The following is a 125,311-nucleotide window of genomic DNA, read 5'->3' as shown; positions in this document are numbered from 1 at the left end:
TGCTTAGCTAGCAAAACTCCCGGCCTCACAGCAGTCGGGTTGGACACGAAAACGGGCATCAGCTGATGACCTACCTGCCAGCAGGGGAGGAAGAGAGGTTTTGGTAAGTAGGTCGGTGGGCGGGTGGAATTTCCCATTGAGCAAAAAGCGTCAGAAGAGACTTTGGCATGTAAGACCAGGACTTTAACTGAGCGCACACGTTAAAATGGACTACCTCAATTATTAATTCTGCTGAAAATTTAAATGTTGCTAAGCCTCCAGAACCGATGGTCAGATAAAACAAATCGCTATGTTGAGTTATGGTTGAAATGACCACCCACAAAAAGACCATCACAATACATTGCTGAAGTTGAGCTTGTGTTTCCAAGATCTTCCCCTAAATTTATCAGCAAGAAAATTTTAAATAAGTATATGTGCCTGCAGAGCTGCAAGTCATGCCAGAAACAGACAGAATTTGTAGCTAATTCCAGTATCAGAGAAATGCAAAAAATAGCACACAGAAGGGTAGTTTTTGTTAACGGTGACATTTTTTCCAGTAGTAGACAGACTCAGGTCACTTGTATGTATTTAGCACCTGTCAAATGATAAGGGCTGTTGCCAGCCAGCAAAGCACACGCCATCTCACTCTGGGCACACCAAACATTTCCATACGTTACCTGTGGCTTTTATCATCTCTGCTACCAGATTTGCAATTCGTTACTGCAGCATAAGCAGACCACAGAAAACCTCCTCAAAACCCAAAAACCCACTTCTACTCCTTAAACTATGAAGTTCTCAAGTGGGACCTGGCCTCACTGAGCACTGCTGAGGAGGAGAGTCCTGGGATGCTCACTGACCTCAACCCTTCTGCCCAGGGGACGACACAGTACCAAACCTGTGGTTGCCCCCCAGTTGCCCATGCACTGAGGAAGGGCAGTACTGCGGCTCACAGTGCCATGAGTGGGCAACGTTGGAAAGAAATCAACGGTGGCATGGGTTCGGCATGGTCGGTAGATGGCCGCTGCCATCAAGGATGGTCTACTGTGGTAAAGATCTTTTGATGTCACCCCTACGTGCCTTGTGAGCTAGCTTTCCCCACAGTTTAAAATAAAACATTCTACAAAGACAAACTCTCACCAACCAGCGACACCAGGGAATGAACTATGAGGTTCAAGGAGTGTGAGAGACTGTTTCTCACATTGATGGCCAGTGGTCAGTTCAGCTGCTGCTGGGGAGGCCAGAAACGTGGCTGCTTGGAGCTGGTAGGAGGAGGAAGAGTCATAAGAAAAAAGCCCAGATACCCGTGGAAGGTTGAAGAACACACACACAAAAAAAAGAGCATGTTGTGTCCAAAAGAAAGTTCAACAATTTTCCCAGCTCATTGAATTGTGGGAACTTTGCTTTTCCAGGGAATAACTCTGCTATTTTTAGCATTTTTATTATACAATTTGTCATGAGCCGTCTCAGGAGACTATCAACAATCAGTTTCAAGCAGCATCTGACCACAAACACTTCTCCACATGTGATTTGAAACATCTGGAGCGAAGGAGTCGGCTCTCAAAGCATGCCAGCACCGCACTGCCTCACCGCATCTCCTCTTCTTCCTTCCATCTTCCCATCCAGTGTCAGATCCCGCGCAGAAAGCGGGATCGAGAAGCCAAGCTCCGAGGTCTCGACAATACACCTGCACTCTGTATTTGCCATAAGCGCACGGGCGGATCGGATACCGCCTACTTTGAAAGAGGACCGCAGCCGGCGATGGCTGGTGGCACGTTCCCTGGTGTCACCGAGCTGCAGCGATTTATACGGACGGGAGATGCGATCCTCGTCCCGGAAGCAGGCCAGCACCAGGACTCGCGCCAAAGCCGGTGCACCGTGTGTCACAGCCGCGGAGCCGAAGAGGAGGCCCATGCCGTAGGCACCAGTTCTGTATTCAGTGCATGGATTCCTCCGGCAACCCAGGGAAACCTTTTCGCCAGAGATCTCTGGTGTGTAAAGCATAGTCCTTCAGCAAGCCTGAGGAGGGAATGGGAAAATATGAGAAAGGAATCCAGGCAAATAGCAGAGGAAATGACATTACGATCCCAGCCGGACACTCTGTAACGATCTGCTCCGTGTCTGCGCAGAAACCTGTATGAGAACGGGGAGAGGTTCTGGCCCCCGCAGAGCCCATGAGAATTTTGTCATCAGCCAGAGCGGGGCGAAGGTTTCGCACAGTCATTAGCTTTGTGTTCGTCTTTAATTTCTCCGACTGATCCACACGTGTGTGGTGCAATCCCACAGCATTATGCACTCCCACTGCCTTCCACGCCTTCCAAATGCTGGGCCTGCCGGGAGGAACGCTGCGGGGCTACCAGCGCTCCCCTCCGAATCCCAGTCTGTAACAATAAAGTCAGCACCAGGGGGGAGAGAAATCTTGAACCGTGCTTCGTAAAGAGCCGCTGACACCGCAGCAGGATCTTTGTCTGCTTCTCGTTCTCCTTTGTACGTTCTCAAGGAACAGCCCGTGAAATTTGGGGATGTTTGTCACAGAGGAAAACCTGGAGTTTTGGCCAACAGCATCTTCTAAAGAGCTCATGAAGTCCTCAGAACCCGTAGCAACCACAGAACACACAACCAGCGCTACCCCAGGGCGGGCTTTCGCGTCGCGCCTGTGCCAAATTCAGGGCTCCCTGCGTCCTCTCCCCATATCCTGCCCCACAGGGACCCGCGTCCCCCCACAGGGCGGCCCTGTTGCAGGGCGACTGCTCTACCCTCCTGGCACGCAGCTCCGGCTCGCCGCAGGGCCAGGGCGGCACGGCCAGAGCTGTGGGCAGGAAGGGCCAAGGCCACGCTGCTGCGGTGCCAGGCAACGCGCTGGTTCGGCTTGAGCCGAAGCGTGAAACCACAGCCTCGGTTTCATTTTTCCAGCCATTTTTAGGAAAGAAATAGATGCAAATGCAGGTGCTGTTTGCAGTTGCTGAGATCCATTCTGTTTCTTTTTTTTCAATACTGGGGACAGTTTTCAATTCCGTTAGTAGTCAGTTCACACTAAAAAAAAAATAAATAAAAAAAGAGGAAATTTGTCCCTCTAAAATTACATTTTTTCTTGAGGAAAGAGATGTGTCCTTAAAGCCACAGTGACCTTTATGTCACATTGCAAGTGAAACAATCTAAAAAAAGAAAAAATACAAACAAACAAACAAAAAAACAACCCCCAAAAAAGGAACTAAAGGTTCCACAAGGGACTAGACACTATTCCCAAGGAACAAAGTGGCCAAATCCCTTAGATAACAAGGAATCGCATGCAGCACACGTGCCAGGCCGAAGCTGTTCACAATCCGTGGATGTTTTCATCCCCTTGCAGCATGTACGTTCGCACACCTGGGTTGAGGACACCAAGAAGAGCTTTCCAAGCGCCGGTGAGAGTAACACCTCCTCATCGCCACCCTGCCATGTCCCAGCAAACACATTTGCCGCTGATTTAAGTCATCATCAATATCAAACGGAGCAACGACAGACTCCAAAAGCCCCACACTGAACCTCACAAGCTCCTTGTGAAGCACGAGTAAGACACCGGCTGTTTTGACCGATACTCTGCTTTTTGAGCCCAGGTCTTCAAGATTAAAGAAGAGAAGCTGCTAAACCCCGAGGTAGGTGGCTGTGCTTTGGCAGCCACCAACAAACTCCTGATGCCTTGCAGCTCAAGCGCCTTTTTTGGATCCCTCTTATCCATACGCTGCTTTTGATTTGGTCTCCCTTCAGAAAGGATTCCCCACTCCCCTTTCCAGCCCAGCAGTTTCTCGAAATTCCCCCCCAAAGTGTGACTAAGCCTCAGCAGAGATGGGCAGAGAGGTCTCAGGCAAAAGGAGGGCCATAGGACACACTGGAGTTATGCAAAAAAAGGGAACATCTGGCAAAACTGCGCATGAGGAGAAGGCCACACCAAGGGAAGCCTCTAAATAGCACCATGGACCAGGATTAGCACAGTGGAAACACAAAAATAGATCAAATCCACAATGGGCTTTGCTCCACCCTGGCTGGAGGAAGACATGGGCCCCAGCTCATGGTATTGTGGGGTCTGGAAGCTGGAGAAGATGCTCTCCTCACTTTGGAAAGACTTTCCTCACCCCCTTTGCACCGAAAAACGTGAAGACATGACTGAAACTTGAAGCATGGATCTGGCTCATAGTCTCCCATTCTTTTCCAGTTTGTTCTTTTTTGTTTTGTTTTGTTTTGTGGTTTTTGTTGTTGTTGTTTTTGTTTTTATTTTTACCCTGAGAAATCCTACCTCTGCCTCAAGAGAAGGGAGAAAAACACCCAGGTAGGATCAAAACCCATGTCCCAAGACCATGGGAAGCCAAGCACGTGCGGGGACATCATGATGTCAACACAGCAACATACTGGAAGCACAGCTTTCAGACAAGAGATGGTCAGGGAAAACACCTCTGTGCCAGTGATGGGCTGACTGTAAGCTGGAAACAATCACACATTTATGTTGCAATGAGTTTGCTGTTGGTTTAAAACAAACAAACGCCTTTTTCCTGTATCAGAAATAGCTGAATTTTTTTATTCTTTTTTTTTTTTGTGTGTTATCCCCAGAACGGCTTATGAAAAACTCAAGAACCTGCCATCACAAGGCCACAATCCCCAAGAAATATCAAGAAGTTTGGGATGCAATCAACATTTAGGATTCCCTGCTGCCAGCTCATCCACAATTTTTGGACTTTATTATTAAAAATTAAAGGCTAACGAATAGCTTATGGTGCTTTCGATCAGACAGCATTGCTTTGAACACCTTCAGCTGGAGTCTCACGGTGAAACTTACGCCAAGGTCCCTTGCCACAGCTACAGCAGTACACAGGCCAGTACAAGCACACCTAAGTGTGTCTGCGTCTATTTAATCCTCCTTTGCATCTGAATATAAATGAGTTCCCTCCTTTTGGCACCACGGTTTGAAACTACCTGTTTCATATCCTGACGGATTCTTTTTTCCAGGCTGCAAGCAGCAGGTACAGCGAGCTGAAAGGCTGCAGGCTGGGAGCGAGGCCAGCAGCGACTTCGGCACGACACCACTTCAAGTGGATTTCTCTCCTAAAAGGAAGGGACAGAGCACATAGCAACAGCATCTTTTAATGTTTCAGGCTTCAGCGTTGCTTTTTGTCAGAATTTTGAGAAGCACTGGTGACACTGATCTAGCTAGCGAGTTCTCTCGAAAGGGAACAAAAGCATCTTTCATTACAAATGGCTCTTGGTTAGAAGGGAAACAAAACATTTCCTGTATGTTCAGCTGAAACCAAGGTGCCAAGATGCAGGGGTAGATAATGGAAGAAAATAACCTAAAAGAATAACATTGCTGCTTTACCCCAGAGACAGCCGCCTCCCTTTATCGCTGCAGAGAATGTCAGAGGCAGGAGGAAATCGGAACGTGATGAGAGCCAGAGCGGGGAACAGCACCCGGCATCTCTGAGACCACCCAGCATTGAGATACTGGTAGGGAATGGATTGGTAACGTCCAGGAGGGACTTCACCGAGCCAGCAAAAATCACCATTCGTTGTGGCAAAAAGCGTCATCAGAGAAGAGCCTAAAAAGGCATTCGATGTTTCAGAGGGTGAAGGTGAGACTGGGCAGTGAAGTCCTGAGGGTCTGGGCAAGGAGTCTCGCAGAAGGAATCCCTGCAGATCTCCAGCACTTTGCCATGTTTCCAGGGAAGAAGATTCCCCAGCCAGAGGAATATTTAGTTTTTATCATTTCTCTAATGACAAAAGACCATAAACAGTAGAATGTTACACAGCGAAGAGATCCTTACCTTGGTTTAAGTGCAGGGTGCAGCCTTGGAAATCTGTGGAATTATTAAGAAGAGGTATTCACATCTTGTTTTCATTCATGTATAAAGTCTTTTGTGCTTCGAACTTCAAAATTTTGCCTAGTCAGTTCAACATCAGATGTCAAAGTTTGGGATGAAGGAGAGGGAATCTGTTTCTAAAAATCTTTTAGGACTCAATTTTGTCAGTGGTTGATAACCAAAGTTAACTGCAACAGCCTCAAACTGTCCTAATGCTGATTTTAAGTTATAGCCTGAATACCCAACTCATCCATGTGCGTGAGGGAACAGGAGCAGAACTGGTTCTAGCTGATAACTAGATTAAGTTGATACTCCTCTCACAGCCCCAACCTTTTAAATAGTGTTAGTTTACCATAGACAAATAGAGTCAGACATGAAATTAGCAATGCCTTTCCTCAAAACCAACAAATTTGTAGGAGCGCTTTCTTCCTCTTTGCATTCCAGCTAATTTTTTGAGACTGGCCAACGCGAATCCACCCCAGCCTACGTAAATAGGTTTTTTACAAGAATTATTAACAGCAACTGTAAATTCATCACAATCCTCCATCCTCTATATATGCCAAAAGTCCAGAAGCACTGAGAGATCCAATGCTGCTGAATGAGCAAGTGCCTCTGGTGGTGTTACCTTGCGAGGAAGAAGGTGGCTTTCCCGTGCAGTGTATGTATAGCGTGTGCTTAAAGCATCGACCACTCGTACATATGATGTTTCATCAGAAGCAAGGGCTGCTCTGCCCACCAGCTCTGGCAATGACATTGTTTTTTTCCATACGCTAAACCTCCCTCTTCACCTGCATCTCTAGGAGGAAACACTCCAGGTAGTCATAAAATGGAAAGTCTCGCCGTAACTGGGACTGAGACACGACGGCTGTTCTCTTTGAGGGAGGATGCCTCTGCCCGAATTAAGTCTCCTGAAACTACTTTTCACACAATTTCAGACAGACGGTCTGTAGGAAAAATTAGCGCAGACTGTGCTGGAACGGCTGCAGGACCGCACTACGTGCCAACAACCTTTAGTTAACGTTTAACTGGAAGGTCACGGGACAGTGACATAACACGTAATTACTTTAAACTACATGATTAAAAGCAGTATCCAGAGAATTTTAATCACTTGAAGGGGTTTTACAAACATTGGTAAAGAATTGCGTCCCCCCTACTCACAGTCAAATGTTTGCGTAAGCTACAAAATACTCCCGTAAGGATGGAAGCTAGGGAGGGGGAAAGCTGGAACCCATCTGTTAGTGATGCTAATGATTACTTAAAATTCACACTTGTCTGTATTGTTAGAAGTTGGCAGCGTCCCTGTAAAACACTTTCAGTTCTGTCTTTGAAACATCTGTTAGGAAGGTCTAACGTCCAAAGAAGCGTAGAGCTGTGCTTCTCCCTCCTGCCCATCGCCATCGTGCTGCAGTGCGATCTTTTAAAATAACCATGACCATTTCCTATAGAATATGGAAAAAATGTTGTTCTTTAAGGATATAAAAGCTTGAGAATTAACAGTGAAATTTCCACCGACTGGGGAAAATGATCCCATTTCATATTGAAATCTTGACTTTATTCTTCAATTTTTTCCCCAGAACTGGTTAGCAAAAGGCTCTCATTTTCGCAATGAAAACAAACTTGGATTAAAATTGAAGACGCTTTTTCTGATTTTACATTTTAGTTTCTTTCTTCCATAATTTGTATGATGAACAAAACCATACATAAATCAGGAAAAACTATTAAGGATAAAAAGAGAGAAAAAAAGATCACAAGACAAAACATGTGGAACAGGATAGGTTTGGGGCTCAGAGCCATTTTTTAAAAGCCAGGTTAATCTGGCTATTAATACTGTTCTTAGGGAATCAGCCCAAATCCTAATGCTAGGAAAGTTGAGCTTGCAGAATTTTCAGAGAAAACTATGTTGAGGAAAGGACTTGTGCTGAAAAATTGCACTGAAAAAGGCTACCATGAATTACTGAAGAAGACGTGCTTCCTCTTAAGGAGTCACATACAGAATAAAAATGTCTTCTCTCTCCAAGTCACACACCATTGTTGTGTATATTTAACCTAAAATCCCATCACCTGCACTTTTTAGATTTGATGGCAGTAAGGAAGATACAGATATATAGAGAGTATAGGTCTAGGAACAGAATTTTATTTGATTCTGGAAAGTATCATGCAACAAAATCTCTTTTTTTTTTTTTAATGATCCTTGCCCAGCTTTCAGATGACAAATTAAAATTTACAAGTAAAAGGATGCATAGTTAGCACCATAGGAGGAACAGTCTTCTCTTTGTAACTCCATTTGACAGGTTATAAAAGAAAACAGAGGAAAAGAATAAAAAAACCTAGCTGACCTTGCATTTTCATTTTCAACATCCCAGATACTTAAACCTAAACACCAAGATACCACGACTCATTTAGCATTTCTAAATAATTCACGTTCAGCAAAACTTGCTCTGTACATTAAGAAATACTTAAGTGTCAAATGGTAACTATCACAAAGTACCAGCTAATACGCAAGGTAAAAACTGTAAAGGTCCAAAAAAAGAAATGAGACAAGAGAAACCAAAGTGAGGAATTTGCCCACCCGTTCCAGTCTTTTGCAGGTATGGCTATCATGATTTGCTGCAAAGGTCGAAAAAATAAGAGAGATGTGTACTGGTTCTGCCTGGGATAGATCAAATATTCTAATACTAGCCTGTAATACTCTAATTTCACAGGCCAAATATCCAGATGCACTTAATTGAAACTCTCCTGTTTTCTGCCTCAAGCAACTACAGGATCACCTCAGACTTCAGATGTTAGTTTTCCTTACTTTTGTATTCATTTTAAAAATTTGCCCCTTTTGGTTCTCACTATCAGGCTTTCCAGAGACTGAAGTTTTACAAAACCTCCAATCTTCACCAAGCAGCGATTCTAGTACAGGATTTCCGAGTTTTAAATGCCATGTTATTATGTGCTGTCTTCTTAAGGCAATGGAATAATTCCTTTGAAGTCTCCCAGTTTTGCATTACAATTGATATTAAGATTTCCTTTGTAAGCATCTCTATTCACAATACCTGTAAAATGATTTCAGTTTTACTAAACTATTAATCTGACCCAATTATTAAAAGAAGGGTTCAAACTAAAATCATAAGGAAGAGGCAACTTTGGGTCATAGTTTGGAAAACGTATCTTTCGGTAATTCACACCTTTCAAGGTCATGCACATGGACTTGTTAAAAGCAGCATTAAACAGCCAGTTAGAACATTTGCTTTGCATCCAAATCAGAGCAAAACCTATTTACTTTAAACCCAAAACGAAACGTGGTATAACCCAAACCACCTGGGTTTTTCTTTCGGGCAGAGAAGAGGTCACCATTAGCACTACGACATCTATTGCAGTAAATGCAGTTTTAACGCGGAGAGCCAATGTGAACGTCCAACTACCCGGAGGAGCCTCCGCAGCCATGAGCGCTACACATCACTTTACCACCAGGAGAGTAACGAGACTCTGAACTTTTCTTTATCTTGCCTTTATTTATGCTTGGACTTCCAGCACTGCACATCAGATACCCAGGGTCTTAATCCGTCCTATATCAGTCTGCAAAAATACAACGCTTTCTCAACTGTCCTTGCATCAACAAATCAAACAGTCACATCCAACAAACCCTGCACTTGAGTAGTTACTTCTATCTGAAAACACATCTCTCCTCTTCGGGACTTCAACTAATGCTTCTGGCTTATAAGAGGTTAAGTGCAATCAGTTACACTGAAAGGTTATAACGCAGCGCTCGATTGTATTTTCTGTGCACGCATTTACATCGGGTACACAAGTTATATAAAATAGTTTGGAGTACAAAAATATGGTTATAACATGGGAGTACCAAACAGCACAGAATTAGAACAGTTTTATTACCGTGATACCAATTTATATACAGACCCCCGAATTAAGCATTTTTTAATTCTAAGTCTTCTTCCCAAATTGACAACTGTAGTGTACACTCTAAAAAACCGCAAATTAACAACACAAATCTATTTTAACCCCTACATTGTCTATGCAGTCTGCACCAATCCTCTCTCTTGCACACAAAACCGTATTATAAATAATTTTTCACAAAATGTCATGTATGTTTTATTGCACATTGTACATGCCAATATCTAAAAGAAAGGCTCAAACCCTTCACTTGATAACTAACCGTTTAAATACCTAGCGGTTACTTGTGTTATGAATACTACTGCATTTTTCAGGCTCTAATCTTAAACGATAATTTAAAAGAAAAAAAAAAAGCGGAACAGAAAATATGCCTTGAACCATATAGCTTTTGTGAAAGAAACAAGCTGCTTTAAGGTTACTGATTTCTACTTTATAAAGTCATTAAAAATGTCTGACCTAATTAAAAATCCTGTTTCAAAATTTCTGCATTTTTTTTTACTACAAAATTATTCATATAGCTGCTTGTGTAATCATATATTCCTTTTGTTTTGCAGAATTAGATGTTCCTGTGCTGTATTGACTAAAGATCGAGTTAGGTAGGTCCTAGTGTTAACTAGAGGAGTTAGTGTGTCCGTCTCCGTTCTGCCGGTTTCCTCAGCGGCACCAAGCAAGGAGCCCGTCAGAACAGGTCGGTATAGAAAGACACTGAGCACACCTGGCCATTGAGCATCAAGGTCATGTGCGGTTCCTGTCAAGCGGATCTCTAGACTAAGGCATATGAGCAATTTATCGTTAATATGTGGGTTTACGGTATGCTGCACTAAAATACGACCCTACAAAGAGAATGATTCACGTATGACAGATACGTGCCAGCTGGTAAAAATGCCTCAGTGGGTAAAAATCTGCGTTTTGAGGGTTAAAACTCTGGCACGAACAAAGAGATTAAAAAGTCGATTGATCAAATGTTTTGCCAAGGGTTTCTAAAGCTATTAGCCATCAACAGCTCCAGAAAGGGATAGAACCAGCAAAACCAAACAACTAAAATTGCACTATTACAAAGAAACAAGTCCGTGACAGGGAGAGTCACCAGCCGCAGTTAAGGGACAGCCACTTCAAGAAGCCGATTGTTTTTTCGCTTGCAAGTTGGGATGTTGCCGTTTTTCTGGCTGCCTTGTATGAACTTCACACACACTTTGTCTTGTCTGAACTGGACCAGAAACCTAGGAGAGGCAATAAGATACGTTTTAGTTAAAGGTGGAAAAAAACACATGATGAACAGAAGTCTTTTCTGGTCAGTTCTCAGCATCCCTCCAAAAGATATAATTTTCAGGTCTGTATTAATAATAAGAGCTGGGGAGTTAAAAAAAAGTCATAGGTTATGGTATGGCTTGAGTCTCCTTCAGGTAGTTATCTCTTAATTATTACCTTTTGTCTGTAACTCTGGACCTCTTACAATAGTTTGCTATTCCTTTAGAGAGGAGGCAGTTTAAAACAGAATTTCTATTGCATCAGAACCACAGCAAAGATTATTTCCAACTGCTTCACCGTTGTCCAGAAGGACTTTTCTGTTTTCATGGAAGGAAGCTAAATACTTCTATAGCAACATCAGGAGCACATTTCTTCTGGTTTATGCTTAATTTAGTATATCTGGTATTTTAGCAGCTCTCATAATCCTTACTTAGCCTTTACAGCCCCCTGCTCGGCAATTGGGAAAATTCACTTCCTTCCCAGCAAGCTCCAAATTTAGGTATTTCCTACAATCCAGGATAAATTAATTAGGATTTCACTCTTCACTTTTTACTGAAAGAAAAATTTCATTGAACGTGAAGAACTGCTTTAAAAAAAAAACCAAAACAACCACCAAAACCAATAGGCTCCTGCGGAGCCTCAAACTTCTCACTGATCTGAATAGCAAGATTAAAAGCAATAAACAGGGCAGCACTGCCTTTTGGCTCACATGCAGCGGCTGCTGACCTAAAAAGTCCTTTGTAATACAGCAGATTTTCCCTTTTAGCATCCTTAAAAAGTCCTCCAGCAGAGGCCAAAACTTCAAAGAATTTGTTCTCCAGCCGGAAACCACAAATCAAGCTGACGGCAGAGCTCAAGGGAGGAAGTGGCCTCTCCCGTGCCGAGCTGCCCTTCGGTCTTCTTTTCCTGCTGAACAGCCCAGGGGCTCCAAGATTAACTTGTTCAGCGCTCCCAGCCATGCAAGCATCAGGAAAATGCAAGTAGGTCTTACAGTCATCATCCCTTTTCACCAATGCTGCGTTTTCCTATACCCCTTCTTCCAATATTATATATGAGAACGGTATGTCTCTTACTAGACATACCCCTGGATCAACAGCATTTTTATTTATCTAAGCTCTCTTCCCCAAAAGTAGTGTACAGAAGTCAAAGTAAGGCCAGATGTTCTCCTCCATTCCTAGCTGTGCTTGTATCTAAACTCTAGCAGGGAGAAGAGAGTACTGCTTCACCATGGAACTGCTAAAAAAGAAGCAAACAACTTAAAATTATTTAGGCTGGATAAACTCAATAGCAATACACACTTCAATGTTTTTAATCTACAAGACAAGAAACAAAAGCACATCCCAAAATGCAAGACTCCCAGAAAGCAGACTGTTTTCCAGACCTAAGGCAGGCAGGCAGGCCAGACTAGCGCAGTGCACGCTTAAACTTGAGTTTAGTAGTTCATTCCTTTGTAGCCATCGTTAAACTAGAAACTTATGGAGGACAGCCACACTCTTTTAGAGGCTAAAAACACACACCCTTGAGCAAATTAAACCACATCTGCTAACAGAACAAAGGAAAATGGCAGGTGTCATTTTCAAGGAAAGAGCAAAATTAGCCTTTAAATAAACCCTCAAATCTGAATGGATACAAACTCTACTCGTCATCACGACTCTAGAACACAAGCGGTGCTGTGCAGCCAGATAAAAAGATCAATTTTTGCCTACAGAAATTTTATTTCACTATTGTTAAAGGCTTCCAAATTTTCTTTTTTAAACAAAATTAATAAAGCCACCAAATCAACACTACGGAAATCAGGGGGCACTTCACACAACAAACCGAGCGCGTAACAATGGAGGACTAAGTGAGGGACTCTCGCTCAGCAGGCTTTAGGAGCTCACACACACACACAAACATTTTTATTCCATGGATACAAACACTGCAAGTGCAGCCCTTACTTAAGGCCAAAATATAAAACTGCACCAAGCAGAAAGAAATATTAATTTGAGATGCAAGCTTTTTATCAAACAAGGCTTTTTAACAACCAAAAAACCCCAAAACAACAATAGGTGGTTCCAACACCATCGGCAGAAATTTTAAGAATAGGTTTTTCACCTTCACAGAAGAGAAGGTAGAGAGCTTCATAGATCTATGTTAGTAGTGCCACCGTTACACTTGTCTGGAGAGGAGCTTTTCCTTCTGTTTTGGTTGCTTTCACTGGAACTTAGCACCTGGTGTCCACTTTAATCAATAAACATCTCAGAGGAATACATGAACTTTTCAGTTACACACAAAATGATTCTTTCAAACGTAGTATCTTTTAATTATTTCTACAGCAGCAGCTCTGCTTCACAGCCCTATTCAAAACTACCTTAAGAAAAGCACATTTTCTCTAACGACTTTCACAGAAATAAGAGCCAAACTGAATACTAGAAACGAGTACGCCTTGAAAATTGGACCCTTTTACAAGCATTATGTCAAGAGAAAAGAAGTATTTGTTACACAACAGTGTTTTCTTTTTCTAGCATTAGACACTTGACTTTTTAGCATGTTTTATTGAAGGAAATGCACTTTTAAGCAAACAAGAAACATACTCATCAGATATCTCAATGTTGAGCTTCTGTTTGGTTTGGCTGAGAGTAGTGCGGTAAAGTTTAGTGGCCATTTCAATAAGATGGTCGCTGCTGAGCAGGAAATCTCCTTTACTAGCTGCTCCTGAACCCTGAAACAGAAAGGAAAGTAGTCAGGACTACCAAAACCTAAAATATGATCAATATTAAATGCCAGCCAAGAAGGAGGTTTTACAAGGAGTCTTCTCTTCCTGGTGCAATGAAGCAACAGCCTTTTGTCTTGTAAATTACTAGGGATGCAGTGCAGTGTATAGGGTCAAAACACTATTCACTCAAGTAAACTACAAACTTGTTGAGAAAGTTAAAAAACCTCTTCTGACCCTAAAGGAGGTTCACCTTTATTTGTCCTGCAAAACTGTAGCGTTTCTGTATCCCACTTTTGGCCACGTCGCAGCAAGCTCACAATATTTTCAGGAAGGAGCAGAAACCAATTACCAACAGCAGTATTAGGATGAAGGTGATCTGTATAAAAAGAACACTATATACAATGTTCTTCAAATCCATTTAAGCTAGAATACAAGTGCCAGCTTAATGATTTTAGCAGAGCGACGCTGACAGTGCAGTGAAGTAAATATAGCACTGAACTAAGTTCTTTAGAACTGAGAAACCACATTTAGCTGTGCCTTAACATGGATTTCTTGGCATCCCATAACGAAAAGAGAAACACTCTGCCAGTGTGTCAGGAAGAATTGTATGAGCAGCTAAAAAGGAAAACACTGCCACAAGGTATCCGAACCAGATTAAAGGCCTGTATTACAAATGGAAAACTCCAGTCCTCAAGCAGCTACAGTGAAATATGAAGTCTGATTTTCACAAGTAAATGATCTTTCATAATGTAATAGATGTTCTCATTTGGTTTCAGTAGTTTTAAATCAAACCGTTTGCAGATCTGGCAAAGTTCAAACTTTTAAACCTACAGGCTAACCACTACGATTTAATGCTACAAGATAATTAATAAACAATTTTTATTTCACTGCATGTAAAGCAGTGGTATTATTGTATTATAAAGTTGTAACCAACCTCCTTGAGGTGCACTGCAAAGAAGCCATCGTTCTGGGAGCTCATGGACACTTTGGCAACATCTCCCAGGGGAACCTCTGACTTGATATTCCCAGATTTCTGATCCGCAAGAAGAACGTTATTTTTGGTTAATAAGAAAATCCTGGATGTAGCCTGTGAAAACACAAAACCGCAGACCATTATCTACACAAAGAGAGAACTGGTCTTTATTGAGCACCTACTGAGACTACAAGCAGTTCATGGAGTTAATAAGCTTGGCCCACATTAGTAAACATGAACATCTGATGTTCAGTAAAAGCTGAAGATTAGTTAAAATCAGGTCAAATTTATTTATGTGTCTAATTATAGATTGAGAAGCCTAGCTCATTTTGGCACATATGCTTAGATATAAACAGTTCCTTTAATTACTAGCTTACAGTTATAAAATTTGGAAACTGAAACTCAGAAACTATGCAAATCAGGATAACCTCATTTCTCATGCTCTGTCAATCCCCAGGAAAACCAACGTACCTTTTTCAGTGATAGCTAATTCAGGACTAAGTCTCACTATTTACTGTTATTCATCAAAACTGTGTTACAGAAGAACACAAATCACGTAGGTATTTTCAATGTCATGTTCTCCTCCTTTTATCGATTGGAATTATTCTTTAGGAGAATGCACATTCCTATTTTCAAATGACGAATCTTTTTAAAACACGAATGTGTGTTCTTAAATTCGTCTTAGAAAATAGTAAGAGAAATGAGAACTTAATCTACATATAGCTTTTTCTCATCTAAAATTTTAAATAATGAAATCTTCGCTCTTATAAATAAGAAGTAGCTGTGTTAAGCACACAAAATCATAGCTCATTAACAACTTTTTTTATTAAATCTTGAGAACTGTAGCCTATGCAAGTACAAGAAAGATATTGTCTTCATTTAATTAGTTTCTTCTAAACCAGATAATTAACTTGGCATCAAAAACAGGCAACCTAATTTCACTCCTACAAATGCATAAATGACATCTACATCTGAGAAATTGAGATCTACTACTAGTAATGTTTAGATAGATATGGCGAAAACAATTACAGTTAAGAGAAGATAATACCTCCTGTTTTAGTAAGGATAATTTACATGCAAAACAAGTTCTGTGTTGGCAGAATAAAAAAGTACCCAGCATATTTAACAGCTTTATTCAAATGATACAAGAAAGCTGCCTTTTCATTCCAAAAAGCCTTTGATACCAATCAGAAGACAGGCAAAGCTAGCAGAGTATGCCACTCACAACTTTAAAACATGACAAAACGTGATAATCAGGAGCTTGGACGACAGTGTGAACCGTGAAAGGTTAAGTTTTCTAAATACTTAAACCAGAACAATATTCTCTAAATACTTATTTTCATCAATTGGCACACAGAAGATCTAAGTTTGGTGCAGAGACTGCCTTTAGTTGTGAATCAATACAGCCTGTTACCAGTTGACGAGATGCCATTTTTGTTTATAAGAGTTGCTGAAAACTACAAACCCAAACAAGATTTTAGGAATCTTTACATAATTTTAAAATGTGTGCTTAAAATCACCAGTTTACAGAAATCCAACATTTCCAGTCTTGCCCTTAAAAAAAGGATTGTAAAAAAAATCCTCAGGCTATTACATGACAGAAAGGAAGTCTCCCTCTTAGTTTATTTGTAAAAAAATGATCTAACTCTTCTGGATAAAGCAATGCCATTTTATTACCTTCCCATTAGCTCTGTTGATCTTATTCACAACTTCTGCAATAATGATCTTTTCATCCACAGCATCCTTAAGTTTTTTGTACTTGGGGTTCTTGCTGATTTCCAGGTAAGCTCCTTGGAACGGCTGCCCAACGCTGCCCAACAAAAAGCCAAGAGAAACACGAGTTAAATACGAATCGCAGGGAAGAAGTAAACCTCCTGAAACCGTCTTGTTCTGCTTCAGGCTTTGTGGAGCCAGGAGATGCACCAAATACCATTTTCAATGACTCTACACTGCCAGAAGCTTCCTTAAACTTTGCTACGCTGCCAGGGAAAGCCATTTGTTGCCTCATTTTTAGTGCAAGAATACTCTGATCAACTCAGAAACCTCTACTCGCATTTTCTACCTGTTTTAAACAACAGCAATGCAAAATAATTTGCAATTGTGTAACAGAATAATTAGAGCAATACATAATTGAAAGTGAACACAGCTCTTAACATGGTGTATGTTTATGCAGAGCAATTGTCTTCAATCCTGCTGAGAAGCCAAAAACTGCAGCCCCTAAAGCTCTGCCCCAAGACTCTTCAGGTTGGTACCACCATTCATGCAGTGCTGTGGCGTTGGCATCAACCTGTGCTGTGGCGGTGTACTACATCAGCTGGAAATAACTTGGGAATTGCTACAGAGTAGGGTGGCTATATCTCCCAGCACCTTATCCCAGGGGAAAGAAGGAAGGAGGAGGAGGGGTAAGAAACGTTATGTGCATTAGACACAGAATCTTGTATGTATTAACAGCACAGTGATAGTCAACAAAGAAATTTATCAAAGACAATAATAGGATTATTTTTTTTACTTGCTCTGGAAGCATTTTCCAATTAAGTGGGCCCAGTTGCTATAGGTATGAGACACAAGTACATCCTTGCATATGCAATCAATTTTGATTTAAAAATCACCCAGTAACAGCCTCCATGAAAAGAGGAAAGAAAACTTCAGTAGTAGGACTGACACCTCTGCTCTTCCACAGTATTTCAGAGTGACAAGACAAGAACTTGCCTTCAAGATTCGTTGTTAAACGTGTACCTGCTCTTTGTCAAGACTTGTTGCACTTGCAAATCATCCCATCTTTATCCTCTCCAGGGTTATACAGTAACAGCTTTGTTATCAGTTAAGAATTGGTGAATACAGTTGCTGCTTGCTTTTTTCAAAGTCCCTTTAACTAATTGCTTTGGTTAAGTGACAGTCAAAGTACTAAATGCAAAGGTTTGCCAAGACTAGAGCTCAAGAGGAACCAATTTACTATGTAGAATAGAAATACCTTTGTAATTGCATCTCTGGCACACAGGGAGATGGGAGAGAAAAGGAGGGGTACTGGTGTTTTAGTCCTCACAAAATAATTACATTACACACAGAAAATTAGGCATATCCTGTGAAACATTATCACAGTAACTAATCAGAAACTTTATACAGAAATTTCCTCCACCCTTCAGGCCAATTGAAAAAAACCACAAAGCAACAGGAGCTAATCAGCTCTGAATACAAGACAAAAAGAGATGGAAATATTTCTAAATGAGTGCAGGGTGGGGAAAGCATTCTAACTTTCTACCGTGTTGGAGTTTTGTTGGTTTTTTTTTGTTTGTTTTATTACTTGGCATTATGAAACCAGAGTCACCAAAACTGTAGATTCCCTGTGGACTTTGTCCCTTATCAACCAATAATGACTCACAAGCTAAAACTGAAATGAATCAACAGCTACCCTCTATCACACATACCACTTAAGAATGGCTTGGGTAGAAGTAACTCAGATACATATTTTGCTGTATAGTACTTCATTGTTCAGCTTGGTGTAAAAAGTGCCTAACCAGGGATATAAATAAAATTCCTTCCTTCCCAAGGAGCTCTACACTGATCGGACATATACTGACTCAAAGCAAAAAAACCCACTTGCTCCTAGCAAAGTCCAAAAGCAGCATCGTTCTCTTTTCCCAGCAGCATAAAAAGACATCCCAAAGCAAATAAAGAACAAACCACGAGCTAACATATACAGCCATTAAAAAAAGTGATCTGCTGAAGGGAAGAAAGAGAAATATACACTGAGCTTATTACAGGAAAAAAAGGAAACGTCTCAATAAAAAAATGAAATAAACCAAACCCAATAAAACACACAAACATCCAAGCAGAGCTTGTCCATGCGTGGAACTGCCCTCATCAACTCTTGCACATTCCTGTTCCTCCCTCTACTGAACTTTGCTTCTTGCTTTACAGTGCTTTGTTCCTGCTCAGCTCAAACCATGGATTCTAAAAGAAAATCCTCCCGAGATCGACGAGACCTTTGTTTTCAAGAAAAACACAATTTCTAAGCTCATGTTCACTTAAAAAGTTCAATTCGATTTCTTTCAAGAACACGAGATCTCTATGTTATCAGTTTTATTGTATGCAAAAAAACAGTGCATTCCTTAAGTAAAATCACATACTACTGCACTAACAGTAATGTTAGCTCTGCAGATAGCAATGACAAGAATTTATCAGTTTTTAAGAAGTTGGTAATCTGAGAAACCAAAAAAATCTTATTTACAGAGATTTCACATTTTTAAAAAGTCTCCAATTAAAAAAAAATAAAATTCTAAAATGGAAATGAACTTCTAAGCACTATTTTTAAAAAAAGTATCCTTTCAAAAAGATATACACTAACCTATCTAACTCTCAAACTACCTAGTCTTTACATTAGAGCATTATGCCAAACGTACTAAGTTTGAACGTAGGAGAGCTCCCTGGCACACCTCATCTGGGAGTGACTTTGTCTTTTATAGCCTTTCAATTCACTCTACATTTATTAGTTGCGGGAACCAGTGTGATGGAAACTAGGGGAAAGGGTGAGAATTACTCCCTTTTACAAGTTCTCCAAACTTTTACAATGTGAACAGGTCACAGGGGGTTAGAACAGCAAAACATCTCGGCTTCTGGACAGAAGTGCTCAGTATCACAGCGTTAGTGGGCTGCAACAACACCTACATTAGAAGCAAACTGAGGCCAATTTCCAGGATTGTAAAGTAAAATGATGGAGGAATATTGTCAAACAAAGAAAAATGCTCTTTCCTGCTTAAGATAAAAAGCAAAATCTCGCTTAGTTTCCTAAATCTACACAAGGATATCGAATTTATGTACACTAAAAGCAGCAGAATAAGTCGTTACCTGGCTGGATATAAAGCCTTCTTGTCCTTGAAAAGTTCACTTGCTTCCAGTTTTTCTTCATAGATAAGCTTCTGCTGATCTGTGAACTGGTCTCTGTACTTTTTACACTACAAAACATGATATATTTAAACAAATGAAAAAATTATCCCCCCAAATCTGATTTGAAGCAGCAGCATCACAGACTAATGTTTGCTTATTGCTCAAGATGCACATTCTTTGTATGCTTCTGAAGTGACTCAGCTCCATCCTACATGCCCCTGTAGCACAGTAACACACAGCAGAGGTGTTTTTTCTCCTCAGCCATTCTAGATACTTCTGAATTACACCAAAACCAATCTCTAAAACACATTTAAACATCTTGCATTTGAACATGAGCTTAATCAATCAGATACTGGTCACTGGAAGACTCTGCTAAACAGGTTTGCAGAAACATACATAGTTCCAGGTTTGAGGAAGTTTATGTAGACAGACGGAAAGAACAAAACATAGCTGAGAGGATGAATTTCGCAGAAAGAAAAACTATTCCTTGACAATTCACAGAAACCACAGCCCACAAGGATCAGTAAAATGTCTCATCAGCACTTACACAGATTCTTGCCGTTCTCTCCATCGAAAGATCCAAACCAAATTTCAGCTAACCACAGTTCGTAAGCAAAAAATTCCACCCGATACTCCCAATGTTGGTCTAAGTATTATAAACTACCAATTAGCCGGCAACAGGCATATTGCTTTACTATTAAGTTAAAAGCTGATGGCAGGAAGCAATCCTCTCTCCCTAGCCCCAGAAAGGAGTTATACTCCTTGCAGGCCAAAGACAATGATCAAAAGACAGACTCCTTCCAAAGAAATAAAATATCCTGTCTGGAACAGGAAGAAATACATCCTAAAAATAAGCTCATCATGCACAACACAAAACTACTGAAAATCATGTGATGAAGTTCTGTACAGACTGGACCAGAGCGTGTCCTACCCTCCACAAATGGAAAATCCTCTTGAGTTCCTTGTGAGTTGAATCCAAGAAAAGGTAAGGTCTCGCTGGCCAGTTTTTATCGATTGGTGATAAAGAAGGCATCTTATTCTTCATTTCCAGGAAGTATTTTTGCATCTGTGGTAAAATTGAAGCAAGATGTTTTGTGATCGTTCAAATAGCAGAGTTATTGAAATAAGCAAGGACAAGCAGCTGCTCTGTGATTAAAAGCACAGTTACCAAACTGCAACTCTCAGCTTTCATAAACCTGGATAGGGACTTAAAAAGCCAAGTATATTGAGAAATGCAGATTTAGGTGTCATACGAGTGTGGCAAAATGCTTAGTTAGCACCATTCCCACACCTTTAAAACACTATCACTATCCTTTCTTTACAACAACAGAATATTTAAGATGCCAGTTTTCCATATGCTTAGCTTGGACGTTTCCTTACAAAGACTATCAAGGCCATAAGACAGCTGTTACTTTTGCTAGAAAATAAAAATTTAAACCACAGAAAATGTACATGGGCTTTGTAGGGATATATACATACAAGTCTCTGAAGGGTAAATTCATAAATTTTTCTTCCAGCATTGGCTCTGAAGAATTTCCTGTACTCTCTACGGACCTGAAAAGTTAAACAAACCCTCAAAGTGAATGCAAAGAATATAAAGTACTTTTTTATGAATCTCTATAGCAGAAAACACTAAAAAAGCACACAAACATGCAGAGTGTTCCCTGAAATAGGAACACTAACTGGGTACACTTAAAATAAATGAACCAGACCGTGGACCAAGAGGTCAGAAAGCTACCTTGGATGACCCCAGTACAGTCATTTGCAAATTTAATGGAGAATTTGAAATATTTTCCTCTGAAAAGGCAAGCTATTCAAGTATCATTGAATCCACAGCATGAATATGTTTTCATAGGCTTTTGCATAAAGTTGGACTGGAAAAAGTAAAGTATCATTAGGGATACATATTTTATTGTGTCTGAAGTGATGCTGAACTGATGTTAATTATATAGTTAACTGATGAACCGTTTCTGATTTTTCTCCTTTAAGATTCTTAATACACAGAACTTTCTATAATAAAAAAGGGATTTTTTTTTTTTTTTTTTCCAGAGCAGACTTATACATGAAAAAAACCTCTTTTCACACAAGCAGTCTTCATTCCAAAAGGAAAATAAGGTTTTGGTGGTCGGTAAGAGTAGAGAATCAACACAAGGGTTGCTTAATGTCAGCAAGCTTGACATGTGCTCCTAAAATTTATTTAAAAAAAGAATCAAAAAAGCGATCGAGAACCATTTTTGAAGGTGATAGCTAATGTTTGACATATGCTTGTAAATGCAAGTTTCAGAGTACTTGTTTTGCCCTTGTTATTTCTATTAGTGCTAATTAGCACAGTATCTAAACTCCCCCCTCTCAAAAAGCCCAATCTGAGAAAGAGCACAACCGGTTTGAGGTTTTCTGTGATGCCCAGGCTCATGACAAGTCAGCTGAAACATCCCCCAACTTTTTCCAAAGCTTGGCACAGCCTGCAACACACCTGTTAAAAGTTTCGAGCAAAAACCAAGGAAAACATCGTGGTTTTGCATAATTTACCCCAGAGCAAATTTTGTGGTTTTAGCTAACTCGCTACGTGTTGCTGAATTCCCTGTAACCAGAAAATCATGGGAAACCCATAGAGGAAAAACCCACATCGACTTATAAGAACAAGTTTGCTTGGCTTATCCTGGCACACCTTCTGGCCCATACTGAGTCTTGTGAATTTTAAGATAAGCCAGTGTTTCGGAAAGCAAGACTCTGTCACCATTCTGGGACTCAAAAAAACCCACAGATAAATGGGCTGTGCTTAATTACACATGAAGATGCATCAAAAAACGGACAGCATTCAGCTGTCCTTGTTCTATGCAAATACAGCACATAATTTTTTCCTGCTCACTTTATAAGAAAAATTTACTAGAGTTCTTATTCACTGATTTTCTGTAAGGTTTAGTGCTCTATAATTAGCATATGTCCTTTATTTATTATTCAGGGATGGAAATCAACACTCAAAGCCACTCCAACCACAATCATCCCAAACCTCCCCAAGTTCTCATAGACTCTCTTTAATGATGTTGCTTTGTATTATTCTTTGTGAGCTGCAAGGTGTGCAAATTAATTTGGAACAAAGGGACTAATATACACCCACACATCCTATTGGCGCTGCAGGGAAGCTGCAAAGCAAGCACTGAGAAATGCCAGCCATTCCAGAAAAGCCTAAATTCGGAAAATACCACAAACGCTATTAAAATCTACTTATCACACAATCAAATAATCATAATAGAAAAAGACCCAAGAATTAATGGTTTAATCTCCATCACTTGTATCAACTTTAAATCTTCACCTCAGTATGTCATGGGTGAAAACACTTTGCCACCAGACAAATGAGAATCGCCTGCGATAACAGGGATGTATCGGAATCCCAGACCGTGTTCTTATTCAGAAAAATCTGCGTGTTTCAGGTGAGACAGAAGTGCCGCTCACACTACTTACAAAATGCATTGCAAAAACCACACCACAGACAGGCAGAAACATATTCCTGCTGTAACATGCCTTAAAGGTTTTGGATTCATCAGTTTTCATTTAAATGCTGCTGTTTGATAGAAAACAGCCTCTGAGCTCTCAGGAGGGACATATTCTTGTTTTAAAATCATAAAAACAGACCCACTTTGGCAGTAGTACCTAAAGTATGATTCTGATCTGCAGAACGACTTCTTAAAATGGTGCTTTTGTATTTCCAGCTCTGGCTTCCATGTATGTATTGTAATGGATTTTTTTTATATACATAGATTATATATAATTACATGGTTTCTAACTATTTTTCCCATTTCATCATTGATAGAATAAGTATGAGAATATGAAAGCTGGACTTTCCTCTGCATTATCAAGCAAATTGTTCCCTTTCGTACTTCTGTAGTCTACAATACCCTATGAGCAAAAGTGACACCCAGCCAAACAAAAGCCATTCCGATTTCCGCAGTTCTTCAGAACCACATCTGTGAAACTACGTTTGAAAACTGCGTTCTGTAAATCATTTGGGCACAGACCTGAAACGCTGTCAAGATGCCATTTTCGTAGTCTCTTTACAGAGCAGAACTACATTTTTCCAGATTACAAACGTGTTTTCTTTTGCCGAGCAGTCCTTGAAAGCGAGACAGAAACCAAAAGACTCTCGTATGTCTCAGTTTTTCTGAGAATTCGTGGCTGCCACCAGCTGTAGGTAACTCCATGCAATGCCATGCCCTAAGAAGGCTTGATGGAAGTGACAGGACGTTATTGTTAGCTTTACATCATGCCCTCAACATGGGTGTTGGGGGTCTAATGCGAGCAGCGGTGAGAGTCAAACAAGTCCACCCTACTTCCCATTCAAACAAGCAGAGGTCACAAGAAGAAAATACATCTTTGTAATCTTTCCAGATAGGATCTTTGCCAATGTAGGTCAGGTTTTTAAGTCAACAACAATACTAGGGTCCTTTTAATCTGACGTTTGTCTTTCACTTGAAAACTGAAATTCCTGATACGACAAAACCCATTGATGCCTAAGTATTGCCAAGGCGTTTTCAGCTTACGAATTTTGTCAGTAAATTCCACAACAAAATTAAGCAACATCATTCTGTGTAAAAATCGTCCCTACAAGTGAGCCCACATAACTGCTTGTTTATTAAGTGTTAGTAAGATGCCACGCTTTATTGAGTGCATGTTGAGAGACAGGAGTGTTTGAGAAAGTACCTTCAGTCCAAGCCAGTAAGCCCAAATGACTGCAACAGCATGCTTACGCCTAGCCTCCTCCTTCAAGCGTTTCAATTCCCTTCGAGCCTAAAAGGTTTAGATAGTGAACAAAAGAGACAGCCCGATGCAGATAGCACAATGACCAGGAAAATGTTTCTCCCAAATAGAACAGCCAGCTTACAATCAAGATACAGAAAGATGGAAGAACAGCATTTAACCTTCAAAACCCAACACATCAGTGTGAATTGGCGTGAAGCCGCACAGGAGGTCAAAAGAGCCTCCACTGCTGCTGAGGTGGCACGTACAGGTAAGAATTTTGTCAGCTCCATTATCTGCTATGGGTGTTTCTGTCTTCTCTTCGGTGCACACCTTGCAATCAGTGGTATTTTGTAACTTGATTCTACTGGATAACTTTGCCTGCAGTTGCATGATCCAAATGATGCCTATGAAAATTAAGAATTACTAAAATCCTCACTATCTAGTCACTTCTTCCACTGGCAAGTACCTGGGCAGAACAGAATCAACTCTGAAACTATGTATGTAATGATGAATTACTGAACTGTATTGAGGGCTTTTGTTCTGGAGATTATTTTTTGTTTTAATCTTCATGTACTTTAAAAAAAAATTCTCCAGCCTGGTAAATTATGTCTGTCTTTACAGATGAGGAGGTAAAATCCCCAAACCTAGTGCCTTCCCTCATGTACAAAGACATAGGCACCTGCCTACATGTCACCAATCATTCCTATTTTAGGAAAGCAATTTGCAAAGTATGCTAAGCACAAAGGCATGTGTGGGCAACTTATCAGAATCTCACATTTTCGGAGATACCAGTACATTCATTATGCTGTTATCTGATGATAACACTCAAGTAAAACAAAGAGCAGCTCTAGCAATATATCTGCAGTTGTCAAACGGACTTGTGCAACGGCAGTTCCAGCCTGTGCCAGTTACATCTTCCTGAAGTAGCTAGGAAGGTTAATTTGCGTTAGACGTTGGCTCTCATCAAGAATGTGGTTTCACTCATCTGCTTGGAACAAAAGCTCCTACTCTACAGCACTGCAAAAACGAGGACTCTGCAAAGCTGAGTATTTGTCTGTCTTGTGAAAAGGAGGGAAACTGAGTACTTGAGGTCTATAGTTTCTTTTTTTTTTTTTTTTTTGGTAAAGCAAGTAATCTCTGAAGATAACTTTCAGAAACTTTTGTTTTAACTATTCCCCTGGGAAAAGATAAAACATCAACCAATAACGAGTTTTATCTTTACTAGATACTGTAATTATTTTCTAATCTTAATTCAATTTAGATTATTATCTCTAGAGTTATATCTATCATTATATTTAGATAATTTATATTTAAGGAATAAGGAGACAGATTTTCATTAAATTCCTGTGAACCATTTGATAAAAATAACTACTAAAACATGTTAAAAATGATCCAAATCTACTAAATATTTAAACGAGGAGCTCTAACACAGTTAACATTATTGCATTGCTTTCTAAATTGGTCCTTTTTCATTCTAAAGAACATCTTAAACCCAGGAAAGTAAATATCACTTGCGCAGTACTGAGTATTTTTTTGGGTGAAAGGAACTCTGGCTAAAAATAAAATAAATTGTCAATGTACTGCATTTAAACAAATGTAGAGGCAACAGCGTGTCTGTCAAATTCCATAGTTACCTAAATAACAAGCTAGAACTGAAAAGATGCAAAGTCCCTCTAGTACGAGGGAAATGCTGTGCATGTTTGTTTGGATTCCCAGGGCTGCCATTTAATTAGAAATCTAATAGATTTATATCAAAATAGCAAAGGTCAAACTCAGCATTATACTCCAGATGTAATTTGAGTACATTTTTCCATGCAGTTGGAAGGTGCTCTCACAACACCCCCCCCGCTATCCCTCCAACCTAAATAACAGGAAGATGTGTTAAGCAACATATTTACTCAATGTGGTTTTCAACTAAGTTACAAATTTATTAATTGAAACCAATAAATTTTTGACCTCTAGTGAACAGCATTTCAAACGTTCACATAACCCACAACTGCAGGCTGGGGATTAGCAAGAATCTTTCAGTGGGACTTTGCTTCTGAAAACAAACAGCTGATGCTGGAATTCCTGGGATTTTTCTAGGGCTGTAAGTTTAGAATTGCAAACTAGCATCATTTTCTGCTAAAAGACCAGGTCATAAAACCACGCTTTACTTGTACTTACTGAAATTTTCTTACTGGTTCAAATCACAGCCAGAGAATCAATTAAAACTGAAATTTAGTAAAACTTAATAGTGTTGGTTTGAACTTGGAAATGAGGAGTGTCCAGGGTGCAGAATATACAGCCTGGAGAAGATCTCAATTGGATCACTAATACAGTGTCACTGAAAGCACTTGTTAGGGGAGAAAAAAAAAAAAAACATGCCAAAAAAACCCAACCTTCTCTACCCCCACAAACCATGCTTTGCATATTCACATGGAGTTAAATGCATTTTCTAATTTGAGGATACCATAGTCTAGTCATTTTTAATCTAGTCTAATGGCTTGTTAGTGCAAATCACTACTTGGCTGCCATGCAAAGAATTTCCTACTCTACAAAAAAACTGACATTCAGAATGCTGTCAGATTTATTATGTGTGGCATGAATGGAAATGGAAGGAATCAATGATCATGCTCTATTATTTTAAAGTCAATTGTATTAGTCATTAATTCTCACTATTTACTATTGATTAAACGTTGATATTGTTGGGTAATGAAGGGGGGCATGTGATATGTGCATGAAGTACCTTATATCCAAGCCAGTAAGCCCAAATAACAGCAATAGCATGTTTATTCCTAGCCTCCTCCTTCAGTCGTCTCAGTTCCCTTCGCGCCTGTGATGCATTTGAAAATGGGATATAGAGAAGCTTAGGAAAGAAAAGGTTACTGCAAGTTCCCAGTGGTGCAAGAAAGAAAGAAAGAAAGAAACCATTCGCTACCAACAGCAAATATTAAAGCATGTCCCAGCTGCCCAGATTGCACCAGCTAAAACATGTTAGCAGCGAAGAGAAACTTAAAAATCAGTAATTTAAGCCACCGAAAATATTCCCAAATAACTTGATTCTTCATTCTATGCAGAGACAATTACGTGCACAATTTGTTGCCATTTTCTCACCTGGGTCCCATGCCAGTAAGCGGCAATTATTGTGGCAGCCTCATTACAGCGCTTCTGATGCTTAAGCTCCCGAAGAAGTTTCCGAGCCTGTAAACAATTGAAAACATTATTTTATTCAAATAAATGATTTCTTCATGATTTTAAACTAAGGCACTGCAACCTGTAAATCTAGGCAAAACCAGACCACAATGCCTCCAAATCCCCAAGCAAATAAATTCATAAATGCCATGCAGCCTAACATTCGCTGTTCCAGGGAAGGCTCCTGGAATCCTCCTGGATTCCTGCAATCCTTGCACAAGTGAGAGCTGGGGACTGGCAGCTCAGGGGATCTTAGTTCAACATTTAGTGTTCTCCCAGATTTGCTGCATCACCTGAGATATCTATATGTCTGTCTGTACAATGGCAACAATACTGTTCCTCCACATAGTATACATCTTAGCCATTTAGACTGCAATAAGGAATAAACGACAAGTAAATTGCCTGGCCTTAGGTCACACTTCAGGCTGCTGTCCCACTAGACTTTTATCCATGGCAGTGCTACCACAAAAGAGCATGTTCTCCACTGACAAACAGAAAAGTGTAACTCGAGATGATGCTTTAACCCTCATGGGAAAAGACAGCACATCAACAGTTAGACTGAAACGATATTTTTAACTCATTTAAACAAAAAAATAAAGGCAAAGTAAAAATAATAATTAAAACAAGAATAAAATCAAATTATGCTGCCTCATTGCTGGAAAACTTCAAAACCTTCTGGGGAAGAGAGGGCTGTTTGCACCTAAGCTAGTAACTGTGGCCCCTTCCTTCCCTGTCCAACAGGAAGGGAACTGACCCCAGAATTAAAGGCAGTTCTCTCTTCCCTAAATAGAGGGGAAAGTCACGTTTAGTGGGGTAGAGGAAGGTTAATAAACCTTTAAACAGAGGAGCCCAGGGACAATTTTTCTGAAGCTGGACAGCAGTAGTTGCTTTAAGCACTGTGGCTGCTTCCACACGAGCCGTTAACCTCAATTTTTCTCTCTTACTACAGCATCACTCCTTGAGTCTCTACTATGGCTGCAGGACTATCCCTTCATGAAGTACTAATCTCCCGGAGAAGAAGCAAAGTTGTAGTAAATTGAGGCAAAGGACAAGCAAATAGCAATGAAGTACTTGCTCAACACAAGTTGAGTACAGCACACTTTCTCCTCTCTGCTTAGCACACAGAGGAGAATCGAAGACTTAACCCAAAATAACATACTGCCCAGCTGACCCAAACTCTTTATTTTAAGCTTGCTTTCAGTTTTGTTCATTCTTCAAGAATCCTGCTAGCTGTAAAATAACCACCAACCATGACTTATTTCTTCCAACTCAGTCCAGCGTTACAGTTTTCACAAGTCCAGTGGCAGAGTCCCGGACCATCCCGCTCTGGAGCTGCCAGGCTGCCTGGTCAGCGTGTACCTGGATCTGCTCTGAACACCGGACTCACTCCCTCACACTCCGTCCTCACACCTACGTAAAGAGGGGGCCTATATAAAGAGGGCACCTCTCTCCAAATTCCCTGGCAGAAGATGTCCCAAGGATAAGCCAGCAGTTTAGTGTGGCCCCGGCCTTCCACTTGCACCGTTCGCAGGGATTTAGAGACCAAGCTACAAAGCAGAGATTCTAAACTCACCTCTTCTATGACAAACACGAGTGTTTAACAACAGCTGTGGCCCAGTGTGTGTTTTCTGACCTGCTCCTTACCTCACCATGCAGACACAGCCGCGGTAACAGGCAACTCACCTTCCATCCTCTGATGTAAGACTGTACGACAATGGCCGAACTCTTAATCTTCTGATACTTTTTTTGTTGCTGTATTGGAAAGAAACACGCGATGCTTAGAACAGAATATTGCAACTGTAAAATATTGTATAATAAAACTTTCGTTACGTTTCCTCTGAAAACACCATTAAGGACACAAGCACTAAATGGAAAAAGTGAACAATTTTTGACCAAGCAGACCAGAGCATAGGTTCTGCGTTCAACTCGAGGGGAAACAAAGCACATCAACAATGCTGCAGGGACAATGTCGCTCGCTGTTTACAGAAACACTAAGTTCATGGTCAGCAGCACAAAAGTGACATGGATTAAATACTAACAGTAACAGCTTTATTTGTCTTTCCCACCAACAGAACAGCATGCAAACAGTCACAAACGCTCAGGTTTGTTGGCTAAGCTTTTACCATCTTTTCATAAGACTTAGTACTGTTTCTATTACCCGCAGTCCCAAATGATAACTTAGGAACAGGGAAAAAAAAGAAAACCCACAGATTCCTGAATGACATGCTGGAATATTATCCAAATATGCTAGTGTGAACAATAAATTTCCTGGGCAGATGAACATTTTCCTTCTAAAAAGCTCAGTTCTCCAGTAGACCAGTGGTTAATGGTCTACAGTTAAGAAATAAACAATGGTGTGAACTTGGTCATGTATTTGTTTTCATTTCTTTATATTTAAAAGTTGTGCCAATCGAGCTGTGGTAACTCCATTTTTAATTTATTAAGATCGTATGAGATCACGATGAAGCCATATGGGCACAATGCAATTCTGTAACAATGCTGTTAGTAGAAATGGTGCGTTCAATCACAGAAGTTCAGAGAAAAGAGTTTTTTACAGTGAAAAAGTATTTATTCATATTTTTTCTAAATTATCCATACTTTTCTCTAATTATCCAAGATAACTGAATCAAACACTAACGGCTTTCAAGATGATAAACAGAAGCGCTCATCAACTGAAAACCAGTGATTGTCAATACTGCAACTTGCAGTTTAAGAAGATGCTTTCTCTCTATATCATGTATTTTATCAAGCTTTCCAATATGCACACAATAACAAAATGCAGCCAAGATGTGTAAGAACTGGTCTAAAACTTGAAAACACTAAATCTTATTTTATCATATAAGTCAATGTTATTTACTAACTGATGAAAAGACAGGAAAGCATCATAAAACAGTACTGTTCAATTCATGACACAGGACACCCAGTCTAAAAACAGATTTGAAACTGGTTTGAACTGTATCAATAACAACTACTGCACTGCCAGCCTCATGAGCTATAATTAAAATAAATCCCTGGGATCCTCTCAAGCAGCATTCTTGAGCCTCAAACGCAAAGGCTCCAAATAAGGCAAAAATACAAAAAGCCTTAGGAATGACTGAATTCCACAGTATTGCACATGTATATTACCGAACATTTTTTACACATGAACCGTATGTTTTGAGAGCACTCTAAGTGCCAGGCAGCACAGCATTTTAGCTGATTGAAAAAGACTCTTCCCAGCTGGGCCACAAAATCCTGCCCTCCCAGAGCTGAAGGACTCTGGTGAGCTTTTTAATTATTTAAGCACAAGCACAATGTAAATACTTCATAGTGGTCTCTAGAAACTAAATTTTCTTTTGTTCACATTTTTGCTACTTAAATACTAACATAAAATCGAATTCTCTCAACACTTCTCCATACATAGCAAGGAAAAATATCATGAGGGTTATATGAACTATCGTATCAAGATTACAAGAAAAATAACATATTAAATGATAAAAAGAACCCCCCCACTTAGTAAGGATATTATCTTACTGCATATCTCCTGTACCAGGAAGCAATCACAATCTGGCTTTTTTTCATTAACAAGAAGCGTGTGCGGCACTTCCAACCTCTGTAAATCTTCGCAATTAGAGTAGCCAAGTCCTCCAACCGCTGCTTCCTCAGATCTTCTAGTTTGAAGAGCTGGGTGTGGGGTTTTTTAGGGTTTTGTTTGATGTTGGAAGAAAAACAGTAGGAGAGAAAAGACCAAAAAACCCATCAGCACAGCTATTGTAAGAGAAATCTGTCCTTTATTCAAGTCCCCCTTCAGACGCCTTTTGGTTTATTCATCTTTGGAGCTATAGGCAGATTTATCAACAGGGTTTGTGGTGGATACGTTGCCACAAGTCAGTGCACGGAAGTTACCTTAAATTCAGGCTGACAGCTATTGTTGAGTCTTGATTCACACTGATTTTAATGGGTCTAACATTAAAAAGTGCCTTTTTCAATGCTATATTCCACAGCAATGTATCAAAGCACTGTTTCTAGAAAAACTTGTAGTGACCAACTAGTGAATTACACAGTTTGTAACAGGCTGTCCTCGTGAAAGATGGCTTGGTTTTGCAGGGGAAGACATTTTCACTTACCGTTCTTGGGTTGCGGATGAATATCTTTGATCTACCAAACGAAAATTCTTCTTCAGGGATTTCCAATTCATTAAACAGTACCTCTACTCCAGCCCTAATAAGAAGTAAATGAGCTTAGCAAACATAACCCCCAGCTCTAAAACTTCTTAGTTTACATATTCACAGATTAATTTATGGAAAGTATATGAAAGCGTATTTTAAATTCTTAAATAGTGCTTGACATAAGAAGATTGAAAACCTAACTCATTTACTTACTGGTTATTTAGCTAAAGGCAAGAATAATCACTGTAAAGATTTGGAATAATTTGATGAAAAAAGAGCAATTTTTATTTAACATCATCAGCAATGGCCTATTTTTTCCTCTTACGTCCATAATAATTTTACTTGAAAAAAAAGAAAAAAGGAAGGGCTCTCACACTAACATCAAAATGTGAAACAAAGACTGACGAGTTTGACAAACACTAATGTTCCTCACCCTACCAGCTGTGTTTTATAAACGTCAACCAAAAAGAAAAGAGAGGAATTGCACAGAACTTTGTGAGGATTGTAACAATGCTACTGTTATCAATACTGCACTTCCACCGCTACCCTGACAACCTACGGATTTAAATTGTAGCTAAAGATATTAATCTATTATGAAAGAAATTTAAATCATACTATTGGTAGCCACGTGTAAAAAGAACTAAGAGCAGCTCATTTGCTTACCCAAGACATCATCTGTAAAAATACATGTGAATTCTATGCAATTTAAAATTACATATTTAATACGATCGATTTGCAAGAGGTATTATCTCATAGTTGTTCACCAATCATGACGTAAAATTATTCTTGAAAGGACAGAGGAAGATTGTGCGACTGTCTTCAGAGAAACGGGCGTTCCTACACTTTGAAAGTTGGTTATTAAAGATAAGTGTCCTTCTGATCATTCCAGACCTCCTCATCATTTTGATTCTACTCCAGTATTTCTCCCTCCCCTGCTCTTTCTTTCAGGCCCAATATATTCTAAAAACAACTTGCTCTCCTTGTTCACGTGCAAAATCTTTTCCATTAGTAGATTAGTTCATCACTGAAGTCATCTCCTTTGCCAAGGAACTGTAATTTTGAGCCTACTGAAAAGTATAGGTTTCCCAGTGAATGAACTCATCCAAAATCTGAAACAAGATGCTAAGGAACAACATAAAAGTAAAATACTTGAGCCACACCGGCTTCATTTTTAATTTGCTATTAAAAGACTTGAAAGTTTATTAAATCAGAAAAAACTACAAATATCATAACATGTGGAAGATAGTAATTTCAATCCTTGGAACAGTACAGGTAAGAACACTCATGTTTGCCTACCTGGCTGGCCCTCTCCAGTGTGGCCACGTCTGTTTACACAACATTTTGTACCTTTCCAGGCAAGGCTCGTACGCCTGCCTGAACGCGTAACCTGCCCTTCTGACCCGCACGTTCTCCAGAAGACCGAGGTAGCGGATCTGGTGGCACACTAGGGCGTCATTGAAAACGTATGCAGCCTTTTTGTCATTGGGTTTGATGCATCTGGAACGGGAAACAAACAGGGACACTTGTTTGCAGTACTGCACGTGTCAACAACTATTATTGTTAAGATTAAACCATAGATTTCAATAGTTTACCCTTGGATATCACGATTTTTTTTTTTATTATTTTTAACTTTGCCAAACATAAATTCACCAAAGCTTTGCCACTGGAGTAATTTACCTAATGTAGTTTGGATTTTTTGTCTGCAGATTTTTCATCAGGGTAGCAACCGAAGCCTTGAACTGCGAACCTGCTGTCGGTGGTCTCTTTAGATTTATCTTAGCAGGGTTACCTTCTGGGAACAACGCTTTGATAAGAGAGTGACTGGCCTTCCACATGGCCTGGGAGAGGTCACGGTACAGAAGATCATTATTTTTGTCGACAAATCCTTCCACCTGGTACATAACCTGAAAGATACAGAAGAGTCTCATCAGAGCATGTTTTGAACATAGGCCAGTTCAAAACTGAACCAAAAAACTGTTTTCTCCTTCTTTCTCACTATCTAAACCAAATGATAGACATCTCAGCTTTCATTTTAAATTTGACATTTGGAAGACTTTTTGTTGGATAAAATTTCTGTGAACATGCTTCCTGAGAAGGATGCATCTTCTCACACTGCTACCAATTCCCTGTGCTCATCAATTCTGGCTTCTGAAACAGAAAAACCCCTTCTGTAATAACTCTGATACACCACTGCTTGCCAATACTCCAAAACAATTTTTTTTTTTGGCTGACAGAAGATTTTCTTCCTCTCTTTTGTATCACAACAGCAAAACTACTCTTTCTCTTCAAAGTACTGATGCTTACTTTATTTGCCTAACTAGAACACGACATGAAATATCACCTCTTGATATCGCAGCAGCAAGCAGCTGTCTCCGCAGGCCTCAGGGGACTGTTATTTGAAACGACTTTTACCAGGAAAACAGTCCAACGACAACAAGCATGAATGCAAAGCTCTGACCTGCAGCTGGAAACCCAGGAGGCGTCCAGGGGAACTTCATGTACATCTCAGATTGCTACTGTGTTTTTTAATTTTTGCAGGTAGGGGATTTAGTTTGATTGTGTCAAGTCAGCCAGCTGGTAATACAGATTCTTCAACTTCATGATTTTCCAGTTCTATGTAGATACATATGATGTACCCAGAATACTGAGTAAAACTAATACTGACATAGCCATATTTTATACACCAGCAAGTGACTGGGAACTCAGGCAGCATCTTTCTTTGGAGTCCACACTTCTGCTTCTGACAGGTGTGGGTAAATGCCACTACTGAATAAAAACCTGCTCGTGTGAACTTGCTTATGTTTCATAAAAGGAGCATCAAACCTTTGTTGTCCGGTGAATAGATCAAAATGTTCTCAGCTGAGGATGAAAAAACAACATTCCTCCCAAAACAGGAGGAATTCACTGACTGCCCTACCGGGTAAGTGAATGCCAGTAACAATCGAAGACCCTCACAGTCTGTTTGCAGTCCTCCTCAAAGCACCGGGGTATTTTTAATTAATTTTGAATTTAGACAACTGAAGAAGTATCTAAGTATTAATCCCTGATAGATTATATGCACTTAGAAAATATTCTTGGCAAATACATAATGTAAAGTTAACGAATGGCTGCCCGAAATGTTGAAAGTATGACACCTACAGCATTATTCTGCATGAGCACATTATCGAGCTATGCAAAATTGTAAGATTGAGAAAATGTTAAAAAATAGGAATAGCAAAATGAAGCACTTCTCAAATATTCATTACTCTGTGAAACTAACAGTTCAGCAGATTCAAACAAGAGGTATAGCTTCAACCCCTACACTTTTAATTTTTTTTAAATATGTTGTCTTCTTTTTACAAATTTAATGATCTTGATTTTCATGAATAAAAAGTCACACTGAACTATACATCAAAAACTATCAGACTTGTATTTATTCATAGTGCTTATGGCGTAAAAAGTAAATACATTTGCAAGCTCTCTGCATAGCTCTCTCTTCCATCTGTTTAAACACAGAGGCTGTCAAAATAAACTCAGTTCCTTCAAATGTACAAAAACTCCACTTTCTCATCAACACGACTGAGGACTTCAGCTAGTTCAGTGACAAAGAACATGTTTTCCAAAATATCTTGCCTTCAGAATTCTTGTCATTCTAAACAATTTTTTTATTTCCAGAGACCTAGCAGCACGAGCAGTTCACCACCAAAGCACATGGGACATCTTTCTCCTTTGCTGAAAGGAGTACTGCCCTTGATTTCAACCAGAGCGGCATGATTTCTGAAAATCTTCCAGCTCAAACCACAAATCTTGGGCTTAAGACAGAAAAGATTAAGACAGGTCCAGGGTTTTTGATCAACTATTGACTCAAGCAATTCTCCTCTGCTACTGTAACATTGTTTAAGGGACGAAGAGCCTCCCCATAGTACCAAACCTACACATCACACAGGTACAACACCCTCCAAACACCGCGTACTCCTCGCTTCGCCGGGTACCTTGCCAGCGTAATGCTGAATCCTGAAGCAGCTGTGAGGCAAGGAGGTGTCGTTGAGGAACCGCGAGCACTTGCTCATTCTGCTCTCAAAATGCTGGTGAGTGGCACAGACTTGGTTCAGTTTTTCTAAAAAGGTGTCATCGGTAACAGTTCCTGGTCTCAGGCATTCTTCATCTAGCATGGCCAGGATTCCAGTTTGGTTCTGAAGTTTCAAGAGAAGAGCTTTAATGTTTGTTTCCATCACATTTCCATCAAGCCATAAAAAGAAATGGCATTTATAATGCAGCATGTGATATATGCTATTGAAAAGGGCACTAAATGTAAACATTTAAGGGCTGTTTGGTGGTTTGATGTTTGGTGGGTTTTTTTTTTTTGTATAGGTGCTCCCAAACATTTCATACAATCATAGAATGGTTTGGGTTGGAAGGGACCTTAAAGATCATCTAGTTCCAATCCCCCTGCCATGGGCAGGGACACCTTCCACTAGATCAGGTTGCTCAAAGCCTCATCCAGCCTAGCCTTGAACACTTCCAGGGATGGGGCAGTCACAACTTCTCTGGGCAACCTGTTCCAGAGAAGTTCTAACAAAGAATTTCTAACAAAGTAACATATAGTCTTATCGATTTTTTTTTCAGTAAAATAAACTTTTACCATACAAAATAAGATGACTAATACAACAAGTGGCTTGTTTTATAAAATCAAAGTGTGTGAGGATGCATACAGACTTTACGGCTAAGCTAAATCCATGCATTAAAAAATTATTCAGAGAGATTCTTGAACATAACTTACATTTTCTATTAGGTCGCAAATTATAGCATTGTTGAAATACTCAATATGAGTCCATTCAATCCCCTATATGAAAAAAAAAATAAAAACGTATGAACAGGAGAACAACTGAGGGAGCTTTTCCTCTAGGCAATTTAAATTTTATTCCAGTTAAATAAGATACGACTTTCAATTTTAATTCTATATGCTTACCAACATTTTATTTATTGAGAAAGAAATGTCATCATCTACTACTAATATTATCCGCGCAAAATGACTGTCCCGGAGCCGCTGCCAAACCCGCTGTCCATTCCTTTCCCCAACCCGTGTCAGCTTCCCATGCACTCCATGGGCACCCCGCCAGGCTCCGCCTGCCCCAGCACTGTGCTGCCCACGCTCCCGCTCATTACAAGGAAATAAACCCATTTCACTCCAAGCATCTGAGAGCAAAATTTCCAAGCCCTCTGTTTTTAACAGGAGGAAGAAATAGGGCTAAATTTAGATGAAACTATCTGAAAACTCCAGAGTCTGGCTGTCGTTCAAATATTGCTAATATCCTAATTTCTTTTTTTTCAAATATCAGTGATAATATTTCCAAGATGAGATGCCACTGCATCAGGAGGTAACACTGGTAGAGCAAAGGGCTGGAAAAAGAAAACATTAATTTCATTCTTAATTTGCATTCTGCAACACTTCTTACAGTTTTGTTTTTTCAGAGTGTTTGAAAAATCATTCAAGAACCGAATTGCAGTAACGATGTTTCAAGAGTTTCAGTGCTGAATGCAAAAAAGACATGCCTAAACTTCCTATCATCCTCAAGATTATAAGGCAGGAACTTTATTTAATTTTTAAAAATGTTTATACAGCAAAATGGTATCATCCAATTTGGGTACAGACAGCGTATGGCAGTTTCTACAGCTGTTGAGCTGGGATTTTGTCTGAGCTCTGTAGATCATGGGGAGTACTGCTAAAACCGATTAAAACTTTAACTTGATGTTCACTGACAGGGTAATATCAAACACTGGAGCTGGGCTCCAAAGCACATCTTAAATTGACCATAAAGCTCACACAGCTCTCTTCAATGCTTAACTGAAAGAAAACCAGGAATAAAAATCAGTTTGTAGTTTCTTTCATGCCCTTGTTTTACCCACCCAATTCCCTTTTGAAACAGGATTAGCTGTGGCTGCTGTTAGGGTGCATCCAGATGCTACTGCGTAACCCAAAACACAGGCTGTAGGGTAATGGCACTAACACCAGAAAGCAACGTTAGTCTTCTAGTAAATGAATTAGCCCTTGCTGAGAACTGCCAGTCGTCGTCGCCAGTGAATGAGAGTTGGGTCTGGTTTGTACCTGGACAACTCCTAATGTGAAACAAAACCCAAACTGACTTTTTTTTGCTTAGTGTAACTATCACGTGGCCCTACTCAAACATGCTCCATGCCAGGCCTGGGGTTAAAAAAGTGACTCTGTTCCCTGGAAAGAGAATCCAGGATGCAAGTACCTTTACAGGGACAAAGGGAAGAGGAGAGGATAAGGAAAGAGCCATTCAAGTATTACCTCTCGGATGTATTCCTCCTGCTCTTCTTTGAGGGTAAGCTCAATGAAGATCTGCTGCAACTTCTCATTACAGTAGTTGATAATGAATTGCTCAAAGCTGTTGTCCTGTCAGATAAAACACGTTTGCGTTTGCTGTTGTGTAAACACCCTGGAACTCAGCTGGAGCAAGTTACTGCAGCAGCTGCAAGTCAACAAGCTGCTTTATTAACTACTCCTTTCAGTTCTGCGATGTGATAGTTTGAGTAATACCTTACTGGGAATGAAATTAGCTTGGAAATTTTAGACCAAATCCTTCCCTGAGGCTGTCTTCATTGGGAGGGAGAAAACCTCTGCAGGTTTGTATTTGCGATGGCTCTGTATCAATTTCTTGGGACAAGTCACAATAATTTTGCCTGCGCTAATCGGTCCCAACATGTAAAATGTAGTCTCCTGCAGGTTCTGATAAATGAAATGATGATGGTAGCATTAGCTCTTTTCCAATCAGGCTCAATCAGTAGCAAATAAAGTATCTTATTTCACTACAGACCAAGGCCCAGGCTGCGACTTTCATTGCAGCTGAGTTAAGAGATTATTGGCTGCAGAGGTCAACCCACCTCCTCCCTGCCAACAAACTGCTCATCTAATTGTCCTATGAAATGATGGGAATCAAAAAAACTTTATCAGTCAAAAATCCTTTAAAAGGCTAACTCATATAAAACTGGGTTAGGGAGCACGCGTGCACGTGACCCTTTGCAGAAGGGACCAGGGAGTGGAGCAGAGCCTGGAAGGAGGGGTGGGCAGCAGGGAGGCTGCTCAGCCATGGCAGCCTACTCCATTGCAGCTGCACGGCAGGACTGAAGTTTAGTCCTCTGGTTATTTAGGAAGCCTGAAAATTTGCAGAATAAACCACTATGCCTTTTTACACTATCGAATCAGCCTGCTGTACAATGCCTTTGAAGCTCAAGTTCCAGTGATCCAACTTTTATGATTAAGGGCAACTGCAATCATTTCAATGCTTTAAATTAAGGATCTGGTTGCTAAAATGAGATTAAGAACACACAAGCAGATTAGCAAAAATATTGAGGTAGCACAGATTACTTTCATCATTTTAGTTTCAGGTAAAGCAAAATCATAGCCGATCACCAAACTTTCTCAGCCACATCAAACCCTGCCCCTCACACCAATTGCAACTGTCAATCAGAGATCGCAAAACTTGCACAGCTCTCGATGAGAAAGTTAAAATTTGGCATGCATCGAAATCAGCACTGCAAACAAGTCATACTTACTGCGTTCTGTTGCAAAAAGAAATTACATAAACTGCAGTCAGTATTTATACCACTTCCATAACAACACAGAATATATCTATTAGCATTTACTTGGCGTACTAAGTAGATCAGTCTTTTTATCAGACTCGTATTTGTATGTCACTGAAAATGTGAAGTACTACACATACTACTTCTTTGTAAATTAACATATTTTTAGGTAGTATCCAAAGATTATCAAATAAACCAAGGGACTGAGGCACATCAGAGTGCACCACAAAACAACATTCTTGCATCTCTAAATCACCACGTATCTTTTGTCTCAAAAAGCCGTATTTACAACCTTTGGTCAACACATCTTAGTCTTAGGAGGGGAGAATGGGGGAGGGAAGAGAGAGTACTGGAAGAAGAATGAGTAAAAGTTTATTTGACATTCAGATAAGGCCATCACTTTAGATATATTGAATTTGCACTAAAAGGACCCCCAACTGACACATCACCTTGGCAAAGAGGAAGGGTAAAACACACTCCACATGCTCCGGCCAGGCACGTGTCACCCAACGCAGAAAGACGGTTTCTCCAAAAGACTATGTTATTCCGATTACAAGGACTGCAGGGCTTTTCGCTCGCATATTATACACAGTCTTTGTCTTCAGAAGAGGATGGAAACTGAACTGCAAATCCAGCTAAACCATCGAACTAAACCATCATTAACAATATATTAAAGTAATTGCTAGATGCTTTCCTGATTTACTATGTATCTGTGATATTTACGGTTTGCCAAAGAAAGGCAAACCCAAATCCACAGAGTTCTCTGCAAATCACTCACTTTAAGCTACTAAATTCTATCTGCCAAACCACTGAAAATTGCTATTCCAGGAAAAAAGTCATTGAAGAGCAGTGGCAATCATGTTCTTTATGTATGATACAAAGCAAAAGGCTAACAGTTAATTACAGGAAAGAAAATGAGCAAAAATGTTTGGAAATTCTCAAAACACTTAACTCTGAACAGACCAGAAGATGTTTAGTAAATTAAATACACTTCAGAAAGTGGCATTTCCTTTTACAGGCTTTAAAACACACTGCATGAATCATAGAATCACAGAATGGCATAGGCTGGAAGGGACCTCAGAGATCATCTAATCCAGCCTCCCTGTGACGGGCAGGGACGCCTCTCAACTCGACCAGGCTACTCAAGGCTCCGTCCAACCTGGCCTTGAACACCTCCAGGGAGGGGGCATCCACAACTGCTCTGGGCAATTTATTCCAAAGTCTTACCACCCTCGTACTGAAGAATTTCTTCCTAAAATCTAATCTAAATCTGTTCTCCTTCAACTTAAACCCATTTCCCCTTGTCCTATCAGTGGACACTCTTGTAAAAAGTCCCTCCCCAGCCTTCCTGTAAGTTCCCTTCAGGTATTGGAAGGCAGCTATTAGGTCCCCCCAAAGTCTTCTCTTTTCAAGGCTGAACAATCCCAGCTCCCGCAACCTGTCCTCGTAGCAGAGGTGCTCCAGCCCCTGGATCATCTTTGTGGCCCTCCTCTGAACACGCTCCAACAAATCTATGTCTCTCTTATGGTGGACCAACTAGAGTGTTTATCTCTGGGGAAATCTGAGTAAAACAACAGAGATTGTGAATTTATTCTCCTTTATTGTACATCTATAATTTTTAATTATGTGAAGGCTTCACAAAGCATAGATGAATGCTCACAAATGAATCGTCCCCCAGTATTTTAATGAAGGCTCCTAGAAATTAATATAACAGAACTAGAAGGGATCTAAAGGACTTCTGGCAATGTTTTTTTAGAAGGCAATAGGGAATGGTTAGTATCAGTGATAGCATATCCCTAAATCTGTTCATAAGAAACAGGCTGGAAGGACCCAGCTGTCAGAGACTGTACTTGCTCCTTACCCTGACCATTCACATTAAGAGACAGAAAGTGTTTTGACCAACACAGAAGCAGCATGGTCAGTCAAAATTTCAGGAAGAGTTGTTAAATTCAAATATTCTTAGGAAATTTTAGGAAAAAAAAATAAAAATTAAGACTAGCACTTCTCCAAGTGTTAGCTTCTCTTCCAGGCTCTAATTCCACTATTTAAGTGTTGAAAGCATCACTTCAATCCCTGCATTTTTATAGCAGCATTTCAAACTATCCCTTTGAAATCACTGTGGAATACAAGATATAACCTTCAGGGAAGGAAAAAAAAACACTCAGTCTCTCAAATGAAATTAAAGGTGCTGGGAAACAGAATGTCACCTCAGATAGGCTTAAAGTCATGTCAAATTTATAGATACAGATCAACCAACCACCCTCAGCTTATCCTCTCAAGTCTTTTATCAGGTGCAACAATAAATTTAGACAAGTAGAAAAATTCACTGACAAAAATCAAAGGCTACTTCACCATGTTTTTCACTTCACAAAGAATGGTGTCTTGCTCATACAGCTTTTTTCTTTATCAGTCTTCAAACCACCAGGCGTCAAAGGCAGCATTTCATGAACAGCAAGTTTTTGAACTCTAAAAAATTCTGCTCCATGCAAAAATATAATGCTTATATACACAAGCAGATCACAATCTTATACTTGCTCAGGTTGTTTGAGTCAACCATGAAAAGATAAAAAGTTCTAGTTTTGAACCACTGCTATTACATGAATTACATACAGATGCTTGAAAGTCTAAGGAAAATATTTTTTATTCCATAATATTTTACATAATCTCTTCTTTGGAAGATTCCAGTCATGCGTATCATGGAATCATCTGAAAAAACATATATGGATGTTGCTGACCTTATACATTGTTTTACCAGTAAAATACCAATAGCAAACAGACAAAATAAAAATATTTTTATCAAAAAAAAAAGGGGGGGGAAAAAGTCTCTTACTGACCTCAGGCAGAAAAGTCTCTATATGCTGCTCCTGAGTGTCATTTCTTGCATTACATTTTCGAACAAAAAAATATCTAAACCAGGGCATTTTCTAACTTTTTGTCCCCGTAGAGAATTCAAATTGACTTTCGAGTACCCAGATTCCGGTGATTTCCAGAGACTCTGAGGCAACTAAGATACCTAATCAAAACTAAAAACTGGGTACTTTCCCATACTAGTAGGTAGGAACAAATTCTTACCTTCCATCTGCCTAATAAAGCCCTAGTTCAAGTGTTTCATTTTTTTGTGTCCTCTCCACTTCACTGTTTTCCCCAAATCAAGCATATGTTGTTGATCCAAATCTACAGACTTGGCTATATCATCAGTATCACACCTATACAAGGTGTTTCTCAGTATTTCCTCTTCCTTTTCAATCTTTCATCACATCAGTTCTTGTTAAGAGCCAATTCAAAAATCTACCTACTGCTCAGTCTACAACCACACTGACGTAAGCAGTGTTCAGCAACACCTTTTCAATTAGCTCATATGAACAGATAGAACTAAAAAAATACATGAGAAACATTCAAAGGAAAAGCGTAATTTAAAACAAAACCTAAATCATAGAATCATAGAATGGCATAGGTTGGAAGGGACCTCAGAGATCATCTAATCCAATCTCCCTGTCATGGGCAGGGACGCCTCTCAACTCGACCAGGCTACTCAAGGCTCTGTCCAACCTGGCCTTGAACACCTCCAGGGAGGGGGCATCCACAACCTCTCTGGGCAATTTATTCCGAAGTCTCACCACCCTCGTACTAAAGAATTTCTTCCTAAAATCTAATCTAAATCTGTTCTCCTTCAACTTAAACCCATTTCCCTTCGTCCTATCAGTGGACACTCTTGTAGAAAGTCCCTCCCCAGCCTTCCTGTAAGTTCCCTTCAGGTACTGGAAGGCAGCTATTAGGTCCCCCTGAAGTCTTCTCTTTTCAAGGTTGAACAATCCCAGCTCCCGCAATCTGTCCTCGTAGCAGAGGTGCTCCAGCCCCTGGATCATCTTTGTGGCCCTCCTCTGAACACGCTCCAACAAATCTATGTCTCTCTTATGGTGGGGACACCAGAACTGGACACAGTATTTGAGGTGGGGTCTCATAAGAGCAGAGTAGAGGGGGAGAATCACCTCTCTTGACCTGCTGACCACGCTTCTCTTGATACATCCCAGGATGTGGTTGGCCTTCTGGACCGCATGAGCGCACTGCCGGCTCATGTTGAGCTTCTCATCTATAAGCACCCCCAAATCCTTCTCTTCAGGGCTACTCTCAACCCACTCTGTGCCCTGTTTGTATTTGTGCCTAGGATTGGCCTGACCTAGGTGAAGGACCTTGCATTTTGACTTGTTGAAGCTCATGCAGTTTGCATTGGCCCAATTCTCAAGACTATCAAGGTCCCTCTGGATGGCATCTCTTCCCTCAAGTGAGCCCACGGCACCACACAGCTTGGTGTCATCGGCAAACTTACTGAGGGTACACTCAATGCCATCATCCATGTTGCTGACAAAGATGTTGAACAGCACTGGACCCAGAACAGACCCCTGAGGGACACCGCTTGACACTGGTCTCCATGTAGACATCGCACCATTGACCACAACTCTTTGAGTGCGACCATCCAGTCAGTTCTTTATCCACCGAGTGGTCCATCTGTCAAATCCATGTCTCTCCATTTTAGAGACAAGGATGTCATGTGGGACAGTGTCAAATGCCTTGCACAAGTCCAGGAAAACGACATCCGTTGCTTTACCCACGTCAACCAGCGCTGTAGCTTTGTAAACATTTCAGGTCATGAGACTGTCTGTTGAAATCAACAAAACTAATGCCATTAAAAGGAACTTTTTGATCAATATGGAGGGCAAAAAGACATATAGCCTCAGAAAGTAACTTTTTTTTTAAATCAATGCAGCTCTGGGCACCAGAAGTCTCTGACCTCCTCCTAACATAGGCAGGTGATCCCAGGTAGTTCATCAGGCCCCTAGACTACTACTGAGGCTCCTAGAGAAAAAGCCAGATGGCAAAAGTAATGAAGATAAAAGACTAACTTACTCGCTTCACTGAGATGAGTGGTGGAATGAATGGTGAAACCAACCAGTAAATTCAATTTATATCCTACAATGGTGTCTGGGGATAGGGATTTTTATGTATGACTACAGAAGCATATGAGTTTATGAGATGAAACTAAGAAATACAAATGCTAGAAAATGAAAATCAGCAAATTGGGGAAAGTGCATTTAAAGAAAATGAAAAAAGACACTATTTTTATCTTACAAAGCAATGAGCTACATGTGACCCAGTTATACAATTTTTTAAAAATTTTTTGCAGAGTTAGTGAAGGTATGTTACCAATATTTATCCCTTACTTTTCTGTTTACATATACAAACATTCAAATAATCAAACTTAATTGAAAAATATCTTATGTAATCTAGAATAAGCTCTGTGCTTCTGCATAAGTAGCTCTACAGGCAAAAAATCAGAGAAGTGTATCATTTAACTATAAATATTCCATGTATATGTAATCAAACCACATTTCAGTGCATATAACGGAAGCAAGAAAGATATATGCTGAAGCTTCAGGGATTATCCATGTTCTGTACTTGTGTAGCACAACTAACTTCGGTCCTTATTGATGCTACTGACACTGGTCGTCTGAAGTCCATCTTGCTTTCAGCTATAGTGTCCGGACACACAGGTCTAAACCAAATTTGGGGTTAAAAGGGCAAGAAACTACAGTGAATCCAGTGCACGTTATGCATGTGTGATCCACAGGGAAACCCAGGTACAATCACTTCAACAAACTCAACCTCATAAATCAGAGTCCGGGAAGAGCAGGAACTACAAATGGGCAAGAACCTACTATATAATCACATCCATTCCTCTACTAAGACCGAACAGCTGCTCTAGGGCAAAACGCTATTCTCACAACCTGAAGCAGAACCTTTGTGTATATTTGCTCCAGCATTTCAAGTATTTCCTCTGTTGAAAACAGCCAGCCAACAGGATTTACTTTGTAAACCTGTGCTTTGCAAAATAAGCCTTTCTAAATACGTAAATTATAATGTGATTAATTAAATGGTGATTAACTTCCTGGGATGCACCTCTGCTTCTGAGCATTCTAGCACTTAAGGAGATGATTGCTTTAACTGTATTCCAAAATCTCCATAGCACTGAAGAGTCCAACCAAGGATCCCTCTCTGTAAAGCTCCCTGCTTTCATAACACTTGCCAGCAGATGTAGTTGATCAATTATAGATTAAAACTTCAGTTCTCCTCTTTCACACTAGGCTGGGCTTTGTCCTGCGTGACCAGATTGAATGGAAGGCCGGGTACATGCGTTATGGCACTGCCATTTGCCAGTATATGACATGCTGATGGGCATCAGGAAAGGGCTGGACAATTTGGAAAAGGAAATCTGTTGCATAGTGGAGTGCCTAGAAAAGGTGGCTGGAAATTACAGTGTGGAGATTAAGGCAACTACCAGGGCAACAGATATCCACAGTTGCGTTGCAGCCAAAGTGAAGACATGAATGAAGAAAGAGTCCCCAGAGCCTAAAAAGATGAAGATAACAGAAGATCCTGATAAGCCAATTTTCTCCATATGCTTTTTTTTCCCCTCTTATAAGTTGTCTTTCTAATAAATAACTAGACCCTTCTCCAGTAAAACCATCCTTGGATGGCTGAGGGGGAAGTTTTTGGGCCAGTGGCGATCTCTCAGAGCTCAGCATGTTCTGCAACTGTAATTTCCTTCACGTAATGAACAGGATAGAAAAAGGCAAAGCACGTATTCAGCAGCCAGACCAAGCTGTGGTATAGCTTTACGGTAAAAGTGGAAATACCTTCCTGATTTTTTCATGCCTTAAACATCTCAGAAAGGTCATTTCAATGTTTATCCCCTCCTTATTTGGATACATCCCTCTAGAAACAGATAATTATTGCAACTATGAACATGTTAATATAATGAAATTGCATTCTTCATATTTCTAACGGATTCCCTCAATAAAGATACTGGCATTTTATCAATGTCCAAATGACAGTTTACATAGTACATGCAACATGACCAAGCTTCTTTCCATCACCACAAGGGACTTCTATACACAAGAAACAAGCTAACTGCTGTAAATAAACAGAAGCACTATCAAAGTGCATCACAGACTGCAAGAAATGAACCTGGTTTTACTGCTGAGTGGCTTGTTTAGCTCTTTTGTTGATGGTATTTTTATTTACTGACGGGTTTTATGCAGAATGTGATGGATGCTGCCACGTCTTTGCATGTTCTTGTGTACCTGGAGCAGAAGGAGTTGGTCAGATGCTGTCCCAAAGACAAGGCATTCACATCACCTCAGGTCAACCCTCAGCAGACATCTGAGAGCCAAATGGAAACAGTCCCTCTCCGCAGCCTTTACTTTTGCAGCAGTATCCCCAACGCACCCTCGCTTCTCGTCAGGTTAAAACATGTGGAACAATCTGCTCCGCCAAGGGACTGAGCAGAAAGCACTTGTACTCTCAAACTGTCTTCTCAGGGCCTGGCAAATTTCAAGAATAAGCCTTGTTTGGCAGCCTTAACTTTCATAAAACCGCACTCCAAATCATTAGCTTCACTGTATGGACGAGCTACGTAGTGGCGCCTGAAAATTCAGAATAAAGCCCTTAAGCCAGCTAGCACAGACAGACGTTTTTTATCTCCAAAGGCTCGGCAGGATGAAACACTCACACTTGCTGCATGACATTCATTTCTACATAGCCTAGCCCTCGTCGACACAGGAAACGTACCCGACAGAAAATTAAATGTTCCAACCAAACAGAATGAGTCTTCCGCTCACCTCTGCTGAAACCTGCCAGGCCCTCAATCATCCACCTTCTACAGCTTTCATTTCTTTTCCATAAACCCCATCCCTTCCACAACCCTACCCCGACATTTTGCAGAGATGTGGAAACTGCTTCTGCCCTAAAAATACAGAATCAAATGTGGAACAAAATGGGTCCAGCCTTAAACCTACCCCAGGAAGTCTACAATCGGGCTGGTTCTGAAATTCCTGGTGCCACTGACCATCATCCCTGCCCCATCTCAAATCGCAGCCTAGACCGCAGACTGACAACGCACGGAACTGCTCAAAAATGTGGATAAACGTAATTGGAGCAATTAGTGTCAGGCTTCAACCCGCTGCTCAAGCTCCAGCAGCGTTACACAACCAACTCAGTCCTGTAGCCTGCATTTTCACACTAATCCTAGTCCCTAAATCCTGGTCCATAGACGATCCACACAGACACACACAAAATTTCAGCATTTCACTTTCAAAACATTCAGTCCGGCACACAGCCTACCACAAAGGGCACGGCAGGATTCAACAATAAACACAGCTTCACAGCACCTATTTTGTGGATTGTTTAGCCAAGCTCGCTGTTGACAGCTGCCAAACCCACAGAGGCTGAGGATCATCGATAGATTCAAATTCCCTAATCTGAGTTTTTGGACAGCCAAGTCCTTAAATCTGCTTCCTTGGATAGCTTTTGGGTTTGTCTGAAAAATAGGTTTTGTGCTCGATAAAAATACTAGCGGAAATCAAATCCCAAAGAGTACAAGCCAGCATTATCAATACTCCAGCATCTTTCCTTTGTTAAGTTTCACGAAAATTCCAGTTAATTTGTAAATTAACTTTATCTTAAATTACAGAAAATTGTAGAAATTACAGTAAACAGTAAATAATCTGTCAAAAACAGAGGAAAAAAAATCTAATTTATATAAGCTTCGATTTGCATATAATAGAACAAGACTCTATTCGCATCAGAAGGTGAAGTGTAGAATGGTGAATTTGGATTTCTTTACTTTTCTTACAGGAGGAATTGTGAAGGATCTAAGGAATCATCCTAAACAGGAATAACGCCCAAGAAATATTGTCTGCCCTGCGCGTTATAAAACAAAACAAACCTCTCAAAAATCTGTAGCAAACTAATGTTTTTGCAGTGGAAGCAGACTAGTCCATAACGTATTCCAATAACTTTAAGCCCCGAGAACCTCAGGACAAACCAGGTAAACTAGAATATCAGTACTTTATTCTTTCAGCAATCCTGAGGGGTAAAAGGGTAACATTAAAGGGGAAAAAAACCAAACCCAAACCAACACACCTTCAGTTAACACGTACTTTGCTACTTATTTCAACGGTATTAAGCTTCATGTGCAAATATTTAGCACGTATATAAAAATGTTCTTCTACACCTTCTATGTTTTTTGATATGTTTGGCCTCCAAGGTACAAGGACGCTTCAGGCCAAAGAACATGCACTAATGATAAACCTATCTGCTTTCTGAGTAGAAACATGACTAAAGTAGGCCTTTTTACCTTCAGCATATCGAATAGCTTACAAGTTTAAAATGCACAAGTTCACAGATAAAGAAGTCTTTAAAATATATTTTTGCCCAAAAATACTATTTGCAGAGGTGATCTTAGCTCTAACCTTCAAGAAAATCAAAATCTGACTTAAGAATTAGGTTCAAAAGGGAATGGCACATTGTAGTCAGTGATTTTAAGTAATTTATAATTAGATGCATATAGTTACTGCCATGAGCTACACCTCATTTTGAATGTTTAGCCATCATGTTTACAAATGTACCACATACTCCAAAATCCACCATATTTTTTATGCTATAAATCTTAAGACATTACTGAATTTTCCTTGAGTTACTGTATTGTACAGTGTTAACACTTCTTGATCGATTTATATAATACATTTTAAACAACAGATTTTCTGTGAAGTAGTTACTTAAATTCTCAACAATAATTGCTTTTTGGAAGCATTTTCTCAAGATCCTTACTAATTTTTGTGAGATTCAATCGTTTGGTACAAAACTCAACACAAAAATATTTGGCAGGCATCCTCTTAATTTACCTTACTGCATGATATTCATTCAAGTGACAACAAGATCAGTTACACTTCACCTATACAGCGTTCATGCCAGAATTATTTTACTCAATTTAAGGATTGTGACAGAATATCATCTTTTGCTCCAACTAGAGCTGTATGGAAAATAAGTTTTCTTTTGCCTTGAAAGAATACCTTTGGTTTTGATTCAACTGAGAATAAGTCAGCAGTTTCTGATTATAAAACTAACCTGTCTGGAAACACAGGGATGGCTCCTGTCTGGAAACACAGGGATGGCTAAGTGCACGGTACTGGAAATACAGCTGGATTAGCACTTTCTAATGGATTGGTTTTCAACCGTTCACCCTCCGAGTTACAGTACTGCCATGCAGTCCCAATACCAGTACCTGTACTAGTTACCTCTAGAAACCTAAACCGATCTAGTTTCTTTTTCAAATGGCTTAAAATTAAATTTTGGTATAATAGAAGCCATGCATGTTTCTGGCATACTGCCTGAATCCCATTTAGACTGTGCAGAAGTAACTTTATTTATTTCTGTGCCACTGAACCAAGTTGCTCAGCTAGTGCTCTCACCACACTCCGAACTCACCAGAGGAACAGGCCTGACTTCTGTGAACGTACTGATTATTTTAATCCTCTAAGTCACGAGGCAAACCTTTCCCACCTTTTCCAGTAGAACCGACACTCAGTGTTTACAGGACTGAACAATAACTGCTCAGATTATTTTAAAACTACAGGATTAGAAAAGCTACATTGTAATTCAGTGTGTAAGGGTAAGTGAAAAGAGCCTTGGTTTTTCATTCTTCCTTTCCTGTACTCAACTACTTACTTATGACCTTCTAAGATGCTGAACTACAAAAAAAGAAAATTACACACGAGAAAACCTTGTTTCTGCAACACCATCCCACAAACACGGTTACTCAGTGCGTTTGTGTGCTAGGGCAACGTTCCGTCTCCCACCTCACCCTACATGTTTATCTTTAATCAAACATAAAAGAAAGAGCCAGTGAAAACAAGAGTCCTGCCTGAAGATGCCAGCAGTACCATTCCTGTGTCCAGCTTTCCAAAGGCACGCTGAGGACCAGCTCCAAAGAGATTTGACACCGAAATCGTTCAGCCACCTGACCGCTTGCAATATATTTTCATAAACATGCTCTTATGTTTAACGCAAACAATACAACCCAGCTTAGTAAACCCTTGTAACAAGTATCAGCTTTGTTCTTCCTTTTCATAAGTGTATTTTAATTTGTATGTACTTTGATGTTACACTTCTGAAATAAAACTTACACCACCGTCCCATTTATAATTATTCTTATCTGGTTTATTCCCATCTTCTACACAGTTTAAACACACTCTCTGGATTTTCAAGACGGATGGAGGGATGTGGGTAAAGATTGCAAGTTTGGTACTGATTTTTCTCCTCAATTGAGTTTCCAGTTTGAACACTATATAGTCTCCAACTGAAATCTATAAATCTCTTAAAATAAACTTTCAGAGTAAGATTTATGAAAACTCCCTCCCCGGGGTGTTCTCTAACCCAATTAAAAATTCCTTGTTGATTGTTTTTGTTTCGGAATACCACCAGTCTAAAAATACTATCATAAACAAACAGCAGTGAGCCACAGATCGTTAGCTAGGAATCGGTACTGAATATTTATCTAAGTGAACTGAGATGAAATGGAATATAATGCCTTGTTTAATTCTGACAGGAAAAAAAATGTATAGTTCTTGTTGTGTTTTTTAAAGGATACAAAGGTTCTTCAAAGGCATCCACAAAATGCCTCAGGGCAGAACTGACACTGCCAGAGTTTCTCTTATACTCAGAATGTACGTCACAACAAAATGTATTTAGTTTACCCATCGGAAATATTTATTTACCTATGGTGTAAAAATACAAGTCGAGCTTTCATAACTTTTTGTTTCATTTGCCAGACATGCTAAGATCTCCCTTGGCTTACTTTTCTAGTGTCTTTTTTTTTGCCAGGAATGACATATTTGATTCAAATTACATGTATTCTGATTACACATTCATGAACTACGCTATTGAGCTTTAGTAACAACTCTCATGTTAAATGTTTACCACTATAAAGGTCTTACCTCAAAAATTTCAAAGCCATAGATGTCCAGCACTCCCATTACCTTCTTTCTTACTTTTGTTTGTGCCTTTAAGAAAAATTAAACATCAAGTCAATCGCCTGTACATTTTGTACTCAGGAATCAAGAAAACTAATGTATCTCAAAAGTAGGCTGTCATATTCTGTGAACTAAAACGGTAAGTATGATTTCCCAAAATACACTGGACACAACTGTTTTCATAAGCCTAAAAACAGAGCAGACAGCAATTTGTTGAGCTGCGATAGTTATTCACCTGTACCATATTCACCACCGTACAACCATGAAAAATGAAATTGGTAAATACAGTTTTACTGTCCACTTTAATTTAAAGGATTGTTTTGGTTTTTTTACAGGCACAAAACAGCAATACCTTAATGCTCTCATTGATTCTGGTAACAAGCCAAGAAAACAGTCGACTGTACAAATTCTTTGCCAGAGCATCACGGGCGTAATAAGCCTAAAAAGAAGAAAGAAGAAAAACGTTATGAACACTGGGCTAATCCCAAACTTTTTATGCTACTGCCGTATCTTAAAGGTGCTATGAACAGAGTGAGAATGGCTCAGGCAGCAGTGCCTCCGCACCAGAGCCAGACCAGGGGTGCCAGGACACTTTGGCAGCATCGGCAGCTTCCCGGCCACGGGCTGGCTGGGACAGCAGCCACCATCAGGGCACTTCGACTCCCGTCCAGCTCATCCAGATATCCTCTAGAGACTCACATCCCCCCTCCTAATCCTAAGCAAAGGAACTGGAGCAGCTGCAGTTAGGGCAAGGACATTCCTGCTAGCCTGAGCTGATGAAACACGGGTGGCAATTGCACCGGCTCTAGGGCATTACAGAAAGAGAAACTGGCAGCAAAAGGTTTTTTGGCAGCCCGGGGTGTACAACTCGCATGAAATGACACCAGTTGCTCTAAATGAAAACAGTCTGCCACAATATTTCCAACATGCATTTTGTGCAGCACTGTTTCGGTGTTTCATTCTCTGCAACATTTTCCAATCCCTCATCTTTTTGAGGTAATTCACATATAAAAACAAAACATCCAGTATATTTGAACACTTAGAAACTGCTGAATTACAAACACACTTTATGCTAGTGGTATGTTTTATTCAGTACAGCCTATTACAGTTTTTATTTGGGCAGTTATGGTTTAGTCCTGGTTTCAGCTGGGACAGAATTGGTTGTTCTTTTTAGCAGCTAGAAGAGCTCTGTGTTTTGGATTTAGTCTGGGATTTGTTATGAGAAGAATGTTGATAGTGCACTGATGGTTATAGTTGGTGCTGAGACATCAAGGACCTTTCAGCTTCCTGTGTTTTCACCAGTGTGCAGCAGCACAACAGGCTGGGGGGAGCATGGCCAGGACAAAGGGCCCACAACTCCCCTTAGGATTTGAGCTTAGACCTAGGATTGAAGGCTAAATTGGCCAATGAGTATTCCATATTATGCAATGTCATGCCCAGTATATAGATGAGGGTTGACCAGGAAGAAGCTCTTGCTCTTCCAGGGACCCTGCTTCTGAGGGCTCGCTCTCTTGGAGTTCTATCACTCTCTCGCTCGTCCAGGATTGTGGTGTCAGGACTTAACTGTTTTGGGATCACTCACCAGGACAGGACAGGCATTGGTCACTGCATGGTAAGCAATTACACTGTACATCACTTGTTTGTATCTATTATCATTATATATATATATTCGCATATTATTATATCACTATTAATTTATATTCACATATTATTATATCACTATTACTTTTAATCGTATATTAAATTTTCTTATCTCAATCCATGAGTCTTCTTCTCTTTTCCCCTTTAATTCTCTTCCCCTTTCCCCAGGGGTGGGGGAGGGTGAACAAGCAGCTATGTGGCATTTAGTTGCCAGCTGGGCTAAATCACGACAGTCACGTAGAATAAATTGCCATTTAAAATGATTCTTTCCTTTAAAATCACGACCTCATTTTACCTGAGCCACGTTTAGTGTTGTTGAAACTTTCTCTTGCTTGGCTTCAACCGTCCGGAAGCTGAAAGCTCTTTCCAGTACAGACTGGTCTATACCCGTCAACTCGCAGATTTCCTTCAGTTCTAGCATGAAAAAGGACAATATAAACAATGAATCCTTCCATATGTTTGCTTTTTCTTCCCCAAAACTCTTAGCTTTTAAATAGTTCAGTATTTTCTCAAAACAGGTTTTCTTCAACAAAGTTGTGCCCCAGCCACACTCTCTCCCCCCTACCCTGCCAAGCAAAGATTTTAAAAATATGCACAGTATGAGAAAAGTTATTAGTTTGAAAGCACTTTATAGTTGTTTATTTTTATGAAGAAACTTTTCTTCCATTTATCAGAAAGTACTTTTTATGATGAAAAACTTTCGAACAAAAATAAATGAACTTTCAAATCATATGAACTGCAAAAACACGACCAAATTAATCTGATATTACAGACAGGAATATCCTACTACAAAAGAACTAAAAGTCTCCACTGCAGAAGAACCAAGCAGTCACAGAAATGCATAGCATCATTTAACATTTCAGGCAAAGGTGTTAATAAAGTGGGGAAAAAAAAAAAAACCACAACATTTTTGGAATTTCAAACAGAGCAACTGAAATGGCACAGAATCCAACCCATATTTGCCTGTGGGTGAGTTCTAATCTCTAATCCAATTTCATTCATCTGTAAGGATATTGTATGTCTAGAGAAACTACAGAATTAATAATGACTTCAGACAAATTGCTGGTTTTCCTCCCATAACTAATCTCATCTTACCATTTTTATCTTTGATTTTACTTTCGTCTAAGCCATTCACACGAGATTCAGGCTTAAATTCAATATTTCCCAATTTCAGAACAGCTGCCACCACTTCGAAAACAGACTGTGTTTCATGATCCATAAAACCAACAATCTGCATTGCATTCTGTAAAGGGGATAGATAAAATTATGAGATAAAAGAATCTACATTTAAACAGATCATACTTGCAAAATTCATCATTTATCTATATTAGCATAAATTAGGGATGTTTCATGAACACTTTTGCTACAAAAAGAATATGATATCACTACTACACTTACATATTAAAGTTTTTTGATATAAAAGATTAAAGAAAATCTGGTGATCGATCTGCCATGTGAGTCCAGTCCACTTCTAAGATTCATTTAGTTTATGGGTTTCTAAAATGCAGTAACTGTTTTTTAGCCACTTAATTTAGTTTATAACCCAACCCCATTTTTCACAGTCAAATCAACAGGTACTGCTGTCTCTAAAAGCCAGTAACTTTTAGGTTACAAATTTGCATATGCTGGGTAACAGGGTCCCACATTCTTCCTGTCCCTGAGTACAATCAAGCAAAAACATGGTAAATGATCTTGAGAACCATCCCAGCCTTGTTTTTCTTTCGACTTGGTCAGCATCACCTGGTTCATGAAGCTCAGTCACTGCTGTCATAAGCAACTACACAATATAACCTTTTCCATGATCTGATCATGATTTTTTTGCCTTTTTTTTCTTTCTAATTTCCAGTTGTAGCTAAGCTTCCCTGCGCAAACACGCTATACCCACACATGAAGAGGGAGCAGCGCTCTGAAAATGACTCAGAAAAGATGGTCCTCCAAGCCCAGCACGAACAGCCAGACCGAGGGCATTAAGAACTCTGCGCCAGGGTTGAGCCCTCTGGCAGTTTACACCCGACCACTGTTACTTCTTACCCGAACTGTTCTGAAGTTTGCAGCATCGTCCACTCCGTTCACTTTGGCAGAATCGAGGCCTAGGTAGTTGTATCTGCTGAAGTCCCGCTCCAGTTTGAGTTTGCCTGTTAAATATAACAAAAATATCATTAGTAACAGCATTCTTGTTAGTACCTCTTTTATCCCAGAACCAGCACTGTCAAGAACTGTTTTTATCAGTAGAATTGAGTTTTCTTTAAGGATCTTTTAATTACAAGCTTTCACAGAATCACAGAATGTTAGGGATTGGAAGGGACCTTAAAGGATCATCTAGTCCAATCCCCCTGCCAGAGCAGGACCGCCTAGATCAGATCACACAAGAACGTGTCCAGGCGGGTTTTGAACATCTCCAGAGAAGGAGACTCCACAACCTCTCTGGGCAGCCTGTTCCAGTGTTCTGTTACCCTTACTGGGAAGAAGTTCTTCCTCATGTTTAAGCGGAACCTCCTATGTTCCAGCTTATATCCATTTCCCCTTGTCCTATCATTGGATGTCACTGAGAAGAGCCTGGCTCCATCCTCATGACAGTCACCCTTTACATATTTATAAACATTAATGAGGTCCCCCCTCTGTCACCTCTTCTCCAAGCTAAAGAAACTCAGCTCCCTCAGCCTTTCCTCATAAGGGAGATGCTCCACTCCCTTCATCATCTTTGTGGCCCTGCGCTAGACTCTCTCAAGCAGTTCCTTGTCCTTCTTGAACTGAGGGGCCCAGAACTGGACACAATATTCCAGATGCGGCCTCACCAGGGCAGAGTAGAGGGGGAGGAGAACCTCTCTCGACCTACTAACCACACCCCTTCTAATACACCCCAGGATGCCATTGGCCTTCTTGGCCACAAGGGCACATTGCTGGCTCATGGTCATCCTGCTGTCCACCAGGACCCCCAGGTCCCTTTCCCCCTGTGCTGTTCCCCAACAGTTCAGTCCCCAACTTGTACTGGTATATGGGGTTGTTCTTACCCAGATGCAAGACTCTACACTTGCCCTTCTTGTATTTCATTAAAGTTCTGCCCGGCCAACTCTCCAGCCTGTCCAGGTCTCTCTGAATGGCAGCACAGCCTTCAGGTGTGTCAGCCACTCCTCCCAGTTTAGTGTCATCAGCAAACTTGCTGACCGTGCACTCTATATCCTCATTCAAGTCATCGATGAATATGTTGAACAATACTGGTCCCAGTACCAATCCTTGAGGGACTCCACTGGATACAGGCCTCCAACTGGACTCTGTCCCATTGACCACTACTCTCTGGCTTCTATCCTTCAGCCAGTTCACAATCCACCTCACTATCTGATCATCCAGACCACACTTCCTCAGTTTAGCTGTGAGGATGCCATGGGAGACTGTGTCAAATGCTTTACTGAAGTCAAGATAGACCACATCCACTGCTCTACCATCATCCACCCACTGGGTGATGTCCTCATAAAAGGCTATCAGGTTTGTCAAGCACGACTTCCCCTTAGTGAAGCCATGTTGACTGCCCCTAATGACCCTCTTTTCCTTGATATGCCTAGAGACAGCACCAAGGATAAGTTGTTCCATTATCTTTCCAGCGATGGAGGTGAGGCTGACCGGTCTATAGTTACCTGGGTCTTCCTTCTTGCCCTTTTTGAAGACTGGAGTGACATTTGCTTTCCTCCAGTCCTCAGGCACCTCTCCCGTTTCCCACGATTTAGCAAAGATGATGGCAAGTGGCCTGGCAATGACATCCGCCAGCTCCCTCAGCACCTGCAGGTGCATCCCATCAGGACCCATGGACTTATGGATGGCCAGGTTGCTTAACTGGTCCCTAACCAAGTCCTCATCAACCAGGGTAGACTCCTCCTCTATCCTGACTTCCTCAGGAGCCTCAGGGTTCCGGGGCTCGTCAGGATAGCCTCCAGCAGTATAGACTGAGGCAAAGAAGGCATTCAGTAACTCTGCCTTCTTCTTATCCTCTGTCACCAGGGCACCCTCCTCATTCACCAGCGGGCCTACATTGCCTCTAGTGTTAGTTTTATCTGCAATGTATTTGAAGAAGCCCTTTCTGTTGTCCTTGACCTTTCTTGCAAGGTTTAATTCCAAGGAGGTCTTAGCTTTCCTAGTTGCCTCCCTACATCCTCTGACAGCAGACCTATATTCCTCCCAAGTGGCCTGCCCCTCCTTCCATGATCTGTACACTCTCTTTTTCCGCTTGAGTTGCCCAATGGTTCCCCATTTAACCATGCAGGTCTCTTGGTGCCCTTTCTTGACTTCCTACCTGTTGGGATGCACCGGTCTTGAGCTCGGAAGAAGAGGTCCTTCAAAGCTAACCAACTATCTTGAGCCCCTTTACCTTCCAGTACTCTGTTCCATGGGATTTCTCCTAGCAATTGTTTAAAAAGATCAAAGTTGGCCCTACTGAAGTCCAGGGTTCTAGTTCTGCTAGGTGTTCTCTTCCTGCCACATGAGATCCTGAACTCCTCCATTTCATGGTCACTTTCTGAATAAGAACAGGCTTTCTTCTTTGTTTATAATACATTGCAAAGCTAATTCGGACTCAGATGTCTAGATAATACCGAACCATATATTTCCTTCAGGTATTACTATTGCCACTACCACCACTAACTTGGAAAATGAATCAATATCACATTTCCCACAAAAGAAGGCATGCAAGGAGCAGCACATTAAATATAAAGACGACTCATATCTGAAAATGCCACAAAGGGCAACACTTACACAGGAAATCTTCTGAGGCACCAGACAGTATCTGATAGAAAATGTGAAAGTTTCTTTCACCTCTTGTCTGCTTAACAACACGAGACTTCTCTAGCAGATCTAAAGAAACAAACAAACAAAATCTCACAGGTCAGGGAAAGACTGTTGGAGTAAAACACTTTAATATGAATATAATCCCCCCATCATTTTCTATTTCATTGCTTTATATCTTCAGCAGCAAATTAGATGATAAATGGTAGGCGCAAACCTTATCACAAAGTATCAAATTAGTACATATTTCTCAAATAAGTTATTTGAGCAAGCTGTAAGCCCGGTACACTTCTAAATGCTGCAGTCTATGAGCTGCAAAGACAATTCAGGTCAGGGAGGCAATGTGTTTAAAAGACATCAACCGATTTATAGTACCACCACAAAAATTAAGATTAGGTGAAAGCGATCTTATGGGTGAAGTTTTGAAAAGAGCTGAAATGCTAAATGGCTAAGCACATGAAAGATGGGTGAATGAAAGGGGGAAGCCAAATAAAGAAAGAATTTAAACCAAATGAGGTAGCACTTTGTGATCCTCAGGTGCATCAGACTATGAAATAATTCCCAACGGGACTGACAGACGCTCCGTCATAAGACATTTAAAGTGAAATGGAAAAGTATCGCCGCACCAATTGAGTAGTTTGACAAGAAGATTGCTCAGTCCACCACCACCAGTGACAGGCACATTTCTGAGCCTTACCAGTAAGGGCAGGAATCCAGGCAGACAGCAGAAGTGGATGGACTTGTAACACATCCAACGCTTTGGACTCTACATTGTATTGACCATGGAGATGACAACCCAAAGGTTGTTCAGGCTGTACTGCTCTGAAAGGCTGTGGGCCCCAACGCACCATGAAAGGTGAGGGGGATGCCCTAAGAGAACCTCTGAACAGGTATCGTGTCACCCACTGCTTTTGCACAAAAAAACCCAAAACGTTTTCCCTTCTTTTCTCAGTGGCACGCAAGGGCTCCACACCATTTTCCCAGATAGCAAATCCGCGGTTTCCAGTACATTCTTAAGCTACACATAACCAGTTACACCAAGACAGAGACCTTCAGTGCCGCGTCCCAAGCGCACAGCAAAGGAGGTCCCCATGCCATCCACCACAGCTGGCTCAGTCTGGGGGTAAGGCCTCTCTGAGCTGTGCCCGGGCAAGAAGAAAGCCCCAGAAGGGAAATTACCGCAGCCTGGATGTCACGCTTCGCGAGAGCTGCCGCAAAGTTGGGATCAAGCTTTCACAGAGGCAAAACACAGGGAACACCGATTCCTTTGAAGACATGTGGGGTTGGTAAACACTTTCCCTGCCTGGCTGCTATAATATCCAACGTACAATCTACTATAGCTTTCCTCATTTCTGCTGAAACTGAACCCGTTTAGTCTTACCAGTCCAGAAAATCAGAGGAGGTGCTCAGTGCAGCCCTCCAGCCCCACCACGGGTGAGGAGCTGGGGAGCGGGCACAGCCCCCGGGCTCTGCTGGCATCCTGGCACGGATGGGCACGTCTGCCCTGCAGTTTGCCCCAGGAATGGCAGAGCAAGGAGGAGCGCAACAGAGCGTATTCGTATTTTCACCAGGTACAGGCAGCATGTTGTGCCCGTGCTGCCTGCTGTAGTCACCTAAGCTTACACCTTTTCTCATGGAATGGGAATTAAAGACCCAACTTCGATCCACCAAATTATACCTGCCTTCGGAGGCCCTCCTCAAATTAACTACAGCAAGACAGATTAAAAAATTAATTTCTGCTCTAATAACTAGCCTGAGAACACAATGACAAAATTCAGACAGTATTATTAATCTTCCAGCTGGCTTGTAGCAGGACAAGTTCCAAACATTTTACAGACCAGCTGAACTATGTTATTCCATAAAGATGCAACTGCCTGAGAGAAGTGTAACCAGCACAGCAGGTGACAGCGAACGGAGCTCCCAACAGCCAGAGCATCCAACTGTATGAAGGCGAATACCTCTTCACCATCTAACGCATTGTGTGACCATATCAGAGCTTTAGTCTTCTTTGAATAGACACTTGTGTTTTTACAACTCAATAACCCTACAGTCTCCTTCCTTCCAAAGGTGGCCCTGGAAGTTTTGCACATCCTGATGAACAAGCTAAAGCCAAGATACGCTCAAACAAGCGGCTGCCACATATTGCCAGCAGCTCATCTTCACATTAGGATAGGGCAGGTTACAGATTTCTACTTTTGCTTTTTCTGTTTTATTAACATCTTTTTTTTTTCTCCTTTTTCCTAGTTAGTTAGCCTAACAATCAGATACCTGATCTTCTCTAGTTTTTAATCTATAATTGAAAGGGAGAGGCTGGTGCACCATCCCAGTGTTAATTCTTGAGTCAAGAAGGCAAGCGGAGAGCCAGGCAGTTTGGAGTCACGCTGGCCGTGAAGGTTCTCCAGCGAACTGCTGGAACGGATAGCAGCCAAATTTAATCTCAAAGAAATAAACAACTCCAGCTCCCGCCGTGGCTGCACACGCTTCAGGAAACGGCTGTTTTTTCAAAGGATACTGAAGCAATGCTGTTTGCAAAGCGGTTTGGCTTATTTGGGTTTCGAAGTACTTGACATATGAATTTACTCAAATGCTGTCATAAAAGCTCAGCTATATATCCCGGCAAAATATTGTACGTAAGTCGTCTCCTAATTACATGAATGCCTTCAGCAGGTTTAACACACAGTTTGTGAAACGTATCTCAATTTAGTTCTGTTAGATGGATCACTGTCTTGGATTTTTCACTGCAGTTTATCTTATTTATATATTTTTTAGAAGCAACAAGGTTATTTACAGTTAGCTTTCCAAAGTCCCAATATTCCATATTCTGTCAGCCTTCGTAATTGAGGAAAAAAGCTCCAGAAAGCAGTTACTGACAGAAAATCAGGTATTTACCTTAACAACACAGCTGCTATCAATTCTTTTAAAAGCTGTACTCATTCTCTGCTTTTCCTTCTTCTTTCTCCTCACATGCAGACTGAAATCAGACGGGTAGAAAAGATCCAGACCATCTGCCCTACTCTTAAGAAAATGTCTTCTCTTTGTTTGCCCTAATTAGCATTTTAATAAATCAATCAAATATATTACTCTTAAGGCAACCACTGCACAACCACTAACAACTCTTGCGTTGACTCTCACGTGATTACAAATTCTGCGGACTAACCAATCAAAAGAGAAGACACAAAGACGCACATCAGATTTCTGCACGCACCCACTTGGTAATTCTGTTTACAGGGGCATGTGTGGACAGATGGTGCTTAAAGACATGCAAACCCACACAAGCAAAAAGCCCCAAACTCAATACATACTACATTGTGTTGTACAGGGTATAGAAATTATGTATAAGAACTATACAGAATTATCTAGAGGGAACATACAGAACTACTTATGGTACATTTATGGGTTAGGTGTTCTTTCTGCATTATCTAACAATGCTTCTGCTTGAACTGAAACATGTAACGTGTTGCGTGTATCCAAGCAACTGTAAGAATTAAATTGCTTTAGAAAGGTCCACCCTGGAAACACTTCTTAAATCATATCATTTGAAAACCTGACAATTCAGCTGACTCAAAATCCTGCTACATTCCTCAGGTTCTGAAGATTATTTGTTATTACTAGATAACTGGTTTAAATGCAAGAGATCTGTGTAAACATCCTGCTAAACTATTTGACTGAACTCAACATGAAAGAAAAAAAAACAAGAAAAAAAACCCAAAATGATGGTGAATACTTCCACAAGCTCTAATGTACAAATTTATATTATTTCTTTTCTGTTACTTGACTGACGCAGAAGAATTTGTATTTATATCTCTAAATATACTACAAATTGAATCAACATTCATCAAGAAGGGAATAAGTAAACACTACAAACAAAAAACGACACTATCTTGATACATTCTGAATAATCCAAGAAAACTTACTGTAGTCACAGTCTCTTTAGCTGTCCATGACCAAGGACCTTTTTAGCTATTCAACCAAACTCACAGAACATTTTCCAGTCATGGAAGCTTATCTTTTCACCTACATTACATTAAATTACGGTTTTTGTATTCCTACCTCGATTCCTCAGCTGTCATCAAAAAAAAGTCACTGATGAAAAAGAATATACGGTAGTGGTTTCTCAGGAACTTCTTCCCATTATTCCCACCAAGTTTATTATAATGTTCTCTTGAATGAAATGTTCTGTAATTGCATCAAATCAAAACTACTATCTGGGCGGTATGTGCAGTGATAATACGATGACTGCACAATTTTAAGAGTGTTAAATCCTGATTACTCAAGTGATAAATGATGTTTGAAAATGAGCTAATAAAAATGCTTAGTATTGTTTGTTGGGGTTTTTTTTGTTTTTTTTAAACACTTCCTAATTTAGGCAAGGCAATTACCTAAATGGCGGCAACTGTGCTAACTGAAACACCAAGCGAGATGTTGGAACAAATTAAGATTTAAAAAAAAAAAAAAAAAAAATCAACAAGAATAAGTATCTCTTTCCATAATGTCTAATTGTAAAATTTGTGTAATATTTCCCTGAGCAAAGGGGATTACTAACAGCAATCACATAACTAAAATCAACAGCCCGAGTTGTTGACTTCTCAGTAAGTGGGTAATTGCTTTCGTCTTTTAAAACGAACAAACAAGTCGTAAAGAAGAACAAGTTGTAAAGTTATCGCTATCACTTTGGTAACTTAAAAAAGTTGTTGATTTAGACAAACATCATAGGTTTTTTTCACGTTGTTGTTGGAAAAGATGATAAAACAGGGCCCTTTCTTAATCACTTGTTGTTTGGACTGTAAGTACACCGAGCTGGTTAAAAACGGCTTTTCAAAAGCAGGGCATTACATACACTGAACTTGACCTGCACCACTGTTGTCTTCCAGTTAATCATTAAATCACTGAAGGGCTTAGGTAGATTAGGAAAAATCACCTAAAGCTAAAAAGCTAGGTATCTTTCAGCAGGAAATCCCAGGTGAAACGTGAGCATCTAAGACTTGCAAAAATTTTGGGAGAGACATTGTAAGATCCCTGCTTTTGAAAAGGTCTAAATAACCACAAGTGTGAAGCATTTTGAACTGTACCATGCAAAACTATTTCAACCATAAAATTAAGTGTACATGAACCCAGTACCAAAGCTAATGAATTCAGTGTGCACACAAACATCACCTGGAGAATGAAACAGATGCAGCATCTGTGGACAGAGTCATATTTTACAGCTGTACAAGCTACTGCAATCAGGATCTATTACTCTGAAAACAAATGTACCTGTTTTTACATAAAATAAATATTATTCTGTCCTTACAGAAGAATAGTAGTTTCTTTTCTATCTTTCTCCTGCTCCCATCCCCACTACATCATGGTAGTTATAATAAATGGAAAACCTCAGAACAGTATATTGATGGTTTCTGTAATTTATTTCCACAATAGAACACTCAGGTGGAAGCAAGTTAATTACCCAACACTCCAACTGCCCTTCCTCATAAGTGCTTAGGGAAAAAAAAAAACGAGGGCGTAAGCACCGAAAAGAGCATTCACTGCAACAGCAGCAACCGCAGACACCTCATGGGAGGACAGAAAGAGCAGAGTACCAGGTTGTACTCAACTCAAGGAGAGAAAACGTAACTGCAATTTACCTGTTTGTACAGGCACTTGAGAGCAGCAGCATACCTTTAGGCAGGGACTGGTGTTCCTTACAAAACAACGATGGGATACCTACAGTCTCGGAGGAACAACCCAGCAAGGGTTTTGTGTTCAGGAGAGCTCACGAGAGTAACCTGGGCTCCCTAACACCACACACGACACAGGCCACCCGTGAACAGATGCCTCACCTCACATTGGGTTCCAGCATCTACCACCCATTAGGAAAACAAGGTGGGACCTTCACAAAAACTAACAAAAAGGGAGGACTCCAACCACTCCGGCTTACTACGTACCTCAGCTTACTCAGCCCTTCACCCTCCTGTGGACACAGGGTCAAACAAGTACAATACATGCTGCTTGAAATCATTGTTCTTTTGTACTCTAAGAGGAAAAAATTCCTGACTGAAGTAATAAATGCATAAATCACGTTTATCTCAAGTTTTTCACTCTCAGTTTCTTTCTATGACTGTACATCATGATACAGCAATATGTCAAATGCCTCACAAATCAGTGCACTCAGAAGCTCTGAGCAGCCACGTAACGTACGTGTCATGAGTCTGTACGTATTTTACACTGTTCAAACCTAAAATTACCTCCAGTTTGGGAGCATACCAGTTCTGACTTAACAGCTGTTACAAACCTCTTCCGTTACAATCTCTTCCATTTTATTATTCCCCTCCTAAACTCAACAGATTTACCCTTCCATTATGGCACATTAAACATTTCAGATCTATCAGCTCCTGCTAAAGCCGACAGACCAAAAATCAGACAGGACAGTCATGCAGTATGCATTGTCATGACAATTTTGCCCTCTAGCTCTGTCCTGTGAAAGGCTCACTTGTAGGTTAACCCTTGTCATTAAGAAGTAAGAACTCATTGAAGAGCGCCAGAAGAATGGCCAAGGGAAGTTCACACTAGCTGCTACATGAAAGGTCCGTGGCAAATTGACTATTCTTTCAGAGAGCTTCACAGCATTTCAGAGCAGGACAGACCAGACTATTTCAAACAGGCCTTTTTAGCCTAATAAGTCTCTGGCTATCTTTACTAGTCTGATAAGGGTCTATCTTTACTAGTCTTTATTTTTTTACAAGGGCATGTAGTGATAGGACAAGGGGCAATGGATTTAAACTGAAAGAGGGGAGTTTTAGATTACATATAAGGAAGAAATTTTTCACTCAGAGGGTGGTGAAGCACTGGAACAGGTTGCCCAGAGAATGTGTGGATGCCCCATCCCTGGAGGTGTTCAAGGCCAGGTTGGATGAGGCTTTGGGTAACCTGGTGTAGTGGAGGGTTTCCCTGCCCATGGCAGAGGGGCTGGAACTAGATGATCTTTGAGGTTTCTTCCAACCCTAACCATTCTATTCTATGATTCTATAAAATTAGTAGCTTATTTTCATCATTCTTTCTTGCCACTGAAATAAACTAGATGTTCACCACGTCTGCTTCCAGTCACTCACAGTATGTAATACAGCTTGGTGACAAGAGGCTAGGATCCGAAAAGCCCACTAACTTCATTGGTGCTTGGCAATCAAGCTCATCAGATGCAACTATTAAAGTTTAATCAAAATATTATGGTATTATCTTGACATCACGTTAACACCAAACCAACAGATGGTCAGAAAGTGAGTAATATTTATGAATAAACTAACCATGCTTTCCCTTCTAAGGATAGGAAACTTGAGCACTACTTGACTTCCTACTTGATGAATTCGGATGACAAATCCTAAATTTGACTAAAAACAGAGTAAATTAAAAGTGATGTAGAAGAATTTAAGCCCTTAGTATCTCCAGAGTGGTGATACCTCACAACAGAAACATTTCTCATCCAAATAAATGCAATGCAGCAGATGTGTGGAAAAATGTAAGGCTGGAATTGCACAGAATTCAAACCTGTTTTTTAAAGAGACATGGATAGACTATTAAATTTTGCAAACATTTAATCAAAGATGAGATATATTAACAGGCAGCTACAGGAACTCAGTATTTAACTGTGACATACCCTGTCAGCATGGGCTGTTTCATAGCTCAACAAGTAACATTTTTTCCACAATAGGGCCTACACATAAGGTCTTTATTATTAAATTTATATCCCTCTTCTCGCTATTAGATAATGCGAGAAGACAAGGAGAATGTCTAAGATAGGTATCTTTTCGAAAGATCTAAAATACGTCTGCCCTTGATTACACATGTCATCACACCATTATAATTACATGTAATGCTATAATTACAATGTGCAAAGATTTATAAGGCAGATAAACTATAGAGCAACTATTTTGATCACCTTTTGATATGACACAATATTTTAATTAGGTGATTCAGCATCTTACTTTCAAAGACGAACTGTTGAAAGCCGCTCTGCAAAAATAAAGTTCACTTTTATGTATTCGTTTTGAATGTGCTATAAAAAGAAACAAACACCACAGCTAGCCTGCTAGAACCTTTTTGTCTACATTTAATTATTGATGAATACACTGAGTATGTTTGGCGTCCAATTCCATTGACTGTCAAATGTCAAAGTTAATAGAAAGCCATAAACACTTAAACAGTGACCGCTTTGAGTTTGAAGATCTACTCTGCCACAAAAATCATGCTCTTCCAGGCACAGCTCCAAAAGGTGACCAGGTCCAGAAAAAAACATTTGACCTGTGAAAAAAAAGACTCAAACCCTATATTTATGCATAAAATTCCTCCTCACAACGTTTTAAAATGTTTATATTCTATATGGGGAGTTCAGTTCGCCTTGGAGGATTCTCATTATGTCACAACCAGTAAAACTGCCATGGAGTCAAAAAGTCAGTCTTTAGAAATAGCAATGAATTTGGCTGAGTGGGAAGAGAAGCCAAGGCTAGGTCAGTGACACCCAGTATAGTCACTCTATCCCTTTTTAAAACCAAGAAAACCAAACAAACATAGCTTTATATAGCACAGAAGAGCAATTTCTTTAAAAACCTGCATTTAAACTCTCGAAAGAAAAGCAAGTCCATGCATCCTGGGCTGGCATTCAGTTCCTGGCCTCTTTCTTCCCAACAGAGAGCTGTTTAAAATTTCTGAATCGTTATAGATTTCATAGCAGCATCCTCACGTCAAGTGACAAAATCTGAAGCCACCTTTCCCTCCCTAAACTCAACAGCTGTTCATCCTCCCTCACGACCAAGTTTTTCCTATACTGTGAGGTATGTTAAAACTAGTACAGAATGCTTTGATTTCAAAATAACCATACCCAACTCATGGTCATCTCCAGCGTACTTCATGTCACTTTCATGAAATACTAAACAGTTTATCTCAGACATCATCTATCATAAATACACAACCTATCAAATCAAGTAACATAACTGATCCCAGGGGTTCAAATATAAAAAGAGTCTCAGATACACTTTATCCGTCTGCTACCAGCTTTAAAGACAATATATGGACCCACGCCCCTTACTCATTACCTTTTAAAACAATACAGTACATTCGTTATTCACGCTTACTTCTTCCAGTCTGTTTTCACTTACTCTAAGGTACTCTTTTTGGGACCAAAACAACAACAAAATTAAAAAGTAGAATTTATCTCATAATGGAGAGAGATTCGATTAGACAAGCACAGCTGATCTTTTCAATAATTTAACCATCGTCCTTTTTGAACGAAACATTTTAAGCTGTTAATGTGCTGATACCAAGAGTCATACTTACAGTTGCTTATAACTCCTCCAAGTGGGTCACCCTTGAAATCGAACTCAATATCCATATATTTTCCCTGTGAAAGTAACATTTTAAGACTGTAAAGTCTGTTTAAGAAAAACTGCTCAACACATCTTTTTTAAGAAGTTAGTTGGTCATTTAAGAAGTTAGTTGGTCATAACAGGCTAAAAGAGGGATCTGGAAACCTACAGTAAACTCATATCAAATTTTGAAAAACAGAAAACAATTCAAAGCTTCTAAGACAATTGCATTATCACAGCCAGAGATTTTCCCGAGAACAGCCTCAATCAGGTTTGCAGTGCAACCCAATAATTTGCTCAGTTTCTACGGTTCTACGAAGAAAAAGCACGTTATACAAACTTTCATCAGAACGCCAAGAACACCAAATCGTTCCCGTGGCTATGTAGGTATTACCACGCTTACTGACGGAAGAACGCAGGAAGACGTTCTCTTCCACGCAGACTTATTTTCTCGGCGCAAAATCATCTCAGAGCGTGCACGAAGGCAGCTGAAGGACAGCCGCCCCGTTTGGCTTTCAGGACTGGCTGGCAGCGATTACCGTTAGTAATCATGGGGCGTCTGTCCCCAAGCACGTGCCTGCCTTGTAAAAGTGATGGATTTTTCCCGCTGAACTCTTTCCCTCGTAACTCAGGAGACCAGAGGCAACAATTAACAGACTGTCACCGCAAAAGCGATTTCATTTTCAGCTGTAGTGGCGCAGCGTGTTTCCTTGACTTCTGTTTGACTTTTCCGTATCACAGAAGATCGCTCTGGCCTTTGCATCGCTTTAATTTACATGACAAGTGTTTAATGCACTAACGGCAACGTTTAACAGCGGCAAAGCGGGCAGGCCCACACTGTGCAGAAAAGGCAAAAGCCACACAACGCTCACTGGCAAGGAAGTTTAGAAAGATAAAAACTGCTGGTAGTAATTCAAACAAATTCCGCAAGCCATGCGCAGAAATGATCTCACCACCCTCTGGTGCTTACTTAACAGAGGACAAAAACGATCTATTGAAAAGAGAAGCCTTGTGTTTGTACCTCCTTATTCACTGTATTTAGGAAGTTTTCTTGTTTTCTTCCTCTTTCGATTTTAATTACAGAACATAAAACCCAAGCACTGTACATTGGCTCCATCAAAGATGTTTTCTAATTTACTGGGTATTCTGTCAAGATTGGCTTAACTCTATTTAAACTCCATCCTTTCCCTCGCTGGCAGCTGAGGCAGGCTAGACAGGACAGTACTTGCACTTTCTTGTTTGAAGTTAATTCTGAGCCGATTCAAATTTCTGAGATAAAGAATTAAATCAGATAATTAAATTTTAATTTCCCAAGGACTGGGCCAGCTGGATGTTTCCAAAAGTATTTTTAGCTTTGTGTTTATAAGCGAGGACTTGAAAGGCAAATTAGCAGTTGGTTGCACTTTGTCCTGGAACGACTTCTGTTGGCAAAAGGCACGTCTTCTCCTCTTCACTGTCTCCTCCTCCTTTCTATAGTACGTCATCTCTGACAGTTGCACTTCTTCTACCCTTTCTATCACGAAAAAATTTCTACAGTGCCTCAAATTTTTGGCCCTGACCTTGTGATGAAGACCCTTTTCTCTGTTCACAAGCAGGAGCAAAGACAGCCACAGAAGGAGCACTCATAACCATGCAGAATTGTATCATCAACTCTAGAGAATCAGAAAGGAAGGGGAGAGAGGTATCCCATGTGGGAAAAAAGTCGCCCTAAAGTGTCACTATATCCCAAGCTTTTATCCATTTGCTTTTACTCTCAAAGCACCATTTTCCCAGTGTATTAATTTGTCTGCTGTCGTCTGCTTCACTCATCTCACAATATTACTCTTCTGCACACAAGAGAGCAAATTATAAGGTTGCATTCAGTCTTCTGATTTTAGCAGGAGAAACTATGATGAGTAATCACACTTGTCAATCTCCCAAATCTAGCTGCAACTTTTTTTTTTTGCCAGTTCAGTCCTATAATTTCACATTCCGTTTCATGCTAAAAAAGTCTGAATTCAACTAGTTGATTATAAAGAATACAAGCAAACGAGTAACATTACAAACTAGAGTTGTAAACACAGTTTGAAACATCATAGAAAGAAAATGAGAACCTGAAGTAGCAATTTTAACAGAAAAAAATTATACATATGGATGGAAAACAAGATTGTGCAGAAAGATCAACTTGCTAAGCAGTGAGTTACCAGGCACTTGGTCGCTGACATTAAAGCCACCAGTGCCAGAAAATTAAAGAATCCAGCTGTGCTGTAATCATGTTTTCATCCGGTCACACACTGTCACATCCTATTTTTTTTTCTTTTTTTTTTTTTTATCCTGTACTTTGATTCTCAGTAGAACTCTATGCCCACATGAGAAATCAACAAGTTTTCTGGCAAGGAGGTGAAACATCTTTTAAAAAGAGGAGTGACTGCTAATAATGCACTACTAACACATTGGGGAAGGAGAACACGCTCGAACGTGCAAAATGAATATTGATTGCTGCTGAAGGTACTTGTCCTCAGACAACTACAAGAAAGTTCTCTATCCAAATTATTCATTCGCTCCTTACAGATGCCTTGATGGCTGACACAAGGTAAAACAGAAATAGCCATCAAGGTAACACGCTCCCCTAAAAGGAATTCAAATTCAGCCTTGAAGAAAATACTTACAAATCTAGACGAGTTGTCGTTCCTCACAGTTTTGGCATTTCCGAAAGCTGGAGAAAGAGAAAAACAAATATGACAACCAAATCTATCAGTAAAAATATTTAATGTTAAAACACCTATGACTATATATTTCAAGGAATTATAGACTTCTGAGAAACAATACCCTGTTCGTTGTATGGGTATCGGTCACTGGGGATAGACAGAACGTGACAAACACGATCACAAGTGAGCAAACACCTACGGAAGTCCAAAGAAGTTTTGTCTCAACACTTCCTCTGTTTAAAAAAGTGAAAGAAAAACATACAAGGGTAAATGGTCCAAGACAAAACTGCATCTGGACTGAGCATATATCCTCGGGGTTTGAATCACAAAATTTAAAATTTTATTACCCAAATAACTTCAAATCTAGGAAATACTTCTTCCTCTTCAATTCAGAGAAATAAATTAATCTTAGTTCCCAGAACTGAAGACGGTAAAAGATGAAGGCCAGAATGGAGGAAATTACAGAATGACACTTCAAAACTGTTTGCATGCCACAGTTTAATGCATGCTTTGAAACTGATTTATTCCAAAACATTTATCCTAGCTTAAGCTCAATAATCCACTGAAATGTCTGATTTACAACGAAAGTTTAACACACTCTCTTCAGCTTGACTTAAACTAGTCTTTTGAATAGTTTGGGTTTAATTTCTTTAGCTCAGGTTTTATCACAATGAAAACTCTCTGAGAAAGGACTTCCCAGGGCCACATTCAGATGAGCAGCCACCAGCTTAGAAAACAGGCAGGGTAAGAACTCAGGCTGGAGGACAACTCAATCTCTAAACATCACACATTGTCAAAGCACATCGAGTCAAATGGGAGTGTCCCCTATGTTATTAAGTATTGCACTCCCACTCCAACAGTAGACTTTATTTATCCCTGTATTTATTTATATAGCATATATATTTTCAAAGACCAAGTCAAGTCAATGTTTTTTGGACAGGAATAAATACATGCTTTTAGGCTTCAACAAACTTGCATGAGTAGACTTATTCTTGATCAAAAAACTGAAGCCAAAAGGAAAAGTTTGTTGCTCCTGAAGGCCAAGGATAAGTAAAAGAATTGTTTTCAAAATCTTTATGCCCTGCGATAAATCGTCTTTTCAACAACCAAATCTCTGAGCTGCATTTTCTTAAACACAAGCGCTGAACAGTAGAGTCATTTATAACTGCACAGAATCAAGCACAAACGTTCCATTATAAAGCATGAGACACATTCCTCAGTTTTCCCTTAAGTTCATTGTTCCCAAAAGTTAATTTACAGTAGCAACTTTAGTTAAAAAAAAAAAATTCCCATAAGATAAATTATGCATATGTAACATTTATGTCACTTTCTTGCACCACAGCTTAAGTGAAACAGAACTACATAACCAAAGAAAAATAAATCTAACCACAAATGCTTAATTTCTGTCTAAAACTTATATAAGCAGCCAGGCTTGCTCACAGGCCTTGTGGAATAACCCAGTGTCCTACCTTCCAAAAACCTAAATAGGCAGTTAGCAGCGCACCAAGTAGAACAAATAAAACCTTAAAATGATAAGGCCCTCTTCTGCAAGCTTAGTCTGTTCCTCTTCCATTAAAACAAAGATTCACAAACCAACAAGAAATCCGATACCTTTGGTGGTCCCTGGGGAACAATCTAGCTTTGGCAAGAAAAGCCTCCATACTTCCTATAGTATTTCTGTCTACATCTGGAATCTGCCTTCCAGAACAGTGATAAAAGCAACACAGCTCTTCTCTGGGAATCCAAAACAACGTAAGACTGCAATCCTCCCATTCAGCTTGAAGTGGAACATATTTCATCATCAAAGAAAGCCTTATCCAGTATTTTTGTTATTCTTAAATTTTAACATTTCATCCTTTCTTTACAAATCTTTGCTTACAATTTTTGTTTTGTGTACAGTCAATGACTACATTTTACCCATCCAGTTTACCAATGCTCTCAGTTCTCTCCCCTTTCTTTTACTTCCCCGTCCTGTTCTCACCTGCAGAGTGCTTACTCCCTATAGACTGCAAATCATTGCATATACGTACAGGTAGCTAGGCAGTAAATAAAATATGCAGTGTTCGTAAGACTGTTGAGTGCTATTATCTGGCCATAATGCAAAATTATTGTACAGCAGACATGAGAATTTGTCTCAGCATCACAATAGCTTAAAGAACTGGGGGAAAGACCGAGCCAGGAATCAACACAATAGACCTAAAGAAGTCAACGCCAACCAAGGCACTTCTGAAGGCAATTATTAGACAATGGGACAAAACTGCAAGCTTTGAGGATCATATATCCTATCTCCAGGAAAAATTAAGATCCTGTTGCTGGCAGCCAAAGTCTTTAAGTTAAAATGACTAATTAAAAAAAAAAAAAGGTCTTTCATGGGAGAGCAGGAAAGGCAGTTGTCAGGAAGACAGGCCGACAAAGTCACCAGACCCAGGGAACAATAAGTCTCAGGGAACAACAGGCATGCATATGGATTGGCTTAGTTTTGTCTGATCCATTTCTTCACCCTTTTTTTCTTCTAAAAGAAAAATAATGCTTTGCAGAACTTGTTTGTTTACTAGAGACTATAATAATATAATTTGGAAGGAAATGAATCAGAGGGACTGGACTGAAGTTAAGTCTTTTGATATAGCCAAGCGTCATCAAGGCAGGGTGGTTAAGAAAGGGTAACACCCTCAGAGAGCAGCAGGAGCAGTCTGGGAAATATGACCTAACTTCCTAAGCTCTCCCTTCATGAGGGAAAACAGCATTCTTCTCAAGAAAACCTCTCCTTAACGGAATAAAATCTTGTAGCTGTCTTCACAGAAAGCATCTCCTATGGCTTTGGTCTCCAAATAAGAATGAAGCAAGAGCAGACACAGTTTTCCAAACCATCTCAGCAGGAACACTGATACACACAGAGGTAATACGCGTGTACACGCTCTATGAGATTCTTACCTTCAAGAACTGGATTTGACTGCAAAAGTTGTTCTTTCACTTGATTAACCTCTGCCCCTTTTCCACACACAGCAGCTACATATGACATGACAAGTTTGCTCGCCTCTGCGGGGGGAAGAGCAAAATAAAGCAGTGATAAGTATTGGCAAATAAGCCATAAAATGATTTGCAGACTTGATCTCCATCAAATTTTCACCACACCAGACAGGTGCTGTAAGCACATTTCGTTTCAGTTTTCATTGACGTTGTTGTCCCAGCTGGAAATGAGGAAGGAGCACATCCTGCTACGAGACCCATGCCATGACGTCAGCAGCCCTATTGACTTAAACACCTAGAGCCTTCCCAAGCTAAAGAAGGATCAATAGATATGGCACACCACCCCCTACTTTTTCATTTAGCCTCAGTAAGAGGCATTCAGTAAGGAAAGAATATTAACCCTAGCTGACACGTTGGAATGGTTTTAATCTAGCCTGAAAAAAGAGGCCCAAGCAGTTTCAAGATGCAAAATTCAATCAGTTTATATCGTCAGATACACCACAAGTGTAAATATGCAATACTATACACGTCATTACAACTCTCAAGTACGCTACAAGTAAATGAATAACTGCAACATCACATAACGCTATGCAGTCTGTTTCAAAGTACAACGCATAGAGAAAGTGAAGCATTCATTTAAACATTTAAAGAAACTAATTTGAAGGTACAAACTTTTAACAAAGTCTGGAATGATTTTTGGACTCTCAAAGCTGGGTTCATGTGGATGTCGATCACCCATATACAGACAGAAACAAATAGTAAATAATTCATTCAACCCTTATTTTTCTGTTGGTCAGGACAAAGAGCTGCTCAGAAAGGATTCTGTTTATAAACAGAGTCAATGATGTTTAGTACGAAGCAAGATAGTGAAATTTGAGGCAATATCAGCTGACATGCAACAGCATTACTAACAGCTGGAATCTGTATCAACTCAAGACACTGGTCATAAAAAGCCCATTACGTGTTCTTCAGAGATCTGTTTCAAATTTAAGGGTTTCATGTCAGGAAAGCACTGACAAACAAGAAGTAGTTTTCCCTTGGATTTTGATTCCTTCCTATTTAATCAAATTTATTTGCTAGTATGAAATTACTATTCCATACAGTATAAAAACTGAGCAAACCTGCTACACAGGCAGCAAGCAAGAGGCAAGCACTGTAGATGTGTCCATAAGGCCTCCCACCTCCTTTAATTGTATCTCAAACCCAGCTATCATTTTTAGGAATCCATTCCCTTCAGAGCTTGGAATTACCAAATTATTTGATTTGAAATATCTCCCAAAACAGCCAACGTCTTTAAGTAGAGCTACTCAATCACAGAGAGAAGAAAGCACTGAAGCAGCAAATAAGCCATTATAAAATAATATGCAGTAAGACAACACACAACGACTTCAATATAGGCTTTGAACGTCACTGAAAGAAAATAAAAGCCTTTTCTTTTATTAGGAACTCTGTTAGGTCCAATAACACCACCAGGAAGGGAATCATCATTTTAATATCTAAAAGCATTTAAATACACCACTCATTCTAGTAACGTACCATGTTTTCTTGCACAATGTTACTATTGATTAGCAATATAAACATGCAGTGAAAGAAGAACAAAACTGCAAGTAAATAAAAAAAAAAAACACTGATGACAGTTCAGTTTCAATTCTTCCAACCCAAACGTGCCAAATGTTCTGGCTACCAAAAAATCTATAACAGAGTTATATAGGATCTGTGCTAACAAGTTTTTTCTCAAATCCAGGAACTTCCTCCCTGTCCTTTTTTTTTTTCTTTTTTCTTTTTTTTTGCAATGAAAATCTGACTTCTCAGTTAATAGCCTCATTTCAGCAACAGTAGTTATATCAAATGTTAGAGAGAATAGCACAGCTTCTGAGTTGATTATTGACTTGAATTTCAAATCTTGTATTATTCTGTACTTACCTTTGTAAAGAAGGAATAATTCATATTCAAATATGAATATTCAAAAGAAATAATTCATTTCGTAGCCATATGTCCCATATGGCTATGAAAATTACAGAACAGTCAAAATCTCTATACAAATCTAAACGTACCGGAATATTCTCTGCAAACAGAGAAGTTCAGAAACTCAACCACTGCTACACCTTTTAACTGAATAAAGAAATGAATGAAAGGTAGACTTCAGTTGTATGAGGCGCTTGATAATTCTCAGTTCCTGAGGAAATCAAGACATTAAATAGTATCAATACAGAACGCCTTTCTAAAGCCTGAACTCCTAGACAGAATCTCTAACAACCATATTAATAAAAACTTGATTATTTTAGTATACCCTTTTACTAAACACACCTGCATTTTCATGATATCGTACTGAAAAAAAAAAAGGATTATATTCCAAGATTCCTAGACCTCTCACTTGAATGCCACTAATCAGACAAAGAAAAACAAAGATGAAGTCTACACTTTACATTTTCACAAAAGGCTTGGAAAGCAACTTCTTGTTACCCACTTCAAGTCTTGCTCAGTATAAGCCTAGAAAGCTCCACATTTTCTCAGATTTAAATGAAAAAATCTCTTAAATTACATGGAAACAGATGTATGTGTTCCTACCCACTGCCTCTTCTGCAAGTCACCGCAGTTTCAAATTGTTATTTCAGAATGCAACTGGCTTCTTTCTTCTTTAACATCTACCTAAAATGCTCTGCAGTTATGCAATCCTCGCTTGATTTCTACCATTCCAGTTTAAAAATCAGCGGTCGTTTTCAAGGCAATTTCAGCTTTGCCTGAGAAACACTGTGTTCTGGTACGCAAGCCAATCTTAGAATTGCAGCTGAGCACAGCATGCAAAAGACTGATGAAATTTCCAAAGCAATCAGCTACTATTCTTTATTTTCCTTGGATAAATAGCATAATCCAGTTTAAATGGATATTTTTATTAAAAGACATGCAAAAGTATCAAAGGATTATCTACCAGTCTAGGAGACCAAGAGCATTCAGTTGTCCTCATGTTTCCCACAGGGAGAGCCTAAAAGCTTTCTGGCCCTTGCAATACTCTCTCACAAACCCAGCATTACTTTCCTATCACTTTGCATACTGATGAGGATATTGTATTAACATGCAACCGGACTGCGGCACGGTGGCAACGTGAAAAAACACCAGTTTATGTAAGTGCACGCCTATAGCAAGAAGCGTGACAGCGCTGATTTTCTGCAATCGCCAGACACGAAAAGGTAACGGCATCTCTCAACTCTTACAGACTCCAGCATCGCTTTGCAAGACTCTGAGTAACTCTGACAGTTTTTTAGTAAGATCAAAACCGCTTATTACCTGTTTTTCCAGCTCCGCTCTCTCCTGTAATAAGGATGCACTGGTCTTTGTCCTGGTCCCTTAAAGATCTGTATGCTTCATCTGACAGAGCAAAGCTGCAAAGAAAGGAAGAGTCGATTGAGAATTAGATAAAACAAATACAAACAATAACTACAATCTGTCCTTCACATCCAGGCAAGGAAAAAAAAACAACAAACAAACAAAAAACCCAAGTGCTAATATCCTGTAAGTGGTCAAGCATTCACTTTTCAGACTATAGAGACACACAGAAGCAAAATGGATGCTTTTTCTCTGTGGCTTATTTAAACTTTCTCCAGGAACAAGCAAGCATAATCTCAAAGTTTTTCTAAAGACAGCAAGCTCAGAACAAATTCACAAAATTTCAGGGAAATTTAGGAAGATTTCTTCATTGAACAACGTGTCATATTCTTCATTGAACAAAATGTCAGGAAACAGGAGAATCCTGAGCCCTAACAATACCATAAGCTGCAACTTCTCTGAAAAGTATGAAGAAATCTCAGAACCTTAAAAAATACTGAGCATTTTAAGCATTCGGGTATCGCTGGACCTTTGCATAAATATGCAGAAGTGTTTCTCAATAAGTGTGTTCTTAACTCAGCAGGGGCGATGTCATGTAGTGCAATTAAAGGATATAGTGACAATCGACATCTATCTTGTACCAAAAACATCTTTCCATGGAGCTCACAACATCACGTCCCTGAAACTACTGGGCTGCAATTGGAATCCAGATGTGCTTTGCTGCTGTGCAGCACCATACGTTTTGGAGAAAAGCAGATGTGTTACTTACATTTAGTTTTCTTTAATAGTAACTTTGAGACAGAGAAAGAGCATGATTGATTTTGTTTCAATTGCATTTTTCAGTTTATGGAATAAAGGACTCCGGAAACAGAGCATTAGAATCCCTTGGAAAAATTTAAGCAAGTAGTATCTGAAAAAGGACATAAAAGTAAAATTCAAATAAAAAAGCACGCTTGCATTACACAACTTACGGAAAAAACCTGATAGCCAAACATGGCATGTTTTTACATGAAATAAACATCCATTCAACAGATCAAGAGCTTTGTTAGATTACTGCACCTAGCAAAATATTTAGTGTTTGTATGTACCTAAAAATGGCTGTTGTTTATTATTTACAGTAAACAAATCATGTATGAAAAATAGAAATGAACTTTCAGGTCAACATAAAATGTGTAATTGTTGCAGGTTCAATGCACCTTTTAGAAACCTGATCCTTAATTCTAGGACAGTTCAGGAGCTTTGCATTCAGCTGGTAACTACAAAGAGATCTAAGCCAGCTCTTTGTCATGAAACTACTTAGGGGTGGCACGGACCACACAATGCAAGTAGTCAGAGCCACACGGAGCTTCTTCTAGAGGCTCCTATTGCCACAGCTTGAAAGCTTCAAATATTAAACCTGCACATACTCGAATTAGTTCACAGTTATTGCTACCGCTGTCCCTTAGCTCCGGCAGTTCTTCCTGGCTTCTCTCCACCAAAAGGTTTATGGACAGCATGACATATTGTCCCCAAACTATCATCACATGCATGTGCAACACCATTTGCACTTCCTCATCCCTCATCAGTATTAGTCTCAGCTCATGCTTGCTTCTTTGTGTTTTGGCTTCGTTTGCTTGTTTGTTTTGATGGTGGCATCATGCTATCAGCTCAGCCATCCTACAAGAGATCACCAGATCAAGTGAGTGGTATTCCAAAAAGGCTGGAAGATGGGTAAATGAAATACCTCAGAACTCCTTTGTTACTAACTAATCACACCTTCCAGTCCCTCTCAAGGTCCTGCCAATAATGCTCATGTCATTGATTCTCCCTCTCTTTGTGTCCCTCTCCCATTCTCTTCTCTCCTGCAGCACATCTGTCTGTCTAGTTGCAAGACCAAGCCAGGGCTCCATCACTCTCACTGCTTTTCTCACCAACTTACATGTCTAAGGCACTAAACCACAACTCTCCTCTCTGCTCAGATGGTTGGGCCATCCACTTAACAACAACCATCAAAGGTCATTAACTCCTTTTGATACATATACCACTGAACCCAAATGAAGACTGATCTCTCAAAACTTAAAACTGCTATGGTGATTGAAGCATTTGACTCAGGAGTTCAACCAGAGGTGAAAATGTGTTTACGAGAAAGTAGCAGGCCGTCATGTTTTCAGCATTACAGCAAAGTCTATTTGTGATGTGGCCAACAGGCTGGAGAACTAGCAAAAAAAAAAAAAAAAAAATCTGCTCCTGCTGAGAGACCATGACACAATTTCTGGCATCCACTTTCCTGTCCGGAATCCAAACTACAGTAGCAATAACACTTTACCAGACTCTCTTACAGGACATATTTAGGAAATGAATAATATTTGTTGAACGCTGCTGTAGATATACTTGTAAATTGAAGAGTACAATGCACAGCACTCAGAAAAGCTTATTCCAGCACACATTGCATTCCTTTTTGCAAGGGAAAAAAAAAAAAAAAAAAAAGCAGTAGGATGAAGAGGAAAGAAATAAAACTGCATTGAGCATTCAGGGACCATGTGAGAGAACGTTAGTACTAGTGTCGTGGTTTCCATGGGTTTGATTCCAGAAAGTGCCTTTCAGCAGGAAGGCAAGACTCTAGATGCTTTTCAAACTTGCAGACTGGATGGCTTATTTATTCCGTGCCTCCTGTCTGTCCTTCAGTCAATCAATCTCAGCTATCAACTAGTATGTCACTGTTGAAACAACTTTCTTGGCAGCAGTTTTACACTGGAAAATGAATTCAGCATCAAGCACAGAGAAAATATTCTCTCTGTTGATATACTCAGTTACCAGTTAATCATCTTAGTAACCATTCATCTTTTCTAATACACTGAGTTTTAGTTTCCCAACAGCCCCAGTCAAAATATATTTTACTGCTTGATGTATTTATTAACTCTGCCTGCACTGCATAGTTAAACAACTTCAAATCATGTTTTTCTCCTCCTTCCACAGAGAAGCTGAGAGTCTAATACTGCAACGAGACCTCTGAAGTTGGAGAAGAGAGTGGGACTTCATCCAGTTCTGGCTTTATCCAAACTCATCAGAGATGCTTGGCATACGTTATCTTTTCCTCCAATCTACACAATCCAGCAAAGCCTAAAACTTCACAAGTATATCAAATATTATCTACTATAGACAAAAGAAAAAATAAAGTTGACTCCTTTCAAAAGAAGTTTTGCGTACACACTTATCAAAACTTACTTAGCAGAAGCGTTCTAAAATCTGCCTCTAAGGTTTCAACTACCGCTCCATCCATTCAACGGGAGGAGGCTTAACCAAGAGTGTAATTAAATAATTAAGATTTCTTTATCTTTCTGGCATTGCATAAACAGCATTATGTCAGAGCCTAAGCAAAGACCTTTATCTCAAAAAAAAAAAGAAAGACAGATCTATGCATTTGTCATGTCGATTTTCATGGCACATCATTACGCCTCTCAGTTCTACCTATTATAGCCTTCTATCTTTGCAATAAAAAAACCCCAAACTTTGAGTCTTTTGGTTCAAACTCTATTTGATCCAAAAATATAATTTCATACTATTCCCTATTTATTTCAAATATATAAAATAATTTAACTTAAAGTCATTTTAGTTTGACACATTTTAATGATCCATAGACCACCAAAAAATCCTCCTATTCTTTTCCTTTTAGCAACACAAAGAGACACGGCTCTGTGGAGTCAACATTTGCAACTATAGGTTTAAACCACATACCACTCTTTGAGCCACCTCACAATTACAGAGCCTAAGTAAATTTTTTAGAATAGTTTGTAGTTTAAAAAGCAGTTCTAAACCATGTGTTTTGAATTAGCTGGTGACTGTGTCAGCAGTGTCACTTACGATACCTTATAATAAGCTTTCCTTTGATTTTTAGGTTTTCATGAAAGAAGACGATATTCTCCTACCACAACAAACACAGAAGTATTTACTGGACTTCTGTTTTAGCTAAAACTTAAGCATAGAAGCAATTTGAAATGGAAACGCCACCCACACCTGGCTCAGTAAGGCAGCTCTGCTTTTTTATAGCACGGCTTTTTCAGCTGCGCAGCTCCAGATGGCCAGATCTGTCACAAAGTCCTAATCCAAAAATTCTAACAAAGGGAAACAGCAAATAGGCCTCCAAGGGGGATTTCCAAAGGGCTCCGGCAATTTTCAGCAGCACAACAGCATCTCTATGCTGTAACAAAACACCAGGGTCAGGAAGAGAGAGGAGCAAGGTTCCCACCCACTTCATCCCGAAACCAGGATCAACTGCTAGCACTCCATTTGGATGCTCAAGATTGCACCCACAATTACACCAGAGGTTAAAACCTTGCTCTTTTCATCCTAAATTCAGCTCACAGGAGCAGCTCTTCTCTTCTACCATTTTGTTCCTTTACGCCAAAATCACCAGTATCATTATTTGCCAGTTATCAGTACTTCTTTTCATTATTCCTCTCATTTCCCTTAGCATTCTCAATTAAGAGTAATTACTTAACACTATCTTAAACTCCCTCCAATCGCTTTTCTCATGCACTAACAGTGTCAGTTTCCTTCACCCCATCATCACTGGCTGTTGCTTTGATTCCGAGGGTCTCGGTCCCCATTACAAAGCATCTATTTCTTAATCTTGGCTTGCAACTGCCAACTCATTTGCTACTTTCACAGGAAATTAAGAAAACTTCTCTTCTTGACCATTCCAATTCCTCAGGAAGCAGAGCCCTGGTACCACTTCATTTCTGCTCAACTGTGTCTAAACACATTGGCAGGATACTAGAAGTCAGTGCTTATCAAAGACTATATACCATGCTAGATGAAAAAGAACAGCAGTAAAATGTAAATTGTATATACATTTTTAATGTAAATTTTACACAATATGTAGTTTATATTAATTCTTTCAGGTTTAATTAAGAGCATCACTTAAAGTTCTTTCCTTTTCTTTCTGAACATATAGTAGTGCTCTGTAACAGGGCAGCAGAAAACAAACTATTTCCTCCTCTCACAACATGCAGCTGGAAAACATCAGAATTACAGTGTGTTTGGGTATAAAAATTCTTAATAACCTGAGCTAGGAACAGTGGAAGCATTTTATAAAATGCTTTACGTTGTAAAGCATCGTTATTTGCTATACGTGTTCCCCCCGCCCATTGAAGCTCAGCAGAAAATTCACCATTCAGGAAAAACAACCGTAAGAGATTATTTATAGTATCAGCTCATAATGCAGAATCATTTAATCTAATTGCCCTAAGGATAAAAAGTGTATTCCCATTTTCCATAATTACAAACTGCCTCATGTTCAGTGCTTTGACACACTTGAAAAGAAAAGGTTGATTAGGCTGCCATTGGAGTGAATAAAGTAACAGCTAAATTGACGGAGCATTGGCTAGGACAGACCTTCACGGGCAAGCAGCTGCTCTTTGAAAAATGCCCATCAGGAAAAAAAAACAAAACAAGTTTAAACACCAGGATAAAGAGGTGTGCTAAGACAGATGGAAAGCCTGTTTTTTCTCCTATTCATATTCTCCAATTTTATTTTCCTGGTGAGCACAGAAACCTGTTTTATCAACAATACCGTGTGGCTAATATCCACAGCAGAAGGGTACGTCCCGGAACGCTTCCCCACTTTGTCATTCACATTAGCAACTGTGACATTATTAGATGGAGAATAAAGCCCGAGGCTGTGTAAATCAGCCTACTGGATTTGTAAGAAGCAGCCGTAATTTATGGAAGGAAAGGGAGAGAGGGGAAAGGAGGACAGAGAGGACAGGCAAAGCCACTCTTGATTTTCAAGAGTGAAACACTTTAAAACATAGCCTAATACTAAGCCAGAGAGATTTATTTTCTCTAGGACCATAATAAACCCTTCTGATGCTCATGTAGGCATCGCAGGTTTAGCAGAAGTGTTGATGCAGGTCAGTATTCTGAGGTCTGGACAAAAAGAAGAAAATGTTCTTTCTGAAAATCTTGTCTTTTTCAGGATGAAGCAGATTTCAGCCACGTCCAGCTCTCCCTACAGAGAGGTTCAGCCAATGCTTCTTCCCCAAATACCGTGCCTGCACAACCTCACAGCTCACCACAGCCCAGGCCGTCCCCGATCCATTTCCCTCTGGCAGGATGGGATGCTTTTCCCCTCCAAGTGAGCGGGAGGCTTTATCGTTTTTGATCACTTCCTTCTGACTGACTGACTGACAGTCCAAAGAAAAAAAAGAGTCATTTTTTGAAACCCAACAGTGGTTTTTCCCCAGCACCGTAGCACCGTACACGAAAGCCAAAAACACAGCCTATGATTTTCTGCCTATTTCAACAACATCTGAGGCATCTCTTTAGCGCTGCACATTAGTATGATGGAAAACAAGAAACGCTTTTTACCAGGAGCCTATGACCCAGCTGTTGCGCTATTTTCCTTGACCGGTGGAAAACGGGATCTCTGAAGCCGAGGATGACCATGCCACTTTCTAATCCCGGACTACAAAATAAATCCTCCCTCTGAATTTTAGTAAACACTATCAAGCCCAGTAAGTGTGTCTACATCACGTTCAACAGATCAGTCCTGTAAGCCAGCAGTGAAATACGCCCAGTAGACTGTCAGGAGAGTGACATGGGCATGAGTCCAAGGTTGGGTCCTCCAAAGTAATGTAACGTGGCAGAGTGGAGCAGCAGAGAGAGCTTTGGTGCTGCAGATAACCAAGCCAACAGGTCCACCTCCCATCCCGGTAACGTTCACCATGGAAAGCCCACTAGGGTCTATCAAACTGAACTAAGGTGGACCAGCGTCAGCTGTACACACCATGAACACCTGCAGGCAAACAATGGGTATAACCCGTGACTTTAGTTTGCCTAAAGAAGGGAAGTGAAATAGGGAACTCTTATTTGGAGCAGGTTCCCGGTATCAGCTGAAGTGAATATATACATAAACCAAGGCGGAGAGGGGAAGAAAGTACCTCCATGTCACTAGCTTTTCAGAAGAGCAGTTTGGCTGGGATTCCCCCTTGACTAGTCCCATTCCTTGACATGACATTGCCCAGCTAGATGACACGTAACTGTCACCTCCTCACACACATTAATACTCAGCCCGCGGGTCCAGCACAAACGAGTAACTCCCACTTCCAAGGCACAGCATCAACCAGACAGGTTTGTAACCCAAACAATCTCACCTCACACGCTGGGCTGCATCTCCCAAGGCAGCCAACCAGCTCCTATGTGGTCACGCAGGAGGACATGGCCAGACCTCTGACAGACCTACAGCAAATCAGTCTGCTGTAACACATGCTGCAAGGACTTTAAGTTTCTTGAGGGCAAGGGTTTTTCTGTTTACAAAATTAATAACTTTACTGGGCTATGATATCCTTGAAGGGAAGTCCAGGAAGTGTTTTCTTCTGCTTTATTAAAAATCACATTTAATTAGATGGAGTTTATTTCCTAAGATGAATCAACACTCGCATGCGCGATTTGATGACCGCCTAGAACAGCCAACCCTTTACTCTCAGCGGTTTACTGCAAAAGCATACATTGAACCTTCTTGGTAGCCATACTCTGTGTCAGAAGCCCCATACTCTTCCTCTAACTGTCAGTCTGACTGCACTGAACAAGCCTGTGGCCACCTGCGAGGTGAGTGGTTTCATGGCACACCAGAAATGCTGGTGGCCAGAGACTCGCGTTTCTCCGTAGACCTTCTGAAGCTTTGCAGCCCCTGAGGTTGAGCTTGTGAAAATTAGGATTTATTCCATTAACACGTTCCCCAGTTCAAACGGAGTATCAAGGGGTCAGACAGCTAAACAAGACAGTAAGGAAAGAAAAGTGCAAACTGATTTCCCCTGCTTGGCTTATGCCAGAGCTTAACTAGACAACTTTTTTTTTTTTTTTAAATCCCAGTTTACTATTATATCTACGTATTAGCAGATTTGAATCACACGTTCACTTGGAAATGAAGGGCTGGTGGGACAGGGAGGAAGGGAAAACAGTCATTCCCTTGCTGAGCTGAAATAGTCAGACTCTCCATGCTTTACAGAAAATTGAATTAGTTTCTGTATCTAATACCACATGTGTCTGAAAATTAGCAAAGTTTACTGGTGAAACACATGTGTTCAGTTCGTGTCAGCTTCGACCAAATTTTACATAAAAGAAATCTTTTTCTGCAGAACAAGACGTGCTTTGAGTACGCTGCTGCGCCGTGCGAATAGCACGTGAAAAGTAACCTCCCCCACTAAAACTCTAATTCATCTTGACTTAGGTGGCTAAGCATAATACATATTCCATCAAAATAAAACACTGAGGAACAATTGTTCCTCATTTTAAAAACACTGACTGTGGCTAAATACAGGCCTTTACAATTGTCCATAGTTATTTCAGAAAAAAAAACACAGGCCCAGACTCCAGGTTAAGTGAAATACTTAGAAGATAAGACTCTAGAATCCTGTTATGGGAACAATGATCATTATAGGCAGGCTTTTCCTGTACAGATGGGAATATACTGTTAGTCACTTTTTCCTTCTCTTTTTTAATCTATTTTTTTAAATAGGATGTATCTTTGGGCCTTATAGTTTGAGCTTGTCCAAATCAGTGGCAGAACCCAGATGCTCCGAGTAAAAATGCCAGTGACTTCTTGATCTTGCAAATGAAACCACAATAGGGCAGTACCGGTTGTGGGGTTTTCCCGGGGCAGAGGAGGCTCTTATTATTTCACAGGGGAAAACATTTAGCAAACAGGCAGCGTTCCATGCTGCTGCCTCAAAAAAACGTACGCTTGCTTAGCAAAAATGGTTTGGGTTGGAAGGGACCTTAAAAATAAACCCCTGCTTTTACGTGCAGCCCTAAGAAGCATCACCCTGAAGTCAGAAGGTAGAAATAAGTCATTTGCTCCTGTTGCAGTGAGAGCAGAGATACAGCAAGTCAAGTCGTGGCTTCCACAATAAGCATGCATTGCTACCATGTGCTCGTGCAGGGACTTCTCTCGCTGCAAATAATTTTTTTGCAGAAGTATCAATATTCTCAGACAAGCCTGCTCCGCTCCGCTAACTGGAGAATGAAAAATAAATTTATTCCTTTTTTCTAAAGTTACTAAACACGTTCCAGTACTCAGGGGAAGACAAACAGTGAAGTGAGGTGCCCAGTTTCACATACTCACTTCATAGGAAGGGACATGCTTTCAAAGGTCTCATCTCACAGGACAATAGCGTACTGTAGCTCAACTCAACTCCAGTATGCTGCACGTACCAAAGAGTTACAGCATCTCACATAAAAAGATGCATCTTGAAGTGACATCATAGCTCTGCCCACTGAGATGAGTTAAGAAACGTCAGCCACACGTTAGTACGACAGACTAAAACGGAAGGCAACAGTTTGTCAGCAGAAATAAAACCAAGCACTCCACCAAATTCGTATTACGACACTGGAGAAATAGGAGTGTTACCGTATTGTCACAGCTATTTGTAAGCTGAACGAAGTTGCTCATCATCAGATTTGAAATCTAGCCTCCGTAACACAAAAGCTTGCATGCAGCCACCCACAAGCTTATCAGAGACAACAGTGACAAAATTGCAAATAAGAGCAATTGAGTTATCTGGAACACATCCAATAGGCAACGCCAACACTACATAATTACATAGATATGTTGCTACTTACTGGAGGAGTTAGTGAATTTTTAAATTTTGCCAGTAAGTTTAAGTTGTCTTAACAAACCAAGGAACAAAAATCCACCTGGACTCCACCGTTTTTTTTGTCCTGTGGATACATCACTAATTTACTGAAATGACCACAATGAAACTGTCTTTGCAGTTCAGATCTTTGTTTGTAAACCCCAGTCCCAGCTCTCTTATCTATTCGAAACATAAGTAAAAGATTATTCAGTGTGCTAGACAGTAAATATTAAGACTGTGTTTCCTGATTCATAACATGAAAAAGTTTATCTTTAATAACCCAAACTACATTAATTATGATGTACCCAGAGTAGAAGAATTCAGAGCCTTTTGCGTAAAGTTGCCAATAAAAAAAGATTGATTGGAAAACGTTCTGCCTCTAAAGGTGGTACAAGAGTTGGAATTTTACTGAAGTTTCTTTAAGGCTTTAAACATCAGCCTTGTGTACGCTGTATCTAAAATCATGACAAAGGCTCCTAGCACAGCAGATGGGCATTTCCTGGTGTGTTATACATTGCTAAAAAAAAAAAAGAAAAAAAGAAAAAAAAAGAAGACAACCATTAAACACAATGAGACACTTCCAATGAAAAGACGACAGCTGTTCTTAATTGCAATTTGAAATCCCAGATCTTAAGAGAGCACCACACTGCCAGTTCAGGAAAGGCATAACGAATATTCTGGTCCATGTATGGACAGGATGCATAAAATGGGATTTCTCTCATTTCTGACAGGGCCTCTACCTGCCCTCACTTTTCAGTCTGTCTTTAAGAAGTGAAAAATAGCAGTGTCTCCTTTTAAGTCCTTCTCATTCTTTTCAGTCTGCAAAAAGTCCCGAAGTTCTAACGAGAATAAAAATGAAACTATTGGATCCTTTTTTTAAAAAATCAAGTTACATTTAAAGCCTCATGAAGCGTTCAAAAATGTTTTTACTTCCAAGTCTTACCATAACATCAGTCAATTTTTTAATCAGAAGAACTTTATTTCGTTAAGCAGCACAAAAAAGGCTAGTCTTAGTTCTAGCCTAGACATACAAATGAAAAGCTGGAAGAAGAACTATCTGAAACAGTGAGAAGAGATAAAGAGCAGTTATGTACTGACAAATCTGGAGAACTTCACTACAAAAACTGAAAAATTACTGCAGGGTCTTTCCTTTATTTAATTAAGTGCCCACTTCATTCACAAAATTCAGTCACACTGAATGGATTCCCAAGTCTTTTGTGTGAATTAGAGAGATTCTACTTTATGTGACAACATGAATTAATTAAAAAAAAAAAAAAAAGAAAAAGTCTCAACATTTTATGTCCTAAAAATATCAATGGCATAATATGAACGCTAGCCAGAATGTTCCAGTTCCAGGAAAAACAGAGAAATGGGATTTGGCAAAAAGGTTACCATTAGTTTATACTACTGGAGCATTAACACATATCTCCAACTATCCAACATATATTAAGACTTTTCTTTTGCTTTTTTATTTTAATTATCTTTGCTCTAACAATCTAGTGAACCTCCCTCCCTCCCCCCCCCAAAAAAAAGAGGAAGAGATCATGACAGATAACCAAAAACATTTGACTCTCAATCCCCAACATGACTGAAGTCAAACGTGAAAGTATGCTGTGTACAGAGGTACGAGTAAATATTTGAAAACAGTTCTGAAAACAAAGCTATTTTGTTGAGGCTCTAAGCCAGTAGTTAATTCAAAAAGGATGCCCCAAGATTATTTTCCTTCGTACGCCATGACGACAACTACAGAGTTACAGAGGCATCTGCACCGGATCTTGAGTTAAGCATTTCTCTTACAAACTCACTGTGTTCTAAAGGTACCAAATCCTTGCATTTTTTGCAAGCTTCTTCAAAAAGTCCACCAGACACGTGAATGTTGGTTAGGACCACACACGGGTCTCCAGATGAGAAACTGATGGGCGAGCAGGCTCTACCAGAGCTAGGTGGGTCCTGCCCAGAGAGGGGGACCTCTGGCAGCAGAACTTCAGGAGCTGTACTGACACTACTGCCAAACCAGAATGGCTGTGGAGACCAAAATCATTTGTCAGCCAGTGGATCTGGTGCTTTTGAATCATTTTGTCATGGCAGTATAGGCTGCTGTATCTTCTGAGAGACAAGGGAGATGCTGGAGTCCCCTCTGCCTCCTGGAGTATCTCGGGCGGCAGTTTTGTCTTGATGCTTTTCATATCCCCTGTACTCTATATACACTATTCCCTAGCCTGGAAAGTGTTTAAATGCCACAACAGCACAAAAAGCCACCTGGACTCCACAATGTCAGACCGCTTGATGTCTGGGCAAGCCTACATGCAGGCAGCTCTGCCAGCTCCACCCCACCTCTGCAATGGCTCTGCAGCTACACACAGCATCATACCTTCTCATGTTGGAAATCTCATGTTCCAGACACTTACAGAAGAACCTGTCCTATTAAGACAGGCTGAGAGAGTTGGGGTTGTTCAGCCTGGAGAAGAGGAGACTCTGGGGAGACCTTCTAGCAGCCTGTCAGTACTCAAAGAGGCCTACAAGAAAGCTGGAGAGCGACTTTTGACAAGGGCTTGTAGTGACAGGACAAGGGGCAATGGATTTAAACAGAAAGAGAGGAGATTTCGATTAGATCTAAGGAAGAAATTTTTTACTATGAGGGTGGTGAAACACTGGAACATGTTGCCCAGAGACACTGTGGATGCCCCGTCCCTGGAGGTGTTAAAGGGCAGGCTGGATGAGGCTTTGAGCAACCTGATCTAGAGGAGGCTGTCCCTGTCCATGGCAGGGGGTTGGAACTGAATGATCTTTAGGGTCCCTTCCAACCCAAACCATTCTATGATTCTATGATAATGACAGCATCAGTGCCACACAAAAAGAATTTAAAGGACTCTTTCATTTCTTAATTTAGGCAGCACTACTTAGAGAATCAACGGAAAGGTTCATTCCAGTGAACTTTGGAATCTATTCTAAATGTCACTCCAGATCATTCTACAAATTAAAATAAAGCACAACATTCATCTGTACACTGCTTTTCCCGGCTGTTTACATTTCTTGGGTGTTGGGTGCATTTTCTGACCCTACTTACGACCATATATCCTGCTATAAATCGGTTCCTGTGTTATTATGCATTATTACAAAATTTCATGCAATCTAATACTGGCAGCAAACAAGAAACTACTGTTCTTGTCAATAAGACTATATCCACCTCTGAAGCACTGGAGTGAGATGCCTGCAATTATGTGCTATCCAAACCAACTAAAATAGCCCTACTCAAATTTCAGGAAAAGCTAAATTTATTGTTGCATGCAAGAGAAACCTTGCTTCATACTCCAAGCCTTCAAGTCCACAAATCACTTCCAAAACGCTCTTCAGGGAATCGGATGGCCATTTCAATATGGCCACATCACAAATGCCTTCCTCAAAACTCTGTTGAGAATTCTCAGAAGGACTTTTGAGGCCTCCTACCAAGTGCAAAATTTGGGTAGCTGCATCCCACAGGTGGTATGCCAGCAGCCTGCAATAGAAGAGGCTCTTCTCAGGTATGAAGTCCTTCTGACTCTTGAAGCAAGTGTGATGCTTCATCCCCTTTTCATCGATACGCTTGACGGATTTACATTCACGGATACATCGTACCCGGTACTGCCTCACTACAGAGGTGAAGAGAGTAATTAATAAGGCTGACCCCTTCCAAAATAAGATTCCAATATTCTCTGTAGGTTTTTTTCCCCTTTTTCTTTCAACTCATTCCTAGCATGCCTTTAACAATCAGGTACTGGCAGTCCTCCCTAAATTGCTATTTATGATTTCTGTCATCCATAGATGTTCCCTCCCTGCCCAGCGGTTAATTTTGCCAACTAACCTCTGAAGTGATCATCTTCCCTCGACTATAAATCTCTTCTGAAAGAGGCACTCTGCTGAGCCACATGAACAAGTCCAAAGACTGAGCCTCTGGAGAAGTCAGGAATTATGAGGAATAAGAACAAAAGGTCCGTAAAAAGAGGATATTGCAAGGTGAACAAAATCGGGGAGGATTTAAAAAAAGCAAGCACCCAACCCTCCCCAAATGAAAGCAAATGAAGATGAAGAAAGGACAAACTGAAAAAGCAATGTGAAAATAAATGTACTGGGGCAAGGAAAGACATTAAACTATGGCACAGACTCTCACCCCACCATCCCCTTCTTCAACAAATAAAGATAGCTACTGTGCATCTTAAAACTCCGCTACCTTTGAGTAAAAGCTTCATTTTACATACAGGCAAAAACTATCCTTCACAGCTGAGGCTTTATCATGCCCTTCAGACAAAAAAATTTGCTTTGCATCAAGGAGGAAAAAGAGTTACTGTAACCTTGGTGTTTCCCAAGACATGTGTGAAATATGTTCATTTGATTCGTGTCAATATGGGACAATGGATGGATGTGCAAATAGGTGGCAAGGAGTAGGGTGTGCTTATTCAAGATAAGTGATTGTCTTAGTTTAAGATCTCTGTGAAATGCAAAACCGTAAACCTGCGAAATGCCTCATGATGCTGCTAACCAGGAGCCCCAATTGTGAAATGTGTTCCCGATGCATGGCAATATAAAATAATGTTAGGGCCGCACAGTGAAATACAACCTTCTCTGTATATGTAACATTTAACCATTCTGTTCGTTCTTGTATAACCGCAGCCCTAGAGAAAGCAGAATGGTATGGATATAGTTCGCGCTTCTTGCAAAAGCCACCTAACATTTTGGGGTTTTTTTTCTCTTCTTCTTTTGCTTCACTGCCAGTTGCAAGGTGTTAAGACAAGAGGGGCCTGGGGGCCTGTATGCGCTTAATCTCTAATCTCGCTTAACCGCTTTTAAGTTAGCTTACTTAAGTCATGTATCTACAAGTTGCATAACCCTTGTGTAAAATAAGCAGGAGCCAAGATGGAGAACAAGGACGGTCCTGATGACTTCACAGAGCAGAGTCATGATGACTTCACTAGTTTTCTGGGGAGGTGAAAAAGTCATCACGAGGAAGACACACAGCCTTCATCCCTGAGACCCCTACTCACGACCACCAGGAGACACTGCGTACGCGCAACTGGGGGGGGGGGGTAGGGGTGGAGACTATGGAGATGACTTCTCTGAGCTCATTGTAATAAGACCACCTTTTCTCAGAAATAATTAAGAATATGTATTAGTAAAAGGAATATAAACCAGAAATAAGAACTACATGGTGTGCGTCTTGGTGGAGCGGAGACTCCCGGCGCACCCAGCGCTGTTTGCTTGCTTTTATTCGCCTAATAAATTGTAAACTTTAATTGGAGTTCTGTTTGGGACTCACTCATTTATCACACATGCAATCCTGGAATACCAGCAAAAAAGCCAGAAGCAAAAATTTAACCTCTATTTTCACTGCTTCCATTGGCTCAAAACTTGAAAACGAAAGAGCAAATTGTATCTGTTGTCAGAGTAATTGCAGACATCCATGGGATAATGATTTGTCACAATAATTATTGATATGATGATTGTTGAAATGGGGAACGTTAATAAGTTCCTCATTCTCACCTTTTAACAGGCATCAGGTTAATACCTTTGTGCTTGTATCCTACATAAAGGCAAGTTGGTTTTCAGGAGTTGCCAGTACAAGTTTGAGTTTCTCTAGATTTGAAAGCTTTTAATGCAAAAAAAAAAAAAAGAAAATAGAGCAAAATTGCCTAAGTGGAATTCAATAGATGTCTGATAAAAGCCTTCTCCAGATATTCTCCCTGCTCTCCCAGTTACTCACCATAAACGCTCCAGTGCATAGCCAAAAAAAACGCACATTGATTCTCATTTGTTTGTAGCTTGTCGTTAGTGGTACAGTTGCCACTTTCTGTTTCGTCCCCCAACTTAAAATAACGCGTGGTTCTTGCAAAGTGAGCAGGTAAGGTGCTCCAGAACACGAAGGGGAGCAAAATGCCACGTGCCACGCTACCTCCCAGAGAAGGAGGGCTGCTAGTAGCCAGGAGCCGACTTTAAGATAAGGAAAAGCATGGAAGCACCTACTCTGCAATCCTTTAAGGCAAACCTGCGATGGGTAGGAAAGCGATACGGCATGACGGTTACAAACAAGTGGTACGAAAAGCTATTTATTTCCTATTGCCTTCACTTCAAAGATGCCGGCTGCTGCCTTTGTCACTGGTGGAAGTCAATGTAAATCAGTGAGATAGACAGCTCGGTTCTCTCTCCTGTCTGGCTTACCCACAAGGTAAGCAAAATAGCCATTACATCAATGGAAAGAGTAACAACATCAACCGAAAGAGCAGAACAGAAGTGTAAGGACTGCACAAATCAAGCAGCAAACTGTTTGAACACTGAAATGTCATACTCTGCCCTGGCAAGTCAGAGACAAGTTTGATCCTGCCTTGCAGGTAAAGACAAAGCCAGTGAGATTAACCAAACACTGGAAAAAAAACCAAACCAAACCAAACCAAAACAAAAAACAATTAAAAGGCTTGGTAAACTTCCTATTACAGCTATGCAAATAGCCACAGACTATGAAAACAAGCACTCAAGGAGACCTAGAGAAGTAACACTTCATTACATGGTGCCACAACAACAGTGGTGTATTTAGAGAGGAATGAACTATTAAAATAAAATTTTTGGATCAAATTTTATCAGGTATAACACTATCCAAAATCATCTGACCAGAAACTTTCTCCCAGAAACTGAGTTCGGCTGTCCATTCAAAACGTGTCCATGGCCTTACTCTTGTTTCTAAAGATCACTAAAAAACCCAACAACAACCCAACCCTGCCCAAACCCAGCAATTAAGGATTAACTAGCGTCACTGAAAGCGTCAGTCACTCACACTCACGCTCTTGAGGAAACACAGGGCAGACAATGAAGTGTTCACTCCTCTCCTCTTTCAGATTAGAGCTAAGAAAACACGTGAACACATTTTTCACTCCCATGAACGTTTCCTTCAATGACCATATATGGAAAAAAACCTCCCAAGATACAGATTTCTTTCATGTCGTTAGGTACTTCTCTCTCTTGTTCCTCCCATTTTCATTTGCACACCAAGCCATTAGCTATTTTACTGGGACAGTTGGCATTCTCAAGCGCATCGTCCCTATACCAATCCATCACATCGAAACACTTGCACGTACGTTGAGCACAGACAGAGGTCATATGAAACTACTGGAAAACAACCAACATGATTCAGATTCTTCATTTCCCAGGAGGTCCCACACAGAGCCGAAGCTCTGGGAATGTCCCATGGCAGTCTGCTCCAGAGACACTGACACTTAAAACTTGGGATTTGCAAACCTGAAGGTTCTCTCCAAAATGACAGACCTTGGAGATGATGAGCTATCACGCCAACAACATGACAGCACATTTATTTCTGGCGGAAGAGTTCTGGTGCCACACAGACCTCGTTTCTATAGGAATCTCAAACCAAATCATTGCTAGAAACTTTTTGAAAAAAATTGTTTGCATTTTTCTAGCTAGCACTAGTAACAAAATTAGATTGATTCTTTGTACAAAGGACATGCTGAAACAAGAAACACACTCCGTATAATTTTATTTCTAGACAAACTTTCTAGGTCATATGCATTAGTTTCCTCATAAACGGTCAAGAGTTTTGCTTTGCTCAGGATTATGCAATAGGAACCAAAAGTCTTTTCCCAAAGCATGCTTAAATGGTACAGTGGGCTCACCCACAATGAATTCCTCTGAAGAGGCCGTGGTTCAATGGAGATCTATGCATCAAAGAAAAATAAGTATGTACATCTCCACAAATCAACGTGGGGTTTTTTGCCCCCACGTCAGAAGAAATACCACAAATTGCAATTTGTCTCACAGCATCTCTTCATTAAAGTTCCTGAGCAGCTAAAAAAAACCACCTTGAAGATTGCAAGGTCTCTGGAAGTGCAGCAACTCCCCAGATATGCCTGAACCCTGCTTTTAACAGTGGCCTTCTACTCCCAGATGAGTCAACCCTAGAATTAGCTGCAAGCTCCAAGGCTAGGATGACGCCAGCTCTGTCCCAAACCCAGTTCTTGGCCTGTACTGACCAGTGTGTTAGGCAGGCACCCCGTTGGTGATCAGTCTAGGCTTGGCTGCAGCAGGACCATACGCTCCTCATGATCCATTAACCAGCACTCAACTACTAGCTCTATGTTCACAGAGCAAACAACTGGACTGGCATGAATCCTTAGGCTACAGCACAAGGCACTATATATTAAAGAGGATCTAAAGTTGTTTAGGCTTGTCAGAGGTGGCGTAAGGCAGCCTACATAGCCCTTATTTTAGACACCTACAGTATTTCAAATGTATCTTTTAAAGATGGTGAGAAGTTTACCAATTTTAGCAGGGACAAAAGTGACTCTGCAGCAAAAGATTCTGCAGCTCTCATAAACATCTACGGACAGGTAGGAAGAGAAGCGAGGTTACCATAAACTAAGATCATTTTATATTTTTACAGTTTGAAATGAAAACACTATCTGTAAAAGAGCAAAACAAAGATTATTTCATAATCCTGTATTTTTAAAGATATGTTGTCTTCTTAGCATGTGTCAGAAGACAAGAGTTTCATACAGAAGCAATACCAAATAAAGAAAACTTGTGGAGAGTGCATATTTGTCCAAGACAAAGTCTCACACTTTGTGAGACAAAGTCTCACACTTTTCATGACTTGGCACTCTATGCAAGCTCGCGAGGAAAATCTATTACTATCACATAGTCAAGATCTCCTGACATAAGTTGAAATTCAACATTTTCTCACTTCAAACTACTGCTCCTTAAAGTGGATTTCTAGTGTTTGGACTCCACAAGTTCCTGCTCTGAGATGACAGCCTGACCATACAGTTATTGTACATTAGTGATGAATGATGTTCATGAAACATTTTTCTATCAAGTTAAGACTCTCATAATCCATACAAGAACGATTGTTGACCGTTTCTATTCTGGTAAACCATCTCTCAAGGGAGATGGAAAAATGTGGAGATCAATATATTACTATGTACTTGATTGAACATGTAACCAAGTACACAGTACTGCCTTTCAGAATGCGAGACAAACTGTGACTCCAGATTTTATTTTTAAAATCCTCCACCATATGACAGCAAATTTTATGCAGCTGAACAGTTAGCAGAGCAGAAAGTTCTTTTAGCAGGCAACTGTGTTAATTTAGCAAGCAATTGTGCTTGCGCAACAAAATTATGAAGACAGAAAACCTGAACATAGCCAGAGTTCAGATGCAAGAGGGACACAAACTACCAGAAGCTTATTCGATTGGATTACTCAGCTGTTTGCATTTCAGCCAACATATCTGGAAAAGCTACAGATTAAGTGTGAAGGCAAAAAATTAATCCGAACAAAGTAACTTCCAGAACTTTTTCCACACATAATTCCCTTTTAACCGAAAAGCTAACACTGAAGGAAGATGCAAACATTTATGGCCATGTTTAGACGCTCATCCGATCACGGATCGCTCAAGCCAGTCTCCTGAATACGTGACCACAAAGTCAGGTGGCAACCTCACGTCGCACTGGAAACACATCTCTATCCCAGTATCACACAGAGAAGAGGATAGCTGGCTTTAAGCTCACCACTTCGATGCCTAACAAGATGAAACAATTACCGCAACATACAGACCTTGAAGACAAGATACCTCACTTTCAGCCATACCATCCACACCTGCGATCAAAGTCTTGTCCTGTTATGGACAGGGCTTATCCACATTCCATTACGCTCAATAATTCTGACCAGGCCCAAAGAATATGGGTCGTGTTGGTTCTCCATAACCCCAAGGAAAGGCCTTTGTCACTTCTATGCAACATGCACTCCCCTAGAGGAATTACAGAAGGGAAAATCAGAGTAAGAGACTATACCTACTTCTCAGGCTTCTATTCCTAAATTTAGACTTGGAATTTACATCATTTTCAAATCATATTTTGCAATATTAAATGTCTGTATATATGCTATATATTTTAGCCTCAAAATTTGCATTCTATATTTATGGCACTCTGACTGGCCCCTTAGAAAGAGCTCATTTCCAGCCAGCACAGAGCAGAAGAGACCAAGCTTTTATTTCCCTACAGTTACCTTTCAGACATATCCAGTATGTTTCTGCATTCATCAGGAGGGTTTTTCCATTTTTTGCTTTGTGCAAAGAGAAATTAACAGTTTCAGATATCAAAAATAACACTATATAACTCAAACATTTCTAACACCTAGAAGTTTTCACAAGGCAATCTGGACTTTGAAAGAAACAGATTTCCTTGAAAACAGACTACTCACTTTAGAGGGCAGGAACAAAGGCTACCTCTAACAATTACAGGAAAATGTTCTGAAATGCACATACCAGGATCTAAATACATGAAACAGAAAGAGTAACTCATCTCGACTTCTCTTTAAAATAAAGATGAACTAACAAAAATTCATTTTGGGGGAGTGGTGGTGTGATTTTTGTTGGTTGTGCTTTAATCCTTTTGATGAGAGAGACAGCTGGTACCATCTGTTTCAGGACAGAATGAAAATTAAAACTTCTTCACTGTACTTACATGTGAGGACTGAGTTCATAAAAGTTTCGGTTTCTGTATTCTTCCACTTTCTCTGGAGTATAAATGGGTAGAGGTCTGTAGGGGTTTATTGATATCACCACACTGCCAATGTATGTCTGTTGAAAGAAAACAAAAAAAATTATCATGGATTTTTCTTTTAACATACTTTTGCTGCTTATATATTATTCTCCCACCTACTACTTATGCAAAAAACAAACAAATGAAAAGCATAATTGTAGCAATAAATATGTCCATACACACTGAAACACCTTTTAGATCTCTCTCCACAATCGCTGTTGGGTACCAAGCAGCAATTTCTACATAACTGAAACTCTCTTATGAACATTTCTTTAAAAGAAAGCCCAATTGTACATTATTTCTGTGACTAATTCAGTTGGGGGAGGGAAAGGGAAAAGGACACAGACATTCACGAAGAACCAACTCCATCTGTGTGGCAAATGTCACACGAGCTTTGCTGCAGCCCTTGGGCACTCATACAAAACCACGTCAAGGCAAAGCTGGAGTTGGTTGTTCTCCTTCAGGAGAAGGAGAAGCTTCTCAGGAGAAGCTTTGTGCCATGTTTCCAAAGCCTTGGGCACAGAAGAGGTTTATGGAGAAGAAACCTGAAGGCTAACAGCTTCTGACAGGTTTCTGTCAAAGGAGAGAGGAGAGATTTACTGTCAGGATTCAAGCCAGTCGAAGTCCTGCTGTGGTTCCTCAGCAGATGTGAAGCATAGCTTTATTTCTAGATTCTAAACATACTTGCTAATAGCCTTGGAAAGCAGACGGAGTAACATGTTGTTTCACTCCGTTAGGTCCCATCCACTACCGAGGTGAATGAAGACTGATACTGTACACCATGATTACCACATTGGCACATGAAACAATTAATCTGCCTTCACCAAGTCTACTGCCAGGAGCCCCGCAGCTCCCTACTCCTCCCTCCAGCTTCGAGGGCTGCCTTCAAACACATCTGAGTGGCAAAAACACCAAAACCCCCTTCCGCCCTGCCTGCAGATACCAATCAAAGATAATTAAACCCCAAGTGCTTGGTATCTCTTTCCACAACCACGAAATAAATAAATAACACCCGATAAAACACAATTTTCCACTAACCAGGGAGCCCCTGGGAGATGCAAAAGCTGCACACAAAAGCCCCAGGTTCCTGTTCTTTGGATTACATTCGCTAGTAACTACGGAAGAAAAACAGTGGTTTCCACATAGATCTAGGATTTTAAATGGCTTCTTCACAGTGATACCTTAGCACCTTGCAATCACTGTTTGTATCTCTCCCCACAATTTTTCTTACAGGAAAGTGCTGTAATATACATTTTTAAATGGGGACAGAGGCAGAAGGAGCCCGAGTTACAGGTTCAGCAGAGCACCAAATTACCTCCAGAGATGCAGTCACAAATTAAAAATATTAATTGCTGCGACCCTTCCCTATCTAACTTTCACATCTAAAGCAATTTTCTGCTAAATGCTAACCAAATTTGGTCCTAAGGAGAAAGCTAGGAGAGCAAGATTTCCCATTTTCCACAGCATGCATTTGCGCAGGCAAGCTGTGAACTCACACATTTTCTGTCCCAACTCAAAGAGAGTTGAACAAACTAGACTGCAGCGATAAAACAAGTAGCAGGAGGCTTCCAGAGACTCTTGTAGTTCATCCTTGTAGTGTTTACTACCCACAGGACGAAACAGAAGCAACCGCTGCTGACAATTCGCGGTACAACTGCTGCTACAACGAAACACGTACTGCTCTAATTGAGCTCATGACACCATTTCTACACAAGGCATACTTTCTCCTCTCCTTTGGAACTGGCCAGAAACCTTCTGCAAAACATTTCTCCACCATGCATCCGAGCCCAGAACAGACCAAATACCCTAGAAACGGGCAGGTTTCGCACCAAGAGCCCATGCGGACTGCTGCGACAGGGAGCAAGCCTGAAGTTCCCTCGCATCTCGACAGCCAGGCTGCAACCCTAGGGTGGGACAACTCCAATCTGCCTCGTACCGCAACCCAGGAGGGGAACACTCCCAAAGGCATTCAGATACAGACTGTTGAGAAAATCCCCAAATAATTAAGATTTTTACCTCTTTCAAACACACGCCACAGTGTGTGCTTACATACGTTTTCTTCAAATAACAACAACAAAAAAAATCGTTCTAGTTTTGTGGTCATCCTCCCCCTACGGAGGACACTGTTTTCCATCTATGTCTAATCTCTTTGGCTGAACAAGAAGAAAATGCAAAAATTGCCTTTCTACAGCATTTACTTTGCTCTCTCAACACATGCTGCTTTGGCAATTTGCAAGCCTACAGATTCTCGATGAGAATAACAGATATCCAAGAGTAAGAAGCTTTCTAGTCTTTAGAAGTGCATGGATACCCCAAGTGGAACTCTTTCCTGATAAAACATTAATATGTTAACTTGTTTCCTCCTAAATCTTAAGAATTTGTGAATTCAGTCTGTTGTGAAATCAGTGCTGGAAAGCATCAGCAGAAGAGAGATGCAGGCCAGATCTTGAAGATTGTATTTTGAAACAGGAATTCTTTGGAACTTGAAGACTTGCCCTTTTCAGCTATTCCGCTACCATAATAGCATACAATTTAATTGCTTTTAGTACCCCGAGATGTCAAGGTAAAGGAAGATGAGTGAAAGTGAAAAACCTTGATTTTTAATTTTGAATGCAGGCATTCAGATGAGATTTATTTAGAACCATCTCTTCATAGCTAAGTATTGCTTAGACGATGTATTTTGGGAGTTCAAGTCAGCTGTTTATTGTCAGACATGAACAAATACAGACCATTTCCTAAAATACCAATACTTCAAAAGGTCAAATGCCTATATAGAAACAAAGACATACTCATGTCCATTTTAAACACCAAGCCAAAGCATATCAAGAAATCACTGGTTTTGCTGCAAAGCTGCTTACAAAAACTAATAAGTTTCCTCTTCTAAAAACGCCAGTATCTCAAATCCGATGCCTAATAGCTACTTGCCACTGGTGGTCTGTGAGATTCCACATAACAGGGATAAACAGATCCAGAAAATAGCTTTCCCACATAACATCTGCCTTCCCACCAGAACTTTATTATATACAAACAAAATAAAATGGCTCAAATCCTTGAGCAAGTGACGAGCACAGAAACATTCCAGTGCTAAAAGCAGGACATCCAAGAGTAGTGGGAGATCATACCGTGGCACCCCAGGGACTAAAGACATCGTTCATTTTCCCTGTTTAAGGAAAAAAATGAAAACCCAGAGGAATGGCCTCATGATGATGAACGCACAGAACGCAGTCAGGAGATTTGATTTCTTTCCTGGCTTTGACACGGTCTCGTTATGCAAGTTTGGACACAATCTGCTGTCTCCTCAAGTTTTGCTAACTAGAGACTCTTGATAATACTCCTTCCTCCACATTTCTACTCTATTGCAATAACTCACAAAGCCACATTCTGCCTCCTTGGTGTGTCTGTCCAAACCCAAACCAAAATGACTCTCACTCGTCGTTTATCAGTGCATCTGTCATGTAGCACAGCAACACTGTAATAGGCTAACCTTTCATCTGCGGGAAAGAGCATTCGAATTTCTCAGGTCAAATGACAACACATTCTGCATTCTCCACCAAAACAACACAGACAACTCATTCCTGTTCAGCAAAGAGCTTAAGACCCTGAGAAGGAAGAAAATTCTAAATCACAACTCAACTGGAAAAGCCAATAATACTTGTTACATCACTTCTAAGTACTGCTGGAGATGCAACATCCAAGACGCTTTGATGCCCCGTTTTCTCCCCCTAGGACTGAAAGCAAACACAACCACTTGAGGCAAGATGTTACTGCTACTTCAAGCTTGTATCCGCCTTGCAGGGCCTTCTGTGCCTTTCTAACCCAAGCAGCTTTACGACTGGCTTAAGAAGCCACTTGAAACAGCAAGATGATGCAAGGCTCCTGTTGCTTGGGAGTAACCTACAGGCAGCAGTCTCTTCCCAGCCAAGGACTGAGGGGAGCTATTGCCAGAAATTGGTAAACTACATGAACGCTTGTGCATTGTTTTCAGCTGAGAGGTTGCAAAAACCTTATAGAGAGCCCAGTGAAAGGTCCCCAAACACCTCCGCAGCCAGGACCCACGAGCACTGCAGTGAAATCTGATCCAGGGGGAAGAGGCAGTTCAGGCCAGCTCAAGAAGGGCAGCTTTTAGAAGAACACTAGTGGAGTTTACAGGAGAATATTTCGCACCCTGGGATACCGTATATTAATAAAGCTATCTTTCCTCCCAGCAAAGTTAATGTTGTAATACCCCGAGGGCCCAGAAGAGAGAAGATTGTAGCTGCAGAAGCCAGAGAACGTTATCAACAGCAGTTGAGGCTGCACCGCAGGAGCTGCAGAGCTGGGTCTATCCCAGCAGCCTGCTCCATATCTTTAAAAGCTTTTCTGGATCTGTGGCATCCTCTGCACAGCAACCTTCTGCAGAATTGAAAATCATTAAGCAGCTAAAAAGATTTGCTGCAAACCTTCTGGAAGTATACTCTACATCACTTTTGGCAGCTCCATTAAAAAAGAATCCACTGCTTCTTACCCATGGTCGCCTGTAACAGTCCAGAAAAAACTGCTGCTCCACACAAGTCACTCCCGCTGTAAAATGTCCAATTGCTACCGTACCTTGCAAGTGTGCTGAATTCCCAGGGCCTAGTAAGGTTGCTCTACTTAATTATTTTTAAAACCCTGGAGCACAAAAATAGAAAAGAAATACATTCTAGTAAAAGAAGATTGCTAGTGTGGATACTGGTTCTTCCATTTATGCAGACCAATTTTAATACTCCAGATATGCATAACGCACATTTCTTCAGTACTAATTATGCTCCAGCATACTGACTTTGTACCATTTTGAACAGTTTCAGATCACACCACTAAAACAATACATTGAAATGAGAGACACTGAAGTAAGATCAAAGAAGAGCATGACTAAATTTTATCGGAACAAGCCCAGAACCACGGCTCGGGCAGCACTGCTTTCTTTGCAGTGGACAGAGTTGTGTTTTGGTTTCGTGTTGTTTTTTGGTGGTTTTTTTTTTTAATGTGACATATGCAAGATTATATTTCTAATATAATCCTCATTTTTATTAGTATTTGCGGTTCTGGATCCTGTCAGCTCATAAGCACGTGTGCTGCTGCATGCTCAGAATAGCTGAGGCCAAGGAGATGGCAGAGGAAGCCTGTACTTACATGTTCTCGGTTTTCTGAACTGTCTCAAACTCAACCAGAACCTGGCAAATTTAACACTGCGATGTTACCCCATAACGAAGTTTCTCATTTTAATAAACATTAGCAATTAGATTGGTACCTTATTAAAATACAACCTCTTATTTGAACAATCATGCTGTGCGCTCAAATTTGTTTTTCATTGTGGTTGGCCACAATAAAATAGGTAAACGCACCCTGCTTCTGGTCTACTGTGTTTTTCAGGTTTGAAACACTCACAAAGTTGCAAGACATTATATTTGAAAAGAATAAGGAAAAGAGCAACATCAAGACTTAAGAGCAAAACCACCTTAGACCATTATTACTATTCCTGGGGCTTTGATTTCCTGTATTACTGTGCAATAGCAATGTAGGTGTTTGTATCGTTTGGCAGAGAGGGATGGGCTGGGTACTTGAAAAACACAAACAAACCAACCAGGATTTCATCCTGTAATGCTCCAGGGTTTGTCTGCACTGTTTCACGACAGCATGCACAAAATAAACTCTACATGTGATCCAAGCCACGCAGCTGCACTTTGTGTTGAGTCAATGCCTTCTGCTTCAGAGAGCTTGGAGCATGACTCCAGGTACCATCTACAAGCGACTTCGCAGGCCCAGCCCCAGAATCCCCAAGAGCAACGAGCAGGTGGAAAGAACAGGAACTAACCAAGTTTGATTTCCTTGAACAGGAGCGTGGATTTTCCCCTATCTGGTAAGGGTTGGACTCGCACAGCATCACACAGCATCTAGTCCTCAGCAAAAGAAACTTCGGTGCTTTGACTCCTCTCCTTAGTATTTCCCAACAAATACAGCATCTCTGCAAAGTTCCTGATCAGCTCTGAAGAGGCCATAATAACCAGTGAGTTGCCACAGATAAGAAAGCCTTCTTCCACCCCCTTCGCTGAAAGGAAAGCCAGTGCTAAAAATGTACTTTTCCAAAGCTAGTCTGGAGTAAACTGAAAATACAAACTAGACTCTCATACGTATAGTCTTTCCCTCTCTCTCCAAATATATATATGGAGAAATCTCTCCTTCTCCTTGATAATATTTTTCACTGTAGTTTCGGTGGAGTTCTTTCTAGTTATGTTTGTATGAGTGAAGAAACATAATACTGGATTTCTGAACACAGCCTGCTCCCCATGATGATTAAAATTCTCTTGGTCAAGACCACCCTCTTGGACATAGCGTTTTCATCCCTGAAATACAGTGGACAAAGTCTGGATGTTGTAACAGAAAAAATAACAATCCTGGCAAGCTATTATACGTGCTTAATGCAGTTATTAATCGTGATAGGTGGCCTCGTAAGACCTGGGCAGGACAGTAAAGACAGTAAAGAAACAACATAGAAGAGCACTCGATGAGTTGCTGAAATTGAGGGGGAATCAAGCAAAAAAAGAAACTGAGGCAACAGCATCCACAGTTCAAGCAAAACCATCTCCTTGCTAGAGGGGACAAAATTCAGCATTAGTATGTATCGCAGTCAGGTACCAAACATGTTGATGGCTGATACAACGACTCAAGAAACAAAGCTCAAACAGGTAACACAAAGGCAGAACCCCACATCTATATCCCAAAGCAAACAATCGTGACACAACCAACCTGCGTCAAAAAGGGTAACAACACTACTAAAATAATCTTCAATACGGGCTTGATCCAGCAAGCCGCTGTGCAAACAGCAGCAGTCCGAACAAGCTGCAGGTAGCTGCAGGTAGCCCAGCACCGGCCAGGATCAAGCCCTTAATTGTCCTGCAACCTGGTTTACATCCAAGCCCCAAAGTAAGTAGGAGCGGAGCGTTGGCCAGAGAAAGACACCCACACAGCAAGTCGAAGCGAGTACTTAAAAGGGATGCATGTGCACAGATTATCAGGTTTCTCTTCTGAATTTCTCGAGGGCACAGAAATCTCTCTGGTGCTCAGTGAATATTGCTTCTAACCTTGTGATCAGACTCTGATGTTATTAACGAAGCAGATGAATCACCTCAGCCATCCGCCTCTCTGACTACGTCGAGATGTTTTTACATAAACAAACAGAATTCCTACACAGGATGCAATTACAGATGAAACCTGTAAAGTAAGCAATCAGGAAGTCAACCCAAAGCAGACACAAGAAACCTGAAGGTTTTAAACATTTAAACACCCCAGAACGTCAGTCCTTGCTCACTTTTGCAAAGATAAAGACTTGTTTTTGTAACAAACAGTAGCTGGAGATTGGGTAGTGTCTACGCCAAGAAACCGTTGGTGAAAACATTAGCGAGAGCACTCATCCCAAGATGTTTCATTATTTCTGTACAAATAAAACGTGGGAAGGAAGTCTCCTGCCATACCACAGCCAAGGCTAACCTATGTTCTTCAGAGTGAGAACGATGTTTTTACAGTACTTGGATGATATTGCTTCTGTTACTCGCCAATCTTTCATTAATCTTCGTTTTGTGTTTTTATTTCATATAACATCCACTGAAACCACTAGTGAGTGTCCAAAACATCATCATCACCTTAGTAAAGAAACATACAGCATTCTGGCGCCGAGCTAACACTGTAACAGTCCCTGGGGCCCCACAGGAGGCATCTCCTACACCCTCTCTTTTTTCAAAGTGTCACATCAGAGGCAAAAAAAAAAAAGAGCATGTAGAGAAGACGACCCCTACACACAGCCCACAAGATGCACATAATTTTCTGTGATCCTTATTCGTGTTTTCTTACTCCTTTATGCAGATGCTGCGTAGGGCCCTGCAAATAAGTGCCTCGAACACCACGCTCAGCATGGTGGGAGCCGTACAAAAAGGAAAGGAAACAAAGCACTGCCTTGAGGTAAGTAGCTCTCCTGCCACGAAGCACTTCGACGGTAAAAGTAACCGGCCTGCTGGCTGCGAAAATCTTTACTCCTCAACTCCAGGCAAGTTATAAAGGTCGTTTCGCCAGAGCGAGCGGATGGGAAGGGACAGAGGACCGAGGGGATTTCTATCTAGATAACAAGCCAAACCAGATTTACAGGGAGGCAGAACACTACTTCCCAGACTGCAAGCTACCACAGGAAAAGATGTGCCTTGGGCACACGAGCCCTTCTTCGCATCTGAAGGAGAAGCAGCAGGCTTCAAGGTCCTAGCCCGTGGCAGCTGCAACAATATTATTACTACAACTTACGAGCTTCCTCAGAGAGGGAAACTGTCAAGGCACTGCTGGGAAAAATCGCTCAAACTGATGCAGGAGTCCCCCCAGGGAGGAAGAGAAGGAGATCTAAGGAAACTCGGTCCCCTGGGCTCCCGACACAGGCGGATGGACGGCTGCTCTGCTCCGGCTCTCAAGCCATCCTGCCTTTTATGAAATGACTCGGTCACCACACCTGTCGCCCCTCAAACTCCCAAAGGAAGACCAGCGGTCCAGGCTGGAGTCGCTGGATAAACACAAGTAAATATGTTGAGGTGCAAGAGAGCTGGGCTGGGTCTGGCAGGGGGACAGACTCTGCTGTGTGCTGCTGCAGGAGCAGCCAAGGTACAGACCTGCTGTACCCAAAACCACAGGGGACAACAACAACCCTCCTCAAAACCCAACAAAGGGCACCTTCTGGCCTCAAAAACGACGTACTAAAGACCAATGGGATCATGCTGACATCACTAGGTAATGAAATTGAGAATAAAATGGAACTTCAACAATTACTTGCTCATATTACAATGAAGATTTTCCCAGAAAGCTGCATTTACATCTCCCAATACCACAAAACTCCATTCTTCACAAGGGCAACAGAGTTGTACAGAGGGACGGTCACACAAGGCCAACACAGACCGAGGCAATTGGTCTCATTCACATAATTCTGTCCCCCATCCTTTTCTTCCAAACATAGCATCTGGAACAAATGCAGCAGGAACAACGCAATTCAGTAAACTAAATACTGTAAGGTACCTGAGAAAGGGGTGAAGCAATAATAGAGACAGACATAGCAGAGTAAAGTCAAGTCAGAGACGAAAAGGTCACCCCTAAAATATTGAAACCATCGAGATCAACAGGAAGCAGCTCGGGCTGTGAAACAGGCACACGGCAATAGCCATGCCACCAGAAGGCGGCCACGAGGGTGCTACCTCGAACTGCTAACGCCGAGTTATTACGCTGGAATGCCAAATATTTAATGTTTCGGTGATAAAACAACACGCGTTCAGTGCCACAGGACTGTTCCTGCCCAAAGCAGCCCACAAACTCCACGCAGAGAAAACACAAATTAAACGCTGACATCAGAGAAAGATTCTGTTCTCTTGTAAGAACAAAAAGCAAACAAGCATTTTGTTGTAAGGGACAAAACGTTGACCTCTGCAAATTTGGGAAGACTTCAAGAAACAACATAACTGCGGCGAAAAATGTGCAGGGCAGCAGAATAAAGTGGTATCTGGCCTCTAAATGCCTACGCAGCACCGCTCCGCTCCAGACTCCTCGCACCCCTCTTACCACTTCCACACGCCTCACAAAACCACAAAAATAAGTTTCAGACTGATACACGTACTACAATTTATTCCAAATCTCTACCGTTCGTAAGTCACCGTAAACGCACGTATAGACGGATGCCCCCCTCCCATTTGTCAGCATCTCAAAATACAAAGGAAAAATAATTGCTGAGCTGGATGGGCCAAGCATATTTCAGTCAACTTAAATAATAAAAATAAAAAGTTCAAGGAAGGAGTTAAAAAAAAATGAGTCAAAATTAAACAGTGACACACAAACTGAATTTTATGAATGTATTTGAAGTTTTCCATGCGGTCTCTAGGTCACACGTTTTAACTGCACAGGCTGCTCCCTGGAACCTTCAAATAATCAACACTGTGGTTTTTTCCTCCTTGCTAACTGCATTGCCCACAAGCCACATTTTACTTTATAAAGTTAAAGAAGAATTCTCACAGGCTTTTGTTACTCATATTTACAGAAAAGAACTTTTTTGAAAGAGCGATGCAAATTTTATCAACAAAAAGTTTAAGAGTTGCAAAAAGAATATAATAAACAATTACAGCTTTTTAATGAGATTTCTCTTGGTCAGACGTACCCCAGGCATTTCCAGACATGACTAAACTCCAGGATTCCCATTTCCAATTAACACATGCATGTTACCCCATGAGCCCTTCCCCCCGAAAGCCACTCAGCGTGAGATTACTGCAGAAACCGATGGTCTTTAGTAGAACATTTGGCCAAACTCCAGCTCCACCAGCCTTCATGCTTATTTTTACAGGCAGAGCCTCCAGCTTTGCGCTCTGGTATGCAACCTAACACCCAAGTCCATTCAATTTTCCATCAAATACACATAAAATTGAACAACAGGTAATCAAGTCATAGCCTGTTCTCTAACTGTTAGGAGTACTCTTATGGCCCTGTTTGCGCTACGGCATGAAACTTAGCTAATTTGCTCGAAGGGCTTACAGTGACCGTGCCCAGGATGGTACAAGAGGACCATCAGGGGATCCAGATCTGAATGTTTTTGCAAGGGGAGCTCTTATGGACAAGATCTGGAATTTCAAATGGGTAAATGGAGCTGGCACTAGGACCTCCAACACCAAACATTCAGCGTCAAACATAACTACTGTGAAAGAGACTAGAAAAGACAAAAATTGTATTCTCTTCCAGTGGAATGAGCCTATTTATCTTGTCATCTTTGGCTACGGGGAGAGATTTGGCACTGTCCACTGATGGCTCAATTCGACTCTTCACATTTACCTATCAAGGCTGGCTAACACGATTATGCAACGTCTGGCCAACTTCACAGTGTTTTCAAAGCTATTCATGTTACAGGTCTCCTTCCTCACAACAAACCCTTCTGAAGGTTATAACTGCACCTCCATTTTAAAACTAACATATGTAGCACAGATACAGCCGTCAGCCTACAGAAAACTTCTTAGCAACTGATGTTGAGTAAGCCCTGGTTTACTGCTGCAGAAACATTTCAATCCGTTCATATGGCTTCAGTTTGACTTTGTTTTTTAAATCTGGACATCACTTTTGGTAACGCCTACAATGAAGCACTGACACAAGGGGTGAACTTAACCCCACAACAGAGCCATTCAAGGACAAACCAATCCCTACTGCCCTCTGAAAGAATCCTGAGAGGTTAACCTGCGTAGCTTGTTAGAGCTGAAGGAACCTGCAGTCTTTGTTAAGCACCAACGGTAGCTCTTTAATAGTCCAATTTGGTTTCCCCAGGATAGCACGCAAACTATAGATTTTACACGGTAAAACAAACATTACTTCCAGATGTCACAATGGCTTCATTGTGCTCATCTGAGTGTAAAAACAGAAACGCAAAGGGTAGTTTTCACGGGCAAGGTTTGGGCAGAATAGAGTGGGTGGCAATAAGGAAAGGGGAGAGAAGAGTTTGCACTTGAAAAATCTATGTGTGGTTGTTACTGTGAGCACCGTTCCAACCACTACTGTTTTAAAAGTCTTCTAAAACACGCAACAGTGGCATGAAATCTGCAGGGCAGCAGAACTCAACTGATACGGGATGGAGATATTATTCCTCGAGCGATTTGGTAACTAAAACCATGAAGCATCACAAAATAGACTTGTACATGTGGTAGTGGCATGTGGCACAGACATAAGCATCTATTCTTGCCCCACTGATGTAGTGAATGTTTTAATACTTGCAAAGATCTGCAACATTTTGCCTTTGTAGAGTGGATTCACAAAGAGTATTGGTAAGACCTTAATAAAAAAATAAATCGCATGATCAAACAAACCTGGACATAAAAAGGGTAAACGATAGTGCAATAAACTACAAGGGAATGATTCAGAAAAAAAAAACAACAAACCAACAACAAAAAAAAAAACACCAAAACCACCAACCAAAAAATCTTTTCATTTTGGCAGCAGTTCTCACTTCTCAGCAGAGCATGCTTAAGTATTAGGGTTTTCCACCTGCAAGGCAAAGGATCCTACATTGCCAGAGAAAAGTGACACCTTGCATCACCTGCCAAAGCACACAATACAGCTAATTACATCGCACCTCAGTGCCAGGCCCAGCCAAAGGAGAAACTGGAGGAAACACACACTTCCCTGTCACTGTCTCAAAGAACCATGTGTTTGAACTCGACTGTCAGCTAGCATGTAACAGCAGATCAAAATAAAACAGATTACCCATTTGTCATTCAAAATGACTTCTTTCAAGAAAAAGCTATCCAGTCTAAATTAAGTAGAAACATATAATTAAATACTTTGTAATCTATAAACGTTTACAGCAAAAAAAACAAATGTGGAGAAATCCACTCCCATGTGAATTATTGCAATCCTTCGTAAGAGACTGCATAGTCTGAGGTACGCTCACAGAACAGGTTTCTATCCCTAATGCTTTAAATAAAACTTTCAAATATGACCCAAAGATTGTGGAAGGCAGTACCACCTTCTTCAGCCTCTGGGCAAATAGCTCACTTTCCTTCTCTTCTCTTTCATATTTTCTTGAGCTAAAGTGGAATGAGATGATTCTGTATCACCTACTTTTACTGTAGGTATGAGGAATATAGAGTTAATCCTAAAACTGAAGTGAAACAGGTTAATTATACAAGTCACAGACTGAAAAAAATCTCGGAATCCCAGAAGAGGCAGCGACTGCAGCTGTTGAATATGGAGGACTTGCCAGAAGCTGGCTGAAAGAGCGGCAAAGGGAAGTCTACTATCTACCTGCCCGTATCAACGTCTCAGGGTTATCAAGAGGGAACAGACTACATCTTCAAGGAACAAGGAAAATAAAACATTCATTTTTGTAAATGCAACTCTCAAAGGTATCAGGAAGATTTTTTTAACCATTGTGGAAGAAATCTTTCCACAAATAGAGATCGTTTTGGTTTCTTCTCCAACAAGGTTTTAATGGATGCTGAGTCCTTGTCTTACTTTAATTTTCTGGTTAATTTAAATTACTAGTCCAAACTTAAGAAGCAAAGAGGTGGAGGTGATCCAACAGCAGATAGGTACAACTGCATATTGCCAAGTAAACCCCTACAGAAAAGGGAACCGGCATAGTTGAGCAGGAAAAGGACTCCAACTCCAGAAGAAAGACGCGACACAACGAATAGCAGAGGTACAAAAGCATGGACTACAACTAAGGGATAGAAGAAGCAAACAAAAATAACAGATCCTCCCATACTAGAGGATGGAAAGGAAAAAGTACAATGAAATCACGAAGGTTCAAATGTTTAGCAAGAAGGAAAACTATAGTCACACTAAAAATTAAAAGGGGGGGAGGGCTAAGTTATAACGAAGTACAGAACACACCTATTTGATGGGTAATAAGCTGCAGACACAATTGCTTGCAGATCATAGCTATAGTTTGACTTAAATATTTCAGCTTTACTCTCCAAAGACTTATCTGTCACCAACGGTCTTGGAAAGTCCCCGCAAATCATGAAGTTCACACAGCCTCAGCAGTACTACAGATACAGTACTGTGCACATTTTAACAAAAATGGACTAAAGAGAGATGAAGCAGGAATGAAAGGCCTAACTGGAATCACAATTCGCCTCTTCATTCCCAGTCTGTGTTTCAACTGTCAGTTAACAACATCTCTTCTATCAATCCTCATTCAGAGATTAACATGCCTGAAGGTTTTGACTACTTATGCATACGTCCAAGCTCATTGTTTCTACTTTAAAATCCAACCATTCTATTAAACGTAACTTTTTTGCAAATCAAAAATAGCAGGCAACATTTAAGCTAGCCCTAGCATATTCCAAACATCCACTGTTTCTACATCAACTTGCTTTAACATCCTGGAAGTGCCTTCCCTGGAAGTGAATTATTTATAACTGCAACGTCCTCTGACAACAGGAGGACAAAAGTAATCATCATCAGTTCTGGAACTGTTTTATATGACAATCAGAGGTCCACCATGCTGTGCAACGGGAAAAAAGGAAAAATACCCCAGATAGAAAAGATCAAATGCAAACAATGCAGTACAGGAAAGATTACAGCACAAGTAAGGTTTAAAATATCCCTAATACAATAGATTGTGTTCGGGCGTTCGGTCTACGTGTATCCTTATAAACAAACATACATTTTAAGAATGATAACATAGCTCCTTGTAGGATGTTATTCCTTAACATATACTCACATATACTTCATTGTGATCAAAGCGCTTCTTCAGATTATTGATGAACGAATCTTCATCGAGTGGCTCTAAAAGAACCATATCTCCCACCCCTATCATGTTGTCTAAAAGTGATGTCTTGACCTCCATTTTGGCCATTTTCTTTCTGCAAAGAAAGAAACGAGGAAAAAAAAAAACAAAGAGCAAAGTTAACTCAGAATTATTCTAATTATTCACAGGCATTATCCACTAACACTATTTAAGGAATACAAGTTAAAAGCCCATCAAATGCCACTGCTTTAAAATATTTTTCCAAGGAACATTCTCAAAGTCATTCTATCTACCCAGGTAGTCCACACAATTCCAAAAATTTAACTTCTAACAGTCAATAATGCCTTCTGGCATTCTCTATATATTAAATATGGAACTGCAAGAAACAGGAACTAAGATTCCAGTAGGCAACACATCCAGATTTTTCAGATGTCTTCAACAGTGTTCAAGTGTACGCAAACCCAAGTTTTATCAAAAGATTCATCAACATCTCCAGCGTATCAAATTAGGGTTTAAATTTGTCAGTACCCTAACCTGAATTTCTTTCTCAAGTAAGGCTTGCATTTCTCAAACCCCATCAACTTTCAAATGGAAACCAACAAAGTGAACTCATGCAGAGACCAAACCCACACTACTTTATCTTCACTCACGAACCCTGTACTCTAAAGTGACTATATTCTAGTATAGTGCTGCTCTTGGTTACACGAGGCTATCAAATTACTTCACTTTCTAACCAGACTTATTTGGATTTATTTGTAATTTTATCACTTGAGGGAGCATTTTTGCTGGGCAGCAACAACCCAGCTGATGAGTGGAGGCTCTCCATCTATATAACCGGAGTGGCAAAAGGCAGAAGCTGGCTTAAACAAGGGACCAGGATCAAACAAAGTAACCAAGTCTGATCAGTGAAGTAATTCAGACAAAGAAGTCAAGGTCAGGCCAAAACTCGACACCTATTTTGATCGTCCCAGCCTTTTATCCTTCCAATCCATAAGCTACAAGAGATCAACCAAGCTGCTCAAGAACTGCAGACATACAGTTACTGCTTTCAGCTTTCATGACAAGACTGAAAAATGAACACATTGGCAGTAGTGGCCCACAAACGGGGAACCAGAGGTGAGAGGACAACTTTGCTGACAACCCAAACCAGGTACCAGCTACTGCACGGCTACAGCTACACAAAGCAACTGTTGAACTTCACCAATCAGCTGGAACCTCTCAGCTCTGAACTGCTGTCACACTGTCCTCGTGCTCTCTACCATTGCAGCACATTTTAAATATTTTTTCTCATTTTTCAAAACGTCTTTGAAGAGCTATTAGCTTCTACAATCAGCGTTAACTCGCCATAGTAGCTATCCATCAGATAACTACTTTAAAGCAAGCGAAGCCTTTTATCTCTTGCTTCTGTCCGCAGCCGCTGCCTTGCTACATGCTACTTGATTTCTGAGCAGTGAGTGACATTTGAGGGATATTAGATCAAGACTTAAGTCGTGTTTGATGTTTTTCCAAATTCAACGAAGAGAAGCGTAGCTCCACAGGCAGCTAACGGAAGCGATACGAGATCCCCCAAACCTGAACCAAGCCTGGGAATGACTAGAAATTCACATGGAAATGCGAAAACAGTGCTGAACTATGGTAACCAACCAAAGCTGAGTCAACTCTGCTAAACAAACAACAGAGCATTTCTTTTAAACAAAAACACTGGACAAATATTTTTGTAGAGAAAGACACTTTTATTCTTAAAAGTTCACCTCTCTGGATCACCAAAAAAATTTTAAACATTCGCAAAATCTTTTCAGAGGTATCACTTCAACTTCTGCTCCCCATTAAGACAAATTCTTTAAACTACCAGTCTTGTTTCAAGGACCTAAGTATTTCCTGTACATCAGCTAATGCTCAAATAATTTTTGAAGGCTGGAAAAAAAAAAAGTACTTCTCAAGCATGGAACTTATTAAACAGTGGGTTTGTAGCCAGAAAAAAAAAAAAATCAACATAAAAATCCTAATATGGGCAATTTCAACCTAAAATTTAAGTTCTAAGTAGTATACCTCATCTACCGTTGTGAAATTACATACCACCTACCACACTTCATGCGTCACTGTTGAGGAATTTCAAGACCAAAAGCAGCCAAACCCATGAAGAACGTTCATGTATTCTCAAGCTCAGAGGCACGTTTTGCATAAGAGGTGCACAAAGACACCATATCCACCTCTAAATCTGGATCAGAAAGTTGTATACAAATAGTAATTTATCAATATATTTGAAAAGTTCTATTTTATGGTTACAGGTTGGTTTTCAGCTTGTTTTTTTCCACACTAATTTAACATCATACTGTGTTTAAAATATTTCCATCAACTTGAGAGCTAGAAAATTCTAGGAACACAGGTGACGAAAAAATTAGACAATATGCCTAGACATCTTATTTAACAACAAATTCTCAAAATCATTTGCAACAGCTCAGCCTTCACAAGGTATTCATTAAAGACCACCTCATACACTGATGCATGATTCAAGTATATTCTGCTGTACTAATGTCGTTAGCCCCCACTTGGGTAGAATCCAATGATAATCCCTGCTCCAGTGTAGCTAACAACAAAGGAAGACCTAGCAAGCTTGTGGGATAATTTGGTTGCCTATCTGAGGTAATGAGTGGGGGAAAAAAAGCATTGTTATGAAAAGCCACTGAAGTTTAAACATACATTAAACAGATTTCATTTAATCGATAATGGAATTTAATCAAAGATCAACACATACAGCACTTTCAGAAGACTAAATACTAATTGTAAAAGTAGCTTTAAAAAAAAAAACACTGAAAAATCAGCACCCTACACAGAAAAAAAAAAATCAAACCCTTGCTACATTGCAAGACTAAACATCAGCAAGATTTTTAGCAATGTCACTAAACTCAGAAACTCAATCCAAATCCATGTCCAAGTATTTGTGTCTGCCATATATCCAACGACGCCTTGCAGCTGGAAATCTTTTCCCATCAGTGCTGGTGACAGCATGCTCACCACAGTTTGGAGAACAGTACATAAAAGTAAGCAGTTTCTACCTGTATACGTACTCAAGCACCTTTAAAAAGATGAACGTTTCTCAAGAACTGTTTTCAAGAACCAGAACCATGAGAGGGACAGGACCAAAACACATTCCCAGTGTCTGAGAGAACAGCAATGATTGAAACCACAGCCGTGCTGGTGAGAGCGCACCGGCAAACGGGAAACTAGGTTAGAGGAAAGAACCAGAATGGGTCGTGTCCTTTAAAACAAGGACACCTTTAGTTATTTTCAAATGAGGATGGCTGCATGGGGGAAGGTGGACGGAGGTACTGCTGTGAGGCTCTATTTGAACTGCACTGTAATTTCATTCTGGAAATCCAATAAAAAATAACCTAAAAACATAAGCGGTGCTCCCTTAATTCACCTAATACGTTGCTTTTGTGACTGCAGTATCTCATTCTGTCGACATCAAGAGAAACAAGTGTTGTATAAAGATTACAGCTGCAAACTATTAATATAGCAACAAATTAGCTCAGAAAAAAACCCAAAATTCTTCTAACGCTTGCAGTCTGCAAATCAAATTCTTCCTCAAACATTCCCTGATCTTTCCCACGCCCACTTACCCCTTGAGTCTTCTCCTAGATTTACCTTTCTTATCCCTAAAGCAAACATCAGCAGCATTTCAGAACATCTCCCTTTTCTCTTGTCATGTCAAATCTGTTCTTCCTCACTTTGGTCTCATATGAAGGCCTTAATTCAACGGAGTGAGAACGCTTTCAACATGTTTCCATTCTCAGAAAAATAAAGGAGGTTATTCAGTAATCCTTCACAGCTTGATCTGTTTTATGTTGGACAACACGCTGAGGAGGGGAAGTGCTGGCCATGCTATGTCTGTAAAATGCTTTTATCCACACACTCCCACGTTACCCGTAGCCTTTTAAAGCACAGACTGTCGTATCTACCGCTTTCAACGCCTGGGACTGCCATCCAGCCAGGCTAGTTGAATCTAAAACATGCTTGTCCCTCTTGGCTGCACGGATGGCAAATTAAAAATTACACTATTCCACAGCCACAGCAGTCCTATCATCAGGCGGTCTGAAACGAAAGCTAATGAAAACTATAAATAGAAGATGATACACAGAATAGGCAAAACCCCAAAAGCCTTGTACAATTAAGTTCACACATCCTCCAAGGGGGAAATGAAGTAATACCCCGTTATTAGCATTCAGCGTGTTACGGAATTGTCCAAGGTTTTCCACATCACCCTCATACAGTAAAAGAGCAATAATTGTCAGCAGCTTCCTACAGATGTGCGGTCCCCAGCACACGCTTGCATTTGCTGCACTGGAATTATCACCACCTGCAGAGTCAGCTTGGTTTAGTTCTTTTGTGGCATTGTAGCAAAAGGACCATTTCCCCACCATCGAAATCGTCACAATAGATGTACTCACATACGCTTCAAGCTCTGAGTATTTTTTTTTTTTTTTAAAAAAAAAGCCTTCGGTTACACTACCACCAACTCACTGTAGAAAATAACCACCTTTTTCTTTTTTAAGAGTCAACAGGAACAACCTGCAACATCAGTAATTCAATAGCAGAGTTCAAACTGATTTCATGTTCCAGGTCTGATCCCAAGCTCCCGTCAGGCTGTAATTATGTTTGCCCGCTTGTTCCCTTTTCTTCTCTGTCAGGGACCAATCGGCCCACATAGAGCAGGGACACTGACAGATCATTGCTGCAAAAAAAATGGCTAGGGACACAGTGTCATTACCTGAGCAAAACAAAACCAAAAGGGACTACAACTGTCTTGTAATACTCACAACAAGCGTTAAGTACCAATGAAGCAAGAGGCAGGATTTAAATTCATCCTGTTCTGCTGCCGGACAAACCCCACGCATCTCTGACCTCTGACTGATGCCCAGAGGTGCAAGTTCATTGGAAACACCTTGTGCTGCCTCACCAGGCAAACCGAGGCAGACTCCACAGCTGAACTATTACAGTACCTTTTCACTCAAAGCCAGATTTCTCGACATCAGCATGAATGAAAAAAAAGTTGACATCATCCAAAGAAAATCTTTGCTTTGCCTCCAGATCCCTGAACTTTTTAGCCCCTGGATGCTACAGGGGAGCAGCGCAGCCAGCGTTTCCTACCCACTGCCTGGCCACTGCCTGCTAGGAACGCCTGCACCCTCCTGCCCGGCTGCGACTGCTCACGGACGGTGCTCTGTCACCATCCACATCGCTCTGTCACCATGGACGTGCTGAAGGAAAGAGCGTGCAGAGAACAGCGCGGCGTAGCAGCCCGCAATTTCCTCCTGCAAGATAAATGGACTAGAGAAACCTGACAGACAGACTGCGGGCAGGAATGCTAACAGATACCGCGACAGCGGTCAAAGCACTCTTAAAGAACTAAAACGCTTCCTCCGACTCTCCATCTTCTGGTTTGGCCAATGTCTTAACATCTTCTGAATTTCTTTTCCTCCCACAGTCCTACTGAACAAATCAGTGTTTTGCAAACTGAAAAACTTTATAATTCGGGGCTTTTGAACTAGCTAATGTTTTCCACATCTCACCTACCAAGCAAAAACTATTTATTTGAAAGCCTTGTGCAACTTCTCTTCATTTTCTGTAGGGATTGAACGTTTCGCACGCATACCAGATTTCTTGAGTAGTTAACAACAAACAGCTCCAGTAAACGACACAAGTAAAACGCCGCGTTATGGGGTATATTTGTATTAGGACTGCAGGAATGTTTGCATTCGGCATCAGCAAAACAGGAACGGCTCTTTAGCAACATCAGATTAGGACAGAGTTGCGCGCCAGTGACTGCAATTTAGATGACAGAAGATTTGCCCGGCAGAATTCCATAGGAGGAACGAATGCTCCGCTGGCTCCTGCTACCAAACGCCATGTGTTTAGCTAAAGATTGGGCAATTTTCAAGAAAGAAACAGGCCGCTGAACAAACAGCTGGAACCACGTGAAGCAATGTCATCTTTTAGCAGTTTAACAACGGAGGCTTCACCACAGTCTAGAAAAACTGACAGCGTAGTAATTAGACTTCATTAGAACGCCGACAAAACGTTTGCTGGGACATTATTTGCTACTGACATAAACAGTGGCTGAAACTTTCTTCATTACCAGGGCTCATGTCCTTTATAAATACAGAGGGGAGAGGTTTGGTTGTTGTTGCTGGAGTTCTTCGGGGTTTGTTGGGGTTTTTCCTTCCACTGGGGGTTTTGGGTGGGTTTTTTTATTTTTACATCGGCTTGGTTACAATCTACATTAAGCAGTAATTAGGTATTGATCCCCCAAAAGCAAGCGAGATGCCTCTTTTGCACCTTTGTTCACATCCTTCGTGATGAGACTACAAACCACTCTGGTATCACGTAAGAGGTGCACAGTACCTCACCACGAAACCAAAACAACCTGTGCCATGCATGCAGAAGATACAGCTTTGCCCTCCTTCTCTTCCCTAACAAAAGACTTAATTCATGAGCCGGGGGGAAGGAGCAAAGAGTTACGTTCATTTCGCTAAGGCTACTTTCTGCTCCTTTTGCGTACTAGTTAGAGTAACATTAGCATGGCTATTACCTGCCGTAAGAGACCGTGGAGTATATTTGTTCTACTATTTCTACTTTATACTCCCAGCAGTACAGGTTTTCAAATTACTTCTAATAATTATTCTGCAACCACAACACAATAACTGCCACCAGTAATTGCACTCAGGGGTCGTTCTATTTCCCGAGTCAACTTGCAGCTTCACTTTAACCCATCTGGGTTGGTCATACAGGTTTGGGGATAAACATTTGGGTTCTTCGACACGGCTAAGGCAGCCTTCTCTAGCACCAGCAAAATACTGCCTTAAAATCATCAAAAGGTATTTGGTGCTTCACTTTTGCCCTGCAAGAGTTCCTTTACACTTTGGATTATATTGACAGGCTTCAAAGATTATAGGTGTGGAGCAGTCTTTTCTATAAATGGTTATTCTGGAGCCTGAATTTTTTTCTTTTTCTAAATTACTTCTGTTTAATGGACAGAACACCTTGGGCATTTTCAATGCATCTGGAAATAGGTCTTCACTAACAAGGCTGTTTGCAGTCCAAAATTCTGGTTAAATTCCTACTGACTTCAGCAGAAACAGGATCCATGGTGGTTACTTACATTTAGGTTTTTCTTAGTCACTGTCTAACCACAGAGTTTTATAATCATTCCAGGTCCACATCTACAGAAAGGGACAAAATATTCTGGAACAAAGGGGGATGTCTTTTTGGCACATGCCTTGCTAAGATTCTCTTGAAACTTTTTCAAAATAAGGAGCAAAATGTGACTGCAACACCAAAATTTGTCCAACGTCCTGCCTTCTTCCCCTAAACGAAAGACCAGATTTCAGACTGACAGTGTTCTTCAACAATGCGATTTTTTAAAAGTTGTCAGTACAGAACATGAAAACAAAGAAAATGCCCTCGTTCTTAAAAAAAAAAAAAAAAAAACTACGAAAATTTGCTTTTACTACTGGATATCTGAACTTCATTAAGCAGGGGGGTGCCCTTTTAAATCTATTATCTCCATCTTTCAAGCTGCCGCTTAAAGTTTCCCGACAATATTTTTTGGGATCATGCTCAATTCAAGGGTTATGTTTGCATAGCTGTTGCAGAACAGGTGCACAAAAACCAAGGTAGCACTTGTTTATTCTGAGGCATCTTCTTTGTTGTATGTGACACACCAGCAGCTTGCTACCACACCAGAGCTTGCGTTCACAAGATCCTCCCAGTAGCAAATCCTCACAAAATACTAGTTTAAAAACAACCAGCTCTCACAAAGTCAAAGCACTTCTTTCAACTGAGGTTTCACTCCTTTGGGAGTGATCCAGCAATCAACCGTGAACTCTATCTTTCATTTATCCTTTTATTCCAACAGGGTTTTTACTTTCCCTTCCACATAAGCAGAGAGAAGCCTTGCTTTCCTCCCGTCGGCACCTGAATCACACGTCCCTGACACAGGCAAAAGAAATCTGGTTCCTGGTGGGGCAATTGGAGCAAACACAAATTATGTCATATCAGAAGAGGATATTAAGATATGTCTTAATACCACAGGGTTAAAATACCCTAGTACACGCTAATCTTCTCCTGGAACGCTTGCGTGCATTCCCTGTCAAGTGGTCTGCGATAAGCCTCGAAGATATGCAGAACATGAAATAACAGAACAGGTAACACCGCAGCTTCACTCAGCTGCCAAGAGCAGAAGGAAAAACAGCCGCAGAAAGTCATTACAGTCGTCACGGAACCAGAATTAAAACTGGGCACGGACAAACACGAAGCTAATCAGGAGCTTTCAGGAAATCCGGATCCCAGAAGAGGCGCTGGTGCCTCTACCTACCCACGGTAACTCAGCCTACCCGTAACTCCTCAAGCAGCTGCCAGACACCACCACGCTCAGAGTCACACGCAGAGCAAGGTCCAAGTTTCCACACACCCATATTCTCTTCCAAGCACTAAAAGTCTGAGTAAAGCTAAAGTTCACACGGCTGAAAGCACTGCATATTTCCACAATGTTCACTTCCCTATTCAACTTAAAACAGAAGGAAAAGAAATCACCTGTATGCCAACCCAGAGATCTTACTCTTGCCCTTTGCAACTTCCTCCTCCTGGAAACCTCACCTGACAGGCTCCTTCCTTGTAATATCTGCAAACAATATTTGGAATGGTTTTAACCTAGTGTTTTATAAAAATAAGACAAATCGTGCCAGCTGTACACACCTTGGTCTACACATCTACTCTGTCATACATGCCTAATGTTGACTTTCATTCAAAGGAGACAGAAGTAAAGGACAACAGAGCAGCTCATTTTCTACACATTTGTAAAAGCAGGCAGGAGAGGAGATGTGAGCGTAAGCGTCCCATCAGAGCCGTGGGCTGCAAGAACAAACACCTTGTGAAGTACCACTGAGCCACTGCAGAAGCGTTTCACAAGATTCCTTAGCTGCAGAACAGCTTCAAATGGAAAGCATTGCTTCTTAGCAAGTCAATCCGTCACAAGAGAAAAACCTGCGGGACGCCCGGCTCGATTAGTCCCGTTTCTCCCAGGACTAGCTGCCAAGGTAACAGAACAGCGCAGGGTTTCACCCTACAAGTTGCTGTCACTGACTATTCTGTGCATCAATTTCTCTTCAGCAAAACACTGCTATTTTTAATGAAAGGCGTGGGGAAGAAAAATAATAATAATAAAAAAAAAAGGATGCAAGCGATGCAGGAAGAGAAAGCAGTATTTGCCCAAACCCAAGGTAAAAAAACCATCTATTTAAGGGCAGAGGAAGCTTAGGCACATTATACGTCCTGTTAGACGTGTTAGCTTGTCTCAGGTGTTAAACAATACCCACAGTTTTGTCATTTTAATTCTCAACAGTCACTTTCGGTAATACACCTGCAATCACAGGATAAAAGTAATCAATTTTAACATCAAGGTATCTCCAGCTGTTCCTGTGTCTCTCTTATCAAGTGGTATCTCGGACAAGGGGGGCAGTTCAAGAAGCTGCATTTCAACACACAGTAATCACTCTTGTCCAGACAGCCGTGAAGTTAGAAGCCAGCAGACGGTGTTTTTATTAACATCTAGCATGATAAACAAAGACATTTCCAAATGAAATGTAACATTTTGCAGATTTAGAGAGGGACACCTTCCTAAAACATCAACTGAAAGCACCTCCCTCCCTCAGAAGGAAAACAGCCAGCAGAGAATCTCAACATATAGCCACAGGCACTCAGTTTTCCCTTACTCTGCTTCAGCTAGAACTACACCCGGCACTTTTAGGAAGCAAAGAGATCTATTCACACGGGATCCACGCAAGCTTCGTCCGTGGCAGAAATCTCTTACGAGGTACAAGGAGATCTGGCTCTACCCTTGCTCGCCAAAAGATTTTCCAGGGTTTCTCCTGGAGTGAACTTTGTTTTAAGGCAGCCCTGTGCTCTTTGATCACTGAAGGTAATCTCCAGAGCCCTTTGTACTCCTGCAGCCTGTGAACTCAACAATGGCAACAGCAGCTATATCTGTTCTGCGTGTGCGAGGCCGGTGCCAAAACCACGGTGTCATATAATTGTAACTGCTATACCACACTGCTCCAGACCCAGATTTTTCAGCCTTCTAATGTTTCACGAGCAATAGTTCCTACAGCAGGCCTAATTTCTAGCCTAAATTTATTCATGGTCAGCTAATATCCACTTCTTGCTTGGGCTAACGCTACAGGGTGGGTTTTTTTGTTTTGGTTTTAAATTTAAATTTAAATGTGTTTTCTTCCTGGCAGGAAAATACTTAGAGAGGATCTTCTTGCAGTCCTTATTGTGAGTAAAACATAGCCAGGGTTGCTCATTTTCCTCTCAGGAGCTTCTCTATCCCTCTGACCATCCCAGTAGCCTTTTCCAACTCCCCCTCAAAGATGTGAGCCCAGCTTTGCTGAGCGGGCTTAACCAAGGCTGTACAGAGGATTCCTGGTATGTTGCAGCAGTGGTAGTTCCTCACCACAATGAGGAATATTCCTTCCAAGAGAGAGGGATTCATTTTCACCCTCTTCACTACTCTTTTTCCTTCTCCAGAGTTCCACCTGGAATCAGCACTTCCTTAGCTTACCCTGCGCGACTAAGCTTGACTGTTCCATCAGTCACAGACCTGCTCTCACATGGAAAAACTAGGAAGGGTTTCCAGACACTCAGTAACCAATTAGTTACTGGTTTAGCTGTAGGTTTAACTTGTTTAGCTGGTAGGTTTAACTACTCCCTAAAATAATTTGCCTTTCAACCCCTACCAGCTTCCTTCTGACCTCTCTCCAAGCCTCTCTTGATGAAAAGGTAGAGCAGCTGGTATTCCTGCCACAAGTTAGACATCCCAGCTATTCCTACTTCCACATCGGATAAGAATGAGCTCCGCTAGAAAAAGCTTTTTTTCTCTGCCCTTGAACATAAAGCTCTAGCAAAGCTACTTGGCCATCAGTTAACTGGTCCCTGGAGTCCCAGAAGAAATGGCACCTCTTCATCTCTCAGCCAGCGTCACCAGCACCTCTCTGTTACGCTGCTTATTTGGTTCCACAGGGGAACAATGGAGAGGATTAATAATATCAACTTCACTCCCTTCAAGAGCTCTCCTAAAAGCAGAACTAAATTCTCATTACAGCACCATCCGAAGAGTCCTTACGCACTAAGGACTTTAAGGATACCTCTTTCATCTAAAAGGACGCCCTTACCTGTCCCACAAATCGTTTTAACACAAAGGCATTAAAATACAGAGAGTAAGCGCAAACTCCTTTGCTTGTGCTTTCCCAAGATACAAAATTCAATACCCAGTGGTTTCCTTGTTTCATTTCTAAGGTGCAAGTTTTCAAAGGTCAGTGAAAAAGTTAAAGCATGGTATCAGGACATTACATACGCTCCATTGTGCATAAAAACTGGTTACCTTAATGACAAGCCTTTACAAAGACAGTCAAAACACGAGTGTACTCTTGCAGACATGCGGAAGAACATATTCCATAAAGAAAACGCAGACTTCGTATAAAAGAGTAGAAACATTTAGGGATGTGATTGCTCTGTACCTGTTTTCCTTTCCATTGTAGTAAGTCCCTCAGTTTAACTGTCCTTATTCCTAATTCCAAGCACCCTCAGTAGCACTTCAGAGCATATAAACCATGAAAATTATGGAAAATTACAGAAAAAGGAGCAGAGAGAGAAAAGCAAGAGAACTTGCACACAGAGCATATTTGTGGGCCCAGGAAACCTGTACCAATGCTGACCAGGCTGTGGTCACAAACTTTTAAAAACTGCTTTCTGCTGACAGTAGAGGAAAATGAGTCTCTCCTTGTTGCCAGTATTTAGAAAACAAAGAAATCTATAGCAAGTAATCCTGACAGTACAGTACCACCAACTGCTACTCAGCACCTACTCCTCAGAATTATCTCCTCCTTTTCTCTTTTCTATACACTTTTTCTTTCTTCCTGCTGTCTTTGCTTTTCATGGCCCTCTTGCCCAACAGTGTGAGGGTTTCTGCTAATATAAGACCCTAGTAAGGACTGTTGCCTCTACAAGAAAGGGAGAGCAAGGAAAAGTTTATGAACATAATTAGTACACCCACACCAAAGCAATTCAGAGGCAGCACAAAGCAACTACCTAAAGCCTAAGATACACTCACTCCCCACCCCTGCAAAGGAGAAAGTCTTTCTGATAGTAAAATGTTTCTCACCCTCACTCCTTGGGATTCTGAGTATTAGGATTCCTTCTCTTGGGCCCTCAGCTTGTTTGCTGAAATGTTAAGTCTGGCTGCTTAGGCTAGAGGCCATCTCTCCATTGCCTGGAGCATTAGTGTGCATGCAGGTACGTTTTCCACTGGAGACCGATGCTGCTCTCGCCTCTGGGGTCCCTCACTCCTGCTATACTGTCTGCACAGAAGGATTCCCCAACCAGTTTGCATCTGAGAAGGGGACTTGGTAGGGTTTCAGAGATGAAGACTACTTATTTTGAAACTTCATTGTCTCTCATTTAAACGCTTTCATTGCCACAGTGACTTTGCAAGTAGAATTAAAATACATCAAGAAACTGACACAAGTTTACTTGCTGATAACATATGAGAAGCCTCCCAGTAATGAGGAGTCGGGAGAGACAAAAAGATTTAAGTGTCTGCATGGTTTTCTCCACCACCTCTTAACATGCAAAAAGACAATTTGGATGGTTCTAGCCCTGCAGCCAGATGATACATGAGTCTAAAACCTTGAGTCTGCAGGCTACTCCAAAAACTACAGTTACTTAAACAAAGGTATGCAAAAGGTGAGATAAACCCTCTGATTTCACAAGCTTCTTCAAACACAGAGCAAAGGATCAAAACCGGCAGGAGTCTCTGAGAACGGCCACGCATACCAGAAAAGCACATTCCAGCTCCACTGAAAGAAGAGCCTGTCACAAGCCAGGCTGGTCCCTGGGGACCAGGTCACACATTTCACAGCTACCCACCTCCCAGATATGGAGTATGATTGTGACAAGGATGATACACCAGCGGCTTCAGGAGGATGGGAGACAGGTACCAGCGGTAAGTAAAGAAGTAGAAGCCACTTGGCGAGAGAAAAAAAACAAACAGCTTGGCAGGAGATCAAAGGCAAAAATGATGAGGAAATGCAAAAAAGAGTTAACGTCCCCACTGAGGTATGGAAACTGGGAAGCCCAGATAAAAGTCACAAAAAGTCTTCCTTTATTTGCTCAGCAAGCAGAGGTACTTCTATTCAAAGGGAGAAACACACTGTACTTCTTTTATATATTTTCATATATGTGAAAGGACATGGAAAAGTTTTGAGAACCTCACCTTCCCCTTCCCTCGCCATTCTCCTCCAAGACAGTGCTTAAGTCCAACAGCAAAAAAGAGGAGATCCTGGTCTCCACACCTTGTTCAGACACCAAAATCCAGAGCCATACAAACTAAAAGAGCAAAGCTTTCACAATCTATGAGCAAACTGGGGCACAACTGTAAAGGGTGAACATTTTGAGACTAATGCTCAAACCCACCTGGAAATATTCCCCAGAAGACTCTCTTTTCAGTTCCAGTATCCTCTTCAACAGCGACTTCACAGAGTATGACAGCGTTGCAGCCTTTCTACTACCCCGTCAGTACAAAATAAAAATCTTTACTTTTACTTTTTTTTTTTCATTCTAGGAACTGCATAGTAAACGAAAACTAATGTTAGTCTTTACTGCTTCTTTATGATGAAGCATGCCTTGATGTTAGTTTATACATCAGAAATCAAGCTCTGGTTTCCTTCTTTTTGGAGGATATGAATGGAGAAGTTACAGAAGGGTGTAATAGGAGCTGTTACTTCCTTTCCCAGTTGAAGAGAAAAAGCTGTGGATCAGGTTACAGACTCAAGGGCTGGTCATCACTACTGCAGCCTTCCTAAATTTTTTTGCCAGTAGTCCCCCAACAAACACGAGAAGCTACTTAGAAGGCTCTGAGAATTTAAAAGACTAAGTACATAGCTACTAGAGAGGGGGGAAAAAAAGCCTTTATTTTTGTCTTTCATCAAACTCAGGAAATTCCCCAAGCTTGACACATACAATCACTCAAGTCACCATTTTCCATTTCGGTTTGCTCTTCATTAGCCCAATAAAAAGGATGAATGAAACATAAGGTAAGATTTATAGGACACACACGAGCCGCACTAATGACATAGAGCACTTCACTTTGGTGGGTACATTAGCGTTTGTCCCAGCTCTGACCACACAGGGCAAGCGAAAGGAGGAAACGTGGAGCGTCCAGATTGGCCTACAAGAGCACTAAGCTGTTCTCCAAACCGTCCCGCTTGCGCTTTTCTTCACCTTCCTCCCTGATTCCCAAGCCACTGCTGTTAGTGCCGCCGAAGGAAGATGAGATCAGGCTCCAACACGAGGAATTTCTGTTCCCACAGAGCTCAGAGAAACCGGATGATCTCAGAGGATCATGTGAAGCAAGACCGTGACACTTCCATGAGGCAGAGTATCTCCAGTACATTGCCAGCAGTTTCTTAAGAGTGCACAGTGGGAAAAATTAACGGCTTTGCTTATGTTTCCAATTTCTCTCTCCCACTTCCTCCTCTCGTTTGCCAGACTTTTATTTTCCCTTCCCCCAGAAGCACTAGTAGGCTTGCAATGTACATTTGCCCTTTACAATTACACCAAGTCTTGCACAACGTTTGAAAGGGCTAACACACACAGCTAAACTGAGCTACTCTCCCCTGCCATCGTTTCCTCACGGAGTTCTTCCCCACAGATGTGACTTAACAAGGTCTCTTACAAAAAGAAGGAAAGAAAAGAAGGCAAGCTTCTGTCCTCTATGATGCTTTCATGAGTTCTTTCACCTTTGCCTTGAGGAGCACTCAATCAGTTTGTGGTGCCCATACGGAGCCAGAAGCTTTTAAGACGTCCATCAAATGTGCCACCTGACACCACATAGGTGTTTTCAGAAACATCTTCCTTCCCAAGGATGGAGGGGGAACTTGCAGTAATGTAACATACCAGTAATTGCTACACAACAGTAAACACCAACAGGAGCGGTGACCGCTCTATGCTACTCTGGGAATAATGGGAACGCTACAACTATTACACCTTCTCACAGAACCCAGCCA

At 40.6% G+C, this 125,311-nt stretch overlaps 1 protein-coding gene across 5 annotated transcripts; it reads right to left on the bottom strand.

Moving 5' to 3' along the window:
* Positions 1-10,797: 10,797 nt before the first annotated feature.
* Positions 10,798-110,297, bottom strand: MYO1B (myosin IB). 5 transcript variants are annotated; one of them, XM_086615245.1, is made up of 30 exons: positions 110,163-110,297; positions 95,849-95,964; positions 75,697-75,791; positions 72,376-72,480; positions 69,406-69,452; positions 66,729-66,792; positions 57,396-57,494; positions 54,684-54,787; positions 53,748-53,895; positions 52,948-53,066; positions 51,364-51,450; positions 50,962-51,041; positions 37,853-37,949; positions 36,320-36,382; positions 35,532-35,732; positions 33,238-33,464; positions 32,857-33,057; positions 31,519-31,612; positions 30,926-31,075; positions 29,096-29,164; positions 27,335-27,421; positions 26,967-27,053; positions 24,200-24,286; positions 20,981-21,055; positions 20,433-20,567; positions 19,463-19,569; positions 16,295-16,427; positions 14,579-14,731; positions 13,523-13,650; positions 10,798-10,921 (listed from the first exon to the last, which is right to left on the bottom strand). In XM_086615245.1, exons 1-30 carry the CDS (start codon positions 110,295-110,297, stop codon positions 10,798-10,800), a joined length of 3,417 nt encoding a protein of 1,138 aa, XP_086471371.1. The 5 variants fall into 5 exon arrangements, with proteins under 5 accessions (XP_086471371.1, XP_086471372.1, XP_086471374.1 ...); XM_086615246.1 differs by having other exon boundaries at positions 37,853-37,957; positions 50,976-51,041; XM_086615248.1 differs by lacking the exon at positions 24,200-24,286 and having other exon boundaries at positions 37,853-37,957; positions 50,976-51,041.
* Between the last annotated feature and the right edge of the window lie 15,014 nt (positions 110,298-125,311).

This window comes from Tauraco erythrolophus, chromosome 8 (genome assembly GCF_009769465.1).
Source record: "Tauraco erythrolophus isolate bTauEry1 chromosome 8, bTauEry1.pri, whole genome shotgun sequence".
Lineage (NCBI taxonomy): Eukaryota > Metazoa > Chordata > Aves > Musophagiformes > Musophagidae > Tauraco > Tauraco erythrolophus.
Note: the sequence above shows the minus strand (reverse complement) of the source record. Positions and strands in the feature narration are given on the sequence as shown.

Excerpts from the sequence above, each read along its gene's own strand:
- MYO1B (XM_086615245.1), bottom strand. The coding sequence starts at position 110,297 with ATGGCCAAAATGGAGGTCAAGACATCACTTTTAGACAACATGATAGGG. Across the intron at positions 72,481-75,696 it reads GAGCGGAGCTGGAAAAACAG|AGGCGAGCAAACTTGTCATG; the intron begins GTAATAAGCGGT and ends TTCCCCCCGCAG. Across the intron at positions 51,451-52,947 it reads CAACACTAAACGTGGCTCAG|GCTTATTACGCCCGTGATGC; the intron begins GTAAAATGAGGT and ends TCTTCTTTTTAG.